Below are 118,675 nucleotides of genomic sequence, written 5' to 3'. Positions count from 1 at the left end.
GGAGAGCATATGTAGAGTTTCAGTAAAAAGGGGCCTACTTTTTATCATAAGAGAGACATCTTAAGAACCCCTTATCAGAGCTTATCGTTTCTGAAAAGTGGATCTTGGATATATCTAGGGAAAAGTGTTATAAACACACTAATGTTCAGCACATTTGTTCACAAAACACACACTTCTAATATCCTAAATCTTCCTTTTAAGTCTTAGTTTTTTAAGACAGTGCTGTGCCGCGCCTCTGCCGCTGTAGGACGCGTCTACCGCGTCTGGGGAGCTGTCCGCGCGGTGAATGTTCGCTGTGCTGCTGTCCTTGGTGCTGAACCGAAGCGCAGCGTTTTTCTCCCCTCTGTTTTCCTCTGTCCTCCGCCTGCGCGGCGCCAGCAGCCCCTGCACCGTACTGATTAGTTAGAAGAGAGAGAGAGAGAGAGGAGGGGGAGAGAAAGAGAGATTGGCAAGCGATGCATGAAGAATCGCGCCCGGGAGAGAAGCAGAGACGCCACTTAAAGAGCCACGGACCGTTTTTAATGATTCCACTCCAGCGAGGCTTCCACACAAGGCGGTCTGAGCTTCACAGTTCACTTAACACTCACGGGAGTGCGCGCGTGTATGTGCACGAGGATGCACGAGTGTGTACGCATGTACTAAAGCGTGTGCCTGTTTATGTCTCTGTTCACGTGACTCTGTAGTGTGCAAATGTGTACAGTTATGAACATGTGTAAGTGTCTTTTTGAGAGAAAGTGAGAGAGCCTGTATGTGTGTGTGTGTGTGTGTGTGTGTGTGTGTGTGTGTGTGTGTGTGTGTGTGTGTGTGTGTGCCGCAGGCGGCTGAACAGATCTGACTGTTTAAAAGCTCATTGTATTGCTGTTTAAACAGCAATGAATAAAAGCCTGTCTTCGTCACTGGAGACAAATACAAATGATGGGATGACAGCACTGCAGGGATGAATAAATGCATGGAGCCCCTTCTCTAATTGTTAGTTTTGATATTTCTATTTACTGGAAACTCTTTCTTTCTTTCTCTCTGAGCATTCAGACACATATTCATTAATCAATGACAATCAATGAGTGTGTGGCTCTGTAATACCCAGAGGGAAAATACATAAAACAGATATTTCTTTCTCTCTGTTTTCCTGTGCATGTCTGTCAAGTTAAACGGTAAAGTGTTGGTATTTGGAGGAACTACAGCATTGCAGGATTAGCTGTATGTTGATGCCTTAACTGAGTAACTGCTGGATTTACTGACTGACTATCAGGATGTAAGTGACTATGAGGTGAAGTGAGTGATGAATGGAATGACAGTTGAAGAACTGCAGTGTGTGGTTGTGGACAAACAACAGAAATAAACAGAATAGGAAACAGAAGAATTAAAGCGATCAAAAACAAACAGAGAGAAGGAGACAGAAAAGTGACGAGTGAGAGGGAAGAAGAAGGATTACAGTTAATAGTTAAATAATTGCATGAACTGATCAAAAGAGAGAGCAGTGACAGCTCCTATCATCCTTCTCACTTGCTCTGCCAGTGTGTGTGTGTGTGTGTGTGTGTGTGTGTGTGTGTGTGTGTGTGTGTGTGTGTGTGTGTGTGTGTGTGTGTGTGTGTGTGTGTGTGTGTGTGTGTGTGTGTGTGTGTGTGTGTCCGAAGCCCTTGCTGCCTGCGTTATCTCACAGGGAGACTCATTAACATAGAAATGACTTCAGGAAGAGAAGAACAGCGTTTCACCTCTGGTGAGAGACAGGAGGGAGGGAGGGAAGCCAGAAAAAGGAGAGAGGAGGGAGGGAAAAGGGAGGAATGGAGAGAGTGATTGTGGGAGGCTTTGAAGGGAGGTGGTTGTTTGGTGTAAGTCTTGGACAACAATGTACAGTAAACACATTGCACCAGACTCAAGCAAGAACTACTTGTACGAACAGATGTGTCCTTAAGTGCATTGTACTAGTGATTTAGGAGAACTTACACTCTACGATATTCTCACATTAGTCCAGATGTGGTTTAGAATTCATATGCAATTAGTTTTATGTTTTACAAACTTTATTTTAACTACTGGATTTCATTACTTTGAAGCAATCCTATTAATATTACACCTATGTCTATTATTGAGATACTCTAGTGATATATGTCCTTTCTATTATGAATTTGTATGTACTTGCTGCTAATGGTCATTTGTAATATATAATGTATATATATTTGTGTCCTATTGTATATTCTTAACTTGTGTAATGCTTAACAGTGCTTCTGCTGTGACAAAATCATTTACCAATTTGGGTTAAATAAAGTATCTACCTGTTGGGGAAATATGTTCCTAGGCCCATCACTTTGACCCAGTTGATCAGTTTGTACTGACCTCAATACTGCACCTGCTGCCGTGGCTGCTGTGTCTCCCTGTTCCTGCCTGGTGGCATCAGCTGATAGAGGTGTAATGGTTTTATCTTGGTATGCACAATGTTGATTATTCTCTCTGAACTAGCTACATACATGGGTCTGGGGGAGAGATCTTCAGAATTGCTGTGTGGAATGTGAGAATTCGGTTAAGGATATGATCAAATATCTGGAACAATACCAGAAACCTGCAGGTCCGCTGCAACTCTGACTGCTTTTAAATCCAGGCTGAAGACTTTCTTTTCTATTCACATCTTACACTGCATTGTAACTTTTATTCATGTATTAATGTGTTATTATTTTTGCTTTTTAATGTTTCTTAACCCTTAGATGCATAAGTGGGTCTTTTTGGACCCGGTGAGGTGGTTTTCTTAGAGTATCTTTGTAATTACATTTTTTTATCATTTCATATTCCAGCTATTCCTCAAAAAACATGTTTTGGATATCATGCCATTCACATTTTTTATTTAAATTTTAAGAAATTGTAGTTTTCGTATTACTACCCCAAGCTTCCATAAGTGGGTCTTTTTGGACCCGGTGAGGTGGTTTTCTTGAAGTATTTTTGTAATTACATTTTTTTATCATTTTATTCCAGCTATTCCTCAAAAAACATGTTTTGGATATCATGCCATTCACATTTTAAATGTAAATGTTATACATTTTAAGAAATTGTAGTGTTTGTATTACTACCCCAAGCTTCCATAAGTGGGTCAAAAATGACCCGCATGCATTTTCTATGGAATTTCGTTTTTTTTTCAAAATGTAAAGAAAATGTCTAAAATTATAAATAGTGAAAAATTCAACATAACATATTTCTAGTGTGAACCAAAATATAATACTAAATATTATACAAGTGATTTTCTTTAACCAAAATGACAAAAATGGCATAAAAACACATATTATTCTAATACGGGTCCTTTTTGACCCACTTATGGAAGAGGGTAGGGTCCAGTCACTCGTGCATTTAAGGGTTAAGGTCTTTCATGTTTCTAAAGCACTTTGAATTGCCTTGTGTTGAAAAGTGCTATATAAATAAAGTGGCCTTGCCTTGGCAGTAGTCAGCGTTGAGGCGTGGCTGTCCCTGTCGCTGAGGAGCTGCCTGACGCTCACCTTTCTGCTTCTTTGATGGATCCAGAGGGTTGTTGACACCCACCTGGATCCATCTTCATCTTCATCCAAATAGACATATGATGTTTCCGAGTGTTTGGACGACCTATGTTGTCAATGTATTATCTTTTTAATTTACACACGACATCTTCTGTCCTTCCTGGGAGAGGGATCCTCCTCTGTTGCTCTCCCTGAGGTTTCTTCCCATCAACTGTGGGGTTTTGTTGGAAGTTGTTCTTTGTCCGATGTGACGGTCCAAGGACAGAGGGTGTCGTATAATCAGAGTAACAGATAAACATAAAGAACATAATCAATTAGAAATAATAAATGTATGCAGCTTTTTCCAGTCATCAGCAATTCTGTCTTTGATTTCTGAAAACCAGCACGGTGTACGCTCCTGAGAGCCGAGAGATACTGGGTGTTTCTCAATCGCGAGTACGCTTGCTTGGTAGCACATGTCTTCCGAGTCACTTCCTTCAGAAGCGAGGCAAGAATCCTTCCTGGCATTCGGAAAACGAAGAGTGGAACAGTCTAGCAAGTGTGCAGGTGTGCGTCATACGAGAGGCCCCGCCTTACATCTTCCGCCACAGATCTGGGGAAATTGGTCCGTGCGCAAAGCATTGTGGGGATTTTAAGGACGCGAAGTCTACCCATGTGCAGCCTCGAAAATTTCCCCCAAACCAAGGACGCGGCCTCGGTGGAATTCCAAGTATGCTGGACATTGGAACGGTCCTGCTGCGCCACTTGATGACGTAGCATCCTTGAAATATTGGCTTGGAAGCCAGTATCCTCGCGATTGAGAAACGGCCACCGTCTTAACTTCTATAAAAAGCCTGATTACCATTTCACTTATGACCCTGGTGTTGCTAGGCAGCGGGGTGAGGAGGTCACAGGCCCATATGCAGAAAAGCATCATGGGAATTGTAGTTTAATGCGTCCTGCCTTTTCTCCATTCTCACTTTCAGGAGGATGAAGAGAGGAAGACGCTGTGGTTCTTGAAGAGAGGAAGAGGAGGAGGAGGAGGACTGCAGGGTTTCTGCTCAGTGAGCTGGAACCTTCTCACGCCTCTGGCCAGTGCTCAGAGACTGAGAGGAAGAGAAAGAGGAGGAGGAGGAGGAAGAGGAGGAGGAGGGCAGGCAATACAAGAGGAAGAAATCAGAGGAAACGGAAAACCACAGAGAAATGAGAGAGTGAAAGACAAACTGTTTGGAGGAAGACAGAAGAGAAGGAAGTGCAAGATGACTGACAACACAAGCATACTGCAAAGTCAGAGAGCTGGATACACTCACAGTCAGAGGAGGACATCACACACACTCATACACATGTGCTTTTATGCAATAAAGACTAAGCATCTATGAGATACGACGGAGTGTGTGCGTCTGTGTGTGTGTTTTAGCAGATGGACAGACTGCAGGGCGGAGAGAGGACATATGGTGATGTGGCATGATTCTGGCGTAATGCTAATATGTCAAAACTTAGATTTATGACTTGGATGTCCCCAGAAACAGCCCCAGGGAATGCTCCATGAAAGAGTGTGTGTGCAAATTGAAAGTGGGAGATTAAAAAGATGTGTTCTGCCTCATTTGGCTGAAGAAAACATTTCGGACCAGATTTCAATTCCAAAGATTTCACATTTAAATGTTTACGTTGAAGCTAAAGATTCTTGTGGTCAACATGTTTGTTTGTGCGACAGAGGAGACAAGGTCAGCGATCATGTGAAAGCGTTTGTAATCTGCGTGCATAATGAAAATGTGTGTAAGGGTGTAATGTGTGTGTGTGTGTGTCTGTGTGTGTGTGTGTGTTGGACACTGATTTGGCGAAGGACTGACAGTTGGATTGATTGATTAAGAAGGAGAGGAAGTGGAGAGTGAATGAAGGGGAGACACAGAGAAAGAGATGTATCTTAATTGTGAAGGCACATGTCTGATGGTGTGAAAGTGTGTCTAATACGTTGGCCCTAATGAAATGTGTGTAGGGCTGCAAGAGAGAGAGAGAGAGAGAGAGAGAGAGAGAGGAAGTGCGCTAGAAAGAAAGATAGTGTGAAATAAATCCAATAAGCTCCTCCGTCATGCTCCCCTCTTGAGCGTTTTTTAAGATCCACTGAATGAAATAAATAAGAGATTCTTTTGCTTTTGTCAGTTTTCCTTTTTCATCCGGCTCCAGTGTGCTGCAGTGCCCTGCTGTCGTTCACTTCAGCCTCCATCTTCCTTTCATCACGGAGAGCTTCTTTGCTAGTTAGTTCACCTCAGGATCGGTAACCTTACAAATAACAACCACTGATAACACATCTGATTTACATTATAACCCCGCCCCCAACAGCAACTGTCCAATCATAGCACAGGCCTGTCAAGCGTGCGTGTAAGTGCATATTTAAGGGCCTTCTTACAGGGTTTGGAACACTTGCCGCCATTTGCATGCTTCAGTATTTACATGTGATATTTTGAGTGTGTCCCAATGCTAATCTAGGCAAGAGGCAGTGCACTCGGATGTTACTTTGATAACGTCCAAAACGTTAAGTGTGGAAGGCTGGACACTTCTCAACCGCACTGACTGCCATCTTGGACACATAGCAACGTTTCATGATACAGTGAACACAGCACTATCAAAAATAAAAGTTACACATGTGGGTTTTCTCTATTTAATGAACTGAAGTTGTAAGAAGGCCACAGTTTATTTGATTGATTGAATTGAGCAGTATGTCATTATTTGCAATCAGCCAACTAAAACGTTTCTAGCTAAGTAAATATATTGACACACTGCACAAGCTTTTAGAGTGCATGGCACACTTAAATTAACTTACACTCAAGTTGTACAATGTTACGTTAAGACCTAGCATTGGTTAGGTTGCCAATCATCTGTCATTTTCTCCTCAATAAAACTGATTTATTATCAGGTACGTTCCAATTATAGCAGGGGTTTCCAAACCTTTTTCACCGAGGGCCACATACAGACAAATATACGAAGGGCTGGGCCACTTATAGAGGTATATTGCCTCGTAAGTTAAGTTATAAATGAGCAAAATGTAGGTAAATTAGGCTTGAAACATGAATAGGCTTTAAGAAAAAAACCAGCCTACATCACAGCTCTCTATAGGGTATCATTTATCTTGTTAGCAGCTCATCCCTTAAAACAGAAGCCTCAGAGTGATTATTATAAGGAGAAATATGAAGGGTGTATTTCAAGCTTGTTATGTAAATAAGTTATTGGGCTTTTTTCTTATCAACTAAGATTTGTTAGAAAATGTTTCCAACTTTAATTGACTGAATTTAATTTAAAAGTGGTCTTATTTATTAACACTACTGTGTGATATATTTTTACATTTATATTTAAGAACTACAATATAAGAAAAGCACAAGTTTCATTTGTGGGCCATATTTCATTATACTTTTTGAATTAGCTGAGGGCCGATTCAAAATGGCCCCCGGGCCGTAGTTTGGACACCCCTGATGTATAGCCTACATATATAACATAAAAAAGTCAGACCTACATTTACTAAATCAGTTGGTTAAAACTAGCAAGTAGTTCCCGAGGATGTGGGAAGGACTATGCTTGTAAATTATCAACGTGTAAAAGTAGCTGTAGTCAATGAAACTCAGTACTATGGATTTTAAAACCAGCATCCACATTTGACGAGAAACGAGACATGTGATCTTTCATCATGATTTATTATTCTACAATCAAATAAAACATCACAATACACATTTTCTTATCAGCAAACTATCTCACAAAACACATTCTTACTTTTCATTGCATCTTCTGCAGTTATCTGCATGTAAAAATGATCTTTAGGTTATTATTAAACTATCTTAAGCCCGGATGATGTCAAAGCAGTTCTATGTTCAAGAGGCAAGCTTGGAATTTAAATTATACTAATCATCTTTCAAGTTTAATGTCAAGTAACCTCTCCAAGGCTTCAGATTGCAAGAGAAAGAGGGGAGACATATATAGGGACAATTTAGGGTTAATGAGAGGAGAATGATAAAGAATGGATTAGAGACAGGAGGAAGAAAGAGCGGATAAAAAACAAGCGGGGAAATAGACCTCGAAGAGAATAAAGGAAAATAGTGGAGAGGGTGAGCCAGAAAGGGGTAAAGGTCAAGAGAAAAGACAATGAGGTAAGAGAAAGACAATGAGGAAGCTGAGTGGGAGAGGGAGGATGAGGAGGAAAGGTCAGATGAAAAATAAAATGACAGACGGAAAGACGTGATGGAATAAAAGGTCAGAAAGAAATGAAGGAGCAAAGGAAGGAGCAGGAGATGGTGTTTAGGCCTTTACTCTCGCACCCTGCAGAACATGTGAGAATGTGGTTTTTTTTCATCGCAACTGATATACGTCATTTTACCCCTAAACACATCTACGTATAAATGCAATCGTGGAAATGGAAGACTCTTACCCCTTAAAACTGGAAAATTATTTATATATGTACAAACGTATTTCCCTTTTATACTATCTCATAATTATGCAACAATAACATGAGACCATAAACTAAGCAACACATACCTTATAAATGTCTATTTATCACATACCTGTCCATCAAACAACACTTAATATAGGATAAATCCATATCATATGGAGCAAGATATGAAAGAGAAAGATCATCACATGCATGCATAGTATCATTATTTATAGTCCTGATACGGGATTGTTGACATTATAACATAACAAGTAACTGATGATTACGTTACAGGTTATTTGCTAAAAATAGAAGAGATTTCTTATCAGATTTAAAGACTTATATAAATGTGTACAGTACTTAAAGGGGCCCTATCATGCTCATAATAGGTTCATATTGTGTCTCTACTGTGACAGGTTGACCTGCTTTAAGTTCAAAAAGCTCTTTATTTCTCTCATACTGCCTGTGCTGCAGCACCTCTTTTCACCCTCTGTCTGAAACCAGAGCCCAGTCTGCTCTGACTGGTTAGCTGGCTAGCTCTGTTGTGATTCGTCAACCGCTTAGAGATGTCCCGCCCCTTAGCCTATTACGTACAATGTGTTGGAGCGTTAGCTAATAGAAGCGCGAGTGTTACATAATGATGTCACTATGTTCAGGATGTAAACAAAGGAGTCCAATGGAGGCGTTTCAGGAAGGGGGGAGTGTGTGGGGGAGAAACTTTGTGATTTAGTCCTTGCAGACCATTAACATGCACACAAACCTATAGAACACACTACAGGAGAAGGAACACCCAAAAAAAGCATAGTAGGGCCTTTTAAAATATCTGAATAACATGCAGTCACACACACACACACACACACACACACACACACACACACACACACACACACACACACACACACACACACACACACACACACACACACACACACACACACACACACCACACACACACACACACACACACACACACACACACACACACACACACACACACACACACACACACACACACACACACACACACACACACACACACACACACACACACACACACACACACACCTTTCGAGTGCTATTAAATGCTTCGGGGTCTACGCCTCCCAACAGCAGATGTTAAGGGTAGGCGTGATCAACATTAGGAGACATTTAAACCCTTGACCTGAGCAACACACAGCTCTACGCTCAAGACACACAAGTTATACTTTATATTCTACGACATCTAACAAAAGAACAGCAGGACTGCAGTCAGGAAGGATGCTGTGTGTTCATGTATGCTCATGTATACATTTATATATATATATATATATATATATATACATATATACAATATATGCATATGAACTGTATATAGTATACATGAGGGTACTGTTTGTGCTGATTAAAGAATGGAAACACATTCTAGGCCTGTGTAATGGACCTACAGTATATGTCTTGTGTGCCTCCAGGAGCGAACATTTCACAATGTCCGCCTTGTTACGCTTCAGCTAATAATTCCAACCCTCAGTCATGGATTGGACTGTATAGATGTGTGTGTATGTGTGTGTGTGTGTACAGTACACGGAGCAAGCAAGTCGACATTATAGTCAATGTAATGTGGCTTGAAGCTGGAAGGCAGATTTGTTGAATTTGAGCTGAATTTGAAATAATTGGCTTTATCCAATGAAGCCTTATAAACCACACACACACAAACACACACACGTTCATACATATATTCTAGCATATGGACATTTGTCAGAACACACACACACACACACACACACACACAAAAACAGCCACAGAAGGAAGTGCAAAATAAATAATTGAGAAAAGCAGCTCTTGTTATTATTGCTGTTTGTGAAATCGCTCTCTTGGGGGTTGTCAAAGCAGCTTCTCATTTACTGTGTGTGTGTGTGTGTGTGTGTGTGTGTGTGTGTGTGTGTGTGTGTGTGTGTGTGTGTGTGGGGGGGGGGGGGGGGCAATGCTCCACTAGTGACTGCCGCATCGCCAACCCTGTGACACCACGTCATACCAGGCTCCCAGTGAGGCCTTGTCAGACGTACGGATTAAAGCAAAAACTAAAATAAATAAATAAAAAAGACTCGGGCAATGGGGAAAAGGGGGGGGGTGGGAGAAAGAAGAAGGCGAGAGCCAAAGGAGGAAAAAGAAAAAGGAGAAGGACGGAAAGATTTGACAGGCGGTGAAGTTCTCTCATTAGGCGCATTCCTCTGCGATGCCCAGTGTGAGGCGCTCAGTCTGACTGCGTGTCAGCACTCGTCATGACAGTGCAAAGGCTGGAACAGGCAACAATGGTCAAGACATACAAATTGAACTGATACACATCACTACTCATGGTGCGGGTTAAAATGGATACCATTGGTGCCACAGCCCGTTTACTCTAGGCCTCTAGCTACATTGCTGCAGAAGATAATGGAGTATGTTGGCTTCGGGAAGTTATACAGTTATGAGGGTAACACATTATTCAAATATATAAAACATCATGGAAACCAAAAACAACCTTTTACAATTAGAATTTGCTCCTGAGCTGAAACATCTGCTCAGTGGTGAGGGAACGAGTCTTAAACCTGGACATGCATTTTAGAACTTGCGGTTCCCTCATGTCATAGTCAATGTTTCTATGAATTAGTTTTTGGTAAAATGCCTTAAATAAGATCTGGGGTTAAGACAAGCTTTCACATTTGTTCTACGACATACGTTAATAAACAACCCACTCGTCAATCTGTGAAGCTTCTATGCCATTTAAAAATCTGGTTGCTAATAAGTGGCTAAATGAAACTACTAAAAGTTAGCACTCCAAACATTAGGCACCTTTAGCTTAGCGGTGGGGACATGAAGTCCATGATGTAGTTCGCTTATAGCATTACGTTAGCTGTATTTACTTCTGTCAATTGCATTAAAGCTTAAACTATTATAGAAGTGGTGTCAATATGTTGGGATTATTATGTTGAACAAGACATAAGTATCATAACTTGTGTTAGCAACAGATCTTATTTTCTGCAAAATTGAAATCCAATGGATAAGTCCCAAATTGAAAATATGTACTCCCACGAGACAATTGTCCTTTCAACATTACCCATGCATGGTAGCCATTTTAACTGCACAAGGTAAGTAAACTGAGGCTGCTGCTTGTATCCAATCAGATTTGTTAAACATGGGTTTAAGCCATGTCACATTTCACTCATTTGAGTTACTCTGATGAAGGTAAACGTCTGGAACAACACTAGTCAATGAATCACAATACATTAAGAAAAAAAAAAAGCGCTTGTATATCTGGCAAGCAGGACAGGTGGTGTAATGTCTATGGCATCTGGACTCATCATATCATTGTTACCCATTTTTTAAAGTCAATTGTAGTGTTTTGGAATCGATATTTTCCAATCGAGCATGTATTTTGTCCTATATAAAAAGCATATTTGACACGTAGGGCATTTTCGATACTTCAAAATCTTTGGTATCCAGTCTGTGCAAGTTTGTTGTTGTGATACCTTTCTTGAGCTGAAGTATTGGATGAACCCCAGTGTTGCCTAAAAGAGATGCAGACATTTACTAAACATAGACAAAATCAGATGAATTGTAGCTCCTTCCTATCTGCTCTGAAATCTAATGTTCTACCAGTTCATCAGTGAGACAGTGTGTGTGTTATTTCCCAGGAGCCACGTATGCAGGGTTGGTGTAGGAGAAGCCGAGGAAGTCTTCCTCGTCCAGGTTCATGATGACGAGCTTGTCTGTCGGCGTCATGTCCAGCGGCATCTTGGTGAACTCCTTGTCAAAGTTACAAGTGTCCTTCTTGTTCTTCTGCAGGTGGAGTTTATGAGATGTTGAAGAAGAGAAGGTATAATGGGTGGAAAACACAAACAAAAATGGTCGTAGAAGAATGGGAAGGATTGGAAAAGAGAAGAGAGACAGACAAAAGACTGTTAGATATATAGTAAAGTATCACCGCATAAAAGCGCAAGTCATCACCTTGATAGTTTCAGTTTACATACAGAGAGCCTTTAGATTGTATTATGCAAGTGTTTGCTGTTTTGAGTGTGTGGTTGTGGTTTAGGATTTGAGCCTTTGCAGACCATTTACATGCACAAAAACAATAGAACACACTACAGGAGAGGGAAGACCCAAACAAGCAGAATACTGTAGGGCCCCTTTAAGAGGCCCCAACATAGCACCTGTATGAATGATGACATACAATTGGAAAATAAATATAGATATGATGAAACAGAAAAGGAGATAGTCTGAAATCATGCACCTTGAATAGAGGGTAAGAGAAGTAGTAACACACAGAGTTGCGTCATGCAACCAATACTGAGAAGATCTCAAAGTCAGAAATATAATACAGCATGTTAATTCAATTCAAGGATAAAGTGGAAGAATGAGGAAAGGAAGTACATGAGGGAGCCAATACTAAGATATAGGATGAGGGAAGGATGCCAAGGGACATGCGTGAAGACAGGAACAAGAGAGAGACTAGTACAGGCAACTGTGACTTCATGTGGGAGGTGAGGGGAAAACTGTGTGTGCATGTGTGTGTGTGTGTGTGTGCATGTGGTAGTGGATTGAGGGTTACTCTGGGGCAGGGCATTGTTAATGCTTGGCTCAGTGGGTGGATGGACAGAGGAAAGAAAAGAGCGAGCTGGGTGTTAAAGATGGAGGAGTGTATGTCAGTGAGTGGGGGAGGGGAGAGTTAGATGCGGTAAAAGCGAACGGCTGCCATTTGATTCACTCACACTGACATAGTGTGTTTGGAGAGTTGGTTCTTATTGAAGCTTCACATGTGCGCTGATGGAGCTGTGAGGCTCTGCATCACAGCACACACCAAAGTAAAGATGGCATTCACATATCACTGAACGGCATGTATGGCCTGTAGGATGTTCTCCAAAGAGTGAGGAGAAGTACAGAGAGTGTGTGTGTGTGAGTGTCACAGGATATTTAAAACTCCTACACCAAGATTGGTCGTGGACATCCATATACTTCATGTCCAAGGCATGTACAGATTAGTGACAAGCATCAATCAATTTAGTTTGGGTGTATTAAAAGCAGGCTTTGGGAGTAACGGATTACGTGAAACGGGATTAAGTAATCACGATACCAAAAAACAAGTATTCCCTTAAGTACATTATAATGTTACCACAAAACCAACATTTTTTTTACAGGTAACTAGTAAAGTAACCCTCCCAATCATTATTAAAAGTAAAGGAAATCTTTATGCACATTATCCCCAATGTGGCCATTTTCAACTTTGAACACATTGGATCATATAGGGCAAATGACTGAGCAAAATAAGCCATTTAAAATAAAAGTGGTACATTTGTAGACTTTTGAAGACGTTTTGAAGCCCTTAAGTTTTTTGTTTGGAATCAGGAATGACCATATTTGGGCCAGGAACTGTTACAAAAACAAACTCAACAGCCACATGTGTAAGCAAATATCATTGAACAACATATAATCCCAGATAGAGGGGCAGATTCGTGAGGTAAAGAGGGATGAAGAGAGCAGCAGAGAGGGAGAATGATCAAATAAAAGCTGGCCACATAAATATTCACATCACTGAGCAGCGGTCACAGAGAAAACCACACAGGGGGCGAACCCAGAAAATCCACAGCCATAAATACATCCACAGAGTCTGAACCTCTAACACCACGAGCGTTTGACAAACACAAACAGCTGAAGCCCCAGTATGAGGAAGAGGAGGGAGAGAAAGAGACAGGACTAAAGAAGAGGAGAATCCATCAAAGTCATAATGTTGGTTCTTCTGAAGGTAGAAAATCAAGATGCAAGCGTTCTGCTATTTGACAAGGCAGAAGAAACAACAACCAGAGAGACAGAGAGGGACAGGAGAGCGTTCAAGATCACAGGAACTTCAAACCGGCGTTGCATCTCCTACCTTCATCTGCCAACTCTCCACCGCCTGAGGGGAGCTCCCTCCATCCAGGGACCCCCAGATCCACCTCACCTTCTCGGGCATGATATCCACTCTGAACGTCTCAAGAGAGGCGTCGTTCAACACTCAAATGTGCATGGTTGGATTTCATTTCCAATATTATGTTTAGTAATTGTGTTAACTTTAGTTTTAGTTAACCCTGTCAAGATTAAATGCAATAACAAAAATATTTGTTGAAACATGCAACTTCAGCCTCTGTTATGCATGCATCCATTAAGTTCATTGTTACAACATGCGTATTTAAAACAAGGCAGTGGGAAACGTTGAAACATAAGTCAGAGACTGCATATTCAACCAACTCATGGAGCTATCGTAAGATTATGTTTTGAGGATTTATAGGAAGAAATAGAACCTGAAATGAATTACTAGGTTTCAGTTAAAATCATAATCACTATAATACCAATGGATGATGTCCAAAACATGTTTTAATTTGTTATATCCAGAGGGAATATTCTAGGACATCTTTCCAATGCATGTCAGTACTCGCTATTACTGATTGATGTACTGACAAACCAAGGCTAACTCAACGTATGACTTGCAGTTAAGGGAATCCGACTGGAAATGTAAACAAGCACACAGATTTGAATACATGTTGTGTTTTCAAAACCTTCTTAATCTAGTGCACATGGTTGGAGACCTTGCATGCAGTTTTTTTTAACCAAATATACACATGTAAACTAACACACACGCATACACACACATGCACACAGCTGCCAGCCATGTAGGCCAGCTCATAATGTGTTCCATCTCAACACGCTTCAATTGCAGCTAATGCTGTGAGGCAGAGAGACAGAGATATGGAGAGAGAGAAAAGAAGAGAGGAAGAGATGCAGCAAAGGACAGCGAGTGAGATAAATATCAGTGGCCCTCGGTGTAGATGTATAGATAGAAAGCTCGGAGTATACAGCAGCATCAGGGCAAACACACACGATTGTTCTTCAAGTCACTCGGCTCCAGAGGCTGTGGTTTTAATAGAGGAGTCTTTAATTTAGTCTTTGCCTCCCTCCCTTCCTTCTTCCTCTCCTCTTCCTCTCTTTCTGCCTCACTACCCTCCACCTCCCTCACATTTTCTCAACCCCATCTCTTTTCAGTAACGAGAGGATTAGCGGGAGACGAGCCTATGTCAGCTGAGGATGCGGGGAGAGTGGGAGGCACAGAGGATGCGGGGAGGTGAAGAGGAGAGGAGGGTGAATGAAAGGCGGTATCGAACGCTGACCTGTTTTGGGCTGATAAGCACAGGCTGCTTTGTGCTGAAGCCACTGGCTTTAATTTGGGGGCCGCAACATTTGGAATTAATTATCACACACACTCCAGCACAGCCGCGGCTTACTGTGTACATGGTTATTACATCCACTCCAATACAGACTGTATACAGCCTGCTGGAAGTCACTGTTACACAGGAGTTTGTATTGCTGTTTTGATGAAGTTACATCAAATACAGCCACAATGTTAGCATACGGTTCACAAAGAGGAATGTGGGGTACGGAAAACAGGAAGCTGTGCTTTTTCCACACATACATATCAGGAACAGCAAGTGCAATGCATAAGCTACACGTTGAAAACTATAACTAGAGAAATGTATTGCACTACATATAAATCTTCCACATTGGAGTTCGAGGTATAAAGAAATCCAAAGCAATTTGGAGAGAATTAATTATTTATATATCTGACAGAACTGTATATTGATTCTTAATGTTTAGTTAGGTTGGCTGTTAATCCGCTAGTTAATTAGCTAAAGCTTTCTATAAGTTCATCAACCTTAACAGGGACAGTTATTTGCTCAATAAATTGAAAATGAGACACAAACTACTCCTCAACAAGAATGTGAATAAGCAGATTTTTCCAAAATGTCTTGATTAGAAAACATTACAATACAACACAAGGCTGAACCATGACCCAACATGTAGAGCATGTTCAGTTTCCTGCCTGTGTTAAAAAACCATATACTGTATAGGAAGTGGATATGGTCCCTGTAGGGGTTAGACATCAGCAGTTTGTTACACAATCATTTTGAAGCTTAAATTGCACAAGTCGTTTTTTTGGAGCCAGCTGGGACCATCTTTTGACGAGAGAGTTGAACTGATGAAAAATAGGCCAATCACCATTAGCGTAACATATGCTAGCTTACCAGCTAACTCTTTTGCTTGCTTAGCATGTTGCATTTGTAATTCATATTAACCACGATATTAATCGGTATGCCATCGTTGGTTTAACTGCAGAGCCGACTCCATAGAGGGTCTTTCACTCAAACAAAAGGCTTAAATAAAGTGGAACTTAAAAGCGGCAACACCTTACTGAAGGCATAACTTTAAGCCTTAATTGAATTCAAACAGTCGACTTCATAAAAGTTTTCCCCCCCCGAAAAAGTGATGTATAAGCTACAGAGACGTAGACATTTGTAACCAGGCTGTAAATATGTTTATTTGAGATGTAAATGTGTATATTTTACATTAGGTTACATAGGAATGTACTAGCTTTTAGAGCCAGCTTAAAGTTGCCATTCAAGCAACATATTTTGGCACTTTTGTGTGTGTTGTATTATATTTCAAAACAACGTGTTAACACTTGGGTAAAAGGCAAATGCCTGCTTCGGCGGTTTATGGGAGAATAAGAAATCATAAATAACAAAGCGTTACAAAACGTGTGTTGTAGACAATCAAAGTCAAGTATCCTATTATTTCTTCTGACAAAAGCTAAAACAGTTCATCTAAACCAGACGTCACAAATGCCTCTACGATCCTCCCTCGTGTAAAGAACTTAAAGGGTCATCTCAACACGTTTGCCGACTTTCATTAAAGTGAAATCTCGCTGGCATATTTTTCATTTCCCATCAATGTGAACCTCACTAGCTTTCCCCAGTCCTTTGATCACGGACCGAAGCATTCCCTGTGGAAGGTTGGTGTGTTGTGGACGCCGTTTTAAATCCTTAGTTCCCGTAAATACTTGCAAACATTACACCGCGGATAGTAAATGGTGCAATATCCAGCAACCCCTCTTAAAGCTAAATGTGCAGCTAGTTATAGCAGCAGCGACTACAGCTTCCGAGTGGCTCAGCAGGGCTGTGTGTATGTAGGCCGTGTTCTGTATGTTATTTCCTTGAAGTCATCAGACCTACGCTACCCCATCAAGGCAGGGCTCTTATGATAAGTGGCAGCCATGAAATATGCACAGCCTGTCGTAGTGGCCTGCCCCGCTTGGCTTCCTCGCCCCCCCCCTCTCCACTGCCCCTTCTTACTACCTCTTCTTCTCTCCTGTCATTGTTCAATTACTCTCCTTCTGTTTCACCTTCCTCTCCTAATTTCTCTTTACCTCCTTTCCTTCATTCACCACAGCCAATTCACATCATCTAAACACAAAAACAGCAAACATCCTCTAAGTCTAACACATTTTTAAAATCCTTTATTTTGTGTATGCCTGTCTATGTTGGTTAACAAACAAACAAAATTATTTTGGCACATGGAAAGCATTTTGAGAAACATTTTTCTTTCTTCTTTTTCTTGAGGTGTATTATTATCCCATAAAGCACACGCAACAGTAGCTTTGATCCCACCTTGAAGCAATGCGCACACAGAAAACATGAATCACCCTAATATGCTAAATGTATATAAATCCTAACTAATAAACAAAGAAAAGCAATTTCCATGCAGAGTCCATTTTACTTCCCAGTAAAGAGTCGTAGATGCAAACAGAGAAAACGTCTCCTCTCGTTCTTTTACAATACTGACCACATGGTGTAGATATCAACATTTGACACAGTTTTATATGCTTATGTATAAGTATATATATATAGGTATTTGTTGTTGTCATAATACAGGAGACACTGACTGTAATAAATACCAATGAAGGTAAAACGTAGATAATGGAAGTCATAAAAACACATTCACTTTCAGACTCTTTGAAAATGCTAAAGCTGCTCTTCTGTGCTGAACTCATCAGCAGTTAAAGTTTAAGACTAAGATAACAGACACGACCAACTTTATCCAGATGTTAGTACCTAAATCAGTGACTTCCCAGCACCAATTAACCCAATCACGTACAAATCATTCCACAGAAAAAGCTCTGAATGCCATCAAAAAGCAGTGCCATTCCCATCTGGAACCAGGCCTTAGCTCGCTCAGCTTTCTGCTAACCCTTTATCATCTGGCCCACATATTGTCTTTTATTAACAATGTTGCATGATATTTTCTACATGTGGAAACCTAAGAGACTCCCACTCCTGCTAGCATGACAGATAACTGTTTTTTTCAAGTGAATAAACTGCATGATACTGCAGCGTAATCGTAGATACTGTCAAATGTCATGCCAGTAGTACTGATAACAACCAACAGTAAACCTGCAGAAAAAACTCACCTGATGTCCTGAGGAGTGTGATGTGAGGAAGCACTTCAGCCACTTCCACACTATGTTAGCTGCACTGAAGTGTCTCGGCTGCCTTTCTCTCTGGCCGCATACATAAACCCACCAATAAGCCTCATAACCTCACAGCCTTTTGCATGTGAATTAATTAAAGTCCTAACCTGAGCCTTCTCTGAGGTTGCTTCATTACTGATTCTGCTTTCCTGTCAACACGATTATTGCTAGCTAGGGAAAACAAGAGACAAAACACACGCACACACACGCACACACACACACAGAAGGCCTAGCTTTAACCTGTGTCCTCGTTGGCTGCTGCTGTAGTTAGGATGGAAATTGTGCATGCAGAGGGCTACTTGGAAAAACACCAATCACAGTGAGGCCTTATTCCACCAAAAAACTAGATCAGAGGTCAAGCTGCATGGTTGTTGGTCCGCTGTTTGAAATCTAGCTAGTGGCCTTATTTTTGACGCAGACACCCTTTCCAGGCCTACTGTTTTGAGATTGCAGGTACTTAACCTGCATTTGAAAAGCAGAATCTGGGTTTAATTTGATTTCCAGGCCATCGAAAACATCTCTAGTACTGAAGTGCTGCTTTCCAGGAATTATGAAAGTGTAATTTGCAGTACTGGACGTAACTGTGTTCAAACACATGCATACTAATTTGTACACAGCTTGCTTTAAAGAGGACATATCATTCTCCTTTTCACGTCCATAATTGTATGTTGTGCCTCTACTGAGACAGGTTTACATGCTTTAATGTTCAAAAAGTGCTTGTTCTCTTCTGCCACTTGTGGAGCCACTGGTTGGAAGTCAAGTGGATATTCACCATAAATACAAATGTTAACGCAAGGCCAGGCATGGCATGCATTGACACACGTACAAAAATGCTTTACCGTGCGTTTCCATACACAGTTCTCATTCACACACACATATGAAACATTCATGTGCACACTGCTGTAAACAAACGCCCGGGTATCTGAATCATGCTTTTGAACAAACACAAAGAATCTATCTGCTAGTCTCTTTCGTTGCTTATATACTAGTTAACAGAAAAGGAGAGTATACAAAGTAGTATTATCTATCTATTCGACGGACTCAAAGCCTATAGGACTACATTTCCCAACAGCATTTTACCAACATGATCCCAGTGCTGCAACAACAAAGAGGACACATAGAACATCCGATATATGTGGTCTTTTTTGGCACAAATCTTCCACTTTGGGTAAAACCATACACCAAATATCTTTCTTGAATATGCATTTTAAAAACCATGAAAACCAGCCACACATGGCAGCAGAGTGGTGCAGAGATAAGATGTTCAAATGCTGCTGGGAGACAAAGTCCAGGGGCTGTTATTGATATAGAAACTCATGCACAAGTATGTGAAGCATTCCAGTTTTAGCTAAGATAAAGATAAATGTACATACGCTGTTATTATTACACATTGAATAATAAGCACATCAGAAGTACAGGCCCAACTCTGATTGAACTGGAATGAGTAAAAGAAAAGTTAAATCACAATTTCCACAAAACTAAAAGTAATAAAATGAAATGCTGAAGCTATGTTACATGTGAATTGTGTATGTGTGTGTGTGCTGTGAGTGTCATGAATGATCTGTATAAGGTTTCAATTATCTGCAGTTTTAACAATGCAGAAACAAATTTGAAGACTACTTTTGAATTATCAACGTAAAATGTTGAATTTTAGGAAATGTTTAGGGGCACCATTCATTTTCTAATCCTTAGTCTGATCCTGGTAAATGATTGTCCTTTGTTCACACTGTGAGCTACAAGTTGATCACCAAGCTTTAGCTGAGTGAAACATCAAACTAAGCTTTGAGAAAGTCAACGGCTCATATTTAGCCAAAGAATTACATTTTGACCACTTCGAAGCATCTACATTTCTCAGTTTTAATGATAGTTGTGACACTGCACTAGAGTGATAATGCATCTAGGCCATTTCCAGAAGAGGCCAACACATCGTCCAGGTTGCAGCAGTGTGAAGTATACATATCTTTGTGTATTTTGTGTATGTTTAAGTCATGGCTTCTTGCTTCCTGTCACAGCACACATCATTTCCAGGATTTTTAAGTTGATAAATATTCGTGTGTGTGTGTGTGTGTTTTCCAGGGTAAACAGGTTGGATACTGGGGGAAATGATTGTGTATCTATTGGTGTGTGTGTGTGCATGTGTCCATGTGTGCATGAGCTGAAGTCAAGCCTGCTCGGCGGCAGGTGAGGCAACGTCAGCTCCGGGGAACTCGGGGTTGATAAAGGAGAATCCCTGGAACTCGTCCTGGTCCAGGTTCTCAATCACTTCCTCATCGGGAGGGGTCAGCACCGGCGGGTGGCGCGTGAAAAACCGATCAAAGTTCTCGGCATCCCGGCCACACTGTTGAGGAGGGTGGGGGGGGGGATGGAGTACAAGGGGGGGGGGGGGGGGGAGGAGTGGGGATGGAGAGGAATGGATGCATTGGGGGGTGGGAGGGAGAAGGGGAGGAAAACAAAAGAAGGGGAATGGTGGGTTGAACCAGGGTGTGAGATGACATTACTTGAACATGGTTTCAAATATCATAAAAAGGTGCGAGTACTAGGGGTGAGCTTGATTTAACTCTCCATGTGTGTTGGCTACTAGCTGATACACTGTCAGGAGAATAAATCAAGCACACCTCAGGCATATGACTCCCTTTGTGGAGATATTTGTAACATATTCAACTCCAATTTCAAACCGAACGGGGTCATTGAAGTCTCAAACGTCCCGTGGAAGTGCACTACATTGGACAGTTTAACGCATGGAGCTTTAACTGTTTAGCAATTAATTAAAAAAGGCATCCCACCATGGCTGTAAGTAAATAACCCCCCCCCCAAATAAATTACTCGGTATTGCATTTCCGTTTTTACTTGGATTTAATTGGAATTTCTAACCAGTCCTGCAGGATACGGCTCAAAGCCATGACACGACTATGCTGTAATTGTGGGTTAATTATTAGCTGCAGCTGTGGAGACCTGCTGAGATATGATAAACCCTATCAGACAACCAGTATGCTAAATACAACTGGGAATAACCAGGAATATATTCAGATATTTGCTCACAATTTGAGAATGTATTTAATTGACTTTCAAGATATATTCTTTATAAGATGCTTAGGTTTTTATCATTGGGATTCAAGGTATTTTTTGCATTTATTACTGATATAGTGTTGAAGGGGGAAATGGAGGGGATGACGTTGCCTGAGGTTTTCCGCAGTCGGAAATTGAATCTGCGTACTTGGCAGCGGACTCTGCATATGGGCCTGTGTCTCTAACCTTTGAGCTATCGGACCCCTATGTTGTATATTTATTATTTATTTTTCATTTAACCACCCAACATCTATCGCATGTCTGTTTGTCCCAGGAGACGGATTCTCCTTGGTTGCTTTCCCTGAGTTTCTTCACATTTCCCCCATTAATCTTGTTATTAAAAGTGATTCTTTTTAGTTTCTATGGGAGTTTTTGCTTGTCCATTGATTAAAAGTGTTGTTTGAAGCATTTAAAACACAAGGTCAACTCTCACTATCCAAATCAAACTCTTAGCTAACAAAGAAGTTGCAAAAGGCTAAATGAAATCATCTCAAAGAGTTATATATTGTGCAATTCACATTACGTAGGATTTGTTTTCTCGAGGAGCAATTTGGAAAAAAGTGTCATTGTTAATTTCAGTGCACTTCATTTCCTCCTGACCACTGGGAATCCAAAAAGAGCTGATATACCCGTGAGATGTGCGTCCATCTAAGTACATAAAACAAGTTATTAACTTGAAAACTATATTTTCCCGACAGTCTGCCTCATGGGGACTTCAGGCCGAGCTATTCTTTTTTTTCTTCACATCTCTATCACTGCACGGAGCTTTAATTAACACAACAAGGATTCAGTGTCCTCTGACAACATTACCCAGAGGAAAACTACAAACTCATTAAATCTCCAAAAACTTGCAAAAACCAAATGAAATCAAGCCACGCTGTTTATAGTTTGGGGAAATATGTGGAATGAGAAATACACCAGGGTCAAATTGTATTTGCAGCTAATTACTTGCGTCGGTTTCCACCTGTTTGGCAACGCAGATGGGAAAGATCTGCCTCGTAGGAAATGAAAGAAGTGTCACGAAGTTTATGAGTATAAATTCATGACACAACACCTTCGCCAAGATATTTTAATCTATGTGGTAAGCATCTCCCAAATCCTTCTCTAGTGAAAGTCTAAATACTTTTTTTTCATCAGGGATGAGAAGGGGCTTTGGTTTTTGTGGTGGAAGAAGTTCTCAGCTTCTTTGCTTAAGTCAAAGTACTAATACAAGTAGTAAGTAGTAACAGTACTGTACAGACAATGGTTTATATAGTAAAAGTATTCAAGTATGATCAGGAAAATATACATAAAGCGTTAGGGGTAAAAGTTTTCGACGCAAAAAATTACTTGAAGTTAGCAACATTTCTGCCAATTTTCTTCATAATAATAATAATTTTCTATAAAGTAACTAAAGCTTAAAGTAAGTGTAGTAAAGTAAAAAAGTCCAATATTTCCCTTTGAATTGTAGTGGATTAGAGTAAATTAAAGTAGCATACAATCAAAATACTTAAGTAAAGTCCAAGTACCTTAGATTCACACTTAAGTACAGTGCTTGAGTCAAAGTACTCAGTTACTTTCCACCACTGGGAAGGACTCATAAAACTTTGGGGCGGATCCAAACCTCAGGTCCTATACAAGAATCATGTTTCACTTTTATTAATATCGCAAGACAGGGCATTTAAGTCTTTGCTCTCCAGGATTTTCTAGGTTAATTTGTTTTGGTAACATTTTGATAAAAACGTTTTGATTTAAAATAAAAGCTGTTAAACGCGTTTTTTTGATGCGAAGTTTAGGTGAAGTTAACAGTAGTGCACTCCAGGACAGGTTTCATTTGAGACTGAGCCCCGGAGCATGCAAATAAACAGAAACAAACATGAGAAAACACAAAGAGGACAAATACAAATGAGTAAGGACAGATGGGTTGATGCATGGCAGCCGTGGAACCAGATGGATGGAGCAGTGGAGGATGGATGGGTTGACTAAAGATTGCTCGATGGACGGACAGATGAACAATGATAACTTAAGACAATAGCCGTAAAAAAAACATTTCGTATCTGCCAGGCGAATTAATAAAACACTCGTCAGCCATCTTGTTGGTGACTCGATGCCACATCTGAGAGATCACCTGATCAAGATTCTTAAAAAGCATTCATAAGTTAGTTTCTAGAAATGACCCTAGATTTGCAAAACTTTGCGAAAGCTACCAAAATAACTTGTTGAGGTCAATGCCTAACCTAAACAGTGTTCTAAAAGTTTTGCAAATCTTGGGTTACCTTCTAGACACGACCCATTCACATTGGGAAACCACAAGCAGGCAAGAATCTTATACAGTAAGGGAACTGAATAAAGCGCGACCTCAACCAGTGATAAGGACTTCAATCAGCATCAAAGACCCCTTCATAAACAATTACCAGCTCACAAACACACTTTGTTTTTGTCAGAGATATTGTGAGCCTCAAAATACACACATTCTTCACCAGAACAGATCAAAGAACCACCTTCAGATGTTACACTGAACTCCAAACTTTTATGCAGGGAAAACACAACGGTTCTTCACAGAAATCTGAACCATTGTTTGTTCTCCGAAGGAAGAAGAAAGAGTGAGAGATCGCAAGCGACAGCACGGAGAGGTGAAAGACAAAAGATGTTAGAAAGACGAGATCAAACGGGAGAGAAGAGGCCGATTCAGAAGCAGAGAAGAAGAGATCAGACAACATATGTTAGCAGTCACATCAGAGGACTCTGCGGAAACACACCTCAGTGTTAAAGAACCCAGCCTGGTACCAATGGTGACCTCTAACACACACATTGGCAGCATTAACACACACACACACACACACACACACACACACACACACACACACACACACACACACACACACACACACACACACACACACACACACACACACACACACACACACACACACACACACACACACACACACACACACACACACACACACACACACACACACACACACACACACACACACACACACACACACACACACACACACACACACACACACACACACACACACACACACACACACACACACACACACACACACACACACACACACACACACACACACACACACACACACACACACACCCTCCCAGCGGGCCAAGACAGCTGCATAAAAAGCTCAACTTGAAAAAAGTCTTCAGCAGCAGTTAGGCCTAAGGCTGTGTGTGTGTGTATATGTGTGTGTATATGTGAGTTTTAGTAGAAGATGACATCATTCTGACTCTAGTTATGATCAAACTAATTTTGTAGTGGAAGAATAAGGCTCATAGCAGAAGAAAAACACAAGTTGTTTCAGGTCGCTATGCGGACGTCCACTTATTCCCTCTTAGGTTTTTTCTAAACTGAGTCAACCCCAACACAAGCTTTTCCAGGGACTGCACCAACATATAGAAATCAGTGTAGCGATTTAGCTCAACCTCTAAAACCAATTAGACAAATGCAAAGTCAGAACTGGTCTCGAAAAATCTGAAAATCAGTCAGTTCTGCTGTCAGTAGCGTTATCTTCATTAGTGTGCTTTTCATCATTAAAGAGCCCATGACCACAAAGAGCCTTTTCTGGCAGAAAGGTGCCGTCGGTGCGCTGAGAGACTAGCATGGATTTAATCATCTGTTTGTGCAAAGATATTGTTTTTTTCACTATCAGCATCAACTGGAAGATTCTTGCTCTGACACTTTGTATGAATGAGCTTGTCTCCGCTCAGTCCGACAGCCATATAGCGAGGAAGGAAGATGATAAAGTCACACACTCACTGGCAGCAACATCCGGTGTCCACCCGGCCAAACTGGCTTTCGGTCTTTGATATGAAAGTGTTTGTCAGACCGACACGGCAAAAAGAAGCTTTTCATGCTATTTCTAAAGTGACGTCACCAGCACTTTTCTGACTTGGAACTTGGAGCAGCTGCACACATAGAAAAGACACTGGTCAGTGCGCTCTTTCTGGAGGCGGCAACTCTGTTCTCATTGAAGTCAATTGAAAAATATGCTGGCGCTCAGCAAAAAGTGCAATGTGGACATGTTGCCCTTCACCATGTTCAGTGTCCTTCTCATCCAAACGTTCATCACGGCACTTTTCTCATTCTCATCCTCTTCACAATAAACTTAATCTATGCCCCCATTACCACACATCCTTCATCATCATCATTTCCAGACTTACCTATGTGCATTGTCCCATACAGAGGAGAGGAAAGAGACAGAAACAATCACATTGAAAGTGAAAAGATGAGTAAATTAACACAAAGAGAAATCAGGTGAGCATAGAAGAACAAAAGAGAAAATGACGTCTTTACCAGGAATTGAAACACCTGGTCTCTGCTGTTCGGGGATAGTTAGCCCTGTGCTCGACTCAAGAGACGAGATTTCATTATTTGCGGTGGAGTTGGGTTCAGTGGGGTTGGACTTACAGCTTTAGGTTTGAACGGCGGCTGAACTTCCTTGTTCTCCAGTTTCTCCCAGTCCATGTAGCGGAAGAAGCTGTGCTCCCGGATGTCCCTCTCGCCCTCGGGTGCACAGCCCAGCCGCTTCGCTGGGTGCTTCGTCATCAGCTGGACAGACAGACAGAAGAGAAGAATTACTATCAGTCCCTCTTCACTCTCTCTCGTGGCAAATGTTATGTGTTCACTTTGTCAGCTGTTTTGTTATTTGGTCTGTTTAAAATGTCCTCGTTAGGTTTTATTCTGCCATCCTAACCCCATTTTTTAGTCAAGCTTTGCTTCGCTTTCTCCATCCTGATTTAGAAGTTAAAAGTATTTGGTCATACTAAATGTTAAAGGGGCCCTATTGTGTTTATTTTAAGGTTTGCATTTGTATTGTGTGCCTCTACTGTGTAATGTTTACGTGCTTTAATGTTCAGTGCTTTATTCAAAAGAAAAAAACGTATACAACACACTAGAGGAAAAGCTTGCAGGAAGTATAACGTTAATTATTATTTAAAAAATGAATAACTAATAGAAGGCTAAATGATACATTTAAAGATGAATGATGTTTTGACTTGTCAGATTTACATGAGCTAAATCAGATGCATTGTTGTAAACTAAAGAGGGATCTGCATCTGATCCACGCTCACCAGTGTGCCGCTGCGAAGACCCAAACCTTCCCTCTGGCATCATTAAAGTTTCATCTAATTTATTCCCGTCTCTTTTCGTCAGCGTTTTCGTCTATGATTCCTCCTTTCATTCATCTCTGTTTATAAACACACGTCACCCCTTTATTTGGTCTTGCCCTCCTTTTAACCAGCTTTCAGTTCCACTATCTATCATCTTAAACGCTCTTTCTAAAACACCAGATATAAGCCTACAAACCACCGCCTGCAGAATGAATATTTGTTTTCTTTTAACGCAGAAGTTTTCCAGAGGCACAATTAAGGACCGTTTACTGTGTGTGTCCACACGAAAGCTTAAGAGCAGCATCAAGGCTACTGACGTCAGAATGAGTGTGTGTGTGTGTGTGTGTGTGTGTGTGTGTGTGTGTGCGTGTGTGTGTGTGTGTAGGTGGGTGTGCCTCCCTCAGGAGCAGCAGTCATAACTCATTACATTAGAACTAAAATAACATTTTCCACGGGTCAGTCAACCTTACACTGAACACACACATGCTTGTGTGCACATAAACACACTGACTGCTCACACACACACACACACACACTCACTCATCCATACACACTCATACCTCAATTAACAGGCATGCAGAAAGTCAACAATTGAGTAAAGAGTCATTTATATCAAAGAAATGTAATTGTATGGAATAACAACGTCTCTCTCTCTCTCTGTAACCTTCGTCCTCCTGATTCTGCCTTGAACCTCTCTTGATGTCCACTTGTACATCTCTTTTTGCTAGACTTTGATATACACTTGTCTTGCCTTGTAATGTGCACAAGTTTCAAGGTGACTCCGTGTTGTGGGCACACTTAAAACCACACGTGTGCTGCTAGAGTACATTTGAAATATGTTTGTAACAGCCCCAAAAACTGGCTATAACTTCCAAAAAAGACCCCTAAAAAGTTCAATAAAGAAGGCTTATTTACTGACAAGAAGTGCAGTCAAAACATTGCATGTAAACGTTCTACCTGGCGCACTGGAGCTCTGCATTTATGCCCTTGTATAGGTCAATTGTAAAAAAAAAGGGTGACGCCTCGGGCAAAGGCTCCATATTTGCCTCTCATAACAAAATATACAAATAAATCATTAACGTAAACCGAAGCACAAATAATTCAATTTACTGAATATATAACAAAAAGCCACAATTCATCATCATGTCAAGAAGACAAAGTAAGACATGTTGGCTCGTACATCATCTCTTATTTGTCTTTATTTTGAGAGTCTGTCAACAAATCAGGTGACTGCAGCTAATCTCCTCTGAAGGGAGTCTTGGTGAATCCTCACTGCGTGCATTCAATTAGGAGAACGGCACATTCAGTGGACCACAAAGCAGCCGGACCGAAACAGGTCACTGATTGCAGGAAGTAATGACAAATTTCAAAACGGCATGACTGTCTTCCTCTGGTCACTCAATGGCAACAGGCTGTATTCGCCATCTGGTCAAACTGGGCCTACCTAGTTCCTATACAATCATGGTATTTGTTTTAATATATATGCAAGCTGACGGGATCAAACAATGTCATTATTTCAATGCTATTTTCATCATTTTAAAAATAACTCATGTGTCAAGACATAACAATGTTTTATGTTGTTTTTTACATTTGTGACTCCACTTGCACAAAGTTAGTGAAGTAGTTTGTGCTCATGCAGTGCAGGAAGTTTGGTATATTTTAGCATAAAATGGCATCGCTCATTAGCATAAAAGAGAAAAAAAGTGTTGTTTTGATTAATATCATTGCATTACTTTAAGTTGATTAAATACTTAAAGGTATTGTAGAACAGCATATATGTACCAGCAGTGTCTAATTTGAGGTTTAAAAGGGTTAAAAACAGCACGGGCACATGGCATTGGTCAAAGAAAAAAGGAGTGTTATGTGTTAATTAATCTACATTTCAGTCTCAGCTTTAAACACCAAAATCATTGAATAATTATATAGTGACAGTTATTGTTTAATGAAGTCATAGCCTTCTCGTCATCATCATGCTCTCTCATTGATAAAAAGTCTCGTCATAGTTTACGTTATGCGCGTGCACATGACACGGTAATCTAACAAACGTGTGCAATCTTTTTTTGCTTGTATGTGGTGTGTTGCAATTACAAGGTTCTCCGCTGACTTCTTTAAGGAAAACACTAAACATCCCCTTCCTCTGGATAATCGATACACTGCATTTTCACCTGAATGACGTCATACTGGTGATTACACCATTTAAAAAACACAATAGCTGTGTGTGTGCCTTTAGGTTTGTTAAAACGTACTTGCACAATTACTCTTTGTTGTAGAATCATGTAGTTGAACACATCATGATCCTAACACTACAGAATATACTGCAGTGGCAGCTTAAGCCTGTGTGTGTGTGTGTGTGTGTGTGTGTGTGTGTGTGTGTGTGTGTGTGTGTGTGTGTGTGTGTGTGTGTATGTTCTTGTTCACGTCTGTGTGGTATGGCACATTGCTGGCTATGAAATATGGATGCTGGTCAGGGCTGAAGCAGGGGAGTGGAAATGTCTCAGATCACTCCCTTCCCACACATGTGTTCGAAACACACACAAACCACAAGCCTGCTGCAAACAGGACATGACCTTAGTACCGTACAGTGTGTGGGCATTGGTATAATAAAGGAAATAGGCATGTTGAAACCGATTTATTTGACGAAAAGCTGAATTGTCAACTAAAACATCTACGGAAATTATCTTAAAATGTGTTGGTGTCAGTCATTCAGAACCAGGGCTTCTTTCCTAGACTTCTACACTTATGAATCCACAACATACTCGGCAATATACACATTCTAACGGTCAATACTAATAATAAGTTAAATATTTGTTGTTTAACTCTTTAACTGTTGTGCAAATGTTCAATGTTCATTTGAGTAGTTTATGAATTGTATTTATAGAGGCACACACACATGGGCGCACACATGCAGTATAGACAAACACACATGGACACATAAACATACAGTACGCATACAGTACAGCATGGACACACACACATGGATGCACACATACAGTACGCATACAGTACAGTATGGAACACACACTCACCGAGTATAGATACACACACACGTACAGTTTAGATACACACACACAAACATACACATACATTACAGTATGGACACACACACATGGATGCACACATACATTATAGACACACACTTGGACACAAAAGTACACACGCATACAGTATAGACACAGACACGTACACACATCAATATAGACACACACACTTACAGTAAAGACACACACTTACAGTAAAGACACACAGACACTTACAGTAAACACACACACACACTTACAGTAAACACACCCACCCACACCCACCCCCACCCACACTAGAGACAAACCCACATGGACACACACACACAGTTTAGACCCTCACACATGGACACACACACACACACAGTATATCCATGCAGTGAGTTAACCCGGGCAGTGCTGGCAGCGCAGTGGGAGCTGTGGGGGCGGACGGAGGCTTTCACGCTCTACTGAACATCCACTGTCGTAGCACTACAACCCAGGAATCATCACTAATACATAAAACAGCATGTGTGTGTGTGTGTGTGTGTGTTAACATATATGTCATCAATTTGCTCATGAACGCCCTAGCTTTTATATTAAGCGGAACAAAGTCATGCTGTCATCGCCGTGCGTGTCTTAACTCACGCCTGAACTGTACGTTGATGTTAATACTCGTGTATGTGTGTGTGTGTGTGTGTGTGTTCATACCTTGTCAATAAATACAAATCTGTGTTTATGTTTACAAATTCATTCAATGATGTCAACATTTTGTTTGTTTATAAGTGATATATACATAATGAGGATTGATAGTGATACTGTAGAGATTTAAAACAGAGCTCCGTTAATTCCTGAAAGCAGATGAAACCATCAGAGGGAGATGACGTGCTGTGTGTAAAAGAAAATGGGTATCTAAACATACTGTACATCTCCAAGTGTGTGTGTCTATGTTTGGGTGTGTGTGCAGTTTGTCGTGGTCAGTGAAGCGTACAGTTTGGAGATGAGAGAGGTGGTGGTTTGATAGAGAGGACCCACTCTGTTTATAGCAGTAATCAGCTGTCTCTCACACACTCACACACACAAACCATTCCAGTAGGGAAATGTCAGGGTATAATTTGGTATTGGCCAATATTTTTGAACTGAAGTTTCCACAGTCAACTGAGCACACAGCACAGGCTTTGCCTATTAGCGCATTTCTGTGTGTGTGTGTGTGTGTGTGTGTGTGTGTGTGTGTGTGTGTGTGTGTGTGTGTGTGTGTGTGTGTGTGTGTGTGTGTGTGTGTGTGTGTGTGTGTGTGTGTGTGTGTGAGAGACAGAGAGAGTGAGTGAGTGAGAGAAAGAGAATATGTGTGTGTGCTTGTCTGTGTGTGTGAGAGATAGAGGGGATGTACAATGAAAAGAGCAAAACAGCGGCTTAACAATGAACACTGCGGAGAGAGAAGGACGGGAGAGGAGAGCATTATAACAGACAGGGGGAGAGAGAAAGGGGTGAGAGAGAAAGAGAGAGGGGGGAGAGAGGGAGGTAGAGATGGAAGCAAGACAGATAACGAGAGCGGACAATGTTGTTTCACTCCAAATAAATGTTCCCCCACAATGGTTTTAATTATGCTGATAATTGTGATGTCCTTCTCTTCCTCCTTCCCACGCTCACCTCCTTCTTCTGGGTCCTGCTTCCTTTCCTCTGACAAATGTAATACCCTACCAACTCTATTCCTCTCTCTGTGTGTGTGTGTGTGTGTGTGTGTGTGTGTGTGTGTGTGTGTGTGTGTGTGTGTGTGTGTGTGTGTGTGTGTGTGTGTGTGTGTGTGTGTGTGTGTGTGTGTGTGTGTGTGTGTGTGTGTGTGTGTGTGTGTGTGTGTGTGTGTGTGTGTGTGACAAAGAGAGGGAGCAATGCCAAAAAGAAGGGAGGTTTTGTGAGAAGGTAGCAAGGTTGAGCTCACGAGACGGACAAGGACTTGTGTTTTACAGAGAGAGTGTGTGTGTGTGTGTGTGTGTGTGTGTGTGTGTGTGTGTGTGTGTGTGTGTGTGTGTGTGTGTGTGTGTGTGTGCGCACTCACCCCTTTACAGATAGCGACAGCCTCCTTGGACATTGACTTGGGATAGGAGACGTGATGCTCCATAATGGACTGAAATAACTCATCCTCATCTTCACCGTCAAATGGAGGCTGAAGAGGAGAGGAGAGAGGAAATAAGGAGAGGAGGAAAAGGAACAAGAGTGGGCAGGGCAGGACAAATGGAGGACATTTAAATTGAATCATTAAACCTTTTTTCTCCTCAGAATCAAACACCACTAAGTACTGTAGTACTGGCACATTCACAATATGCACTCCAAATGAGATATCCAGGATTTGGAAATGTCACATCTACGCTAACAATTATTAATGCCATGAGAGGAAAACTCATCAAGGGGTTTAATTTAATAGCTAACCTTTCATTAGCACAATGTCAAATTTTAAAGGCTAAGATCACGAGTGTTTGTTTTTTGTCACATTCAGTCATGAATACAAATGCTGTATAAGGAGGAGTTTAATCGCACAAAGTTTCTATTAATAAAACTTTGTATAAGACACACATCGAAACATACACACACACACACAGACTGACCTGTCCAGCTAGCATCTCATAGAGCAACACTCCAAAGGCCCACCAGTCCACAGACTTTCCATAAGGTTGATAGGCTATGATCTGAAATATAAGACACTTTGTTCAGGAAAATGTATCAATTAAATCTATAGCAAAAGAAGAGTGCATGAATGAGCCCTTAACAGAAGAGTGAGCATTTAGGACTTCCTGGTTCCCTCGTCTCAGGTGCTGTTTACACGGGAACGAAACGGGTTGCATCTGCTACTTTTCTCTTTTGTATAACCTGTTCGTTCACACGAGGCCGTAACGGAACCGCGGAAACGGACCCCTAAAACAATAACGGGTCCCAAGGTGGATAGATGGCTCAGTGTGTACGCCCTATTACGCCGATAATTTTCCTGATAACGATGAAGCCATAGCCCCGCCTCTCCCCACCTCTGCTGCTCACTGCTGTAGCATGGTCAGTAGCTACTGCTACTGACCATGCTACAGATGTTAGTGCAACATTTACAGCTCCTCTACCACAACCATCAGCAACAAGTGGACATGGAGAACTACATGAACTGCATGTTGCTAAATCCACCGCGGAAAATAAACAGAAGGGCAACCAGGCAACCATGGCAACCATGCTCGCTGCTTTTGGTGTATTTTGTGGCGGAAGTACAGGTATATGTACTATAGCGTCTCCAGCGGGTCAAGCGGTCTCGTGTGAAGGGACACGTTTATTGAGCCGTATCCGTGTGAACGGAATACTTTTTTTATATCGAATTCGGTTTGATTGCGCTTCGTTTGCGTTCCCGTGTAAATGGGGCCTCACTGTCAATGGATTTCTGAATGTGTTTGTGATAAGACGCTTGAAATAAGGGCTGTGGTTAACACGAGCCAACAAGATTTTCACATATTGTTCTCAGCATGAAATACGCCAGTAAATACTCAACTTGTGAATGTCTCAAGCTTACATGTTTTAAAATGGTTGCTAACAAGTGGCTAAATGAGACTACTAAAGGTCACCAAATATTAGCTGCTTTTAGCTTAGCGGTGGTGACGTGAAGTCATGCGACCGTCATTAAGTATGTTTGTAGCATTAAGTTAGCTATTTACGGAACAAATCGTGTAAGTGTGATAAAGCCGTGTTTGCCACAGATCTTATTTCCTGTAATATTCCAAAATCAGATGGAAAAATCCCATTGCTTTTTGTTAGCCCTAGTGATGCTAATTTCCAGGTGGGCCTACAAAAATACGTCATCACTGCACCACTCAATGCAAGGCAGGGAATAAAGAAAAGATGTGTTACAAACAAGTTAAAAACCTCAACATACATATTGAATAAAACATGTCTACAGGCCAGAAACACACTCTACCTCAGGAGCTATGTAGTCCGGTGTTCCACAGAAGGTCTTGGTAGTGACGCCGTCATTCATATTTTCTTTACACATGCCAAAATCTGCTATCTTAATGTGACCTTCGCAGTCCAGCATCACATTGTCCAGCTTCAAGTCTCTACAGGAGGAAAAAGCAACGTTAGCAACACGTGATTCATGACCCAACATGGACCAAGAAGGCTCATCATAGCACCATTTTCTTTATTCTACGCTACAGTTTTCTTCTCCTCTGCATCATTGTTGTTATTTTTCATTGGGAGTTTAATAGGGAATGATGCAGTGCTTAACGCAAGAGGTCGAACTGGGGTTACACTAAAGCAGATGACAGATCCTGATTTGCAGTTAGGAGGACTGCATTATTTGTGGGGGTGGATTCTCAGCGTGAGATTATAAACAGCAGGAACCAGTTGATTGCAGTTGAAGGTCTAAAGGTCAGAACATGTATTTTTCTTCTGTACCAACTGAGGGGGAGTTGAGGTCACAAAATATGGTCAATTCTGAATTTTATAGATTCATATTCAATGAAAAAGTACTTTTTCTTGTAGTTCTCTAGTGCATAAATTAGAAAATATATATATTTTCTAATATTACAAATAGGAGTGTGCTGAAATAATCCTTTAAAGGTTCAACATATTAAAAGGAACTATAAAAAACGAACTAAAACTGCAGCGCTTCAATGCTTAAGACACACACTTCCTACTGTATATCATAAAGTTGTAAAGATATTTTTGGGTTGTTCCAGTAGTTCATTTAAATCCATATCTCCCAATTCCTTTTGCAATAAAAGACATCGTTTAACACATTGAAAATCCTCCACGATGCATGTTGTATTGTGTTCATATATCTAGTATGTTGTGGGATAGAGGTTACCTGTAGATGATGCCCTTTAGATGCAGGAAAAACAGACCAATGGCTATCTCGGCAGCGTAGAATCTACACACAAACACACAGAAACAAAAGCAGTAATTAGAAAGAGTCTGAGAGAAAGGACAAGAGGAAAACAGATGGATAATTTGTGTGCGTGTGTGTGTGTCCACGCAAAGGTCAGTGCTGTCTCTTCAAGGCCAGAGAGCGGCTGATAAGATCAACAGGAGGAGTCTCAACACACTGACCACGCAGTCAACTGTGTTTGTGTGTTTGTTTGCGTGGGCGTGCACAATCAGTGTCCGTTTGTAAAGTGCACCTAAAAGATGTCAGGAGGCATTTCAGAGGCGTGGGGAAGCAGTGTGAGAGAGCTAGTTGGACGTTATGTACGTGATCAGAGGGGAGTTGCCGCAGCAGGAAGCTAACACGGCTTTAACAGTCATACACAGGAAATACAAGACACTGGGACAAAAGTTCAAAGCATCGTTATTATCCAGGGAGCAGCGTGTCCTGAGTGTGGAGTGGTGCAGTGATGGCACATTATTGTAGGCCAACTTGGAAGATAGCATCACTAGGACTCACTTGACAAAAGCCAATGGTTTTAATTATGCTGATAACTGTGATGTCCTTCTCTCCCTCCTTCCTACAGTACGTTCACCTCCTTCTTCTGGGTCCTGCTTCCTTTCCTCTGACAAATGTAATATCAGGATTGTTCCATTCGATTATGGAATAGATACAGCGTAAATGCAATTGCCAAAAGTAAATAGCTAATGTAATGCTGCAAACAAACTACATGACGATCGAATGACTTCCCGTCACCACTGCTAATCTAAAGAAGGCTAATGTTTTTATGTCTTATTTAGTTACTTCTTAGCAACCGCTGTATTTAGGACACGTGAAAGCGTCAGACAATCACCAGTAGTGTATGTACCGACGTATTTAATGCATTTTCTTTTCAAATATCCTAGGCTTGTATCGCCATGAAGACCTTATCTCACCCATCTAACCAAAAACTCATTAACTGACTTTGAGACAAGGGAGCCCAGAAGTGCTAAAATGCTAACTTATTTCTGGGTCTAGGACTCATTCCTGCACCACTCTATTGCCTCATAAATAAATTAAACAAGTCGATGGCCTTAATTAAAAGTCTACCCACCCTTTCCTTTTAACTTGCCTTTCAGCGGTTTAAACCTTCTGCCAGAGGGAAGCAACTCTATTTCCCTATAAAGCAGATGAAGGGCAAACTCCACCACGGCTCTTGCTTTCCCGACAGCCCGCTTGTCAAACATGTCAACTCGCTAGTTTGACTCGACACCAGCGATCTCGCCAGCCACCTTAATTATACTCTGCAGCTTTGGAGGTATTCTACCGCGCACTAAAAAAACTCACAGGAGCCGCTGGATTACTTTCAGTTCTTTCATCAGAGCAGCAACTTGCATCGAGGCGAACAACATATTTTCCCCCCCAGGCTCTGCTGCGATTGCTCATCCGTCACCTGAGCCTGTCAAACTGCTGATGGCTTATTCAATATGATTTAAAAAAGCATTACATCTCTAAGCATGGGATTAAGATTTCGTGTTATGATGCTTGTGTGTGTGCGTGTACTTACACAGCGTGGGGCTCTTTGAACTTGCCGACCTGCTGGATCTGATACATGAGATCTCCTCCGTTTATGTATTCCATGACAAAATACAGACGGTCCTGCAGAGAGATAAAGATGAGACACACACAGAACTGGTCAAACAGTGTGTGTTCCTAAAAGCAGGTGAGAGGTCACTATGAAATAGAGACTAGAGTGAAAGGATTGCTAAAGAAGATATAGTGAAGGTTTGAGTAAGAGAAGACTAAAGGAGATATGAGGGAAAAGGAATGACATGGTCTGTAATAATAGAGGACAAAAGATGTATTAGGAGGAACAACAGAGTCAGAAAGAGGGGACCGGGTTGTTGTCCACTGAAACTTCAATTTAAAACATAATTCTCCTCCATTATCTACAGAAATTGCCAATAAGGTACAGAAAGTGACGGGAAGTGGAGGGATTTGTGAGTGTAGCAATGTGTGTGTTCGGAGAAACTATGTTGTGTTAGGGCTGCTAATGTGTGTGAGTGTGTTTGAGATTATACTTGGACTTCCTGGCGTTTGAACACTGGGTGGTATCTTTTCTTGAAAAACTATTTTATTTTTTTCCCGGAAAGTGGTAGATTTTTCCAAGATTGCACCGCGACCATCTATTTTTGAGTATAGGGGAAGGTAACATAAGAATTTCTTCGTTTCTTTCATAGTCTTTTATAAAATGCTCATGGCGGTAAATGTTTGCTCTTCATTGGCATGGAACAAATAAAGAAAGTAAAACAATTCAAACAAAGGCATTAACCAAAATTGGAAGTGGATCTTGATAAAGGCAAGGCATACTTAATATTTTTTTTTACTTCTTCCATTCTTACTTATCACAATAAGTGCCCTTGACATACAATATTTGCATGCGAGTATATTGCATTTTAGGTGTCATTACATTTGCGTGCAATATACAGTATGCTCGATGTGTCTTTGTCTACAATGTATGTTTGATTTAAATGTAATTTACTTACTTTAACTACTACACTTCTATGCATGTACACGTGTGTTTTGACTGCCTGCTAAGTCCCATATGTATAAAAGTGTTTCTATGGTCTGAGAATTGGAGCTGGGAAGGATTACACACTCTCTTGTGGTTTAGGAGTCTGTGTGAATGTGTCGTTTCACTTTTGTCTAGCCATCAACATCCGCCTCTGGATTCACAACATGTTATTATCGCTGATCAATGAAACATGTATGTAAATGAGTGTTAAGTATGGAGCTATATTTACTCTTCTGTTGACTCATCTTTGGTGGGGTATTAAACCTCAGAAGAAAAGCATGAATCAAATATGAATCCAGTGTGTGTGTTCCAGCTGTGAGCTGCTGTTAAGACCACAGTGCTCACCAGCAGGACACCGTGCACCCCCCCCCCCCCCAGATCGAACACAATGTGAAGGCGTGTCAGTGTGTCAGCTTGTAAAGAGTGTTAAATGGATGGTTCTTTGGATTATCATTGTGGTTAAATGCAACAATGTTCATGATAGCAATGTCTATAATTAATTATTAATATAAATATATTTGGTTTTAATCAGCTAAAAGCACTGTAAAACTAATTATAGATATAAGAACTAAATATTCATAATGTACAATGACCAAGAATGTGTCAGAAAATAAAGAATGTAGAAAGGGATAGTTGTTGCAAAGGGTCACATTTTCACACTAAAGTCTATAAAGCATTATCATTTCCTTATCTCACTGTCATTTAAATGTTATAGTATCAATTGTCAATATAATTAATATTTGCAATCAAATTATTTTTGCAAGGATGATTGTTTATTATTCTCACAGTTTGAATGTTGTATTTTTGTAATGCCATATAATGACTTATTTCAATTTCCACATTTTCAAAGGTTTTATTGTCATATGCACAAAGCTACAGTGTAGAAATGGCAATGAAAATCGTATGACCTGAGCTCCTCCAACAATCCAGCATATATAATAAAATACAAAAATACAAAATAAAAAGTAGTGCAATATGTCTAAATACATGTATATACTATATGCAAAGTGTTGGTGAAGTTGTGTTGTGTGAAGTTGTGTTGGCCATCATACCATGCTCTGGAAGGTGGAGTGCAGCTGTGTGAGGAACGGAGGTTTTCCAGCCAGCGCTAACACTCTCTTCTCCACCATGGTGCATTCAACGTCATCGTCCTGGATCACCACGTCCTTCTTCAGGATCTTTATGGCGTACAGCTCCTCCGTCGTTTTACGCTCCGCCAGCATCACCTGGAGAGGGGAGGAAAGAAGAGGATGGATGGTGAACACAAGGAATAGTAAACACACATTTTCATATTTATTTGAACTATCTGGTTTGAGGGCACACACATTTTTTTTAAAAAACTATACAGTTAAAATACATTATAAAAAATAAACAATAATTGTTCTATTTCTATTGGCTAGCGCTCCAACACATTGTATGTAATAAGCTAAGGGGCGGGAGATCTCTAAGCGGTTGACCAATCACAAGAAAGCCGGCAGGGTAATTGTAATTTGTAGTAGGATATGTCTTATTAGAGAAATACCAAAGACAAATAAACTCATGAATAATCTACATTTTAAATGGCACACAGCTACTGTCAATCCTTTATTGTAACGCCACTTTGAAAGACAAAGTAAGGACGAAGGAACAAGGAGGGAGAAAGGGTAAGGAGTGAGCTGTAGGAGGCAGGGAAAAGGGGGGGAGATAAAGGAGGTTCTGTAAAGGTCAGCAGGGATAAAGAAAAGCTTCTCTGACTGTGGGGTTAGGTCAAAGTAGAAGTAAAGAGAGAAAGGACAGGAAGGAAGGAGAGAGGAAACTGACTCATCAACTTTCAGGATGTCATCAGAGAGGAGGTTACATAGGAAAGAGAAATGGCAGGACAGGGGGAGAGGAGGGGGTACAAGGCTCCTTTAGTGGGATTTTGTGTCATTACATAGGAGAATACTATCTTGCTTGAAATATTATGCACTTAATATTTATTTTTTGCACATTCGATGGACAATCTGCACTAATTCTCAAAATATTGAAGTGGCTGTTATTTTGTATATATTGATTGCTGTGTTTTTATTTAGGTCTCAATGTGTGCACATGTACAAATGTGTCTTTGACTGTGTACAGTATATATATATATATACACATATTTGCACACATATCTTTACATTTTATATACATTTGTTTTTATATTCGGGATTGTGGGAAACAGTATTTCGAACACACAAACTGGAAGATTGACAATAAAGTTGACTTTGATATTTGTCAGACTGCACAATATCAACTTTGAGGCATGTCAAATTGGGAGCTAAATGTCTGGATAATTGTAGTACTAAGATGTAAATAAATAAATACAAAAGTTAAGGCATACTGTACATGTCATTGACTTGTATCATTTCTTTGTGTCACTCTCGCTTGAGGTTGTTTTTTTAACTTTGCACAAATGGAGCTCACATTGTTAAGTCTGCCAGCATATTGTGGGTCTTCTCATGCTCATTTAGACAGACTAGTTGGTTTGTTATCATCTATTTCAGTAAAAGTGAATATTTATTTAAATTGCATATACAATGTGCAACTCGATGCAAAATGTCAAACATAAGATTGATTTATCGTTCAGCTTCTGTTTGCCATTTAACATTAGTGAGGAGTACACAGTACAGTATGGGGGCTATATGGAGATAAAGGAAGGTCTATGGGTGAGGAGGGTGGGATATAAATAATGGGGGGAAGATTGACTGCCTTGAAGTGAAGAAGAAGAACCGATGGCAGAGGAAGAGTTGTTTTAATGATCAAGTCTGACTATCTAATAGTGACTACACATGTGAGACACACATACACACACCATGGTGTTTTCTCGTGGAGGTCGAACAGACAAACGCAGAGGATAAAACCACTTTGAGATGTTTTTGTGTATACCCGTGTGTGATTTGTGTGTACTGTATGTATGTGTACGTTTAAAGAGGTGGAAATGTGTTTTTTTGCAAGGTCAGGCTCACAGTCTCTCAATCAGAGCAGTAAACGTTTCCGTCTCGTCTTTCTCTCTCAGGTCTCTTGTTTACCCTCTCCTCTTCTCCTCTCATTTTTCACCACTTCTCTTCTTCAATTTCTCCCTTTCCTACTTTCCTCTTCTTCCTCCTCCCCTGTCCTCATATCTTCTTTCCGGCTGCAAACAGCGGGTCAAATGTAGGTCAAGACCCAGCTTGCAGGTCATCTCATAAAAGTTGCAGCAGGCTTGTGACCAGGTCATAAAAGTTCAACTCCCTGGACGTAAATCGGTATGGGGGAATTATATGAGCAAGTGTAACTATTGAAGGATGGATATATCAAATAGATGTGACTCTTATATCCGTCTGTTCAATCTAAGCCTATAAATATTTAGCTTAAGAGGGCAGATTCTGTTCCCTTTGCACAGAGCCAGGCTGGCTGTATCCCCATCACTTTTGTATTTATGCTAAGCTAAACTAGCTTTATATTAAAGAGGAAATTAATCAAATCAACGCTAAAGCATTAGACAACTTAATTTTTCATTTAAGAGCTCACAATTTGAAGCTCATCCTGTCCCTCGACTTTTATTTTTTGCAAAAACTTCTCAAAGGTTTCGAGCTTAGGAAAGAGACATTTTTCAGAAAGTGGTAATTCATGTAAATTATCAGCACTGATAAAGTTCCCACGTGTCAGAGTGCTCTGCTGAAACTAGTCGTCTGGCTCTCTTGCTCTTTCTATCACTCTTAAACTAATACTTTTATCTTAAAACAAGGCGGGTAAGAATGATATAAAAAGGAGAAGCTGAGTTTTACATTACATGGCTAGCATGGTGTGTTTGTAGTTCCCATAAGGCTAATTGAGTTTTGGGACCTCCACAAAAGGATCTTTTATCCAATTGTATTCCATTTTAAAAACGTTTTTATTCTCTTATGTTCATTTGCATAAAACACAGGGGGAACTTAGAGACTGGAAAAATGCTGCAACTGTTCAAAAGCTCAAGACAAACTGGGTTTGATTGATTTATTGATGTGTTTAATTCCTCTGGGGAAGCAACATAGACTTAGAAAGATCATTGTGTAAAGAAAACAGAATGTCTGCAAACAGAGAACATTGATGAACTCCAGCCTCAGGATGCTAATGGAAAACTCTCATTATTCTTTCCAAAACCTTTAACTACAGATTAATGAGAGTGACCTTATATCTAATTCATATTATTTTTCCCCAAAGAGATCGGAAACTTTGCTGTTTATGCCATATAAATATTCAGGTATGATAATGTAGAGGGGTTATCGGGTTTGGGATACTACTGGGAGTGAAGCACAGATGGATTAGACACACAAGTGTATATATGTCAGGGTATATGCAGGAATCCTGAAGTCAAATGTAAGACCTTTTAAGACCTTTTTCAAGACCCTTTCCATACATTTTAAGACCTCATCGCCACTTCGAGTTTTAACCGGTTACATTTACACACTTTACCTCACATTGACTATATACAGTATTGATTGTCCTTCCTCCTTATCTTCCAACCATTTGGACGCAAACTTGCATTTCCCCATAACGATGTTGTTTAACAACCGGCGTAAACGGACCTTCGCGCGCTATCGAGCAGCGTGCGATGTCCCGTTCAGAAGATGACGTCAGATCCAACGGGATGCCATAAATAAACTACACAGAATCACACTACACACCTACGCAATGATTACATTCAGGCAGACTGTAGAATACAACCTCTTTGGACAATTTATATACTTATTGAAAACAAGCTACAAAATGTAATACCTTGGAAAATGCCGTTTAATTCTTTTTAATAGCCTTAATTTTCGCTAAATTGATTTATCAACTTTTAATACTTGTTAAGACCCCGCGGACACCCTGTATGTGTGTGTGAGGGTGTTAAAGAAGAGATAGTATGTTCATTTTCAGGTTCATATTTTGTGTCTCTACTGTACCATGAAATGTTTACACTCATACTGCCTGTGCTGCAGCACCTCTTTTCACCCTCTGTCTGAAACCAGAGCCCAGTCTGCTCTGATTGGTTAGCTGGTCGGCTCTGTTGTGATTGGTCCAACCATTAGGGATGTCCCGCCCCTTAGCCTATCATGTCAAATGTGTTTGAGTGCTAGCCAATAGCACCTCTGGCACCTTTGGCATTTTAGCCTTTGCAGACCATTTACATGCACACAAACCTATATAACGCACATATAAAGAGAGAGCATTACAATCTTCCGCATTCAAGTTTAGAGATCTGTTGAAGTTGGATGTATGCCGGTGGTATCCTTTGAAAAAAGCATATGTAAGTGTGTGGGAGTGTGTTTGTGGATAAGTGGACTCGTCCCATATGGTGGCAGTGTGACTCTATGTAAATACAAACTCTATAAAGTTGAAACAGAGGAAGAGGAAGGACACCATCTGGCCCAAAGCTCATTTTATGCAACCACAAGGACAAGGACAACAGCGACACAAGGGGAGGAAGACATAAAACCACAGCGGGGTTTTATCCCAAATCAAAAGGCGCACAAATCTCAAAGCAACAACGGAAGCTTTTTTGGCATCATTACACGCCTCATGGTGACAAATACAAGCACCATTTTATTATTTTTATTTTACCCTTCACACATAATTAAAATAAGTTACCATAAACTTCTGAGTTTATGATCTCACCGAGGTTCAATGTCTTATTTGAGGTCATTTTGGTCACAGTGTCTTTCATAGAGGCTGCCTACTCTACTGTGGATTGTGTGTTGTCACTATTGGCAACAGCCTTTTATCCAAGAAAAAGTTGTTCAGGGTCATTTGACAGCAGAGCAGACCTCGGGATATTAACTGTCATATGTCGTAAATGATGCCACAGTGTTTTCTCTGCTGACCTTGCAGAGTGAATTTACCCAGGGAAAACAAATGAATCCACACTCCACTGCACAACACTGCACTGATGCGGCGCCATGTTTTATTACAGCGGGCGGTGTTGGATTTGATAAACTGTCATAGATCATACATCATGTCTGGTGATACATAAATGGTCACTTTAGGAAAACGTGAGACTTCTTCAGGCCTCTAAGTTGACTAATAACTTAAAATGTTATTTATTGTAATAAAAAAAAAGGCTGCTGATATGTTCTTTTTCTTTAAAGACCAACAATTGGGTTAGAATAAGACACGTTTGGAGATGTGTTACTGTCACAAAGTGAAATAGTCCCCAACTTGTGGGTTTCAATTCTTTACCTTTAAGTATTTATCTGCAAAACGAAATATTCATAAATATATACAAAGATGACGTTTAAGTTTAAGAAAACAAAGATCATCAATTAATTGTTAAATCATATTGTAGTTGTAGTTTGTGACTTGATATTGATTCTGTTGTCTTATTTCGACCACAGGCCAGGGAATTGAAATCATATGACAGAATTTTTGACAACATCGAATACTGTATTTCTGTCCAAAGAAACGATATAATGTTGTATTGTGGTAGAACTTGTGATTTGAACAATTAGGGAATTGCACAATGTCCAGTAACACAACAAAGTTCAGAGAAATAAATGTAAAACTTGCCTGTTTGCAGTCCTTGTTCCAAAATAGTGGAACTAGTTACCCATTGAAATCAGGAAAGCAGAAACTCTGCATATATTTAAAAAAAAAAACACCTGTTTCGCCTGTACCCTGGACAAGATTATAATAAAAGCAAATATATGTGCACTTTTCTTGTTGTTCTGAGTTTGTATCTGTATGGCTTACTACACCTATTGTAAGTTGCTTTGGATAAAAGCATCAGCTAAATAAAATGTAACAATAAAACACAAAATAACGTTGTAGCTAAAGCTAAGCGTTAGCACAATGGACAGCATTCATACAATGCAGAGCAAAATGTTCCCACCCTGTAATAAATGCAGCTTGGGCTTGTGGTGTGTGTGTGTGTGTGTGTGTGTGTGTGTGTGTGTGTGTGTGTGTGTGTGTGTGTGTGTGTGTGTGTGTGTACATACGAGACGTAACATTACAGATCAGGCAAAAGCATGTGTATGCCCATGTGTGCCCATGTGATACGAGTGTGTGTGTGTGTGTGTGTGTGTTATTACCACACTGTAATGCAGATGTTCTGAAGGTACCAGCCTCCCACACACACTCAGCAACCATCACACACACAAGCGTCACGTGAACGCCTGTTTGTGCACGTGGTTGTGTGTGAAGGACTTTCTAATGTACCGTGTGTTGTTCTTTCTAAATGTGTGTGTGTGTGTGTGTGTATGCATGTGTCTGTCCACGTTTCAGGAATCTGTACGCATGTGTGTGTGTGTCGGGTATTCCAGTAATGATCGACCCTCGACTCAGTTTCTCCATATTGACGCATCAGTGTTGCTTTAAACGCCTGTTACCATGGAAACAGGCAGCCGGCATACAGGTCAGGTACACAGACAATGGTCTCTCTCTCTTTCTGTCGTTCTCTTTCTGTCACTTTCTCTCTCTCTCTCTCTCTCTCCCCCCCCCCCCCCGCTGCTCCACCCGTCTTTTACCCAATTTCCTCTCTCTCTCCCCATCTCTCCGTTCTTTCTCCTTCTCGCCTTGATTTTCATTCATTCCCGTCAGTCTTCCCTCTCCAAGGTTCCCCCCCCCCTCCCTCCTCTCACCTCTTTTCATTCACTCTGACGTTTTTACCTCTCTCTCAATTCATTCATGTCAACCTTGCCGCCATGCTCTCACATCTCTGTCTCTCCCTCCTTTCATCATTTTCTCCTCTTGTCACGTCATCCTCTCGGTCTCTTTCCTTTCATCCATCTCTGTCTCCATGTGCTCCGTCTCCTTTACCTCCATCTTCTCCTTCTGTCCACCTCTAAGCTATGTGTGTGGATAGAGAGCTCTGATGCTCTGTCCAGCTCAAACGCTAACACATGCTCACAGAGATTTCCATCATGGCACACAATTGGCTGTGTGTTTGCAGAGGTATGAGGGCAGCTACGCACAACACAGGTTCCTTCCTGTGGTTGATGCTCAGGCGAAGGGTCTGTCATCCACCAATCAGACTTAGGGATGAATAATCGCCTCACCTTGCCGAAGCTGCCCTTGCCCAGCACGATCAGGAAGTTGAAGTCGGCCAGCTTCATGCGGTCTTGGTTGCCGTTGGAGTCGAAGCGAGCAGCAGCGATAGCCGCCTTGCCTTCTGCGTTCTTGCCTGGTCCAATCTTAGCTCTCTGGATAGGAGAAAGAGATAGACGACAACATTAGACAGTGTTCTTACCTTTAAGAGCCAACTCAAGACCTACCTTTTTAGATTTTAAATTGTGTTTATTCTTGTTTTATTTAGTCAAGTGTTTATTGATTTGTTGTTGGTATTAAGTGTTTTTATAAATCACAAAGTTATATGTTACTCTGTCTATGGACTGAGAGGGGGTTAGGTATTGTTTCCAACATTTCTTTTAATGGTTCGTGAAGCACTTTGTGTTCATTTTTGTGTTTGAAAAGTGCCATTTAAATTAAGCTTGATGGATGAATTGATTGATTGTACATAAGATGCAACCTTTAAAGAGACTACAGGCTGTCAGTGAACTAGTAAATGTATTTATATTTAAGTATAAATGATAAACGGCCTTTAAACAGTATGGTAAGGTGAGAAAGAGATTAACTCATTTACTTTCCTCAACAATATTTGTCCCTTAGGTTCTGGGAACTACAAACATTTGTTTATGCAACAAATAATTTATAAAAGTATTTTGTATACAGACAGTCAGGCATTAACATGACTCTGCACTTCAATTCCGGGCAGATGGGGCTCATAGCCATGGAAGGCAGCCCATCTAGGAGAAGGACACTCTGAACTAAAACCAGGACTGAGAGGAGTTGCGCCCCCTAGTCCTTAATCAGCATAGTAAAGAACAACCATGAAGAACAAAGTCATCCCAAAATCCTATACGGAGAACCGGGATGACTGGAAGCGAGGGCTCGTCTGAGGACGACCTAGAGAGAGCACTTCACTTCATGCGACTGATTTTGTGGAACAAAGGAGGGCAGTGGCTGTCGTTCTAGTATCACAACATTCAGGTTCGCATAATGGCAGATGTGGGAAAATGCCTTAAAGGAAAATGTTAAATATTAATTTCTTAAGCACATCCATTTTGTAAATCTGTGCGAGTCATTAGTAACATTTATGTAACATCTTATCATCATTTGAGAAAGTCCTTTTGTAATGCTGCTAATTATCTGGAACCAAGTCTTTTTGCTTAAGGTAAATCTGCTTTACATACTGAAAGATGTTGTTACAATAAGATGGTGAGATATTTTCCTCAATTTTATTTTAAGCATATTTGAAACTTTAAAGTAATAAACAAATAGGAAAGAAGAATAATACATCTAATCCAGCCACATCTGTTATTTCAGAATCCAAACACTGTTGGTCCAATACATTTAAATAAAGGCCTTACATTTTTCAAATATCCCTAAAAAGTTCTGGGGTGCTTTTAAGAATTGGTGTCTTTTAAGATCAGAGAGTAACACTTTGTGTGAGAGAGACAGGAGTGGATGTGATGAATATGTTAAAAGGGGGAACATGTTTTGCCTTTTTGCTTCATTGTATTTCATTTATTCTGAGCAGGCACTTTAAACTTTCCATAACAAATATGTCTCCCAGTGAGTCTGCCACTCTGTTCCATCACGACTGTCACCACTTCCCTTGTTTCTGTCCTTCAACCAGTCACTGTGAACGCCATTTCTCTTTCTCTATAATTCATTTCTACTTCATCTTTATAAATGTGGCCTGTGTCTCTGAGGCTGCATTTATTCATGTCTGTCACCATTTCTCCTTTATTCACTCCGGTTCATTTCCGACTCTCTCTGAGTCAGTTCGCCTCGACCTTGTCACGCTCTCTCTCCGTGGTACGAAACTATTCTAATCTTATAATCTAATCTAATTATAATCTTACACTCCACTTTGTTAAGCCATGCTTCAATTTAAAAACAGTCTTAAGACATTAAGAAAATGCCTACACACCGAGAGACAGAGGTGCAGGAAGAGTACATCTTATCCTATCTTATCTGAAATTGCTGATCCGCACTGAGGCTCTCTCACTTCTTCTCCTGTCCTGTGCACTCATTTCTCCGCTGGCTTGTGTGGAAAATTGTCAGAGTGAAGCATCCTAGTACTGCTCCCTGCACCGTGTGTGTGTGTGTGTGTGTGTGTGTGTGTGTGTGTGTGTGTGTGTGTGTGTGTGTGTGTGTGTGTGTGTGTGTGTGTGTGTGTGTGTGTGTGTGTGTGTGTGTGTGTGTGTGTGTGTGTGTGTGTGTGTGTGTGTGTGCGTGTGTGATGCAACCCATACGGTTTCCAGACTCATCAATGGATAAAAAGGCCCTATCTGTCTCCATCTGTTCTAAAGCACACACATTCACAGACACACACATTCACAGACACACACACACACACACACATTCACACACACACTCCCACTCACACTCCCACTCACACAGAGGTATTTGTGAGCAGCAGAGCATGCTGAAGGCAACACTCTGAAAGCCTTCAGAGATCAATGCTGCACTCTCTGTCCACAGCCATGTGTCCAAATGTGTGTGTGGTTGAACAATAAATAGGATGAATGGCAGAAGGACAATCTGATACATTGCCTTGAAAACAAAATAGTTTTAACACCAACTTAAAGGGTTATTTGCTTTTATGGATATTTGTGTAATTAAAGGGGCAATAGACACGCTTTTTGCTTTAACTTATTATCAAGTAAATGTCGATTGCCCAATGTAATGGCTGTAGAATAATGACACCCTCCACCATTAAGTTGGTTCCTTATAAGCCTTGCTTTTCACTAAGCAATTCTGTCTGCCACTGGGAACAATCCCAGGAAAATAAACCAACGATTTACGACACAAAGGATGTGCGTCTGTTGCCACTTTAAGTAGTGATGGAAATGGTATGTACAACTTATTTGTCAGGGATAAGGGGAAAAGCAAAACGGACAGGGAAAGAGGAAGAAATTGTGACTGAAGTCAGTACACATATTGTATACATTGCTTTACCGTGTTTGACTTAAAAAAACACGTCATTTTATTTGTCTAGTTTTCTGCTCCTGGACTTGCTTAGAATATTGTGTGTGGGTGTGTGTGTGTGTGTGTGTGTGTGTGTGTGTGTGTAAATGCAAAACGTGCATTATTTATCACTGTGACTGTCTTGCATGTGTGTTTGTGTAAATGTGCACTGGGTGACGGGAGACATGCTGGTCAAAATACCTACAGTAAGTGAAGACTATTTTGTGTGCGTGTCCTTCTTTCTGCCATCTCTCTGAGAGCTTCACGCTAGAAGATGCCTACATGCTTGTGTGTGTGTGTGTGTGTGTGTGTGTGTGTGTGTGTGTGTGTGTGTGTGTGTGTGTCTGATAGCTGGCCCCTTGAGAATGTGTCTCAGTGAACGTCTGAGGACCATGACCTTGAAGAGATGGAGGGAACGAAAGACAGATAAAAGGGAGAGAAACACACAGGGGGGCACTCAAGGAGACAGAGGACAAAACAGATAAGTGAAGAAGAGAAAGGGAAACTAAATGGAGACAAGGGGGGGGGGGGTGTAGAGAAGAAGAATTACAAAGACATCAGCCCGTTAAAGCAGAGTCTTGCACAAGGAAAGACTCCTTTAAAGACTGATTGCACTGCTTTATGAGCAGAAGTCCTCACAATGGCCTGCAATGCTACAAGCAGAAACGAGAAGGGTCTCTTTTCTTTTACCGGCCATTGTCGGGGGTTTTCTGGGTTCCACTCGCAGTGAGCCGATTGATTGATGCAGGGCGACGTGCACGTGCTGGAGTTTGTAATTTAACCATGCCCTGGATGTAGGAAGGGCCTGATCCCTTCACAGCAAGGTAGGCCAGAGTATTGAAGGGAGTTAGGAAGCAACTGGTAACTAGTGAGGGAGCAGAGAAGAGGGGTAGTGTGGGATTTACATTTTAGTTTATGTACGGATTATATAAACCAGATGTGCCACACGTCACCAGCAAACATGACTCATATGTTTTGGTCTTGTCCTCGCCTACAAGGATACTGGATAAGCATTTTCAAACACCTTACGGAGGCCTTGGACGTGGTACTGACACCATGTGCAGAAACTGCCATTTTTGGAGTACTACCTGGCCACCGAATGATGAGGAGGAAAACTAAGGACAGTATAGCCTTTGCATCTATCTTAGCACGTAGAAGAATACTCCTAGAATGGAAATCTTCGATACCACCTAAAGCATCTCTATGGCTCAAAGATCTAATGATGTACCTGAACTTGGAGAAGATTAAATATAACCTGAGGGGCTCTTCAGAACTATTTGAATCTGTCTGGGGCTCTGTGATAGCCTACATAGCTGAACTTAAGACACTAAATTAAGAAGAAAGGGGGGAACTATGAATGTATGTACGTACGTACGTGTATGTGTATATGTGTGTAGGTATGTACACACATGTATGTGTATATGTGGGTATACATATGTGAGTATATGGGTACATGTATTATTGTTATTATTCTTTATTTCCTTATCTATTAATTTTCTTTTAATATTATTATCTTTTACATTACTTTAACCTATATATGTATCTATTTATTTAGTTATTTACTTTACTAGCTAGGACCGGGAGGGGAGGGGGAGAAAGGGAAAAAAAAATATTACTGACTTTACGCTAAGCTCAATATCTTCTGGCAATCCTCTGACTACAACCAGAGCTAAAACAGGGACATGCTAAAAAATTAATAAAACTGCCCATCACAGTTTCACACATCTCTCTGATCAACACTTTTTCAGAATGACTAATGTTTTAGTTTCAGAAAGACAGAAGGAGCGAGGAAAACAGAAGAAAGAAAAGGAAACGTGCAGAGCAGGGTTATCCTCGCCACGGCGCACACACACACACACACACACACACACACACACACACACACACACACACACACACACACACACACACACACACACACACACACACACACACACACACACACACACACACACACACCACACACACACACACACACACACACACACACACACACACACACACACACACACACACACACACACACACACACACACACACACACACACACACACACACACACACACACACACACACACACACACACACACACACACACACACACACACACACACACACACACACACACACACACACACACACACACACACACACACACACACACACACACAGTGTGTGCCAGACCGGATGGCACTGTAAGTGTGCCTGCCAAGTGCTAACAGCTCTCCCAGAGAGGCTCTCGCACAGACACAACAGAGGCATAGTGCACACACACATTCAAAAGCTCACCATACCGACACATTCAGGCACACATTTCTCACATAAAATAACAAATAGGATATAACTGTGTCTCAATTTGCGTACTTCTGTAACTATATTTGCCTTTTTAGGTGCATAAGTACATCTCAATGATAATAATTGCACTACGAGTACCCAGATGGTGCCCTCGTGATGATAAAAAAACAGCCGTGATTGCTGTTGCGCGGTGAAGACAACACTAAACAAATAAAAGTTATACATGTGTTTAATATAGTGTATGAAGCAATATAGCACTTGCTCTCATTACAAAAATACCCTGATCTGGGCTGTCATATAGCTCAGTGGGTAGATTTACTGGGGCCAAAGCCGTTTGACCTACCCTCTGTCTCCCCCTATCATAGCTGTCACTCAAATAAAGGCACTGGTTGCCCAGACGTTGATTAAGCTAAACAAAAAAAGTGATCTGCTGATTTACAGACATTTCTTCCCCAGTGTAAGTCAATAGGAAAAAGTATTTTTGGGCCCAAATGACTGACACAGGAGTTGTAGTACCATCGTTTGGCCACTAAGAGAATTTGCTTCAAAATCCGGCTCACAAAATCCGGCTCACTTCCTGAGGGTTTGAAGACAAGGACATTCCCACACTGAGCAAGAGTTCACAGTGTACAACATACAGTGAGTCCCAATAGACTTTGTATATAAGGTTACATATGCGCACAAACCTCAAATTTCTGCCGTAGCTCCTCGTTGCCCTCCTCCCCTTCTGGAGCGACGGGAACATTGAAGTACTCGCCTTCTTCCTGGGAGAGCAGCTTAAACCTGGAGAGAGAAAGAGAGAATATTTCCAGTCAAATCAATTCCCAATTAGTTTATACAATTTAAGCGTTTAACTGCTTCCATTAGCCGAAGCTGCTGACTGTTAGCGCAGCGATTTAAAGTCCTCAAGAATAATCAGATGATTATTTAGTAATTCACTCTCCTTCATGGTGATCCAGCAAAGCCAGACAGAGACGGGGGAAAACACAGCCGAGATGCTTATCATTTAACAAAATCATTAGGAGATAATTTCTCACATTGGGCTCATTATGACTGATGCTATAAGCTCATACCTCACAGCATCACCCATACATTCATATAGTTAATAACATTGTTCTGGGTGTTTACGATTTAGCGACACAGATATCAACTTTTAATATCGCTTTAAGTTTCTTCCTCTCAGTAAGCGTGGCTCTGTTGGTTATCAGCATTAGTTTGATTCTTTTTAGTTATAGCAGAGTTTGATGGTAAATATGAATCGCCTTATGATAGGGAAGTTTCGTCAAAAGACTTAAGCAGTTTTAAATAGTTTTATGTGGCTTCTGCCGACAATCCCACAACCCGAGTTAGAACTTAACAACCTGTTTTAATCAGGCATTTTTACTGCAAGTTAAGTATGTTACTAGACAAAAAAAAGACTGTTTCCACAATCAACATCTACGTCTAGTCGACCAGTTTTGTCCTGAGATGTAGCTTTGAGGAATATATCCCGCAACCTGTTCTGGTCTGATGGATATCTGCTTATTCACTTGTTACATGACATGTATTACTTTGCATTTATACCATTTGCTGCTTATTACGTAACATTCTGACTCTCTGTACACAGCACTAAGATCAGATCGGTGCTTGAAGAGGTTCAATCTCATAACACTTACTTATTTTACTTCAAATAATATTTTAATCTTTCAGTCTTAGGCACTACTTTCATGAACCCTGTGGTGTGGCATGACCCACAGTCAAGTGCGCCCTGCACAGTGAATTGGGGTTGGCTTTTGGTAGTTTCCCCATTGGGCTCTCGGATATGTGATACGACCAGAAGACATGTAATATCATATAGGTGTGTTTAGAGGCTTTGCGAATCATAGCCTATCACATTTGCAATATTTGAATATCCTTTAATCACAGGGATATCTACCACTGGTACGTTTTCGTCAGGGTACATATACAAACACAGCTCATCAACTCAAGTGTACAGCAAAGAGCCGTAGGTAGCTATGTGATCTATTGTTAATGTAAACATTTTGATTAAAGCCACTTCTCTTGTGCCGTGGAAACATCTAAAAGGAATGAAAGACGATCAAACACTGCCTACAGGTTGCAGCTTTTTCAACAATAGAATCCGCTCCTGGCTGTTAAGGATGCATGACTTTGTTCTGTTTGGATAGTTATGGAGTTACTGGGTTTATGTGAGATATTTCACCTAATCAGAAAACATGGTACAACTTAGAATGATCAAATCAGATAGACATGAGTGTGTCATAAGCTTGACTCTTTACATTATTTGAAATCCTTTCCATAGAGGGCAATAACAAAGAAACACAGGAGCCTCATCTGTTCCTGTGACTTCTTGTGAGGCTTTGGAGCTTTACTTAGATGGAGTACTAGAACACACTCACTTGCATGGATTCTCTTTACTCTCAATATCAAGTTTTTAATGGCCTCCCTCCACCTCCACCTCAACGCTGGCATCTCATTAAAAACCCTGACAGAGCGGCGTCAGCAGAACGAGAGGAGGAGAGGGAGATAGGGAGAGATAGAGTCTGAGCGAGAGAGGGAGAGATAAAGAAGCGGAGATAAAGAGACAGGGTAGAGACGCGTTGGCACTGAGTTTCACCAGAATAAAATAAAGAGCTCCAAATAAAGTATTTCTCCAACAGTGCAGTAATGAACAAGGTCACCTTCACTCTCCCTCCTCCTCTACCTGAGCTGCTTCCCCTGCCTCTCATCTCTCCACCACCCCCCCCCCCCCCCCCTCTGTCCATCCTTTCATCTCACCATCCATCCACTCCTTGTTTCTGGAGCTCCGAGATGCCGAATGACAGCGATCCCATAAAGTCGTTGCGGCTGGTCAGGTCCCAGTCCCAGATCTCCACCGACAGACGGCGGTCCTTATCGTACTCCTTTAGGTGGCTGCGGGAGAGACAAGGACAATCAACAGTTGGAGGAAGGCTGAGAGTAATGGGTTTCTTATATATATATATTTGTTATGTTTAATCATTTTCATTTCAACAGTCAAAGGATTGTACGATACAAAGACCCACATTAGATACAAAACATGTAAAAAGCAGTGGCCACAACTTTGTGCATTTACAAAAGGGTACGATACAATACTATCAAAAGGATAGGATAGGATAGGATTCGATAGATATGATACGATAGAATAATATATTGCATCACAGCAGCTCGCTTTGCAACATCAACAGGGACAAACACTATACAGAAAGAGACATTTAAGATAATATTACAATGACCAAAGACAATATGTAAAAGACTCTCTAACCTACAGTACATTTGACTTGGGATTTAACTCTAAATGTATTTCATTTGAGGATTGACTGCTGCACAAAGACTGCTTCAGTCTAGCCTTATTTAATGGTAGGTTTCTGTATCTCTGATATGATGGTAACAACTCATATTCACTTGAGAACATTAGAGCAGTCTTGAATTCATCTTTCCTGTTATAACAATGTCCCTGCAATGTGCCTACTGTAGCATAATTCCTCTGGTAATCAGATTCCTCACTCTTCCCAAATACAAGAAATAAAGTAGTAGGTGTCTGTGGTAAGTCTCTGTGTAACATTCAGGCTGCAAACTGTCTGTCATATCCGGTTTTACTTTGTTGGATAGGTGCAAAAAAAACCACCTTTCAAATGGAACATCTGCACCCACATGGCATGCAAATGCAAATCCCAGTCTCCCTCCATGCAAACTGTGATGAAGCTGATTAAGAATGTAATTGGAGCCAAGTGCAGGAAACCACCCCAAAAGCAAGGTTTTATGATTATAATATGCCAGATGTTTTTATCTGAGCGCCAGCGGTTACACATGCTTGGAAATAAGACGAGCATAATGTGATGCTTTTAAAAAAAGAAAACTGCACTGGGTGAGTGAGAGAGATGGAAGAGAGGAAACTGAGATTAAATTATTAAAGGAAGGAGCGCCGAGAAAAAAGGCAGAGACAGACAGACGGATAAATAAAATAAGAAAGCAGCAAACATGGTGTTATGAAGCCTTACAATTTAAAGGTCTCATTCCAGGTGGGGTTCAGGCAGCACTTTATGGTCTTGGTCTTCTGTTTACTCTCGCTGCGGGGGTCTGGGATCAGTTTAAGCTTCACGTAGGGGTCTGACAGCCCGTTGGGGTCCATAGGAACCAGATTCCTGCCCTCTTTGACTGGAGGCAAGAAAACAGGATATACAGAGGGGTGGGGAGATAAGAAAAGGGAGGGAAAAGGTGAGAGGAGACATTTGGATTCAAACAAAAAGGAATCTCGGATCATCAATTGGATTTCACATACAGTAAGCAAGAGCTGTTTATTTTGACTTTTTTAAGCATCTTTGAGCTTATTATTATTGTATATATATATTTTTTAGGAGCATGATTTTTCTCTACCAGTGAGAAGGCGTTAAACTCACTGTAAACTCTGATTTTAAATGAGCCAAATTGACTTTTTATTTTATATAGATAACCAATTAAAAAGTCCCTTCCATTCAAATGAAAAAAAAGGGGGAAAAAGGGACAAAATCATAAATCTATAACGCAGTGGCGAACCGTCAGGGCCTTCAAGGTATTCAGAGAATACCCTGGAACACTCAGATAAAACAAACAAAAAATCGATTTAATTATATAAATAAAATGTAATAAAATGTAATAAAATGTATATAAAATGAATAAATGAGAATCGTATCTGTGTTGTTGATCTGTAATATCACAGTGTTACGTTGATTTGTTTGTCCTTCTCGGTCCATGCACTACGCATTTCAGTGGTTTTGTGTTAGAAAAGAAAGCAACCAATCAGATCTTGTTCTGGGTCTCTGGGTAGAATATCCTTCAACCAAGGTATTCTATATCCTTGATAGAATGCCCTGGCCGTTGCACTGAATGAGAGCGTACGTTTGGACTGACAGTTTGATCAACCAATCATATATTGATTTGTAGCCAATGGGCGTATTCTTTCAGAGTTTCCCTCGGTTCCAGGGTACTCTAGAAGGCCCGGTAGTTCACTGGCTCGAGACGGAGGATCTAGATAAATGCCACGAAGCAATTCATATGCCGTTTTATTGTTTTTAACGTTGAAATGACAAGTGCAACAGGTGAAGATGAAGTTGTTGCGGAATTGTTGTGAGTACCCTTTTCAAGACGACAATTCAGTGAAAAGACGGACATTATAACGCCGGGGGGGGGGGGGGTGTGTCTACAGAAGGTCCAGTTGTGATAGACACGGTTCGCCACTGCTATAACGTTAGTAGGGATGGGTATCGTTAGGATTTTATCGATACCGATACCGCTTATCGATAAGGGTTTAAACTAGGGAAGTAGCGTAATTCATATACCGATAGCAGCACCGTTTGTCCAGCGGCTTAACGGTATACCAATACCGTCCAATCAGGTACCGGTACATACTTAGTACCGGTTCTCGATACCCATCCCTAAACGTTATACTTTTAGACTGAGATGAACATTAACACCAGAAAATGGTATTCATTCCTTATGTAACCCAAAATAAAGACCACCTTCAACGTAATTAAAATAATAAAACATAACATTTTAAAACATTTCCCAACATTATTTCTGTAGCCGTCATTTACCGTACACTTTTTTTTTTTTTCAGGGAACACTTAACCTTATATATATATACACATTGCTACCTTTCCAGACCTCATACTCTGAAACTTATTGACAACAATATTTGATATGCAGGACTCTCCCCTCCATTTAGAAAAAACAATTTTCTTAAAAGGTTTAAGGGGAGTAATATTACGATTAATCCTCACTCGCATGTCTTTTTTATTTTCCACTCTCTTAAACACTGCATGAATGGAAACAGCAGGCGCGTTTGAATTTGTTCATATGACCTTAAACAATAGAGCCATTAAAGTAGGATATATTTCATTTATTTAGAGTCCAATAGTAATTTATCAAAATTAATTTCAACCCATATTAAGGAGGTTGGCAGGTGTTAATTTCAGGCCTTGCGTGTTGTATGTGCATTTTAAGAGTGGCTCTTTTTGAAACCTCCCCCTTATACCAACTAATTAAATTAGGTATGGTAAACTCACACACATACACAATAACCAAGAGTTGTATTTGGGGTTAAAGCTTTAAGGTTGCCACATCTGTCTGTAATGACCATGTAGTAAAAAGGAAGGTTGCCAGTCCCAACACTAATCCTTCTTTAGAGGCCGTCTGTTATTGGGCTGTAATCGTATTCCAGTGGCGTAAAATCCCCCAAGATTGTGTGTGTGTGAATTTATGTGTGTGTACAATTATTGTTGCCGGTCAAGTTGGGGGTCACATCCAATTACCAGAAGCAGGAGGGGTGGTGCCACACACACACACACACACACACACACACACACACACACACACACACACACACACACCACACACACACACCACACACACCACACACAACACCAACACACACACACACACACACACACACACACACACACACACACACACACACACACACACACACACACACACCACACACACACACACACCACACACACACACACACACACACACACACACACCACACACACACACACACACACCACACACACACACACACACACACACACACACACACACACACACACACACACACACACACACACACACACACACACACACACACACACACCTTAGCTAATGTAGCTCAATAATTGTGTTCTGGGGAAAATGATGGAAACGGTCTAAGGGGAAATAGTCCCATCCTGTCAAAAAATAAAGATCTAAGAACAGTTTTGTGTCAGTTTTTCCTTCCTTGAATACTCAAATTGGGCATCTTGTAAGTAGAAGTTTGACTCATAGTAAAAAACCAACTCACCGGTTCAAGTTGGGGCCTCTCGTCTCCACACACCAGCTCCCCGTCAGAGGGGTGACATTAATTATTCATGACCTTTTAAGAACTCAGCCTAGTGCCCAAAGATCCCTCTCTACAAACGTGGAAACCTAAAACTACGTCTCCGGGTATCGTGATTTACTGGGTCAGTTACACTTCGAATATGGTCACGCAAAATGGAAAACAAATGTGCATTTTAGCACTTTGTTTTGGAGTTCACACTTCTTTCTTACAAACTATCAAAGACGTTTAAATATGAAGCAACATGGACTGACATGTTACTATTTATTGGACGATTTGAATAATTGTAGGTCCTTGGTGAGATCCCATTGGGCTGTGTCCATACTTCAATTGGCTAGCGCCAGGGTCTTACTACTGTACGTCAGATGCCAAATGATCTGTATCAGCTCTGATCCTGCGCGGCTGCCAATGTGAGTTGCCTGGCACAATTTTTTGTTATCCAGTATCATCATACTACTTCTGTCTATTATGTCAATTTCAAATAGAGTCTGTCTGTTTCGCAGATTGTTTGTTGAAGATAATTTGAGATATTTGAGTTTGGCTAGGGTTTTGCTGCACTAGACCCGTTTATTAAGCATCTTCTCAAGTAATCTGGAAACATTTAGGTGTAAGAGTGAAAGTAGACAAGACTACAAGTGGACTTCATTTCAGAGATGACAAAGAGGGATGGCTTAACATAGAGGAAATGGACTTTAATTAACAGTAAAATGATAGGGGAACTGTCACATAATACTACTCCATATTATGACATAATACTTCAACACTATGCAGGTCCTTTTTGTATTGTCACCGCAGAAGAATTGCACCTGAGTTACCATGCAAGTGATACGTTTCCGACTGCTTCCACCAACATGATGTTGAGATATAGGTACAAAAAGAAGTACCTCTTTTGCAAAACATGTTAACAATTGAGATGCAGAGCTGTCAAAGCGGGATCCTTTCAAACCATGACTGAAGGGGATAGCTCGCGGTGTGAGAACAAATCTTCAAGAAGTCAGAGAAATGGAGTTTCATGCCGGTAAAGCGCCATGATACGCTAAACTCTGAGAGGTTAACCACAGCACGGGTCGGGCCCAACGGCCAGCATTAAACCCTCAGCGGAGCGGGTCAATAAATATTAGATGATGCCTGTTAAAGTGACCATCAAATGCTGGTTGAGGTGAGCTATAAAGAGGGTAGCATGCCAAATGGTCTCAAAGGACACTTACAGTAAATACAAGAGGGTGTGTGTTAGTGTCAGTGAGAGAATGATTCTACTTGTGCATGTACATGTGTGAAATCTGCATGTGACGAATGAACATCTTTCTCTTATACATATGTGCTAATTGCAGAGAGCATGTATGGGTAAAGATGTGTGTGTGTGTGTGTGTGTATGCGGGAGATAACGCATGTATTTGAGGCTGCAGGGAGTGAGAGGAGATGAGAGTGCAGTAACAGCAGAATACTGTATGTGCACAGCAGCGTGGGCGTGGGCAGAGCACCTTTTCCCATGTGAAACAGCCTCAGCACAGTCTTAGTGAGAGTCTTCTTTCCAACTGCTACTTGCTTTTATATGTGCTGCAAGATGTGTGACGATTTGCCAGATTATTCATAGACATTTTGAAATTAAAGTGTTTGTAGGTGCAGTGTGAATCCTGTTTATCTTTTTTATCAGAATAAATGCATTACACTACAGCTGCATCATGGCATAGAGAGCCTGGTGCTACCATGCTGTAACACGGTGAAGCAATTACTAGCTGGCTTCGAATCATTTGATAATTTCATTTGAGCAATGAAAAAGTCAAGAATCAAAACCAATATTAGGATCAGAAGCCTTATCGTGACTAATTGGTAGAGCAAACGTCTCTGAGCCTGACATTAGACTTGGATATAGATGTTTGAGTACCTTCCTTGCTCGCTTTGAATATAAGGCTTCGGAGTTGAGGTGTGAGATCGGTCGTTCAAACAAAACAAAAAAGGCTTAGGTACACATAAGGCAATCATTTAGGCAAAATTAAGAGTTCAAACCCCTACCCAGCAATGACAGCAAGACACTAATGGCGCATTTTCACTACAGCGCGGAGCGCGGTTTAAGCGTGCCGTGCCCGGCCCGTTTTTGGTTCCGTTTCCACTAGGCGTAGTTCCGGCTAGCGGGTACTTTTTCACAGTTTTCTGGCTCTCCAAAATCGAGGTTATTTCCCGGCTGAAAAAAACTAGTGAGAGAATCGCTGGCAACTACAACAAAATGAACATATTTGACCGTGATTTCATTGTAATACACGTTTCAATATGATGCCGAAGTAACAACATACTGATACCAGTTAGTAAAAACCATGAATTAATGCTTTGACAAGTCTGCAGACAAGACGGCAGGCGAAAAACCTTTTAAAATGTGTGTTTTCTGAATGGAGATCGGCTAAGCTAACGTTGTATATGCTCCGACCACACTCACAACAACGGCCTATACAGACATAAATAAACCAGCGACTGTATTCGCCATGACACAGACAGTCTGTGGTTTGTACTTGTTTAACTTTTGTCTAGTTTCTGAACAGATATGAGGAGCTGTGAGTTCTGAGGGCTAACAGCTAACGGCTGATGTTGGTTTTGTGTTTCGCATTGAAGATGACGTCACGGCTCCGCCTACACTGCGTTACTATAGTTACTACCCCAGTTCCTAAAATGTAATGGAAACGCAGCATAAAGTGAGCCTGGCCTACCAAGGCCTAACTATACCGTACTAAGCCGTGCGAGGCCCTGCAGTGGAAATGCGCCATAAGTATTCACAAATGTTTCACTTGTGGACTTTTGGCTGTCTAAACACCTAATGATGGTTATTTTGTATATTTTTAGGGTCTTTTTGGAGGGTTGATATGTTTTATGAAGACATACTGTGCTAATTTTCAGGTTCATATTTGTATGTAGTGTCTCTACTGTGACATGTTTAAATGCTTTAATGTTCAAAAAGCTCTTTATTTTTCTCATACTGCCTGTGCTGCAGCACCTCTTTTCACCCTCTGTCTGAAACCAGAGCCCAGTCTGCTCCGATTGGTTAGCTGGCCGGCTCTGTTGTGATTGGTCAACCGCTTAGAGATGTCCCGCCCCTTAGCCTATCACGTACGATGTGTTGGAGCACTAGTTAATAAAAATGCGAGTTTTATAAAGTGATCTCACTATACTTCAGAAGTAACCAAAGGAGTCCAATGGAGGCGTAAACTCCCTCTGGAGGGAACTTTGGGATGTTAGCCTTTGCAGACCATTTACATGCACACCAACCTATACAGTATAACACACTACAGGGAAGGAAACACCTCAAACAGCATAAAAAAGGCCTCTTTAAACAATAAGCACCCACCCATCTCTATGACAACTGTTTTTCCCACCCTGCCTTTCAGATATCCAGCTATAAATCCACCAGGCAGAATGTGCAGCACTAAAGGAAGGGGGCACCTTTAAGGCCCCGATCCCACGTCCCACTGCCTGCTGCCTGCTCCTTGTCCTTGAGCTCGATGCTGATCCTGCATCTCTATGGGCCGTGTGAGCTTTGATCCCCCAGTGAAAGGGGAGGGATGTGACTTAAAAGTGATCAATACAGTGTCACTTTACAGCCATGTCAATTGCTTTGATTAAATCCATAGTTAGTGCATTCTCCATTTCTCAGTGTGGCAGCCATTTCCACCAGCTCCTGCTACGTTAAGCTGTGGAATAATTCTGAGTGCTTCTAAAATTCATTCTCTGTGGTGGTGTTTTCTTTTTTTTTCTTTTTTAACCTTACTGCAATGTGGGAGTAATCTACTAGTGGCTCCACACTGACCCCTGTGGACAGAGAAGAGTACTACACCTCCAAATGCCTCCTAGCCTGTCCACTATTACCACACAGAACATGAAGAGGTTTGTATAACAGCTACCTAAAATCAGGAATTTAACACACAATTAATGTGTGTTTTGGCACAAAAAAATGCAAAATCCTTGCTAGTTGGACAATAATGTTAATGCATTGGAGACAGACTGACAGATATTAATACAATAGATTAAATAAGATCATTAGATTTCCATTTTTCTTGACAGTTTCTGCTATTCGGCTCAATTTAGTTATATTTCTATTCTGTAGCACTGATTTGCTAGCAGTGTGTGTGTGTGATAAGTCTGCTCTTATCATTTCTCACAGTAAATCCCAGCTAATGATCAGTATACGAGCGTGAGAACCAGGAAGAGAGAGTAAGAAGGAAAAAGAGGGATGAACCCCAGCAATAGACCATGAAGGGAAAATGCTTATACAAGCAGAAATTAGCACATCCAAAAGTTATCAGAACGGTTTTGTTATTGGAGACTTTGTTTCAATGTTTAATGATGAACCGATTGTGTTTATTGATTATATATGAAGTGCAATCCCAGAGGCATCAATCATTTCTCTCTTTTGTAGCAGAATTGGAAATCCATTTGTTTTATTTAAAACAGGAAGAAATCGCTTTAACTTTCATAGATCCACAATCAAAGTAAATTGTATTTAGTCAGTAATTACTTTTGTAACTCTCTGCCAAAAAGTAATCCAATACATTTGGGCAAATTCAAGCCATGGCTCCATTTTCCAGGAAATATCTACTATACGGAGTTATCTAGCGCTTGGGAGAAAATAGTGGGAAATCTGAAGGTGTAGAAAAATGTATATGTACACTGCAGCTGGGTATTTAACTAATATATTCAAATGCAGTCAGATTTTGGAGATGTGAATAACTGTAAATACTTTACCAGGTGTTTATGTGAAACCAGCTCATTCACCACCAGAGAACAGACTCTCCTTTTTGTACGTGCCATTGAATTAAAGGGAAGGAAATGTCCGGCTAAAAGTGAGTTCTACATCATTTAAGTTTGATGATTTCTGTTTGAGGCACAGCTGTAATTGAGTAGACAGGCACACAGCAAACTTAAATTAAACCTTTGCCGCCACCTGCAGGTAAGACAAGGAACTACAGGTAAAGTAGAAAGTAGGTGGTGACACTGTTCTCATTTATTTATCATATAAATAAAAAATTAGGCAGGTCAGGAAACTCTCTCGAGGAAAGAAGCTACTGTAGCCTGCATTTGTATAAGACGTGTTCAGGCAAGAAATTAAGTGAATATAAATCAATTGACTTGTAGAAAAAATACTTACAACAAACATCCGGTCGTATGTTGTTAATTTCTTGGAAATAATTATTTGTTTTATGATGTTTTTAACTGCAAATGATGAACTAAACGTATAGATAAAGAGACTTCTAGAAACATCTTTACATCCTAAAATATTAACAGACTATATTGGGTAGCAACTGCCTACTTTGGAACAACATTCAACCATCACCACAACAAAATAATACTGGAAATACTGACGGACTACAAACAAGCCTTAATAAACCAGAACACAAGAAGAAATTCAAAAGCAAAAACAACTCTAACCATATCATCAAAATCAGTTTTGCCTTCAATAACATTCCTAATGCACAGATGCTGACCATCTTTTGCTGAAAGCAACAAGTCAACATATCCATCCTATACACCAGGGGTCGGCAACCCCTGGCACGCGTGCCATCATTGGCACGCGGCACCGTAACCAGTGGCACACTAGGAATAAGTGGAATAAGTGTGCAAAATATTTAAATTGTATTTTCGGATCCTGAACGAGACCGCCGCCAGAGCGCGTCTCCCCGTTACCTGCAGAAGGAAGCCATGCACGCAGCGCAGCCCTGCTCTCTTTAACTCCAGGTGACTTTCTGCCGCTTTCCTCCGTGGTGCAGTGCTGATCGTTTCACCACAGAGGAAAGCACTTCACAAATTGCAGTACTCATAAGGAGCTTTACAAATGCCGCAGTTTTTGCGTGGCTGTGTCTTTAGTTGAAAGCCCAGTGGCGATCTGCTCATCTCTCATTGAAATAATATGCTACAAAGGGGCGGACTGGCCATCTGTGTGTTGAACTTTCCTGTCGGCTCCCAGACCGTAGTCGAGGAGGGCAGAAGCAACGAGCTTCAGGTTCAATAACCCACTTTAGCTTAAATGACTGGAGAGAGGCGAGCTCTTCTTGGGAGGCCGTTGCATTTATTTAGCTGTTCTTCTGTTTCACAAAATACATCACAGACCTCTGTTTTTCTGCTGCCTCGTTTCACTTCCAGAAACATACACACGCTCGCTCACTCTCGCTCTACCATCCACACACACACACACACACACACACACATGCACACGCCACACCCCTCTCTCTCTCTCTTAAAGGGACAGCGATCTCATCTCACTCTGCATGACCCTAATATCATAACATGTGTGTTCTGGAGAATTACAGAACGGACGATCGTCCTTATTATTATGCCATTTAAACCAATTATTTAAATGTGTTTGTTAAATTCGGTATCATGTAAGTTGCGCTGACAGGTCCACACACTGCTTCCCCGCAGCGAGGCTCCCCCCGCCCTCCTGTTGATAGTTCACGAGCGTCAAGTTCCTCTACGACCCCCCCTCCCCCACCCGTTGATAATTCTCGATCGTTGGCACGCTGATAACAATTTTTTTTTTTTTTTTAAATGGCACTTCATATCAAAAAGGTTGCCGACCCCTGCTATACACTAACCTCCATAACGTTTGAAAAATGTGTTGCGATGACAATGTTTGCGGTTTGATGGTTGGACACTGTTGAGGTCTCCATATTAGGTTGAGTAATTAAAACGAAAGTTAATTATAATCAAATATTTTATATTTTTCTATAATCACAGTATATTCAAAACACAAGAGGTTTGTTAAGTTAGGTTTAAGGCCTATTTTAGTTTATGGGTGTCACTGATAAGAGAGGGGAGACAGTTTCTTCCCTTACACAGGGGGGGGGGCTCCTGACTTGTTGGAGACTACTAAGGCCCCAAAAATGTGTTTATGCCATAGCCATAGAATAGGTCTGGACATGTCCCGTCCTGCACATCAGAGGCCATGCCCATTTTCCACAAATATGGGTATGTAGGAGGTGTCTTTAGGTTTTTCTGTCCTGTTTTGAGCATAAAAACACTGGCTGAGAGGGAGCTAACTCTGGAGAGGGGGGTTTTTCCCTGGTAAAGCTCTCTCCCGAGAGCTGGGTTTTTCCTCGGTAAGGTTCTCTCAAACTTGGTAAATATCTCTCGAATTTCTTTGTTGAATGCTGAGTGAATTTCTTTGTTGAATGTTTAGCACCCAGCCACCTGTGAGGAAATTCCTCCGAATTCATGCTGGACTAGGTGTGGATATGAATTGATGTGAATTGATTTGTTGAATGCCGAGTGAATTGTTGAATGAAAGTTTGAAACTGTTAGATCCCACTGACCATTTATGAGGAACTGTCTCTAAATGTTGTCGGACTCTAGGTGTGAATGGTTAGCACTCTCGATTCATGAGGAGATTCCTCTGGGTTGTGTGAATTATTACTGACCATTTATGAGGAACTGCCTCTGAATGTTGTCAGACCCTAACCACAGCATGATATGTTTTGTATGATTGTCATTTTGTAAAAACCCTGTACAAGTGTGGACCAATTTTTCTTCAAATAAACTGATCCCACCCTTTGGATTGGGACAACTTAAAAGAAATCTGCGCCCTCCTCTCCTGCTTGAAAGGTAAGAAATGCACATCTGCCACAACTCACACTTAGTATAGGGCTACACCTCATTACTGATATCAAAAATCCTTCGGGATCGCTTAAACAGATTTAGCGGGTCGTCTGAATTGAAACCGCAGTTAATTGAACCTGGTTCTTCAGGAGTTAGTAGAGGTGAGATCTTGCTGACGTTGGTGGGTCTGAGCCAAGCAGTAAACTTACATGGACTCAATAGCTTTTATTAGGTCAATTAGTAGGTCCGAGTAATTTGCCGGAATAAATTAACAGCCCTCCCGACTCCGACAACACAGTGTAGTTCATTCATTCTTGAGTAACCACGGTAATAATCATATTTACAGGACATTTGTTCAATTTCTAAGGTCAGATGGTCGAAAAAGGCCAGCAGTTCTATTAGTCAGCATATTTAGTATTTGTAATGATTTACTTTGAAACCAATGTAAGCTTTATGTACTTTTGTACTGATGCATGTATTGACATTCAATTCTAATCAACATATTAGTAAAGAAGTAGAAATTCTATCTGCATCTGTTTGCTGAAATTAAACTTGTAACGGACACAGAATAAAAAGAGATTAAGTTTTATCTCATGTAACATCTGTTGCACCCATCCTGTACCTCTGCAGATCTTCCAGTAGAGGGAGGCAGATGACTAGTGTTGCAGAACATGAACACACAGCGGTGTCTTATAGCTGTGTGTGAGTGTGTGTTAATGGATAGATATACTTACTGGTGACAGTGAGTACGTTGGTCTTGACCTCCGCGGTGATCTGGAGGCGACCTCTCCTCTCGGTGTGGTCTGTCCCACACAGGCTCGGCACATTGGCCACACAGCGCTTATGGATGTTCATCATACAGTCTGGAAAACACACACATTTAAAAAATATTTAATGTTTTTTCAGATAATCAGAATGTTAAATTACATTCTCTACATTAGAATACATCCTGTAGTAATTATGTGGAATAAACAGATGTAGAAATTAACAGTGTGTTATAAACATATGTGAGTGGTGACAAGCAAAGACTACATTATATTTATTTTCTAGAAGGGCTGTTTAAAAGCAATTACATTTACACTGAGTTGGACACAACCTGTATATGGAATATCAAATGCTGCAGTGTGTGTTTGCTAATGGAAACCTGATCAATCACAGACAGTGAGGCTTGTGGATGTGTGTGTGTACGTACGGTCACATCTCATGCCCTGGTGCAGCAGGCCGTACAGCAGAGAGCCACAGTGATCACAGAAGGTCGGGCTGGAGTAGGTATGGATCTTAAACTTATGCTTTGCCCTTGGGTCCTGAGAGGAAGGAAAGAAAGTCATAAATTAGGAATATAAATCAATAATATCTTTATTTATTCACATTTACTGTATTCCACTCTGTGCTTTAGACAGAAACAATCATTTATAATAAAGCTAAGAAAACTTATTTTTGTCAAATGCAGATGATTTGTGTTTGTAATGTGAATGTGTTGTTACTTAACAGACACATTTACAAAGACTAGAAAGGCAGCTACATGTATGACCTGTGTGTGTGTGTGTGTGTGTGTGTGTGTGTGTGTGTGTGTGCAATAGAGCTCTGTAAGGATTCAGCCTTAAGATTACTAAGCCCAATTTAATTGAATCCAGATCATAAATAGAGTAGGTAGACAAGAGTTCACATCAATCTAGCGCATACTCACACTCAAGGTCATCAGTTCAGGCCTCTTTTTCAATTTAGTGAATCGATTTTTCTTTATTTCAATGCTAATTTTGCACTTTGGATTAATACAAAAATGAAACTACACAGAGGCAAAAACTACTAATTCCTCTTTTCAAACATCTGGTTGTAACCAAGGCAGGTGCACACAAGCTGTGTGTGTGTCAACCGCAACCCGGGCTCAGTGGGCAGTTTCAGTGGTTGACACACATTAACCCAATACATGTTACTGATGGCCACTGAGGGGACACACACACACACACACACACACACACACACACACACACACACACACACACACACACACACACACACACACACACACACACACACACACACACACACACACACACACACACACACACACACACACACACACACACACACACACACACACACACACACACACACACACACACACACACACACACACACACACACACACACACACACACACACACACACACACACACACACACACACACACACACACACACACACACACACACACACACACACACACACACACACACACACACACACACACACACACACACACACACACACACACACACACACACACACACACACACACACACACACACACACACACACACACACACACAAATATTAACCCACGCACTGAGAAAAACATCCAATCCACCACTAGAGAAGGTTCCAGGTTCTGCAGTGAAGCGGGAATGCTTTAATGTAGGAGTTTAAATATTTCTGCCAAGGGGATCCTTCACAGTTATGAAACATGTAGCTACACTGTTGAATAACAATATACAAATTATGCTGAGGTGCATGGACAGCGCCAAATATAAGAGCTGCCTACCAACAAGGCAAAATATCTCTTAAGAGAAGATATAGTATAATGCTCATTTTCAGGTTCATATTAGTGTCTCTACTGTGACCTGTTTACATGCTTTAATGTTCAAAAAGCTCCTCTGTACTACCCCTTAGCCTACAATGTGTTGGAGCGCTAGCCAATAGAAGTGCAAGTGTTACATAGTGATGTCACTATGTTATTGAAGTAAACCAAGGAGTCCAATGGAGGCACACAAACCTATATAACCTACTACACGAAAGGGAAAACCCCAAAATGCATAATAGAGCCTCTTTTATTTCAGGTTGCCATCACAAGTCTATAATGTGTACTGTAATAACAGGTCTCTTTGACAGGTGTGTGTCTAAGCCTTTTCATCCTATGAGCAAGAAGAAATGTGCTGATGGATTTCATCGTCTCCTGCTAATCTGTCCTGGAAAATAATGTTTCATTTAGGCTGTCACTGCCTGAATTATACCCCAAGGTGTCTTCAGAAGTGTGTGCGTGTGCGTTAGCGTGCGTGCGTGTGTTGGTTATTTCTGATTGTGCGGCTGCCACTGATTGCATGTTTGTAGGTGTGTGGGTTTCTATGCAAAGCAGTGCGTGTTTGAATTTGTGCGTACGCATCTGTGTGTGTTTGTTTGTATCTGTGTGTGTTTGTTTCTTTGCGTCTGTGTGTGTTTGTTTGTTTCTTTGTATCTGTGTGTGTTTGTTTCTTTGTATCTGTGTGTGTTTGTTTCTTTGCGTCTGTGTGTGTTTGTTTCTTTGCATCCGTGTGTGTTTGTTTCTTTGCGTCTGTGTGTGTTTGTTTCTCTCTCTGTCTGTGTGCGTTTGTTTCTCCGCTGCTTATCAAGGACAGGGCCACCTCCTGCTCGTTTTTGTTCATCTTGAAAAACAAGGGAACATTGTGCTGCTGTAGCTCGAGTGATGAGCAACAGCCGACAGGGAGTGACATGAGGACTGATGAGAGGGATGACAGCTTCTTTACAAACACTAATGATAAAATACATCCACCTTGAAAATGCAAGGACTCCTCAGAAACCCCCCCACAAATCCTGTCAAAACAAGACATAAGAACAAGAAAGGAAAAAAGCAAATGGGGACAAAAAGCCTTTTCCCTTTTCTTATAAATCAGAGCATGTGATCTCTTGATAGAGGGAATAAATGTCAGTCAATCTATTTCTTGTATTACACAAGTGTCATTGTTGAAAAGCCTTGAATCAGGCCAGTGTTAGAAGTGGCAAATGTCCCTGGGGTTTTCATTGGCTAATGAGTTTGACATATCTGTGACCCTTTGTATCAAAGGTTATGTAGACATGAGATTGTTTCATTGTATTCATTTAGGTGAAGAAGTGCAAAAGAAGAATCACTTCCACCTTGTTTCAGGAAGGTTTTTAGAAATAAGTGAACGTCTCTCAAAATAGGAACTAGGCAGATTACTGATGTAGAATCAATACAAATGTAACATGTCTTTAAGTGAATTTACTCTAAATTGGAATTTCATTTAAAAATCAATCACACCGCACTGAAGAAGGCCTACACTCATTATACAATGTTTACTGGGGTTATAAATCATGTGAGAAGTAGGGTCATTTTTTCATAGACTTCACACCGCTTTGTGTACACTTCACACGTTTTTTTCTGCCAGCAATATGCACATTTTTGCAACAGTTTGGGCCTCTTGTTTCACTTGATTTGACTCTCTTAGACCCCGCTAATTGAAAGCAGAAGGTACAGTGTGTGCGCCTGGACAAATGAGTGTATTAAGCCGCATATGTTGTGTTACTGGGTTTCCAAACTGAAAGCGTTCGTAACATCAGCATATGATGCCAGAGCAGCCATTAGTCAGAGCTCCGACTCACACACACAAACACACGCACATTTATTATTTACTCAAGTATTGCACTTTATTACAATTTTGGGGTACTAGTAGGGCTGTGCGATTATGGCAAAAATCATAATCACGATTATTTTGGTCAATAATTGATATCACGATTATTACAAACGATTATCCATTTACTTTGAAAACATCCATTTATTGAAAAAAATGTTTTGAACAGTTGATTACCCTGAACTTTAAGTATAATTTAACTGAAAAACCAATAAAAAAAATAATTAAAAAAAATAATAATTACATTTTTTTTTTTTTTTAATAAAAATAATAATTGTTTTATTTCGATTACATTGTTTTCGTAATCGTTGCAAGCCAAAATCGTAATCGAGATTAATATACGATTAATTGCACAGCCCTAGGTACTAGTATTTTCATTTTATTTTCCCAGTTTTAACAGTACATTCTTTAAGACAAGATTGTACTCTTGTCTTTACTCCACTACATTTGCCTGACAGATTTAGTTCATATACACCTTCAGATTATTAACTAATACTTCAATAATCATAATCCAGTATTTTAATAAATATGATTCTGAAATGGAACGATAAGCATCACGAGTACTTTTACTTTTGTTATTTAAAAAGGGGCTCTATTATGCTCTGGTCCCTTCCCTGTAGTGTGTTATATAGGTTTGTGTGCATGTAAATGGTTTGCAAAGGCTAAAATCCCAAAGCTCCCTCCTGAAAATGAGCATAATAGGGTCCCTTTAAGTACATTTTGATGACAAAGTATAAAGACTGAGTACTTTTCACTGGTTCCTAGCAGACAAGACAGAGAGTCTTGGCCTGCAGTCACTGACATACAAACTTATTTCGATTTTCCCCCTATTGATTTCGTCTCCAGTCCACTCACTCTTCTTGAGTAAGTGCTTTCTGACATCACAACGCTGGAAACCTAACCTGATGTACTGAGGAGAGAAATCATATCACAAACCTGCAGTGTTTCAAATAACCAGATGCTAATTGTAGGATGTGCAAATCTGGACTAAATGAATCATCCATCTTGATCATTTATTCATCATTGAAGTCTTTTTTCCAGTGTAATCGACAACCATTCCTGTTACAACTTCTCACTTATGAGGATTGACTTTGTTCTGCTTCCTGACATTTAATAGGCCAAACAATTCATCATGTTATTGACAAAATAATCAAAAGATTAATCGCTATTTGATTTTTCGAGTGGCTACTGTGTGATGGTACATTTGAAAATCTTCCCACCCACCTTGATTCATTTACCGACTGCACAAATCAGAACAAAGCTAGCTGTAATCATACAGAGGCTGCCGTGGCTGCTTTTCTCTGTCCTGATCAATAAAACGAATGCAGCGCCATTGTGTTCATCCCCCTCAGGCTTGTAATTCTTCCTCAGGGAATGTTTAAGTGTTTCTCTGAGAGGCTTTTTAAAGGATTTCTTGTTGTTTGGGGAAGATCTGCGAGGCAATCACTATTGAAAACAATAGGTTATTTTAATGTCATTGCAAAAGCAGTGAAGAATAAACAAGTGATAAAAGCAGAGAGAGTAAGAGAGTGAAGAAGAGAGGGGTGTGGTTTCTTCCTCACACACACAATGCAACTCCTATCTCTCCCTGCCTCCTTTTCCTTTCCTGTCCTCCTCTCAAAAATGACCATGTGGTATCAGTGTGGATTCAACCATCTGGTCACACATGCTGTAAATAGATGATTGAATATGCACAAAGTCCTTTGAGGAATCACATGTTCAGTTGTTTAGCAAAGAGAATGGGGAAAAGAAAAGAAAGATTAAGCATTGAATTTAAAGGGGCCCTATCGTGCTCATTTTCAGGGACATATTTGTAACATGCACCCAAACCTATATAACACACTTCAGGAAATAGCACTCTGATGTCGAGCAAGTTTTCCAGACATCTTAAAGTGGGGAATCGGGGCAAATATTGCCTCAAAATGTCTCCAAAACAGAATATTCCTAATGTTGGGTGTGACAGTGGATCGGTGTTTCACACTGACATTGGGTTTGAACCTGAAACCTGAGGCTCTTTCAGTGTGCAGACTGTGTGGGTTTCCTCTCCTCTTCCTGTAGGTTAGGTGAACTGTACACTATAAACCACCTGAAGCTGTGTATGTGAATGTGTTTATGTGTGTTATCCCTATAATAAAGGGTCCAGGTAGTGACCTGCCCCTCACATGCTGACATGGACTCTGGGGGGGGGGGGGAGAAATCAATACCATCCTGCTTCAGATCTGTGCAACACGCTCAACACAAATCAATGTTGGCAAATGAGAATATATGTTATGTGTTCATACGTTATTTCTCAATGTAGACTCTTTCCCAGTGTGTGTATCCTATAAGTGCAGGTGTGTGCTCTGACCGTTGTTGCAGGTACAGAAGATAGACATGCAGATGATTTTAGGGGGAGAGGAGAAATAAAATCTAATTTAGCATTTAGGAATCTAACCTCACTCGGTCCAAAAACAGCACTTCTTGCTCAAGAGAAAAGGCTGGATGTTCCCTTCTTTCCAATCTGTATGCTAAAGTAAGCTAAGCAGTGAAAAATAATTCTTCTTATCGTTCTAACTTTTGATAAGAAAGGGTATATTAGACAAAATAATGATCTTTCCTTTAAGGAGCGACAAATTATTCACCTACAAAAAGGTGCACTATGATACCTTTTTACTTAAATCAATACCTTGAGACAAAAATAGATATTCTGTTATATTTTATGTATAACTTCCTGTTTTGAAATGTCTTAAATAATCCTATGACATTTCTATACAATGCTCCAGAAATGTGTATGTTTGTAGTCTATAATATTGTCTTCCCTATTCAAATGTCATGATTGTCTTTTGTCTGATTTTGAATTCATAACACCGGATGTTTATTACAGTTTCTTCCACCTTTTACACGTTTTCCATTTGATTTGAGGGTCTCTAAGAATAGAGGGTGTCATATGCTGTACAGTTTGTAAAGCCTCTTGGGGTTAAATGCGTAATTTTGGGCAACAAAAAAAAAGAAAAGCAAGGCTTGACTTGACATTTCTATCGGAAAAATATATTTCAAGAACTCCAGGACCAGTGGGAAATAAAGATATCTAATTATGGGCTCATGGTCTTCCACATTTAGTTCTAAAGCCTGTCGTAGCAGTGCTTTCCTCGTCTTGTGTATTCTGTATATTTTAGTATCTCGACCGCTGGTATACACACACACTGTACTCACACACACACACACACTGAGCACTATACCATTAGCGGGCTGTGTGCATGAAATGTAGGTTTCATTAGAGGATCTCATCCCTCGACCTCTCCCACAGGGAACCCATTCTATTAACCCAGATCTATAATTGACTTCTTCTTTTAAACATACATCGCCGACAGAGAGAGGGAGAGGCAGGAGGTAAAGAGACAGTGACACAGTATGAGTGATTGGGAAGAATACATCTGCTTTCTGCCTGTTTTGTCTTCTTCTATCTGCTGCATCTATGTGGTTTCCTTCAATAACATCTCCTGCTGTGCTGTTTTTCATATACATGACCCATACACACGGTTATCTGATTCAAGGTCTCATAGTAGCAAATACCAGAAGTGTTGTTTTATTTTTGATGCAGATGAATCCTACTACCACTGCTTATCTCATTTAATCGCTTTTTTGGTAAATAGTATCCTTCCTGATCATTCAGAAAAATAGTGACTTAATATGAGAAAATGAAAAGCAACATGTTTCTCATTTCATCTCCTTTTTTCAAGCTTGTTTCCAACTTTCCTTGTCACTTAATTGAGTCAATTATTATTTGAGTTGTTGATCATTGAGACTTCAAACTGACATAATTGGCAGATAATTAGTCCTGGGACATCCGTTGGGGACACGTTAATGTATTCAAATGTTCTACAAAATAAGAATCTTCCTCAGGGATCGCAGGGATACTCATAGTTGTCTTCTCTTAGAGATACATAAATATGTATACCAAGAGAAAATTGTTTATAATAGTAAAAAAGATCCCACCTCAGACAGAAAAACACAACTTTGTGTTACTTTGGCAGAATAGCATCGCTCAAACTTGAACAAAAGACTCTGATTAACCATTCATTGTTGCAATAAACTGATTTGAAAAAAGGAAATATGATGCATTTGCAGGCTGAAAATGGATTCAAATGTACCTGCTGAGAATGTTTTGTTCTCCGAGTTTCAAAAAGCCTCTGTGCAGGTGTGCGTGGGAGAAAACACGGTGTACAGATCTGACAGCATTATTAGATAATCCTCAGCAGGTGATTCATAATGTTGACCAATTCAGAGAGCTGTTATGATCTCATATTGTATTACTTGTTTCAGAACATTGCAATGAGGCAAATATTTGTGATATCCCCTGACCTCTTCGGAGAATTGATCTAATCTCAAATATTCGGTGTTGAACTGGTACAGTACTTTATTAAAAATACATGACCAGAGCAAACCGTGGAAGCTGTGCATCGTGAGACAGGCTACCGATATTCCCGTCTCCTACATTGAAATATGCAGCTATGGAGATACCTCACATTCCCACTGTGCAGGGACCCAGGTCAAAAAACCATGAACTCATTAAGGAAATAACATGGTGGGGGTGGTGAGGCCCCGTAATTAAGAGCGGGGGCCCCCTGGGTGGAGTGGCATTTAAATAGAGGATGTACAGAGTAGAGGCGCGAGAGACAATGAGGGAAGGCTTCAGGGAGAGGGGAGGTAAATGTATGCTGAATATAGTACGATAAATATAGTGCCGGAAAAAAAGGAGTGGGCATTCAAAGGAGAAAGGAAGAAGGTATACAGTACTGTAAAGATGTGGAATCACACCTGAAGGGGTTTTCTGTTCAAGTCAAATTATGTAAAGACTTTTTAAAGAAGGGGAAGAAGGGACTTGCGTTATCAAAATGATTGCAAGGTAAGATGTGTGAGCCTCCTACAGCTTTACAATTGAACATTATTTGTATGTGAATCATCATGAAGGGTTTATCTCCGAGTCCCTGGGAGGGCAAAGATGGAAGACTCTGTGGGCTAATTGAAATGTCAGATCAGAGTGGGTCAAGGCAAGTGTATAATCATGTGGGAAATAAGACAGGTGCATTTAGGTTTAACAGCGAATCTAAACATAACTTTGGATCACCGAGGGGAACCTATGGAAAGGAATTGGCCATTTATATAAAATGGTTGGAGATAGATGTGGTAGGAAGAAGCTTTGAAGGGTCTCTTAAAGTAGCAGCAAGGACAAAACTGCTGGGAAGACTAAATGCTGAATCGCTGAACAAGCCTAAAGCCCCTATATGAATACGATAGTTTTTTGCTAATAAGCTGTAGATGAGTCGGTCATTAGCTGTGTGTCTATTAACATATTTCTTTTTTAGCACATATTGAATTATAGCTGTATGTAAACACAGAAATTGAAATGAAAATTCCATCCTTACGGAAAACCAGATCTAAAAAGAGATCAGATGTTTTTTGCTTCTGGCGAGTTCTTAGATTTATTTCCTTACTGCTCGAAAACATTGTTTAACTCTGGGCAGCAGGAAACATGGCTGATATGAATAAGGACTAATTAAAACAAACTCCTAAACATCCTCTTCAATTCTCTCTCAATCACCAACCCAATTTGTTTTGTTTCCCTTACACAACATCTCCTTATCTTATTCTCATTACTTGTGAAATACAGCCTTTACCCCCAACTTCACACTGTACTTCCCTGAAGCCTATTGTATTTGCCTCAAACACTAACTTGTATATTCTTTGCGACATTACACAAGTTTGCTTTGAATTTGCTTAAGCATTTCATGGAAACATTGCTAGGGTGAAACAGCTGATGAAACAGCTGATGACACAGCAGCTAGTACAAGCTAGGGCTGCTCGATTATGGCAAAAATCATAATCTCAATTATTTGGGTCAATAATTGATATCATGATTATTAAAAACGATTTACTTTGAAAACATCCATTTATTGGAGAAAAAAAATGTGAACAGTATGTTTTGAACAGTTGATTACCCTGAACTTTAAGTATAATTCAACTGAAAAACCAATTAAAAAAAAAATTATTTGAAAAAAAAAAGAAAAAGTAATAATAAAAAAATAATCGTTTTATTTCGATTACGTTGTTTTCATAATCGTTGCAAGCCATAAATCGTAATTGCGATTAAAATACGATTAATTAAGCAGCCCTAGTACAAGCCCGACATTATTGCTTTGCCTGAACCAAAGCTGTTTTATTTCTCTACAAGGGCAACCTAAACTATATATTTCAATACAAACTAAAAACCATGCATTGTAAGGTCTTTCTATGAACCTGCAGATATTGGTAGAACATTTTTAGAGAAGATTTAGAGTCTATAGCCCTGACTAAAACAGAAACTATAAAAGAAAAATAGGTTATCACTGAGTCAGAGATTGAGACGAGGACAGAAAAACAAGTGAGGTAGATGTCAGACATGCGAGACATATAATAAGTCTACAGGAAAGATTGTTGAGACTATACACAACACACCACAGGAAGCCCACAGCAGCGTTTCCTCTGGAGGCAGCACACTAATGGCGCATTTCCATTGCAGCGCGTAGCTCGCTTTAAGCGTGCCGTGTCGTGCCGTCCCCTTTTTTGGTTGTGCTTCCACTAGGCCTCGTTCCGGCGCGGCACGGCGCGGGGCCACTTTTTCCCCTCTTTTCTGGCCCTAGAAAATTGTGGTTCTATCGGGGCCAACAAACAGGGCTGAGTCGGGCTGAGTATGCTAAACTAGAGAGAGGAGCGCTGGCAAGAGGGCTAGAACTACAACAAGATGGACATATTTGACCGTGATTTAATTGTAATAAACGTTTCAAAATGATGCCGAAGTAACAACATACTGATACCGGTTAGTAAAAACCATGAATTAATGCTTTGTCAAGTCTGCAGACAGACGGCAGGCGAAAAACCTTTTAAAATTCGTGTTTTTCTAGATGGAGATTGGCTAAGCTAACGCAGTATATGCCCCGACCGTCCACACTCACAACAACGGCCTATACAGACATAAATACAGCAGCGACTGTATTCACCATGACACAGGCAGTCTGTGGTGTGTACTTGTTTAACTTTTGTCGAGTTTCTGAACATATATAAGGAGCTGTGAGCTCTGAGTGCTCACAGCTAACGGCTGTGTTGTGTTTCTGGATTTCTCATTGAAGATGACGTCACGGCTCCGCCTACACTGCGTTACTATAGTAACTACCCCAGTTCCTAAACTGTAATGGAAGCGCAGCATGAAGTGAGTCGGCCCTGTTAAGGCCCAACGCGGCCAAGCCGTACCGAGCCGTACCGAGTGTGGCCGAGGCCGACCGTGTAGTGGAAATGCGCCATAAGTGTACTTGTCAAACTGAAAGGGCACTCTTGAGGGAGGTAAGGACACGGCTGAGGTACTCACCCCCCCCCCCCCCCCCCCCTTGGGATTTTAAGAGGGTGAAGTTGGGGTCCACAGAGTGCTCTTAAGAGACGGAAGGCAACTAAATGTGTCCTTTTAATATGATAGGTGAGAGACGGCTTGCATTTAAATATCAAAAGACACTTGTTCTCAGATCCTTGAGAGAGAGGATGAGATTAAGATAAAAGTACCACTTAAAGACACTTCCTGAGGAGGAGATGAGAGAAATGCTTAAAGATAATTGATTACATAAGGACAAGCAAGACGTTTAACCTCCGACAGTGATTCAAGCTTTGATATGGCTAATGTGAAACACTCATGTAACCACAGAGTAAAGATATATATGATGTTGTTATTTTTAGAAAGTGGATCTGTTTAAATACTTAAGAAGAGATAAGAGGAAGGAAGAAGGGCAGGGCAAACAAGTTCACTAAGATTCATTTAAGACAGTGGCTAGAAAGCGAAGGGTGCTACTTTCAATGGTGGTTTAATAGACGGTTATTCTCAGGTTTTTGTTTGTATTTTTGTGGCTCAACTGTGCTTAGTTTGGGAGAAAAACTTTTATTTTAGCCTTTGCAGACCATTTACATGCACTAAAACCCACACTACAGGAAAGTAAAAACCCCAAAAAGCATAATGGGCCCCTTTGAAAATGTACCCTTCAACTACACATCAACATATTTGACATCCTATTTACAAATGAAGCCGATCCAACATCTGAAGGTATCATAATTATAATTTCCCATAATGCCAGAGGAGCTGCTCAAGTGGCCAAATATGGTTTTATTGGGCAGCTTTTCTTACAGGTCTATATTTAAATACACAGTATTGAGTCAATGAAATATAAACACTAGATAAACTCCCCTGTGTGTGACGGTACAGTGAAACTGTCAAGACAGGAAGATGAAAACGAGAAGAGAGAAAAAGATGGAGGCTGCTCAACCGTAACAGTGGTGCTGACAGGTGATGGAAGCTCATGAGCTTGAAGTGTGTTAGAGAGTGTGTGCGTGCATGCGTGTGTGTGCAGTCTGTTGTACCATCTGCCTTTCGATACTCACACTGATACGCAAGCAGACAATTTTAGATGATTCATTTATTTCTACTCACGTCTGATGCAGGGCCTTTATCGGCACCTGGACACTGGAAAGTGACGAACTCATGGCAGCGCTTGTGAACCACGAAACAACACACTGCGGAGAGAAAGAGAGGGAAAGAATGGTCAATTCAATGCTTTTTTCAGTCTTCGCAACCCCCAAAAGTGCTTTTACATATACAAGTCAGCATTCGCTCACTCACACACACACAATCAAACAAGGCAGAGACCGCCATAAAAGGTGCCACTTGCCCAGGGAGTCTAACATTCACACACATGTACACACAGTTTGCAATTTGAGGTTCAGTTTCTTGCCCAAGCGCACTTTGTTCAAGGATCGAATCACCGACCTTCAGTTTGATAGACAACCAAGTTGGAAATTCATCATCTAAAAAAAGTACTTTACTAATAAGCAAACCAAGCTAGCTCGATTCATTTTGCAGCACTGCAAGGTTGCAGCTTGTTTTTTCAATCGGAATATTTGCAATTAAGTATTGAAAGGATTCACATTGATCAGGAGGAAATAAGTAATCTGATGTGAGTGAGTCACACAAGAAAAGAGGTGAACTTCCTCATGGTCAAAGCTGATCATTGTAGAGATAATATAAAATGTTGAAGTGTATGAAGAATTTTAAGGTATGATTGTGTTCTGTACGTCAATAATATCAGCATACATTCTCTCACTTATTTGCTGATTGTGTAAACTTGGCTTCAAAATCATATAAGTAACATTTGTATTAGACGTAAAGTTCAGGTTAAATTTGATATCATTTTGAGTTTTTTGGCTGTCTCTGAGCTGTTAGAAGCAGAATTCACTTAACCTATGAAAAGCTTTAGCGCCGTTACGTATACAGAGGGATGCTGTGCTTCTGTCTCAACACCCACACACTCTTATTGTCGCTCCTGCACCGTTGACTCATTGTCAGCCTCTCTTTTCAAGAGCACCATGTACATTTCTAGAAAGCAGTGTAAAATGTAACCTCATTAATGTTACAGTATGTACCAAACATGACTTCTTATTAACAGAATGTCCTGTGTTTACAGAGCAGAATGGTAAAATATGCCTTTAAAAAACAGATACAAGGTTGGAGGGTTTTTTTTCCTCCCTAGGATCACAATCTGAGTGAGATGAGAAGCGTAACATGGATCCACTTTGAGGCAGGTAACCCTCGGCGGTGCGGAAACATGCAGAAGCTCAGACGCACAGCGAGCCTGTCATCTCCGCCCTGATCAATGTCGGCTCCACTGACAGGCAGGACTAACAGAGGAGGCTAAAAATATCACCATCGTCATGATTGCACCCCAGAGTATATTTACATAGTGTGTATGTCTAAGGGAGAGAAACAGAGAAGTAAATATACGGAACTAGAGCTTCTAGAAGCAGAATATAGAGCTTGAAATATTAAAGGGGCCCCATTATGCTCTTTGGGTTTCCCCCTTTCCTCTAGTTTGTTGTATAGGTTTTTGTGCATGTAAATGGTCCGCAAAGGCTAGTTTCCCCCCCTGCCTGAAACGCCTCCATTGAACTCATTTGTTTACTTGCGTAACATAATGACATCACTGTGTAACACTTGCGATTCTATTGGCTTCTCTGCTCCAACACATTGTAGTGGATAGGCTAAGAGGCGGGACATCTCTAAGCGTTTGCCAAATCACAACAGAGGCGGTCAGCAAACCAATCGGAGCAGACTGGGCTCTGGTTTCAGACGGAAACTGCCGCTCCTTTTTGAACATTAAAGAATGTAATCATGTCACATTAAAGGCACAGTATACTAATAATAATATGTGAACCTGAACATTAGCATAAAAGAGCCCCTTAAGGCATAGGTATAAGAATACACCGATTTGTTTTCTCTTGCCCTTTTGTCTAATGCATTTAGTAAACAATGTATATATATTTCAACTGTTAAGTGGTTTTCTCTTCATTTTATTTAAATGATGAGAGATCAGATTGCTATTCATTCTTTTCAATTCAAACCTGCAGTGATAGGAGGGATTATAATTAACACACACACACACACACACACACCATGTGCACTTTAATGGTACTTCACTCCCACACAACATCCTCACTTTGGTTACACCGCCCACTCACTTCGATGGTACCACACACACACACATTCACATGCACACATACATACATACAGTACACCACCCACTCGTTCCGATGATATTGCAGATTGAATAAACAGAGTGAGGGTGGAGGGGATCGAGGTAGAGATGGAAATAGTGAGAGCTATGTGCACATATTGCTTTAAGGCAACTGCTCATTTGGAGTATTGCAACTGCCAAATCCCTAAACAAAACACACACACACCCTCACACAGATCTGTTACTAAAAAAACGTAACTGAACCCTATCCAACCATATGACCTTTGGGCCAAAACAAAACAATACCATCACAAAAATCAAACAAAGCCAGATCAAACCGTCAAGTTTAGGGGCAGAGAGAAAATGTCCAAAAATACAGAAATATCACTTGAAGCTGATTTTTTAAGTAAAACATTTCAACCAAATTCTATGCAATCTTTGGAGAAGGAGGGATATTCACACTTTCCATGATGACGCTGTACATATTAGTGTAATTAATAATGATATTGATACAACAATAACATGTGTACTTACAATATGCTCAAGTATATTCAATAAAACAAACCTAAAGCAAAAAAAGAAAATGGTTCCCCGAGGATTAATCGCACCACTTGTTTTCATATTCACTTTGATTTTGCTGTTTTTTTTTTTTGGTGAACATTTATCTTAACTAGTAACTAAAGCAAATGACGTCAACACTGATGCAAAAGTAAGCCAATTCACTGGTTTTGTCACTGGAGTTTTAAGGAGGGCCAGACGTCCCTGAAAAAGCGAGCACTTGTTGATGTACTCAGAACAGATCTTTGGAAAACATTTCTCTGGGGTTGCCAACAGACACCAGAAGACCAAATATTTGAAATGTTCATGGTGTGATTTATTTAATAGGATCTATTACATTTCAATGACTTGTGCAACCCTGGTTCTTACTTATAATAACAAAATAAAAGCACTGATTACATAACATTTCATTTAGCTGATGCTTTTATTCAAAGTGACTCACAATAAGTGCATTCAACGATGAAGAAACAGTCATGTCAATTCCTATCTATAAACCAAACCAGATTAAGTGCTACTGCATTAGCTTCACTTAGAGCCAAATCCTTTGTAAGTGTTAAGATAATTTTTTCTGTAGGCACAATTACTGTGTGAGAATCGAACAGCTGCAGGTTCTGGTGTCTGCTGTGCTCTGAACTGAAACTGCCTGTCCAGTTTTGGAAGATGCCTCCCCCTCTGCCCTCTTGATGCACTCATATACTCATCTCAGGCTGACTCTGGTGGAGCTGGTACGCTGCCAATGTGCCTTCATTATTTATAGTATACATTAAATATCCATGGAAAGCAAACACGCACACAAACGGTTTGATATACATAACAACACAGGGAATGTTAACATTTCTCCACATCTTTCTCGGTCATGTTCACCGGTTTGTCTTTTCTTGTTTTCTATCTTTCCCATTCTCATCGCTGTGGCAGTGACCTGGACTCATGTTACTGCTGAGGTCAGCAGCCATGTAGTGTACCTGTGGAATCTACCTGTAACAGCGGCTGAGCATTAAGTTACACTACAGGCTGCAGTTAGCACCTCACAGATCTTCTCATGCCGTGTGTCCATTCAGTAACTTACTCCCTTTCATGTCGTGCATTATGAACACTTGCACACTGTAAATGTCAACTGCGTATAGTCTCAAATCGCATTCAGCTGCTGTGCGCTCTCTGGAAGTGACAATTACTGCTGTTAGCTAGCTATCAAAGGTATTGTTAATTAAATCAAATGCAGTTTGCTCAATTGAACCATTCAAATGAACAATGGACTTTTTTGGACACAAATATAGTAGTTTGTGTATAAAAAACAAACCAACACATGTTTACTCGTATATTTCAGTTACATAGCAACGATTGTTGAGTGTGAGACGTAAGCAGCGTTCCACACTCAACTTTCACCGGTAGGTTTGCACCATCTGGGTATTCATAATGCATTTTGCCACAGTTTGCATTGGGCTGCACCTATGCCCTCAAAAAAGCACACAAAAGTATAAAAGTATGCAAATTGAGACACAGCATGAGCCAACAGGAGCTATCACAGTCAATGTAGTTAGACAGAGAAGGATTAATTGGGCTGCTGAACGATACAAGTTGACACAGAAATTGTTCAATAACCTGCCTTACAATGGCTTTTATGTTAATTCAGTTTCTGCAGAAAAAGTCCCTGAACCTCTCCTACTGCCATCTATTTCTCTGTAATGCTGTGAGCCGTTTTACCACCTCTGCAAGTCTTTACATGTTCTCCCATAAAGTCATTTTCCCAGGAACGAGCATGTACCTGCATGCACAGTTACTTCTGTGGTCCACATGATTCTCTCCTTTACATTTTACAGCTTACATGTACAGTAAAATAACAGGGAAACACACTCAGAGCTGTCGGTATTTATTTTCTAGACTGTCAAATGAGGATTTGCTGATTTTAATATGACTGTAAAGTTTTACTAAGAATGTTTAACTATCTTCAAGGAATTGATTCACAAAGAACATAATGGCAGATTAGTCTATAATGAAAACAATCATTATTAGTAGAGATGTCCCGATCCGATCACGTGATCGGGGATCGGAGCCGATCACGTGATTTTCAAAAGATCGGAATCGGGAGAAAAAAATCGGGGATCGGAATCTTTTTTTTTTTTTATAAAATATTTTTCTTATTTTATTTAATGTTACAAAACAAAAATGACCATGTTCACGTCTTAAAGTCATCCTGAGGCCTTAGTTTTGGTTTAAAATTACACAACATCATGTATGTGTTGCTTCTTTTGGGCTTGTTTTCATAGACCTGGTTGCTTATTTCTCTCAAATCTGGCAACAGAGTGGGCGCAGTGTCTAATAGTAGCAGTAAGCTAACGAGAGGCTACGTTCAGCTGGTGACTCGGGACAGAGAAAATGTCAGGAGTTTGGAAGTATTATAAAATTGAAAGCGAAGGCAGTGTAACAGCCAGATGCAATGTTTGCAAGGCGGAGGTTCCGCGTGGTGGAAAGAACAGAGCTACGTTCAACACGACCAATCTAATACGCCACCTGAGAAACAAACACCAACAACAACACGACGAGTACACAGCGGCCACTCGGGTAACGGCACTGAAACAACCAACACTTTCAGAGACTTTTAAAAAGGAAAGAGAAACTGCCCCAGAACAGTGAAAAGGCCAAAAAAATAACAGCCAAGATACTGAATTCAACGTGGGGTTTAAGGGACAACTTGAATGCTTTTCTCCTTCTTTTTTTTTCTCTTAATGCATTGCATAAAGATCGGATCGGGAAAAATCGGTATCGGCAGATTGTCAAAATCAAATGATCGGAATCGGATCGGGAGCAAAAAAAGGTGATCGGGACATCCCTAATTATTAGCAGCTCTAGTGATTTGATTCACCTATTGCTTTTAAATAGGATTAATAAGTATTCATAAAATTAACTCATGCAGGCCAAATAATGTGTAATACTGGGATTTCTAATTGTAAACTTTTATCACAAGTGTCAAAGTATGTTATCCGGTGAATGAACAAACAATCATTCATTTCAAAGTGTGAAAGTAGAAGTACACAACGAAGTTATACTTGTATGTAGCTTGTGTTTCTAAAATCCAGACACAACACACACACACTTGCAACTTGTTTTTGTCAGCTATAGCTCTTTGAAGTGTCTCTGATCCCGCCCCAACTGTCACATGACATCATTATGTAACAGCTGGTGGTTGTCAATCAATACGGTCCTCCCATCACGCTCTCTCTGTATACCAATAGTGTGAGGAGGCGGGCTCAAACTGACAGCAGCTCTCACATCTTTACAATCAACACAAATCCTCAGTCAGAACGATGAGAATAAATGGTTTGTTTACTCGTTGGCTGGAACAAGTAGCAGTTGATGTTTTCTTTAAGATTTGATGTGTACTGTATTTAGGTCGACTTTTCTCAGGAGTGAATGGTTTGCTCAGACTTTAAAGAGAATATTAAATTCCAAGAGTCTCACCAAATTCCACGTAAACGTACTACACAGACCAAACCTTCAGGCTTTTAAATGAATGGAATAATGACTTACTATTTAAAAAGTATTTTCTTTTTATTCCTTCTTTTCATTTCCTGTTCAACTCCCACTCGTTTTTTCTTTCTTCTTGGTTTTTTCTCCTCGTTATTCCCCCTTGATCTAGTATATTCTGTTTATGAAATGTTGGCAGACCACTGTTGTAGGCATCAGTTTCCTCTAATGAGCTGCCAGTGTGTGTGTGTGTGTGTATGTGTATGTGTGTATGTGTGTATGTGTATGTGTATGTGTGTGTGTGTGTGTATGTGTGTGTTTGTGTGTGTTTATGCGTGTGTTTATGTGTGTGTTTGTGTGATAGCTGAACAAAGATGTCCCAGATTTAGATACTGTCAAATTCAGTGGCCAGGTTCAATGCTTCAACATATGGAGTGTCTAGTTAGTCATATGTATTCATCTGTAGCTGTAGTAGAACATCACCTATAGTCACACACAAACAACACACAGTTCCCTGGTGGAATACCTGGCTGTAACGGACTGAGAATCTAATGGAAAATATTTCCTCAACACCAACCAAGGCCCATAACTTTGACCCAGTTTATCAGTTTGTAATGACCTCACTGAGCTCAAATCAAATCAAGTTTTATTTATAAAGCACATTTAAAAGCGATTTTTGGTCGAGCCAAAGTGCTGTACATGTAATCAGGCACCTGCAGCCTTGGATGCTGTGCTCTCAGTGTTTTGTCTCCCTGTTCCTGCCTGTTGGCGGAAGCTGATAGACGTGTTATTGTGCTTAGCCTGTTTTATCTTGTTATGCAGCATGTTGATTATTCTCGCAGAACTAAATAAATACATGGGTTCTGGGGTAGAGATCTTGAGGATTGATTTGGCATCTCAACCTATGTCAACTCGTGGCACAGCACATGTCTTGTGAATTCTCCGGCCCAAGCTCCAAATAAACCGTCAGTGTTTGCCATCAAAGTTCCTGCTCTCCTCGTGTCTCTCCGAGTCCTGTTTGCAATTGCTTCAGAAGTTTCCATCACAGTTGGACTGGTGATTTTCTACATGCAATTAAAAACACTGACTGATTGACTGACTTTTCGGCAATTTGAGCCAACCAATGAGAGCCATGGTTACATCTGCTTAAAACAACCATAACTACAGCTGGGTTGGATGTAGGGTTAGGGTACGACTCTACAGTCAGTCACTTCACAGTCAGATTCTTCATATACGTCATTTATTCACTATGTATTACTTTCCCAGGTGAGATTGAGGTGTGTTTTTGATGTTGGGTTTGTCTAGGAATTTACCAGAGATTACTTTTTCTTTGATTACACTCCCCTGATTGCATGTGTCACTTGGATACATCCGATACAGCCGTTATCTAATTGGCTGCGCTTTGAAAGGTTGACTGCTTCCAAAGTCAAAGTTAAAATGATTTGGCCTTTAAGCAAAAGAAGTCTCGTGCAGAGTGCCAGGCCAACAGCTATACCTTTTGCCTAGTCGGGGGCTAGTAGTGGATTCGTAGGAGAAAAATAGCACAGAGCAGTTTGATTGTTCATCAGGAGGCTTGAGTTGCTGTAATGCACCCATGATGTGGGAGGCTCGTTCAGCCTCTCATTTGATTTTTTACATAATGATGACACAATGTGAGCAGTGCGTTGGACACAAAACCTGTAACCTGAAAATCAGGATACTTCAAAAGCATAGCTAAGCCATTGAGATTAATAGCAGTGCTATTTATATTACTGTGTGTTTAATGTGCTTACTTTCTGAATAACAAGATCAGCTGTTTTCACACTACATCCTTGAGACCTTCTCTCTGACCACATCCTGGCAGACCTGGCAGTGTTTAAACAGCGTGGAGAGAGAAAGGTATGGGCGAGCAAGACTACAGTTCCTGATTCTTGCTCTTCCTACTGTCTCGGTGAAGAGAAAACATCCTGATGAGTGGGGTGAGAGACTTAAAGAAGCAGCTGATGCCACTGAAGGAAGACAAGAAGAAGAGTAGATAAATAAAGTCAATAATCTGAACAAAACACACCATTTACCTTGGGCACCTCCCCTTGTGTGTGTACATGTGTCTGTAAGGGCTTATATAAGGGGGCTAAACAAGCCTACGCCAAAGTAAAAATACCCACGATGCCGATCTCCAGAGAAGCAGGGAGTAGGGTCAGGGAGTGAGTCAGCACACCCATATCACTCCTTCTCTTTTCCATCAATCCATCCTCTCTTCATCTCCTGCTACAGCGATACATCATGTTTCATGCTGTTACAGTGTGTCTCTTCATGGGATTTCACTTGGCAGGCACACTATGACCTCCAGTGTGAGATGATCGTAAGCGAGCGTAAACAAAACAAAACAATCAATTACGCTCGCAAAAAAAGAGCCTTTTAAAAATTGCACTACTTTGATGTCCAGGTTTTCAAAAGATATGTCATGTTGAATTTTTGTTAAAAGCATTTAAGATTTAAGAACTAGAGTTCTTTAAAGGTTTTGTTTTGTTGTCAATGAGTCCATCTGTTCCTTCAGTTGTCACGCTGTGTTTTTTCATTTCAGAATGGCCCGGAGCACAGAAAGGAGGAACACTTGCACATTTCATCTCACTCCTCTCAGGACACACTGTTAAAGTGTTGTTGACGAGGACAGATGACATGCAGTATGTTCATTGCTGGTTTGTGGTGGAGTACAGCCTGGATGATGACCAGCTAGTCAGATTTACGTGGTTCTTTTGTGACAAAAATAGTTTAGATTTTTCTCAAAATCTTAGTTATGATATATGATTTCCCCAATTGATCCTTAAAAAGGGGACCTGTTGTGCTCTCTGGGGTTTTTCCTTTCCTGTAGTGTGTAGGATTGTATGCATGTAAATGGTCTGCAAAGGCTAAAATCCCAAAGTTTCTCTCCCACCTTCCGCCTAGTGACATCACTCTGTAACACTTGCGCTTCTATTGGCTAGCGCTCCAACACATTTTACATGATAGGCTAAGGGGCGGGACATCTCTAATGGCGCAGTTCCACTACAGCGCGGAGCTCGCTTTAAGCGTGCCGTGTCGTGCCGTTCCCGTTTTTGGTTGCGCTTCCACTAGGCCTAGTTTCGGCCCGGCCCGGCCGGGGCCACTTTTTCACGTCTTTTCTGGCCCGAGAAAATTGTGGTTCTATCGAGGCCAACAAACAGGGCTGAGTCGGGCTGAGTATGCTAAACTAGAGAGAGGAGCGCTGGCAAGGGGCTACAACTACAACAAGATGGACATATTTGACCATGATTTAATTGTAATACACGTTTCAAAATGATGCCGAAGTAACAACATACTGATACCGGTTAGTAAAAACCATGAATTAATGCTTTGTCAAGTCTGCAGACAGACGGCAGGCGAAAAACCTTTTAAAATGCGTGTTTTCTAAATGGAGATTGGCTAAGCTAACGCAGTATATGCTCCGACCGTCCACACTCACAACAACGGCCTATACAGACATAAATAAAGCAGCGACTGTATTCACCATGACACAGGCAGTCTGTGGTTTGTACTTGTTTAACTTTTGTCTAGTTTCTGAACATATATGAGGAGCTGTGAGCTCTGAGTGCTAACAGCTAACGGCTGTGTTGTGTTTCTGGAGTTCTCTGAAGATGACGTCACGGCTCCGCCTACACTGCGTTACTATAGTAACTACCCCAGTTCCTAAACTGTAATGGAAGCGCAGCATGAAGTGAGTCAGCCCTGTTAAGGCCAAGCCGTACCGAGCCGTACCGAGCGTGGCCGAGGCCGACCGTGTAGTGGAACTGCGGCATAAGTGGTTGACCAATCACAACAGAGCCGGCCAGCTAACCAATCAGAGCAGACTGGGCTCTGGTTTCAGACAGAGGGTGAAAAGAGGTCCTGCCGCACAGGCAGTATGAGAAAAAGCAAGTCAGCACGTCATACAAGGTGCCACTTGCTCAGGGAAACTCAAATTCACACACCATCGGCCTTGCCACCGGGAGCAAATTGGGGTTAAGGACACTTCATTATGTTGACCGGGATCTAACCAACAACCTTGTGATCGGAGGACAATCTTCTACATCCTGAGCCACAGGCGCCACAAGTATAATCTAGTCCAGGGGTGGGGAACCTCCGGCCTCCGGGCCGTATACGGACCGCAAGAACATTTGATACGGCCCTCGAGGTAATTTATAAACACACGCAAAAAAGAAAAAAATTAAAGAAATCTAGACCGCAAAACAATTAAACAAGCGAGTGCCTGTTTTTCCTGGCCAAGGTCAGGGTGCTTGAACACAACACGAGCCTAACGTGTCATCACGTGGTATACGTCTCGTCTGACAGGGGTGTAGAGCTGACGGAGAGCACCAGAACGCTGCTCCGGCACTTCAGATAAGGAGCCGTACACATGCCGCAGTTTTTGCGTGGCTGTGTCTTTAGTTGAAAGCCCAGTGGCGATCTGTTCATCTGTCATACTGATCATACAGTCTATACCTTTGTTGCTATTAGCATCTGGTTAGCTAGCTATGCTAACGAATATAAGAAGCTTTTTCTACAACCAGTGAGGTAAAGGCACATCTTTATATGATCATTATAGTTATAAAAAAATAAGAGAATAAAGTAAACCGGTATAAAATATTATATGACGGTAAAAAAAAGTTTTTATTAATAAACAAGAATACAGTTTGAAAGGGGAGTGATTTGTAAAATATCCATAAAGAAAAAGAAAATCTGCTTCCAGTTCTGTTTCATATGGGTGTTGAGAGATGTATCCATAGAGCTCCTGATGTTGCTCTCAATACTGTAGCTAGCTAACACAATAGATAAGGGGAGCTAACCGGTGAAGAATCAGTGATGAGGTTTGACTTGGAATCTGACATACAGACCTTGAGTCAAAAGTAAAAAATCAAACAAGTCTTTGAAGCAATGCAGAAGTGTCGGCTGGCAAAGAGCCACAACCCAGCAACAGAAGAAGAGGAGGAGGAAAGTGGAAGAGAAGGAAGCAAGGTCAAGTCAAAATCTGACAATATGTGCAACACACTCTGCCAGAAAAAGGATGTTTGTCTGAACTCTTTACTTCTAACATCGATTGAACATAATACATTCACATCTTCAGTAGTCCTGTTTAGGAATCCAAATAATTATACAGAAAGTGTACTGTACTTATTCTTAATTTTGACATTGATCATTTTGACTTAAGGTTATAATCTATTGGCAAATGAAAATTAGAAAGGTGACCAAGCTAATCACTTTCTCTGAAACTGAATATGAAATATACAATTACATAATAGTAGAGTAAAGATAGGAAGATACAGGACTTTGTTATAGTGTTGGACCTCTTCATGGCCCGTGAACATCAGTTAATACAGTATGCTATTCCTCTAAATAGTGTACCATCTTACATTCAGTTAGAAAACCAGGAGACAGTCTGTCTGGCTTCACGCTGCTTTCAGTCTCTTCACTGTGCCAGCACTGTGGAGGAATTCTGGCACAAAGCGATTTCACGTGGTCCAACATACACCTCCACCCTTATCCTGTCTCTCATTCACAGCATGCCTCTCATTCACTCCATCTCCATGTTTCTGTCCATCATAGGCATGTCTCTGTCTTTAGACTTCTCTCTGTCTGATTGTTTTATCCGTCTCTTTGTATCACTTTTAATTCCATTTCCCTCCTCTCTTTATCACTGGCTGTATCCATTAGTCTCCTGTTCTGTCTCATCTCTTGTGTTTTTTGTCAGCAAAGCATAGATTATGACATTGATCAAACTTGAAAGAGACAGTAAGTCCATATCTGTTTCTTCCAAATGTGCTGAGGGAACAAAACTCGCAACCTTAGCTCGATCTGTAAATATATACGATATAAAAGTTTGTACAAAAGATCAAATCCAACAGTTGATGAGATATTTCAGCGGTTGACCAACCTCAGAGTAGTATCCTAAAAAATGTTGAATTGATTACTTTTTAGCTCTATATGCCAGATTGTTGGTACTTGATTACTTTTGATTCTCTGTACTAAACACATGTTTTGTCTCTATCCCCAAAAGTATACAGATGTTCAATATCCAGTCCTCTTGTATCATTTTTTGTAAAGAATAATAAAATGAAGGCTAAAAAACAGCACTGATTTAAAAAAGAAATACATCCTTGAGCACTTCATCTTTGTAACAACAGTGGTTTTCTGTTCTCCTTCTCTGTGTCCTTCTCTCAGTGTGTGTGTGTGTGTGTGTGTGTGTGTGTGTGTGTGTGTGTGTGTGTGTGTGTGTGTGTGTGTGTGTGTGTGTGTGTGTGTGTGTGTGTGTGTGTGTGGCCCTTAGTCTCCTCTCAGAAGTACATCTACCTCCACAGTATGACCTGAACGGGCAACATCTGAACATGTCCAGCCAGAAAACACACACACTTACACACACATCCACACACTTACAGTCCACCCTGTACTCTCCTGTACTGTACATCAACTCTCCTGCCCTCACTCCCTCCCCCCTTCACTGCCACTTTCTCTCTCTTAACTCCCCCACAAACAATATCTGCTGTTTCAGTCCAGACAGCAGGAAATATAACTGAGCATAGAAGAGATTTTGTTAGAGAAACAGAAAGCCTAAGTGCACACATTAAACATGCATGACTGTTGACTGCATTTGATTTGCTGAAGAGCATGATCATTCTCCTCGACGTGCAGCTTTATCTGTTCTCCTGATTAACTCATTAATGCAGAGAGAGGGAGAGAGGAGGCATGAGGAGGATGAGTGAGAGAGAGTGGGAGAGAGGACAGAGGGGTGAGAGTGAAGAGCTGCAGATATTGACGAGAGAGTCCATGAGACTAACAGGTTTGAATACCAAATAATGAACCAAATTCAATGTAAAAACGCAAGCCTTCATTTAAACAAATGGTTTGTCTTCTAACACACTCACTAGATGTGTAGAATCATTCCAGTACATCATGTTGCAATAACTACTGAGTGAGTAATGTTTTCTGAGTAAAAGGGGTGTGGATTAAGGCCTTTGGTTATTTTTGAGGCTCTTATGATGTTGTTATTGTGCACGATTTGAAAAACAAAACGCTATTATTTTGACTGATATTGCTATTGCGATATAACTATTTACTGTAGGAGCTGCTCTCGACTCTGCTCAAGCTTCTCTTGTTCTACAATATGATCCATCACTAACAGTAGTCCCCTTTGTGAAAGCTTCTCTTGAAAATGTCCTCATCGAAAAAGCAGTTGTGACATTTCTTTGAAGTCCTGCAGCACAAAGTGATGCATTATGGGCTGCATTTCTCCAGTGCCTTCAACCAAAGCGCTGTCAAATTCCCTCTTTTTGACACACCACAATAACACATCGATGGCATTGAGCTACCGACCTAACCACCATGTTCAGTGTCTTTCTGAGGACACCTCATCAGGTGGAGAACCAACCGTTGCGTTTTAATCTGAAGCAGTAGTCGCTGGGGTTGCGTAGAAACCATATTCAATACAATTCTCTAATCAATAGGCCTGCACAACTATTTGAAATGTTATTGAAATCTCCCTTCGGACTAGTGACATTTTCTTGAAAGAAGAAATGAAAGAATTGGTAATGGCTAAATATGGTTTAAAATAAAATTGTTAGCCAAGTATTGGTGATCTGCAGAGATATCCCATGTAAGAAAAAAGTGGAATTTTCTAATGTTACAATTCAGACTTTTTTTGCAGTGTGTGTGTGTGTGTGTGTGTGTGTGTGTGTGTGTGTGTGTGTGTGTGTGTGTGTGTGTGCAATGCTTGGCAACAGACCATTCCTGCCAGACTGCGTGCTATGCTCTCTACAGTACATGTGCAGACGTACACATAAACATATTTTGACTACAGATTTTGTCTTGTTTACTCTACCCTCTCTAAAAAAATAAATGGTGGAACATGAGAACCATCATTATGGATAATTATGGTTAATTATAATCATGAATATGTGATGAAACAACAACAGATAATTCTGTTAGATTGAAGATACAGTACAGCGGATGGATGACTTTCAAAGAATACACACTCTAAACACTCTAAGAGCACATAAAGCCTCCAACTCAACAATGATATTGGCAAACAGACAAATGGATGGAGGACAGGAAGGAATACAAGGAAAGTAATGAGGGACGAGGAAGCACTGCAGTTAGAATGGAAGAAGTGCACTGGACGTTGAAGCAAATGTTCTTAGTGGCCAAATGATGATACTACAACTTCGGTGCCATTCACGTGACATCACCAGACCCCGAAAGACTTCCTCAAATTGACCTACATTGGAAACTCCATTCCTGCAACTGCTGGTCTAACTGCAAGTGCCATCGGACCTCTGCAGCTAATTCAGAATTCAGCAGCTTCATTGGTTATCAACCTCCCAAAGTTCTCCCTCAATACCCCGCTCCTCCACTTCCTTCAATGGCTGCCAGTGGCTGGCTGAAATCTCTTCAAGACATTGGTGCTGTTCTACCATGCTGAGTGTGAAGGGATCTGGTTCTTTCTACACCAAGGACATGGATAAACCATACACTCCAGCATGTGCACTTCAGTCTGCATCGGCCAATCGGCTTGTTACTTCCTCACTGGGAGTTGGACCCATGTTCCCCTCGCCAAAATCACACCTGTTCGGTATCCTGGCTCCAAAATGGTGACACAAGCTCTTTATAGATATCAGGACTGCAGAAAGTCTTCATATCTTTGTCTCAAACTACTGAAAACCAACACCTTTCCCTTGTACAGTACCTTGCATTAGAATCCAAATTAAAACAAATCAAACACTTAAGGAGTTTAGCCCATTTGAAACTAATGCAGCAGCACTTTAATGGTTGAAGCTGACAGAGCGGAAAGAGGAAAAGTGAGAGATGTGACATTAAAAGTGCAAAAATAATTTAAAAAACCGAGACATCCAGTAAAGATGGAGGGAGGGATTGAAAAACCGGTCTGAGATCACTGCTCTCCAGTCGGCTCGTGTCCCTGTTGCTAGGTTACCATCTATAGATGAACGGGTTCAAGTATCTCAGGAGCAACAGTGACATAGTTATCTGCTCTTCATCAAACACAAAACACACAGAGCAACACTGACAAAAAAAAAAAAATCAACCCCATTTTAGATTTATGATTTACTGACGAGTATTGAATACTACGACATTTGTTAAACTTCAAATACCTCATCCAGCTCTGTACGGTAGCCATTTTTGCACCCGTATTATATGGTTTAGTAAACTATTGCTGCTTTTTCTTTATACCAAACCAGTTCTTTATGTGTGTTGTGTGTTGTACGCAGTTTGCAGAGAAGAAACTGAAGCACTACAGATGCCTGGGTAAAAATAGACCTTTGCAACCTTGTCTAAGAAACAGACTGTAAAAAATATATCCCTAACGGAGGAAACCGATTTAAAAGTCATCCTCATTCTGCACTCTTTAGTCCACCGAGAAACTCGATGACCTTTTGTTTAAGAAATGATATGGCTGTACATTTTCAAACCCACATCAGCAGCCTCTCTCCCCCCGCAGTTAGTAATCCAGGTGGGCCGCTCCACCTACACACCGTGATTCACGTTTTAGACATTTAGCATATCTCGTCATTTGTTCAAATGGCCACAAGTGCAACAGATCAGGTTCAATGTGTTCATCCTCGCCATTACAAACATCACATACAGAGCGGGGCAAAGGTCCTGTGACAGCGGTCATGGAGGAGACAAGTGTTGAGAGAGTGAATAATGACTGAACGGTGAACATAATGTGTTAGTGTGGTGAGAGCAACGTGGGTGGAACAGTCAGAAACACACCTTTGGCATCTTTACTGAGACTGCTGTGGTGCGGCAGATTTACACAATCACACAGTATACTGTAACTAAGAATTTGAATGCAAGGCAAAAACATTTAAAATAAAATGTGTATTTAGGTAATGGTGATAGAAATTGCATTGACGTATTACCAAATTTGAGGTGGTGTCCAACAAAACCATTGTTACAAGGGCTATTTCGTAAAGAAGAGGAACCACATGAAGAAGAAACTCATCAGTAAAGTCATGCCACCACGACATCTATCTATCACACACACAATTATTTTATTCTTTTAGAAAGTGCTAAAGGATACTACATTTAGCATCTTGTGGTTGTAAGCCTCTGCCAATTTGCAGTTTACATCCATGGCTGTCAAAATGTGTAATTTGATCCTGTAAGATACTTGAAATTGTCATGTTGACCGTATTTGACAACCAAATAATCATAATTATCATCCTCGATGTGGACTTGTGTGCCAGATGTGATGAAGCTAAACCATAGGTTCAATTAGGAAGACTAGCTTTACATTCATTCTCTCTTCAACTGCATGTTATAAGCTGATTACGGGCGTCCATTGTAACCAATTACATTTGACCAATCTCCAGCAGCCAATCATCGCGCTGGACTCAAACTTTAAACCAGTTCTCCTCTCTCCTGCAGTCAGCTGTCATTGTTTTTAATGCTGCAGCCCTCCGCCACCTCATCCACCTCCAGTCATCATATCTAGCACCCAGGTCTAGCTCATCAGAGGTCCAGTCCTTATCAAATCCAGATCCTCTTCATCCCTTCTCCTCATTAAAAACCAATCCTATCAACATCACCACCAGTGTCTAAACCCCAGGAGGGTTTCCTATTATGGCTGCACCTCCACCCGAAGACATAAGATATCACGATTGGGGTCTAATCGCCAAAGACCATTCAAATGTCTTTCATCTTGTGCACACGTCAAGAAATGTTTTATAAGTCTCTCCTGATTGAAATGATATTGAAGGTGAGCTTACTGAACAAAAAGCACCTGGTCAGAAATACCGGCTCCTTTTAGTCCAACATCTATTTTTGGACATTTTGCATCTTACTACTTAGACCCTAAATTACTCATTATACTTTCTATTATAATACTGTGGCTGTTTTAATAAAGTGTCTTTGTTGATGTTAAATTCCGTATGTGCCTTCATGCTTGCTGATAGTGATTTTGTTTCAACTCTCATAGTAAATAAAGATATTACATGTGCTATGGTGACCCTTTGCGAAAAAACAGCACTGCAGTTCCAATTCTGGTGCTACTCATCCTAACTCTGGGTGTCACCAAGTCCAGGAAACGTTCACATTTGACTCATAGGGGCTTTAATGATGTCAGCTGGAGGGGCTGGTGTCGGCCACAGGCAGAATGAACCATTCCCCCGCTGTCCTGCAGGGAAGCAGCTTTTCACAGAGTTAAGTGAAGGTGACGGTTCTCTCTGGGACTGACACAGTTTCACAACGAGCACCTATTCATGTGCTGCAGCTATGGAAAACTTAGAAACAGCCAACCAGACATTGGTTTAATGAGCTGACATTTCCTGACTTCACATTTTTTTAAACTAAGTACTTTGTTAACTCTGACAAATAGGCTAACTACTGTATAACACAGGAGAGAAAAGCTAACAGTCAGAAGTCAACTGCTGCAGACTGGTTATAGAAATAGGTCTTTTTTGAGTGTTTTTTAGATACAAGATGACTCTGATGACTTACTTGTTTTCTTTAAGCTAACAAGGTGCTGGCTTCTCGATATTTGCTTTTCAGTCATATTACGGGGTTGGGTCTTGGTTGGTTGAACCATCATAAACGTGCACATTTGTTTTACTTTAGTGCCAAAAGTAAAGATTTTTCAATATGTTGTGCCCAAAATTATTACAAAACTAATGTTGTTTACATGTATACAAATAGGCACACAAGCTCTATGATGGCAGCTGTGGTTCATCCAATATCCAGAGTGATCAATCATCAACAAAGACTTCACAATCCAAAATGTGTACCTATAAGTACATGTACATAAGTGTCACACATTTATCAACATTATATCCTATTCATCACTTCTCATCCACATTCAATAATATTGCAGAGGAAAATATGCATTAGATTGTGTCATTTTTTGAAATTGGTGTGTCAGTATCTAGAAAAATAAACAATTTCCTGTAGACCTCAGATAAACATGCCTGCAGACTTAAAGTCAGATTTGATGTGATATAGTTCAAATAAGATCTTCCTTAAAAGTATTTAAGTGATACTTCACACTTTGCCTACTTCTACATGTAGTTATTGATGGCTTGTTGCATCTACTAGTGTGTGTGTCTGTGTGTGTGTGTGTGTGTGTGTGTGTGTGTGTGTGTGTGTGTGTGTGTGTGGGCCTTGACACATTGGCTGTCTGATCTGAAGAAGATAGTCTGCAAATGTGTAACTGAAAGTGAGCACAGGAGCACACACACACACACACAAACACTTGTTGCGTGATCAGATTCTTCAGATGTGTGAAAGTAGATTGGAGAAAAAAAAGGAGAAGATGCCCTCACTTACAAGTTAAATTAGACTGTCACACACACACACACACACACACACCTGTGGACCAACACACACAAGCATCAGATAGCAACCGCGGATACTAAAAAAAACCTGAAATGTTTAATTAACTCGCTTATATTTCTACACATATACTCAACAAGTCATACACTAATATGCTCTATCTCTCAAACATGTTCACACACTGACAGATATTACACACTCACACACATGACAGCTCTTTGACACCCTCTACTTTAAACTGAGAAGAGGAAGAGGTAATGGGAGGAAACACACACTGGGTGTTACTGTCAGACAACCAACTACTATAACACACACATAAACACTCAGTTAGCTTGGCCCAAACTGAAAATGAATTGCATGAATAAATACAATTAGTTTTGACTTGTAACTGCACTTTTCAAATTCCTCTTTTCAAATTGTAGCTTCAGATTCACGCTGTATAAAATGGTGTTAAATATGGAGCTTCAGATGGTGACAGCGATCAATTTAAATTCATCCTACACAGCGGCGTGGTGTAATCACAATGAGCAAACCCACCTAAAATATATGATTCATATTATGCTGCTGTGTACCCTGAGCGCATGCTGTTTAGGATGCAAGTTTGTTGTGTCTGAAAAGCAGCGGGGGGTTGTAGGAAAAATCAATGCACTATAATGCTGCAATATTTCCGGCCCCATCGATAAAGCCGGCTGCGGTTCACTATCAGAGTTGTTCTAGCTCTACAGTGGCGTGGCATGAAAGACTGCAGAGCGCTGTTGTATAACATGGACTCTTGAAAACGCTGGAAATAAAGTCCTTGAAAAAGTGATTGGGCAAAGTCCATGCAACACTGAACACATCAGGATTTAGAGAGCTCAAAAGGTTATTAAATAAGAGCTTTTAGTGCTACCGTTAGCAGACCGTAATGAAGTACATTTACTCAAGTATTGTGCTTTTTTTTTTTTTTTTAGGTATACTTTATAAACTACTGGTACTTTATAATCCTACTGAACTACATTTGGAAGAAAATATTGTATTTTATTACTACATTACATTTATTTAGTTACTTTATAGAACAAGATTGATACATCATACAAAATATAAATCTACTAATATATTAAAAAAGGTAAATATATCCAGCAGCAGTATATAAAGAAATGAAAATGAGCTTTTGCATCAAAAATCGTAAATTGCAATTATGACGGATGCCAATAATCGTGTATTTAAGTACGATTTTAAACGAAGGACTTTCACTTATAACATAGTATTTCTACACATTTGTATTGATACTTATACTTAAAGGTAGGGTAGGTAAGTTTGAGAAACCGGCTCGAGATCGCTAGAATTTGAAAATACACAGCCGGAGAAAATCTGCCACTTCCTTATAGAGCCCCTCCTCCAACACACACGAACATGACCAATGAGGGCACGAGATAAGTTTGTGCACAGATGGAAGGCTGACAGGCAGGTAGGCCATCCAGTTATTTTAGCCGGCCCGGCTAAAATGATTGGTCGTGCTTTTTACAGTACTACGGCTTCCACAGATGACATTTTTTTATGGATTTTTTTGTCAAACCACTTAAGATATTCATTGCTATCGGGATGTTAAGAGCATTCCATGGAATATATCTATATCTTGGTGTTACACTGGATAGGACACTCTCCTTCAAGAAACACCTGGAGAACACCAAAGCCAAGATCAACACCCGCAACAACATCCTGCGCAAACTAGTGAACTCCAAGTGGGGCGCAGATCCACCAACAATCCGTGCAACTGCCATGGCCCTGTGTTTCTCTACAGCAGAGTATGCCTGTTCAAGCTGGAGCCGATCACGTCACACCAAACTGGTCGACACAGCCTTGAATGACACCTGCCGCATCATCACGGGATGCGTTAAGACAACACCTGTCCCGTGCCTCTATGCACTAGCCGGCATCTCTCCCCCACACATCAGACGACTGGGTATCGCTCAAGATGAACGGAGAACACAGGAGACAGACATCAGACACCCCTTGCATGGCCATGTAGCACCCCCACGCAGGCTCCGATCCAGAGCCAGTTTTGTGCAGACAGTCCTGCCCCTCCAGACAACCAAACAAGCAGCAAGGACCAACATCTGGGAAGATGAATGGCAAAGACATGACACACGAGCTCTTGAATGGCTGGACAGAGGAATCACACCAACGGAAAGCCTTGCTAGTGGCCACGACCTTGGCTGGACAACCTGGAAGTCACTCAATAGACTGCGTGTGGAACAGGGGAGGTGTAAAGCACTGATGAAAGTGTGGAACTACACACACGAGCTCTTGAATGGCTGGACAGAGGAATCACACCAACGGAAAGCCTTGCTAGTGGCCACGACCTTGGCTGGACAACCTGGAAGTCACTCAATAGACTGCGTGTGGAACAGGGGAGGTGTAAAGCACTGATGAAAGTGTGGAACTACACCACAGAAGACACGTGCAGCTGTGGATCAGTGCAGACAATGTCCCACTTACTGGAATGTGCCGATGCCCCCCAGTGCAGTCCAGAAGACCTGGCAGAACCTACCCCATCAGCTGTGGCCTGTGCCCGATACTGGCAGAACGACATTTGAGATTGCTACGGACTCGAAGAAGAAGATGGAATATAACAAAAAGTGTATCTCGAGCCGGTTTCTCAAACTTACCTACCCTACCTTTAAGTAAAAGATCTGAACATTTCTTCCATCCCATGAGCATTTTTTAAACAGGTTTCAAAAGTCTGTTGGTTGTTTGTCGTTAGGACAGAAATATCCAACAACTGTTTTCATGGATGCAGAAACAAGTTATGAGAGATGTTCATAGTGCGATCCATCCTATTGCCTGTGGTGATCCCCTGACGTTTCTGTAACCCCAACATAAGGTTGGATGAATTTGCCAAATCTCCTACTGACATTGATTTCCTCCACAGGTTGAACTAAAATCACTTAGTCCATATCTTGTCTGTTTTAACTTGAGCCATTGTCAGGTCAAATGTTGTGCAGTGCTTTGTTTTAGGACCAAACACCAGTAAGACTATGACCTTTCCTCCAGGAAGATGTAGAATAGATGTCTAAATGTACCAACATTTGTTACACCTTCAAGCAACTGAGTGTTTTCAAATTGGATAATTTGGATTTAAAATCTTCTCAAAAATGTAATAATTCCCAACAATGAATATTTTAGCTAACATGATGGAGAACTATTCTTAATCATGCTTCCTATCTTTAAAATGTTAGATCTCTGTTGCATTAGTACACATGTATTCCATAGAAAGAGAAAGCTAATTATTCTACAAGATATTTAAAAGTACCTGCGGCCTCTTAAAGCCCACATTTTCGAATCTTTATTCTCGATCTGTTCTCTCTGTTCTCTCACTAACACCTTTTGTCTGCCTCTGTTGCTTTTCAATCCTTTTTTTTTATCCTTTCTGGCAATTTCCAATGTTCTCCCTTCACACCTACACACTCCCTCCTCTTCCATCCCCCTCTCCACTCCCCCATCCATCTATCCATCCATCCATCCATCCCATTTGGTGGTACTCAGTGGAACACTTGGGCTATTTATAAAAGCATCAAAGCCCACAGCTTCCAACACACCGCCACTAGAGGGGACGAGGGGGAGAAGGAGAGTGAGGTGGAAGGAGAAGTGTGGAGCTAGGAATGGTGGAAGGAGGAGAGAGAAGGAACTGAGACGAAGGAAGGACAGACGGAGGAGAGAAATATTAAGAAAGACGGAAGAAATGAAGGGTGAGAAAAGGGAATAACGGGCAGGAAGGTGGACAGGAAGTGGAGAAGAAAGAGAAAAGACAGGAGGTCAACAGATATCGGGGATACAAAGAGAAGACAGGAGGTGTTAAAACAAAAGACTGGATGACACAATCAGATATGTTTGATCCATTTCCCTTTGGATCTGAGTGATACACCTCTACATCAGTGTGTGTGTGTGTGTGCGTGCGTGGATACCCGTTTGTTTTCGTGTGTGTGTCGGTGTGTAGGAGGCAGGGTTTTGGATCCCGAGACCTCTCCGCCCACACAGGTTGGAGTTACCGAAGCACCTGAGCTACGTTCGCCGCCGCCAACAGACGCAGATGTTTTGCAAATGTTTACCAAGTCATTTGAACCTGAATAGGCGGAAAAGCGTATAATGTGAATACAGAGGAGCTGTGGGCACGGTGCCCAACAGCAGCTGGTGAAAGCGAGAGACACTCGATTAAACCGGCACAGAAAAGATGCCAGGAGTCAAAGAGAAGCTGGGAAATACAAGTCTTGAATTGTGCTTTTTATTTCAAAGAAGAAGTGCTAATAGCTGCAGCCAACAACACCTTTATGGGCTTGTTTTAGGTGCAATCTACTTTCCATGCCTACACCATTTTATCTCTTCCTCTCTCTTGTCTGTTTTTTTCCTGTCCATTATCTCCTCTGCATGGCGGACAAATCTCACCCACCACCTCTCTGCTCGAGTGCCGCTCCACAATACCTTTGTCGTTCATTTTCAACCAGCTGCCTTGTTTAATATATTCCATTTTATCTCACCGTCCTCTGGCTGCAGGAATGTACCATACATTCAGCTTTTCAAGAACAAGCAAACAGACTGCAAAAAGATGCACAGCCATTTGTCTTGATGGCGTCATCAGCGGCATGTTTTCATAAGAAGGCCTCATATACATTATAAAAGGATTATATTTAGGATGCTGAACAGAATACATTATGGAGAACTTACAAAGCATGCATCTCTCATTTCTGCCCCCAATTTATCCTTCCTCAATCCTGCATGATTTCCTCTTTTTTTCAAAGCAAAGCCAGCCCTCTCTTCTCTGTATCCTGTAACTATAGACTGCTCTGTATGTTTCATATTACACCAGGCTACATGACAAGCCAACAGAGGAAACAGAACGTTAGTATTTGTGTCTCTAAGGACGTTCCTTTCATCCTCCCGTTTTTCCTATGAGCTGCTTCCATTGGAATTTCCTAGGATATCACATGAAATTCTCTCCTTCCTACACACTTCCCACTCAATTTCTCCCTCTTCCTCCTCCCCCTATGAATTCAACCTTCACTTTGCTTCTCCCTCCTCATCCCACCATCCTTATATTTGTGCGTCGAAATTCCTTTTTGCCCTATTTGCCACATTTCTCACACTTCCTGCCTCTCAGTCCCCTCTCCATCCCTCTCAAGCTCTCTGAGGGGATAATTTGTCCATTATGCCAAGTATGTGAGGGGACAGTTGGAGGACACTCGACAGCCTGTTACACGCTGAAACCCAACTCATCATTAACACACTCAATTAGGAACATGTGCATAAACACACACGCAGAAAAAAAACGACCGTTTGGAAGAACTAGAGCACAAACAACCGCCTTTAACAAAACACAAGCTCATTAAAATGAACACAAGCTCATACCGACACACACAGAAACCTAAAAACTCTCACACATATTTCTTAGAAAACACCACGTTACATAACACAAGCTGCTACCGCCCATACACTCTTTCAAGTGTATGGGAAGCTGCAGAATCTCCCTGAGATCATGGATTGTTTACAGCTTCAACAATACTCAGAGAGCTTCTCTGACCAAAGATACTGTGTACATGTTCAGAGTTACACAATGTGGAAAACACAGCCTGCAGCGCTGCTTGTATGCATAGTACAAAAACGGCTCTGTTTAACTTCCTTTTTATTACTAATGTGCAATATTCAAACACTCGTCCAACCAATGAAAAGGCAGAGATGAAAGGAGAGGTGTAGAGGAGTTGTTGTGAATTAACACCCATGTTACTAGCTGTTAATTCACTACTTTTATATTTTCACTGACTTTATGATGTGACTTTTTTTTTTTTACCATGGAAGTGTTTGTGTGTGCTTGCTTCTTTATCTACTAGTGTTCTCAGTCTTTACAGTCCCCTCTATATGCACTGTCCCTTTGCAGTACAAATGTAAATATGCTCATCGTGAGACGACTAAAGGGTTTCTGATTCTGATCCTGATAGACAGGTGTTTAAAACTCACCTTCATAGACTTCCAATTTGAGTGTGTAGATTTTGTCTCGTAGAAAATTGGTCTGCTTTCAGCTTCAAATGTGTGTGTGTGTGTGGAACTAGATTACAGGCCCACAGTATGGAGTGTACTGTGCACGTTGTGTCTGAACAGCAGATATTGATTGGTGTGTAATGGAAAGTTTGAAGTGTACGGAAATCCAACAAGACAATCCAACGTACATTTCAGGCATGAAATAAGAGTTGTACACATCACATCATCTGAGGGTAGACATCCTGCCTTACAACACCTGGTAAAAGCTGCTGGTAGGGCGCAGAGTACCACAAAACACTGTGCAACAACTCATACATTGGACATATTATAACGTGCACTTAGTGAGCAACTAGTGTATTACAGTGCATCTAAAAATATATCTTTACTTGATGTAGCTGAAGCAAATGTAACTTCCTTTTTTCACACATGACAAGGCAGAAAAGAGACCAAGAGGAACAAGTGGCACACCGTTAAATGCTGCTAATGAAACTTTGCTTTGCAGCTCATAAGAAACTCACAGAGAAAGTTGAAGCACCTTGTGAGATAGTAAAGACTTGTCCACTCCCCTAAACTCACATTAAACAGACGAGCTATAATAAACACATCCCCAGCGTCTTATTCATGATATCCCCTTTCATTGAAAGACATGTAAACACACCGTCAGTAAACACTATTTCTCTCAAATCCTGAATTATTCATATAATAATAAACAAAGCAGATATAAATTCACCTAACCATAAACTGTGCATCAAGCTGCATACACACATCCACCTCAATTGACTTGTGTGAGAAGAACTATGTGACTGTCAAACAAACACAACCCCAGAGGCAAAGCACACCTAAAAACTGATTTCACTTTACTGAGGAGTGTATGTGTGTGCGTGCGTGAGTGCGTGCGTGCGTGCGTGTGTGCCCTTGCAGAGGAATTCCCTTTCTCCCTGAGCTCTAGGGAAATGATACCCTGCTCCAGACGGACAAATTGGTTGGAGACTAACTTAGGACAAACACACAAGCACACACAAACAAACTTAATGGACGAAGCAAACTGTTGCCTATCTGCCTAGATCAGGGGTCTCAAACTCAAGGCCCGGGAGCCAAATCCGGCCCGCGACTTCGTTTTATGTGGCCCTGCAAGAGCTTGCAAAGAATATAATACGTTTATTATACGGTTACATGCCACTTTACAGAAGCAGGTTGCCCATAAACTACATGTCCCACAATGCATCTCGTTTTGTGACATGCACTGAAGAGACTTGCAATTATTTGCCCTAGACTTCTGCTTTGTAGTTAATTACTAAGTTATTATCCTATCCGATAATAATCCAATTCAGAGGCAATAATATAATACAATACATTATTTTATATATATATATTATATATTTATGTAGTTACAACCGGCCCTTTGAGTGCAACCTTTATGCGAATGTGGCCCGCGATGAAATTTAGTTTGACACCCCTGGCCTAGATCATTCTCTCTCTCAAAAACACATACGTACATGATTTTGGGCACTATAGAGTGGTGCAGTGATGACATGTTTTAGTGTCTCAAGGGCTCCTTTGACAAAAAAAGGGATTTTCCATGGGATTTTGGAATATCGCAGTAAATAGGATCCATGGCAAACAGACGTTTATGATAGTCGCATATTTTGTTCAGCAGGATAATCTCCACATATTAATACTACTTTTATGATTTTTTTTTAAGCATAAATGCAATCCCCAGACATCATAAGCTAAAGTTAGGCTACAAACAAACTACATCACATTACTTCACGTCTCCATCGCTAAGCTAAAGGCGGCTAATGGTCGGCGTGATTATTTTATTCATTTATTAGCTATTGCTGCTTTGTAGAAAAATATAGGATTCGGAAATTCAAGTGGGGGTATTTAATGACGATATTGAAAATCTTGTATTAAAAACTGATCTTACTTCAACCAAAAACATTGACTTTAACAACAGGGAACCTGGAAGTCCTTTAATGCTCGCTCATTTCTGTGTTTAAGGACTCATTCCTGCAGCACTCTACTGTAGGGAAATCTGGATAATTCTCCTTTCCTCTTCCCCAGTCTTCTATACACTTCTATCAATGTTTCCTCCTCCCTGGTGTCAGAGTACAATAGGTGCCCCATCACCTTCACCCACACACCCTTCCTCCCCTGAGGGTCCCTACAGTGCAGCGGATGCTTCCTCTAAAGGACACGATACACACACCGGCCAATTACCATCCAACCCACTGCTGAGCTGAACAGCAGCTCGTCCATCCCACAGCATATAGACGGCTGCGTCTTAATAACTCACTGTTGCTAGGAGACGTACAAATCCTTGAACACATGCAGTTAGCTGTTAATACAAGTGGAAAAGACATTGATTTTAAGCAAACTGATGTAAAAAAAAAGCCCTAATGCATTTTTGACAACTTGATTTATTTTTCTGAAAGCTTATGTCATTCCCTGTGGCGGCTCGGGGGTGTAAGAAAATATAGATACACTTGAGTTTTGACATATGAACTGTATTGGTTTTAATGAATAGTTTATATGAAGAAAGGTTGGCAGACAATGGTTCATTCTATGTTGGGTTTTACAAAGACTGTGGTAAATGCAAATGCAGACCCAATCCTTACATAACCCAAATGTATTGAATCTAAAGCCCTCTTATACAATACCTATCGTATGAACAGATTGAACAGATTCAATGCATAGCCATAGTTGCCCATAAAGAGCAAGCTGAATCTGTCTCAAACGGTGGAAATTAGTTCAGAAAAAGCTATTTTCTCATAAGTGCAACAGTGCCTAGAGTAGAGGCAATCTTTTCTGAGTAGATGAAACCACCCACAGCCACAAAATCGGATGTCACACTACGTGTTATCATTTCAGGAAGTGATGAACTGATACAAAATGAACACTTTTTGTCTCAAGCTGTATCCTCCATGGAGGGGTGCACACAATTTAACTGTTTCTTGCTTGCTTGTCTCTCAAGTACACAATTGGCTTTTCTCACAGAAGACATTTTTAAACAAAATGCAGAGATGTAAACAAACAATAATGAAGAATTATTTAGCAGATCCTGGTATTGTGCATACTTGTTTAACTGTCTCAATGCAGTGGTTTATTTGAACACTTAATCAGAATAGAGCAGTATAGTGATGAACTATATGTATAACCGAAAGTTAGCACCACAAGGGCTCTCTTGACAAAAAGCACTAGGATTACCCCATTGGATTTTGGAATATTCCAGAACATTTTATTTGTGGCGAACACAAATTTAAGATATTTACCACATTTTGTTCAGAAGGATAATTTACACATTTAATGCCACTCTGTGACCTTTGAAGTAGCTAGCATTAGGCTATGAACAGACATCACGGTTGCATGGCTGTGCATCTCCACCGCTAAGCTAAAGCTGGACTCATAGTTTATTTAGTCACTTGTTGGCAACCACAGCTTTGATGATGACACATAACAGTGTCGGACATTCACCAGTGTGGTATATTATGTCGTAGAACAAAATGTGACATTCTCTTAAGCTTGTATTAACCACAGTCCTTATTTCAGGCTTCTTACCAAAAACACAAGAAGAGGGACTAGGAAGTGGTAAACTGCTACATCTTTTCTGGGTTTTAGGACTCATTACTTAAAGGGGACCTATCATGCAAAATGCACTTTTGTACGTCTTTTATACATGAATATGTGTCCCCGGTGTTCCAGGGAACTCACCAAGTGTCAGAAAACACAACCCTCTCTATTTTCCTCCATACCCAAATCTCTAAAAAAGGGGCTGCAACGGATCTGATAAAAACTGATCCAGATTTGAACACTGTCCTGACGTCAGGACGGTGGCGCTACGGCTATTGGGCCAACTCCACCAATCAGGAGGAGACAGCCACGGCCATTGCCGTTCGAAAGCGCTGGAGACGCTGTAGTGCATATGCCAGGCCTCTAGATGGTGCTGTTCTCACTGAATCTGCCCTTGCAAAAACAGAGCTAAAAATGTCAAATTGAGCAAAATGAGGCATGGCTAAAATGCATGATCTGTTTGGTATTTTGAAAAAAAAAAAGTATAAATATGCCTTATATAGGTATGGTCCTACACTATATTATTCAAATATAGCATGATAGGTCCACTTTAACCACTCTATAGAGCTGTACTTGTACTTTTCCTGCTATGAAATTGTGAAAAAGCCCCAATTGATTATACATTTGATGCGTTTAAAAAGAAATGGAGTTACTATTATACAGCACTGTTTCATGCTGACTCACTTCCTTCCACTTCCTTGGTCACCCTCCAACTATCGATACCTAAATATAACCTTCAGTATGCTCCACTGAACAAAGTCCTGCCTCCACTACCAGACTTCTTCTTCTTCTTCTTCTGCTGCAACATGTGATTCCCCACAGAGGCTCACCACTTATCTTGAATCGCTCTCTTTATATGATAAACCCACAGGTACATTTATCTTCAACTCACATTATCTTCTCCAAATAAATCATTTTTAATATCCAAGCCTGCACATCTCACCAATATTTTATAACGTAGGAAATCAGTTGTCTGTTCTTTCTTTTCAGCATTTCTTTTGGTGCAAGCTTTCAATGTGTTGAGCTTATGACGATTGAATCAAGATTTATAGTTTTGGTAAATAGTTGTATTAAACCCAGTTAAAAAGGAAAGACTGAATAAATAATGGCATGCCCTCATTCTTCTTAAATGCCTTTTTCTACTTTATTTTAAATAATTTGTGACTTTTGAATCCGGAACAAGAGCTAAGAGAGCTCGCATTGAAATAAAGGAAGTAAAGGGAAAGTGATATGTAGACAGTAGCAGAGAGGTGGAGAGAAAGACAAATAAACATGTATGACAAAGGAGACTAGAAAAAAGGATTAGAGAAGGTAATCTCTGATCATCAAGCAACGGAGCACCAGCTAATAATGCGTGTGTGTGTGTGTGTAATCCACGTACCTTGACACTGGAATCCCTGCTTGCCAAAACCCCTGTGGATAAAACATAAACAAAAAAACAGGTTGAACATTGTACAGTCACAGCAGTTCATACACACACACACCTTAGAAAATGAATCCTAAAACTCTCTCTTTGCCTCAAGACATGTGCGTAGAAGCAATGTCAGATACTGTCTGCCATTTGTGTGCAACGCTAAAGCTTTTTCCAAAAGAACCCACCTAAACACAAACACTGAAGTATGCAGGCAGGGAGGACTTTTGATTGTTGTGTGAACAGTAGAATAGATGCACTGAGGTTGAGTTATGTCCACAAACACACCATAAACTGTTCTGTGGGGCGGGAAAATCAAACATGTTCTTTTAATTATAACTAATGACCCAGATAAATAGACTTTGATAATGTGAACGGTTTAAGAAATACCCCAGTGTTCATCTATTTAGTTTATAACAACCAGTGAGATCATCCCATAAGATTCCCATGAACACACACACACACACACACACACAAACACAATCTTTTAGGTCATATCATTTAGCCATTCAACAAATTAAAAACCCATCACAGGAGTTAAATAATGGCCATTTTGGGAATAGTGCACAGCACAGATAATAATAAACGGGACAAATTAGGCCAACCTAGAGCCGGAAATTAATTTGATAACCCGGCGCAGTCACTGTCTAGTAAACCCTGGTGGGTTGCATGGTGACATGTCTGCACAGGTTATTAATGGGAGAACATATAGAGAGAAGGAAGAGGAGCAGGAAGAGGAAGGCTCAAGTTGAGTTTTGACCCATGTGAGACACTTTTGGTTGTTGGCCGCCATTCAATGTTTGTTTTTTCTCAGTTCCTCTTCCTACCTAATACCATCAAACATTGGCCTGCAGCTTTCCCTTTCTTACACTTGTGCAGCCCACATATCTCTAGGTCTTTCCTCCTGCCCTACCTAACACACATATAGCATCAACAAGTACAGTACATGAATAACACTGAAATCAATGTTTATTTTGAGGAATCTGCAACCAGTGCAGAACCTCCCACTTTCTTTATCCTTCCTAGCCTACTATCAAACACTACAGCCATTTTGTCTTCTTTTTTTTTAATATAAATAGGCCTAATCGCTCCATCTCTCTCAAGTTTTTCCATTAAAATTGTCATTGAATCATGAACAAAACATAACTTTATATTCAATTTCTTGTTGCACCTTCTAATGAATATACTTGAATAATCTACATTATTAACTACATTTGCAACTAGTTAGCAAGCTTTAGAATGAATATATCTTATATGTATAGCATATTTAGTAGTAGGTTAGTCTATTATAGTGTATTCTAACTTATTCTGTATGTTTGTATATTGTGAACGCTATATATATATCTTTCTACTGTTAACGTGAATATATTTACCTTCTTTAAGTTTATTTTTAATTGATGTGCCTTTTTTATATGCTGCTGTAATAAATAAAAAATCCCAATTTGTACTCAATTAAGTACATCTAATATAATTCAAATGAAACCTAATCTATATATCTATAGATTAGACTATATATCCTACATCTTTCAATTTATGTACCTACTTTATTCCATGACAGCACCAACAATAGCAATAAACTAACTGAAATGAAATCATGTTTCCTCCCCTCACTCACCAGATGAAGTCGGTGCAGTGGCTGCAGAAGGTGGGCTGCTTGAAGAAGCGCGCGATGAATTTGTGGTCCTTCACCTCGTGCACGTTCTTTTGGCGGAGGGCTCCCTGGCGCGCGAAGCCCCGCATGGGCTCCTCGCGACCTCCGTCCTCCCCGTCGCTGCTGGCCGCCGCCGAGTCTGCCATTCTCCCGGTCTGAGAAGCTGTCTCTTATTTCTGACTTTAACGAACCGACGCTAAGTTAGTTCGCGCCTCCGGGGTTGCAGAAGTCTTTTCTCCGGGCGCTGCTCCGAGTAGAGGGGGTAGAAACTGTGGAGAAGCGATCAGCTGGTGGTTGTCTTTCGGTAGTTTGTTTGGCTTTTCAGACGAGCTGCCGCCGCGCTGCTCTCCCTCCGCTTCCTCCTTTTCTTCTGAACGCTCACAGAACTAGCGACTACCGGGGTGGGAGGGAGAGGCGGAGAGAGAGCAAAGAGAGAGAGAGAGAGAGAGAGAGAGAGAGAGAGAGAGAGAGAGAGAGAGAGAGAGAGAGAGAGAGAGAGAGACGAGAGAGAGATATGATGAGAGCTATCGAGAGTCACTCATATCTCTCTCTCATGCTCTCTATATCTCTCTCTCCTCTCTCGCTATCATTAGAGAGAGAGAGAGATGTGTTGCTTTGAAGGGTTGAGAGGTGTTCACTTTTTAAATCCATTACAATCAATAGTTACCTGTGGAGAAAAAATGAATCTATTATAAGCAGCACATTTAAAGGAATGTAACCTGATTACCTTCCATTACGTTTGTATAATACAATGCAATTGAATACAAGGGGAAATAAATATCAATACCTAATGTAATACAAGAAGAACAATGTCAATTTAAAACAGAAGAAGACCCTTTATTAATTGTTGGTTTGAATTCACCAGTACACAGTACTAATACACACATTGCAATCTGAGAAAACACATGCATTTGTTATAGAGGTGCCAGAGCTTCCAGGTTTTCCTGTAATAATAATACATTTGATTTGTATAGCGCTTTTCCTAATGTTCAAAGAAGCTTTGACTGTACCAGGTGGCAGTTATGGTGCCTTGCTCAAGGACACCTCAGCAATGCAAGAGTGTTCCGAAGTGTGCCGCCCCATTAGACATCAATATGTTTATTCTATATAGAATAGACCAACAGTTAAGGTAAAGTTTATAAAAGCTAAAATAATCCATTAACCGCCATTTGTATTATCAGTAATATCCTGCACAATAACCAATCATTTGCTTATATGATTTAGGTTATTATTTTAACCTCATTTATATTTATCTCAACGGCCTGAACATTTCTGCCTAAAGTGCAGTTAAATTACATCGTTAAATTCGACTTTGAAAGCTGCTTTTCTGTATCAAATATTTAAATAGAATATTTTTAATGGAGAATTTATTTTTGTACCTTAGCAATTGCGTATGTCATACTTACAGTGAATGTAAAATGTTAATCTGAAGATCATCCATTGATGCAAATGCATGTAGAGGTTTTTGTTTATACATAAACGGCTTGCCTTCACATGCAAAAGTGATGATACATGCTCCATTTTGAGATTCATTTTTATCTGGAGCAAGTTATGCAAATGCTGTATACGGAACAGCAGAAGGATCATCATTTCATAAACCAGCACTATATACAGCAAACACTCAACACAGAGAATGACGTTCAATATTTGAATTTAAAGTGTTCCTTTCCAAAAAGAGATATAGCTCCCATTTGGGGAAGAAAAGTGCTGGCATTGAAAGCAAGCACAGTTGCTGAGTTCTGACTCATCTTAAGACTTTTGCTTTCAAAGGGATTTTGGAAGATCATCATCTGCGATTCTTGGATTCATTTCATTTCTCAAAGTTATCCAAGATGCATTTAAGGTATTAAATTGTATGACTTCCTGAGTCATTTGATCTGAAAATATAGAAAGAGCGAAGAGACCTCCATTTAACCACCTGCATCTCTTAGTATAGTGAATGTAGAGGAATGCATATGGAATGGGGTGAATGATTGTTACTGCGAGTATGAAACAGGACATCACTGCAACGACTATAGTACATGTCCAGCTAAAATTAAAAACAAGACGTGTTAACAACTGACGTGGTAGTATTGATTTTCCACCTGTTTTAAGGCCCCAGCATCTCATTTACATTGACAACTGGTCCATGCTGCACACACACACACACCCACCCACACACACACACACACACACACACCCACACACACACACACACACATCGTGGCAGTCAGCTGGCAGTGAATGACCTAGATGAGATTGATTTAGCTGCAGGACAGATAACAGTGGGTGTGTTTCAGCCTGTTCTCATCAATACAAGGTTTACTGTAGATTTAGCCACCAGCTCAGATATAATTTCCTGACATTTCTGTTCCCTATTTCCTTGCTTTTTCGTTGATAAAACCTCAAAAATTAGAGGAAGTGTTACATAATTGCCTGTCTCGATGGCCGCCAGACTGTGAAATGATAAGATCGGATTAATTTGAAATGGTACCAGGAATCGAGAGACACAGGCTGTGATGCAGTGACACCCTGCTAGTACCTGACTGGGCTGTTTGTATGTATAGACTGTGACACCGTGACCCATCGTTTTGTACCATAAGCCGCTGATCTCTTTCAATTTCATCAATACACCAGATGTGATGTAACTTTTCCCCTGGGCTATTAAACTAGGGCGAGCTTCTATGTGGGCGAACGAGCTCAGATGTCCAATAAGATGTGGATGACAGCAGGCTTGTCACTGGTGTTGTCATCGCCAAAAATCACATCAAATCAAATTCAATCTTTCTGGCGACAAGATTAAAAGACTAAAATAATGCTAGCAGTGGTGAAGCTACTTGAGTTTTGAGCTAACGTTAAATGCCTGTTTGAACCATAGACTGTTGGTTTGAACACACTCACAGTGACAATCTGCTGATGTTTTGCAGGTGTAATGTTAACAATGTCCACCATCTCAGTTTAGCGTGTTAGCATGCTACCATTTACTAATTAGCTCTAAACCAAAATTAGAGCTAAAGCTAGTGAAAATGTTATTAGTTTTGCAGGTAATTGGCAAGCCCCCGGAAGTGCGCCGGACTCTGATGAAAATATTCGTTTTGTCCAAACGGCGGTACTACAATTTCCGTATCAGTCCGTGACGTCACTGGGCCCAGAAAGACTTTTCCCCATTGACTAACATTGGGAAAGAGACGTCTGTAAATCAGCGGATACCTTTTTTTAAACTAATTAAACTACCCAGTATTAACTATTTTATAGCCCTTATTAGAATCATTAGGTCCTTAAAGTTGTAAAATGCACTAAAAGCCGATTCTAGATTTATTTTCTGTCTCCATTCATTCTACTGAGAGTGGGAGCTCGGGGGGCGGGGCTTAAGGGGCGCATGCTCTGTGAGCGCAAATACGGGTTCTTCTGCTCTGACAGCTAGGCATGATGGGTAATCTGTGACGTTTCGCTCTCTCAAAAGTTGGGCCATTTTGTCCTCATGTGCCAATGAGCAGCTCTCATAGGAAAGAACGAGACCCCGCTTATTATTATACATCCATGGTAATTGGTCACAAACCAAATGCTAGCATGGCTACAAATGTAAGCAGGGTTTTTTACGACCTGTTGCCACTGAATTCCCAAGATTTTTGTCTCACTATATATACCGTAAATGCTAAATATCAGAGTTTTTCTTAGCATGTCTTAAACTCACCATTTTGGGTCGACCTCTAGTTATGCTACAGCTTGACTTAGATAACACAGGTGTATCTAATTACATTAAAATGGGCTAGCCAGCTGGCCAAGTAAGATGAAAGCCCTCGTTAGCGTTATCCGTTGCACCTGTGCTTTGATTGCTTTGATCATTTCAAAAATACCTCATATAACTGTAACTGTACCTCTTGTGACCTTTCCAGCAGCAGTCATTTTCATTTTGACTTTTCATAGTATGAAAACCACAGGTGGTACCAATAACAATAACGATGGTTCTCTTCAATTCGTATGTGTTCTGGTGGAGAGAAAGTGAACCAGTATGCTTAATAACAGGCATACAGTACGATATCAAAGCAGTTAAAGCTAATTCATTCATCATTAATTGAATTATACTTCATTTAATCCTGTGCTTTTCCTACTGTTACAAGTCTAAATGTCTGCTATACTTATACAAACATACTTGTTGCCCTGAAAGCAAGCAGGTTTCTGGGATTTGTTGAAAAGCTTTCTGGGAAAAGTTGGAAACTCAAATACATGATATTTGCGGGGCATATGCTACAAAGGAAAAAGTAGGAAGACTTAAGCCGTCTCCTCATGTATTAGGTTAACTTTGTTATTATCTTTTTTCCACATTTTTTTCAAACCGAAGAATGATGAAACCCTTACAAAAATACCTGCGTTCAGGACATTGCCTTAGTTTAAGAGTGTATTTTTATAAACTAGAAACTGAATGGTGATAATGTAAAATGAATGTAGTGCAGTTTAGGCTATATTTTGATTGTTAAACCGCTTCAAGATGTCCTGCCACTTACTCTATCACCTAAAATGTGTTGCAGCGATGGCCAATAGAAGGGCAAGTGATGTTATGGAAGGAAAAAAAGGAGTCCAATGAAGGCGTGGGGGGGGGGGAGTGTGTGGGAGAGGAACTCCCTCTGGAGGGAAATGTGAGATTTTAGCCTTTGCAGACCATTTACATGCAGAGGGACTTTGTTATAACACACTACAGGAAAGAAAAAAAAGAAAAAAGCTTAATATGGCACCTCCAACTTCTCATTTTTTGCTCTCTCCTAATCCTCCTTAAGAGTTTAACCCTGCTCTTACCTCTGTGTCTCACTATAACCTCCTCATTTTCGGTCTCAATGCACCATCTTCCATCTCCCTCCCGCTATCTCTGAGCATATTTCCTCTACCATCCCATGGTCCTTTTTTCACATGTTTTTTCTCCAACAAAGGGAGCGAGTAGTTATATAAACCTGTTGTCTCCATCGTCATCCAGTGACTCCAGCACAGAACACACTCTGACGCACAAATACTGTCACACAAGTGCATGCACACACCCTCACACACTAACCATGCTGCTTTAGGTGCATTGAGTTTTGATCGCTTGTCTCGACTCGGTTCTTTTACTTTTTTCACCTTTAGATAAAACATAATTCTTTCATCTGGGCATCTCTTCACACACACACACACACACACACACACACACACACACACACACACACACACACACACACACACACACACACACACACACACACACACACACACACACACACACACACACACACACACACACACACACACACACACACACACACACACACACACACACACACACACACCACTATGAAGCTATAGCCCTTTCAAACACACATAAACACACACTTTGCCTACCTATTCCCACACACTCTGTGGCGTATACCAGCCACACACACGCACAAGCACACGCACGTGCACATGCGCACACACACAAACACACACACACACACACACACCCCCACACCCCCACAAAGCCACACTTACAGTCAAATTACCTCACTTATGTAACTTTGAGTCTCTAATGACTCTGTTCCTCTCTGCCTCACTCTCTCAATCTCCCCCTCTAATATCCATTCTCACTCTCTCTACACCTCTCACCCTCTCATTTTAAGAGTGTGTTAAATATGGCTCAAACATCACTGATTTGAAACCACAGAGAGCTTATTATTCTGCTTCCACATGCCATTTACATATCTGCGCTTCTCTCTCTGGCTGCAGCGTGTGTGTATGGTTTCACAAATGTGTTTTATTTTGCATAACATTTTTGAACAGTGATTATTTTTGCATGTGTGTCTTGCTTCTCTTTGACGCCTCCAGTCGCACAGGCAGGCAGCATAGGGATGGATAGTGTGTGTTCCAGTAAACAGTGATCTGTGTTTCAAAAATGTTGAAGGCTGTAATTGATTCTTTACAGTCGCTCTGTCTCTCTTTATCTCTGTGTGTGTGTGTGTGTGTGTGTGTGTGTGTGTGTGTGTGTGTGTGTGTGTGTGTGTGTGTGTCAAGATGTTCCATCAAATAGGGGACTCGCATGTCCTTGGATGTTGAAATGATAATATTTAGCAAAATGCAGTGTAATATGAGTGGTTAAGAGGCCCTATTATGCTTTTTGGGGGTTTTCCCTTTCCTGTAGTGTGTTATATAGGTTTGTGTGCATGTAAATGGTCTGCAAAGGCTAAAATCCCAAACCCCCCCAAAAAAAACCCGCCTCCATCGGACTACTTTGTTTACCTCCGTAACATACAGTAGTGACCTCACTATGTATCACTAGTGTAGCCTACATATGGTACAATGCATCTTTTCACCGAGCTGATTTATATGTTTATTCAACCTCTAATTTCAATACTGGATAACATGGCGTGCTGCCCAGGTAATGCAATCTAAAGCTCAAAAAAAGGCATTTCAATTCATACTCGCATAGCATATCTCCATAAATATAATCCATATCCTCAGCCCTCCTGTTCCATCAACACATTTGGCACTACAGCTTGATTTCAAGGAAATATTTCTTAGACTCATTCATAGTTTCAGATTAAGTGGCTTTCAAGAAAGGCAGCTGTGGTTCTTAGCAATGCTCCAGTTTAGATTTGTTGGCAGAGTTTGACAGCTTCATTACTAATGAGGTCAAAGAAAGGGGCCGAAATGTTGTTTTCTCCCTCTGAGCAGCACAAACAGGTCAGCGCTGGATCCGTGCTCAAGTGTAATATAACCTTCTTTTTCTCGTCAATAAAGGTGCAACATGAGGGCCGGTCACACACACATAAATATACAACAAAATATGTAGACTGTTAAGACTCATAGGGTTTGTATCATTCAACTTAAGCCACTTAAGTGTGTAGAATGAATGCGTTACAACCAGTATTTTTGCTGGAAATCTGCTAAAGGCAAGTTTATTTTTCATTTTCTGTCAATCTAAAGTCAAACTAAATTACATTCTGAAGCAAAACATGGGTTTAAGAACCGACAAACATCATATCTGCAGTGGTCTATTACAAAAGGACAGCTGGAAATAAAAGTTAAGCACAATTGGCTTGTTAAAGTCATGAGTCATCAAAAGACCTTTGCTTACATAACAGCTGTGTTCATGAGGGTAGAATCCATCTGTTTCAGATGTTCTCTGATGAATCTCAGGTGGATGTATCGTGTAGAGTTTAAAAAATTGAAACCTTCAAATGTTGATGAAGACACATGACACATTTTCACATGACAGCCGTGTGGGTCACTGTTTACCTTTCAAATTCTCCATACAAATTTGTTTCCATCCAAAACGACAATAGTGTTTAGGGTTTTATAATAATGGAAGACAATGATGGCCATCCCCAGGCTCTATTATGTTTATGTTTCACTGTTCCAGCAATGTTTGGTTTGGGTGAATATCTGTCACGACCTCGACACAAACCGGAGAACCCAAATGCACGACCCAGAGACAAAGTTTTGAATGTAACAAAAATTTCTTTTAATTTCAAAGAACAGATAATCCCTCTTAACAGAGTAGGTACTGGATTTAACAAAAAGCGCTCACAAGGAGGAAAAAACTAAGCGTAACAAAAAGAGAACTTAAGAATAACTTAAAGGGGACCTATCATGCAAAATGCACTTTTGTACGTCTTTTATACATGAATATGTGTCCCCGGTGTTCCAGGGAACTCACCAAGTGTCAGAAAACACAACCCTCTCTATTTTCCTCCATACCCAAATCTCTAAAAAAGGGGCTGCAACGGATCTGATAAAAACGGATCCAGATTTGAACACTGTCCTGACGTCAGGACGGTGGCGCTACGGCTATTGGGCCAACTCCACCAATCAGGAGGAGACAGCCACGGACATTGCCGTTCGAAAGCGCTGGAGACGCTGTAGTACATATGCCAGGCCAGTAGATGGTGCAAATTGAGCGAAATGAGGCATGGCTAAAATGCATGATCTGTTTGGTATTTTGAAAAGAAAAAAGTATAAATATGCCTTATATAGGTATGGTCCTACCCTATATTATTCAAATATAGCATGATAGGTCCACTTTAAGTCTACAAAAATAACAAAATAACAAAACCTGACATGAGTGAAAACGATCCTTTCTTTGCTGAGGCTTCGGCACGACCATTCGGGGAAACAAACAAGACGAACTGACGCAGGACAGGGGAGAGACAGGACTATATAAACATGAGGTGAGTGGGAACAGGTGGAAGCAATCAGGGGCGGGGCAGACGCTGACGATGGCGGGAAAACACACAAGGGGAGAAAGTAACAGGGCCTGAAATGAGAGACAAGAGGTAAGTACAAAATAAAACAGGAAAATGCCAAACGAGACATGACATGAAACACAGGGACTGACTAGAGATGAATGACCTAAATAGACAGACATGACATGACGTGAAATAACTTGAAAACCATGACTCGACATAAATACCTGACTAAACATGAAATGACAGACATAATACATAAACAAAACTAACACATTTGACGAGACACAACAATATCATTTGTAACACAGATTGTCACATTTTTACCCCTCAAGTTGAATAAAAAAAAAAGAAAACGTAAGAAATTCCTCAAAGATTCCACATTAAAGATGATGTATGATAAGAAAGTCTTTTGATATTTCGAGATTTCCACAATACTTATATTTACACCTTGTACTATTCACAATAAGCAATGGAAATATGTAATGTACGATGAAACCATAATACCATATTTGTACTACATGCATTCTACCCCAAACTGCATTCAATTAGCATATAAAAACTAATAAAAACACATTTTATTTTAGATATGTCCATTTTTTTCCTCGACAAAATTCAAAGCTCAAAGCTCTGCAGCAGCAGACTATCTGAATTTGATGTGCAACTTTAAATGAACTCTCTCCTTTCTTCCTTTCAGTGTCACTTTTATTCAATCAAAACATTTCCTCAAGCTTTCATTTTATTTTATCCACAGAAAAACACTTAAAAACTCAGTACAAATGAACAAACATAAGACAGAAACAGGTATTGAAACTATAATGGAGAATTGTCAAGCTGTAGGTGAAAAATACAACCAAATCATTCAATAGACTGTGTGTGTGTGTGTGTGTGTGTGTGTGTGTGTGTGTGTGTGTGTGTGTGTGTGTGTGTGTGTGTGTGTGTGTGTGTGTGTGTGTGTGTGTGTGTGTGTGTGTGTGTGTGTGTGTGTGTGTGTGTGTGTGTGTGTGTGTGTGTATCACCTAACTGTCTCAGTACACCTGTGTAAAAGAACACAAGACAGTGATTTGCTGGAGGACATCACACATTCTTTCTTGTGCGCTTTTTTGCTCCCACATTGGAACAGCCAATTCCCCTCACACCACGCTTCTTCATGCTGCTAACTCCCACTGTTGGCCTGGGGAAGGTGTAAACAACATCTCTCTTTTGATGCGGGTGGACTCGTGCCAGCTGTTTAATTTTTTCTGAAAATAACATGGAGTTTCAGATGAACCCCTTCACATCCATCTGCAGTCTCAAGTGCAACGACAAGACCAACTACTGTCTTCCCATAAGGCATCACTTCTGGTTGTGTTTGTTTGGGAAACATGCTAACCTTTTCCCTCTAGGGATGTGACATTATCCACTTTAAAGACAGGTAGATCATTGCATATGTAAAAGTCACACATGAGCGGCTTGTTTTGCAGCTGTCTTCGATGTGATAGAAAACACTTTTTCACAACGTGTCGCACCCACTCAGGAAGAAACATGTGCACTAACAATAATTGCTACACCTCCTTGATCTTCGAACATCATACGATCAATGAGGAGAAAAAAAACCCTCATTACCTTGTTTACTGTACGGCTATTTATATACTGTACGAAAGACTGGATTTCATGGGATAGAGGAGAAGAAAGAGGGATGGAAATAAAGAACGATATAGAGATGGAGGGAGAAAATAGTGAGAGACTTTCTACTCCAGCATGGTGGCGATCTCCATCTCTCATCTAGCACAACACACCCACACAGCACCTTTTTATGACCTCTCTCTCTCTATTTCACTCTTTCTTCCTCAGACCCACAGTCGCTTTCTCTTTTTTTCCCTTCTCTCTCTCTATCTCTTGATTGAAGACTATAAATTCATATAAAATGAACAAACGGTGCACTCTAGTGGCCATCATTTGTAGTTTTGAACCAATAATCTGTCTTCCCTTGTCACTAATTCAAATCTAAACAAGTTTTA

At 40.7% G+C, this 118,675-nt stretch overlaps 1 protein-coding gene across 2 annotated transcripts; it reads right to left on the bottom strand.

The window, feature by feature from the left end:
* Positions 1-11,249: 11,249 nt before the first annotated feature.
* On the bottom strand, positions 11,250-108,893 carry LOC117492333 (protein kinase C beta type-like). 2 transcript variants are annotated; one of them, XM_034142518.1, is made up of 17 exons: positions 108,475-108,893; positions 106,830-106,861; positions 77,461-77,543; positions 65,744-65,855; positions 65,286-65,414; positions 54,122-54,278; positions 52,881-53,015; positions 50,792-50,888; positions 44,834-44,977; positions 37,892-38,065; positions 35,832-35,923; positions 34,229-34,291; positions 33,338-33,476; positions 31,998-32,078; positions 31,451-31,558; positions 25,698-25,838; positions 11,250-11,661 (listed from the first exon to the last, which is right to left on the bottom strand). In XM_034142518.1, exons 1-17 carry the CDS (start codon positions 108,654-108,656, stop codon positions 11,506-11,508), a joined length of 2,025 nt encoding a protein of 674 aa, XP_033998409.1. In that variant the 5' UTR covers positions 108,657-108,893; the 3' UTR covers positions 11,250-11,505. The 2 variants fall into 2 exon arrangements, with proteins under 2 accessions (XP_033998409.1, XP_033998408.1); XM_034142517.1 differs by lacking the exon at positions 11,250-11,661 and adding an exon at positions 17,178-20,552.
* Positions 108,894-118,675: the final 9,782 nt, after the last annotated feature.

The sequence above is a fragment of the Trematomus bernacchii genome, unplaced genomic scaffold (genome assembly GCF_902827165.1).
Source record: "Trematomus bernacchii unplaced genomic scaffold, fTreBer1.1, whole genome shotgun sequence".
NCBI lineage: Eukaryota > Metazoa > Chordata > Actinopteri > Perciformes > Nototheniidae > Trematomus > Trematomus bernacchii.
The sequence above is the reverse complement of the archived record's forward strand: the minus strand, read 5'-3'. Positions and strand labels throughout refer to the sequence as shown.

Bases quoted from the DNA above. Each gene is read 5' to 3' on its own strand.
- LOC117492333 (XM_034142517.1), bottom strand. From the start codon at position 108,656: ATGGCAGACTCGGCGGCGGCCAGCAGCGACGGGGAGGACGGAGGTCGC. The intron at 65,856-77,460 runs GTGAGTAGAAAT...CCTTCCTCTCAG, and splicing joins ATAAAGGCCCTGCATCAGAC to GACCCAAGGGCAAAGCATAA. The intron at 31,559-31,997 runs GTCAGTCTGTGT...TCTCCTCTTCAG, and splicing joins ATGAGATGCTAGCTGGACAG to CCTCCATTTGACGGTGAAGA.